Source organism: Tiliqua scincoides, chromosome 11 (assembly GCF_035046505.1).
Source record: "Tiliqua scincoides isolate rTilSci1 chromosome 11, rTilSci1.hap2, whole genome shotgun sequence".
Lineage (NCBI taxonomy): Eukaryota > Metazoa > Chordata > Lepidosauria > Squamata > Scincidae > Tiliqua > Tiliqua scincoides.
Window position 1 is genome coordinate 12277117 of NC_089831.1, and position 120843 is coordinate 12397959.

General features: G+C 46.9%; 4 protein-coding genes and 4 pseudogenes across 7 annotated transcripts; 5 read left to right on the forward strand and 3 right to left on the reverse strand.

The window, feature by feature from the left end:
• Nucleotides 1–5378: 5378 nt before the first annotated feature.
• On the reverse strand, nt 5379–19613 carry LSM1 (LSM1 homolog, mRNA degradation associated). Its single transcript, XM_066639576.1, has 4 exons — nt 19483–19613; nt 17037–17105; nt 9891–10006; nt 5379–5906 (listed from the first exon to the last, which is right to left on the reverse strand). The coding sequence occupies exons 1-4, from the start codon at nt 19526–19528 to the stop codon at nt 5736–5738; spliced, it is 402 nt and encodes a 133-aa protein (XP_066495673.1). The 5' UTR covers nt 19529–19613; the 3' UTR covers nt 5379–5735.
• Nucleotides 19614–20732: 1119 nt separating this feature from the next.
• BAG4 (BAG cochaperone 4) lies at nt 20733–37030 on the forward strand. Of its 3 annotated transcripts, XM_066639780.1 has the most exons (6): nt 20840–20927; nt 21709–23133; nt 29863–29964; nt 32495–32743; nt 33332–33583; nt 35584–37030. In XM_066639780.1, exons 2-6 carry the CDS (start codon nt 23131–23133, stop codon nt 36082–36084), a joined length of 1107 nt encoding a protein of 368 aa, XP_066495877.1. In that variant the 5' UTR covers nt 20840–20927; nt 21709–23130; the 3' UTR covers nt 36085–37030. The 3 variants fall into 3 exon arrangements, with proteins under 3 accessions (XP_066495876.1, XP_066495877.1, XP_066495878.1); XM_066639779.1 differs by lacking the exon at nt 21709–23133 and having other exon boundaries at nt 20733–20927; XM_066639781.1 differs by lacking the exons at nt 20840–20927; nt 21709–23133 and adding an exon at nt 23185–23317.
• A 12451-nt stretch (nt 37031–49481) lies between these two features.
• DDHD2 (DDHD domain containing 2) lies at nt 49482–83627 on the forward strand. Of its 2 annotated transcripts, none has more exons than XM_066639438.1 (18): nt 49482–49576; nt 55072–55284; nt 56298–56488; nt 57833–57922; nt 59256–59376; nt 60588–60677; nt 62033–62165; nt 64979–65187; nt 66852–66937; nt 68933–69055; nt 71015–71110; nt 72392–72511; nt 74015–74170; nt 74798–74900; nt 75651–75815; nt 77902–78067; nt 78462–78582; nt 81157–83627. In XM_066639438.1, the coding sequence occupies exons 2-17, from the start codon at nt 55080–55082 to the stop codon at nt 78541–78543; spliced, it is 2136 nt and encodes a 711-aa protein (XP_066495535.1). In that variant the 5' UTR covers nt 49482–49576; nt 55072–55079; the 3' UTR covers nt 78544–78582; nt 81157–83627. The 2 variants fall into 2 exon arrangements, with proteins under 2 accessions (XP_066495535.1, XP_066495536.1); XM_066639439.1 differs by having other exon boundaries at nt 77905–78067.
• A 4630-nt stretch (nt 83628–88257) lies between these two features.
• LOC136662844 (5S ribosomal RNA) lies at nt 88258–88374 on the forward strand (annotated as a pseudogene).
• Nucleotides 88375–88645: 271 nt separating this feature from the next.
• Nucleotides 88646–98966, reverse strand: PLPP5 (phospholipid phosphatase 5). Its single transcript, XM_066639535.1, has 7 exons — nt 98899–98966; nt 94433–94541; nt 92428–92518; nt 91522–91585; nt 91096–91220; nt 89469–89639; nt 88646–89241 (listed from the first exon to the last, which is right to left on the reverse strand). Exons 2-7 carry the CDS (start codon nt 94490–94492, stop codon nt 89072–89074), a joined length of 681 nt encoding a protein of 226 aa, XP_066495632.1. The 5' UTR covers nt 94493–94541; nt 98899–98966; the 3' UTR covers nt 88646–89071.
• Nucleotides 91710–91829, forward strand: LOC136662703 (5S ribosomal RNA; annotated as a pseudogene).
• LOC136662982 (5S ribosomal RNA) lies at nt 91859–91981 on the forward strand (annotated as a pseudogene).
• Nucleotides 98967–104744: 5778 nt separating the features above from the next.
• Nucleotides 104745–104858, reverse strand: LOC136662978 (5S ribosomal RNA; annotated as a pseudogene).
• Between the last annotated feature and the right edge of the window lie 15985 nt (nt 104859–120843).

A 120843-nucleotide genomic window follows, 5' to 3' on the forward strand; every position in this document is an offset into this window, starting at 1 on the left:
AGGAAGGCACAGAGAAGGGGCATCAAGGCTGGTTTTCCTGGGAGTCACAGCCCCAATGCAATCCAAGCAGAGGAGTCCCCTGGCCACCCCCCCACCCCCCTACCTGTACCCTGTACCCAGGGGGGCTCCAACACACTCCCTGGAAGGTGGTTTTTTTCCAGCGCTGGTCAATATCCTCTGGGGTTGAGTTGGGGGGAGGGGGAGGAGGGGGGTCAGCAGGGCTGGGGGAAAACCCCCTCACCCCCCTCTCCAGTGTTCCATCATGGGGAGGGAGGAAAGGGGGGGAAATGCTTTTAAGTCCAGCCCCAGATACCTAAGCTCAGGTTAGGGGGTGCGATTGTCCTTCTCCAGGCAGGGATTAGAGAAAGAAAAAGGGGGGAGGAATTAGGGGGGAGATCCAGCCCCTCCAGGCGGGGAAAGGAGCGAAGACCGCTGGAATCCTTCCTCCCCCCCCACAACGGCAGCAGGAAATAGCATGGAATCGAACGCTACTGTAGCGATCTGAAACTTGCTACACAACGTTCCATTGGGGCGGGGCTTCGGGTCAGTGACGTCGCCACGGGGGCGGGGACCAGAGGTGTCAACGTTCCAGGAGTTATGTAACCTCCCTTGCCCACCTTCTTCCCCACTCTGCAACCTCCCCTCCAAAATCACTCTGTGGGATCTGGAGAAAAGCTTCCTGGGAAATGTAGTTTGCTGGTGGCTGGCTCTAAGCTGGTCCTGAACTTTTTTGGGGAGGAAGGAAAAGAGGTAGCAGGTCACACTCTTGCAATGTAGATAGGGTGTCAGGGATGGGGGTGGTGGTGATGAGCTCAGTGGTGGAAGGGGAGCATCTGTGGGGGGGCAGGGCCCTTGAGAAGAGGATAAAGGGGGTAATTTGCACTCAGGCCCAGGGTCAGAAAAGGGGATCCATTAGCCAAAGTAACAAACCCAGAAATTTCCTGAGATCTTATATTCTGTGATTCACTTGGACTCACTGCCCGCATGGGATACTGGGTGTACAACAGCGGCATCATGTTGGCATCCTTTAGTCTCAGAAGACTATGGTATCGCGCTCTGAATGGTGGTTCTGGAACAGTTTCCTCTCCAGTACGCGAAACCTGGGTAAAGTAGGTATGGAGGATAGGCTGTTATCCATGCAGTAAATCCCCCCTCTCCACATCGCTGAAATGGTCCAATGGAAAGGCAGAGGCCAATACGGTTGGTTCCAGCGGCATCGCAGGAGTTGCCAGAACGTGACTGTGTTCAGCCATGAACTGCCTCAGGGACTCCGGCTCCGGATTTTGCCTCGAGGTTGACTCCTGAAGCCTTTTCCATAACTGGATGTAGCCACAAGGCAGTGGAGGTTTGGGATCAGAGTTTTCCTTCTCTCAGATGAGCTGCCTTCCCAGGCTGATGAGTCCCATCTACCCGGTGGCTGTTTAGTCGCCTCTTACGACAAGTGCAGCCAAACTGAGGGCCTATTCTTATCCCCAGCCCCCAGGAGAACAACAGTGGCAGCTGCTACCCAAAGCCATATGTGCTGGGCCCAGAATTGCATCCAAGACACTCCTTAACAGTGTCACATCTGGGAGGAAACTGGCCGACTACAGTAGTTCTTTGGCATGTAGATCCATGTGCCATGAAGGGACGTACAGGAGCACAGGGTCACAAGCTGCAGGGCTACAGCTGCTGCAGAAGTAGGTTTAGGTGCACACTGCACCCTTTCCATTCTAAAGTGAGCCTAAATACGATTATGCTTATTTTCTGCAATGATTTTCTATATTTAAAAGTTTTTAGAGAGGCTTAGGAGTGTGTTTGGTTTTCCATTTTACTGTGTCTAGCTGCTGTCAGGTTGCAGACAGCCCAGCCCTTCCTAGAGATACCAGGGACTGGAGCTGGGACCTTCTGCACAGTGGCATCACTAGGATTCACATCACCCGGTGCCGGAAGCCTGCACATCACACCATGTAGTGGGCGGGGCAACACCCCAGGTGGGCGTGGTGGTGTGCCATTGCCCCACCCTCACCATTTTATTGGCTGTACCTTTTGTTATAACACAGATATTTAAATGTGGTTTGTTTCATTGCATTCTTTATGAAATTACGCATTGATTGATATATAACAGGATGTTCTTATTCCTCCAAATTCTGATTTGAGTGATTTTGAAAATTTGTAGAATCTCACACACACACACAACCCATGTCAACTTACTAACACCTTAGTGCAGCAGTTCTCAAACTTTTAGCACTGGGACCCACTTTTTAGAATGACAATCTGTCCAGAACCCTTTGGAAGTGATGACATGGCCAGAAGTGACATCATCAAGCAAATTAAAATAAATTATAAATAATTGAATTGAAATAATTAAATAAGGGGGAGGCAGGCCTGTTCCACCAAGTGAATCTACTCTGAAGTAAGTCCTATTGTGGTCAATGGGGGCTTACTCTCAGGAAAGTGTGGGTAGGATTGCAGCCTGAGCCCAATCCTATGCATGTCTACTCTGAAGTAAGTCCCATAGTGGTCAATGGGGCTTAGTCTGTAGTCCCCCTGCAATAACAACCCCCCAAAAAGAATCAGTGAGATCTTCAGCCCTCCCAGTGCCCAGTTTAAAGTTCTTCTATTTCAGGCACATCCAAATAAAGACCCGCCTGGCTTTGCAAGTGCAAAACAGAAAACTTTCCCCTTACCATCCAAGCCTCTTTTTTGTTCTTTTTAGAGGGGAGGCTGCCTTTTGAAGCAGCTCCATCAGGACCCCTCTGGTGTCCTCACATTTCCCTTTGCCTGACCACTGACCAAGGCATGTCTGCCTACCCGCAAGTAAACACAACTGTGAGCCTGCTTTGCTTTCCATAGGGCTTCATAGACTGGGAGGGAGGCAGCTGGGAGGGAGGAACCTCCTTCTCTGGTGTTTTTTGGGGCTGCACTCACTGGATGAGGACCATTCTGATGTCCTTGGAGCCTACCAGCCTGCCTCAAGTCTGCCTACTCGCAGGTAAACACAACCATGTGATTTTGTTTCCAGTTCAGGCTCACAGCTGGGAGGGGGGAGCTTCTAGGGTGTTTTTTTTGGGGGGGGCTGCATTCATTGGATCGGGACCATTGTGGTGTCGTTGGATTCCTCTCAGCCTGCCCTTTCCAACAGACTATGGCAAGTACGCCTACTCATGAGTAAACACAAGATACAGCTCATTTTCACTTTCCATAGGGCTCCATGCATTTCTTCCTTCCGACTTTTTGGCAATAACTTTTGAAGGAAAGTAGCTATTTCAATTCTGTTTTTTGCATTGCACTCCGCTGGCCATTCCGCATCCAACGGTGTATGGCATGACAGGGTAGCTCCTGACCCTGTGAAGTTAGCGCATCCTCCCCCCAGGGCAAATCACACCCCCCCCCGCACGTCACCCGGTGCTTATTCACATCCAAGCATGTACTCTAACAGCATGGAGACCTTCCACAGGCAGTTTTCAATGGGATCGGGTGCTTGACGCTGTTGAGATCATGCAGCAGCAATGCACAGCAAAAGTCAAAAGTGAGCTTACAGTTGTGAAGAGCATGAACTCTTCCAGAACTCAGGTTTTTCAAATGTCATTTATGGCCAACGCGCATGACAGAAAAAGGAGTATTTCTGTGGGCAACCTGTAAGCAAGTGGTCAAATCCATCACTACAAGAAGTGGTTTAAAAACACTTTTATAAATTCAGCGATGCCTATCAATAGCTCTTTAGCCAGAACAAATGAAAGAGGGCTTCTGTAGCCATACTAGAAAATGATAGCTGGTGAAACTACCTCCAGCATATCCTTGTAGGCAAGCTTTGCAAAAACGGTTGACCTCTAGGCTTTGATCTGATGCAACAAGGCCATTTTTCAAAGCAAATATCCTTTGTAGTTCAATTCAAGTATAAATTTAATAAGGTAAGCAGGAACAATTGCTTCTCATATGAAATATGCTTCAACAGCCTCATGCTGGCAACCTTCAGTCTCGAAAGTCTATGGTGTCGTGCTCTGAAAGGTGGTTCTGGAACAGCATCTAGTGTGGCTGAAAAGGCCAATTTGGGAGTGACAATCCCTTCCACACTGGGAGCAAGTGCAGTCTGTCCCTGGTCTGTCTCCCTGGCTACGGGCCTTCCTTCTTTGCCTCTTGGCCTCAGACTGTTGGCCAAGTGTCTCTTCAAACTGGGAAAGGCCATGCTGCACAGCCTGCCTCCAAGCGGGCTGCTCAGAGGCCAGGGTTTCCCACTTGTTGAGGTCCACTCCTAAGGCCTTCAGATCCCTCTTGCAGATGTCCTCAATGGTCCTATGATCAAGACTTTTGTGGTTCAGTTCTCTCTTCTATGAATCCTCACTTTGGTGACTGAAGTTTACTCCCTCTCAGTCTCTCCCGTATGGTATGTGGGAACAATACTTACGTTACAGGAACATTGTATGGATTCTAAGAAGAGAATTTATGTGAAGCATTTTGAACGCTCAGAGCCTAAGGCATTGGTGCCTGCTGTAGGCAATCCAAACAGTACTCCCAAGGGTGGCAAAAGTCCCAAAAGGGACTTTTCACTATTGGGTGGTCATAGCTTTGCCTGCAGAAGATCCCACACAGAGTACTCCTTAAAATGTAACCCCCAAGAGAGGTCCTCAGATGGGATGGCTCCTGTAAACGGCCATCTCTCCCTTTGAAACTGCTCATGTTATCAGAATGGCTGAATGTGAATTTCTCCAATGGCTCCAATTGCTGGAGGGATAGCCACTCCAACCAACACCCTGTAAAAATGGTGGCAATCTAGCTAAGCCACTGGGCACCAGTGAGTAAGGCTTGTGAATTTCATTAAGGGCCCTGGCCATTTATAATTCAACCTTTGGCCACCACCTACAGGTGGAATCCATTACACAAAAAAATTTTAGTTGCCAAAGATGTTTGAATAAATTTAGGAAATTTTTGGGATGCTGAACCCAAATGCAGCATCAGTTTTGCCCAATTGGCTCTAGTTTTGGGGGTACAGCATAACCACCTTAAATGGCTTCCTCACAACAAAACTCCTTGAATCAGCATATAAAGTAGCTATGCCCTACCCCCAAAACTAGAGCTAAGCAGGCAAAACCAATGCCATTTTTGGATTCAGCACCCAAATATACCCAAGAATAGGTCTAACTTAAGAAAACAAAATTTGTGTAGATTTGTGTTATCAGCTGAGATATTTCCAGCATTGCCCGTTTAATCCGTTTGTCTCCAATACAGATGCCCCCCTGAGGTTCTTGCCTCCTGCTTCTCTCTCCTCTTTGGAGGCCAGCTGCCCTTCCTGCAATTTCATTCCAAATGGTCAGGGCATCTTTGTGTTAGTCCCCTTATACCCTGGTGACTGGCAAGGCAGGTATTACAGTCTCAACAGAAGTCCAGTGTCAACAAAATCCAGGTTGATGTAGTCAGATTTTATTTACACGTTGGGGGTAATTCCACCACCTCCATTTCCAGAGTTGCATTTAAAAAAAAAAGCTCAGCTAAAGGCATTTTGTCCCTAGCCTGCATCTAAGAGATGCCCCATCACATGGGGTTACATGGGAAATCCAATATTCTTCAGAAACAATGATTTTGTGATGGGGGAAGAGAACACAGTGAGCCATGATTCATTTGTGTTCTGTACTCAGGAAAACATACCCCAAAACAAGGGAAAAAAAACATACAAACCCCCATGGTCATGGGGGAATCTGAACACAAAATTCCTTCCACACCGTTTGGAAGCAGATAGCACTGTCCAATCCAAACACCTAGTATTCATCTAACGTATCTGCCCGTGGGATGGAGAGGCCCCGCTCCTTCAGCGCTTGCACCTTGAGCTTCTCCGACTCCTGTTTTGCTTGCTGCTCTACCCGCTGCACTTCCAGAATCTCTTCAATTGACACTTGCTGCAAAGGGGTGTCACTTTCCTTCTCCAGGTCCTGAAACACAATGGGAAGGGGAGGGTCAATTGCCAGTCACACAGAGTGAAAAGGCAGGTCTCTGCCCCAAGAGGTTTACAATCTGGGTATTGACACCTGTGAAACAGGGAAGGAGGAGATGGAAGCAGGGATAATGGGGGAGGTGGAAGCATGGATAAATGGGTGTGATTGTTTTGGTTACATATACGAGTTAGGAAAGTTAGTAGTTAGTAACTACGAGTAGTTCTCATAGTTAGGAAAGACTAAAGTGGAACTAAGGCTAAGGTGGGACTGAGACTAAAACTAAGGCGGGGACTGAACAAGAATTTGAAAGAGGAAGCATCTCACAAGCATTCTTCAGAGGCTATTCCAAGAATAAGGGACAATTTCTACCTTATTGTAGAGATTACTGGAGGTGTGTGAGAACTTCAAGAAGTTAGGGGTGGAAAAAAGAAGGAGCAAAGAGGTGAGCTGAGAGATGGGAAAGGTCAAGGCCATGGAGGGCTTCGAAGACACTGGCAAAGTGTGTGCTGGATTTTGGAATGAACGAAAAGCCAGCAAAGGGATTTCAGGAGGGTGTGACATGATTAACAAGCCCCCAAAAGTTCCCAGTTTCTAAGACAGTTATTTTCAACTGGTGTGCTGGGGGAGTTTGGAGCACAGTGGTTGAAAATAGCTGAAAAACCCTTCGGGGTTCTGAAGCTCCATCTCTAGGGCAATGGTCTGTGGGAACAAACTGTCCCTCTTCCTCCGCCCTAGAAATGAAGTTGCAGAACCCCAAAGAATCTCACGGTAGTGGGAAGTGACATCCGAAGAGGCAAAGAAGATCATAGTGGTCAGTGGTGCCGTGAGAAGAAAAAGGGTGACAATCGCTGTTCTCAGATGGGAAAGTGGGGATTAAGCTTTATGCCACCCCTGCAGCACTTCATCTTAAAATTGCAACCCTCTCCCTGAAGGGAAGGCAGGCACCCACACTGTGCCCACCTTCCTCTGCATCAGTATTAAGACAATTACTCAGTTCAGGTTCCGTTTATCACACTACCCCAGCTAGCCAAGGACTTCTGCATGCTTAATGGAAGAGTCATCCTCTCCCCCTTGCCCCACTTCACATCCAAGAGCTCCATGTCACCTCCAGTTCCCCCCCACCCATGCCTAGCAGAGTGGAATGCAACCTCAAGGTCTGTGCTGCTGAAGGAGAACTACCTTGAGGAGTCCTCCTTGCCAATGGTTGAGGACACTTGTTTTGCATTTGTAACACATCTGCCACAGAAGCAGTCAGTCCACAGCAGAAGAGAATGTATTCATTAAAAAAAATGTCTCTCTCAATAGAGTACTCAACCAATTTGCAGACAAAAGCGTGAAACTATTTGAATAACATTTGTGAACCCTCCCAAAGGCAGAAAATGAAATAATTTGACAGTCTCCCATGGGATATGGTTGTGAATCAGAGCTAACTCTAAGACAGGTTGCTAATCTGTGGCCAGGCCAAACCACTAAAGGAAGGCATGTGTGATCCACCTTGCACATCAAAAATAAGCATGTCAGGGGTTTGCCTAACCTTCTCAATTTTTTTTTTTTAAGAGAATACTTTTTATATGGTGGAGCACTCAATCGTGTGAACCCCCCCCCCCCCAGTCTGAAGCAGTAGAGCTCAAGCAAGTTTACAGGAACTGACAGAGTACTGGGTAGTGCAAGCTCTTTCTGTGAATTAGCTTGTGGCATGCCTTGCAACGATTACAGAAAATGGGTAAGGATTATGCCCATATTACAGATGGGGAAGACTGAGGCTGAGAGCCTAAGGCCACCTAATGGGAATTCATGGCATAGATTCAAACCAGGGAAGCCTCAAGTTGCAACTCTCTTGGTAGCAGCTCTATACCAGATCACTACAGGAACTGGGCCTAAGAGGTACTTGACATGAAGCTGCTTCCAGTATAAGATGTGTGTAGGACTTGCCCTTCCCATCAGAGCTGTAATGCACTGCCCTGGCAACCATATGTCACAACCATATGTCACCATCACCTCGAAACACTATGAAGCAGAACACTCTGAAGCAGACATGCTGAAATGGAACATCCACGTGCTTGAAGTGTGAAGGAAAGTGTGAAGGAAAGCTAAGTGGGACATCCCTGGGGATGAATGTGCAACTCTAAGGGTCACTATGTAATAGAGAAGATCTCCATGTGGGAAAGGGTGCATGTTGTATTGAACAAATAAGAAGGGCTGCATTTCAGTGGAACAGCATCTTTTTTGCATGCAGGAACAGCCAACATTCAATCATTGGCATCCCCAGGTTGGTCTGAAAAAAGACTCAATCTGTAATCTTGGATAAGCTGTTGGACTATTTCTGCAATGTGCAAACTGCTTTGTGAACTTTATAGTGGGTAAGCAATATATAAGTATTGATTGATAAAGGCAGCTGCTTAAGCCACTATAAACAAAAGCATGTGCTTTCTGCTGTGGTTATGGCAAAAGAAGCCACTGCAAGCATTTGGGTCCAAAGCGTGACATTGGGATCTCTGGGTGGCCCAATTTTATACCTTTTCACCAAGCTGATAAGCAGCAACAGAAAACATAAGAGACAAGGTGAATGAATGAGCACCACACCCCTCCCCCATCTGACTTTAAAATCTGCCCATCAAGCTGCAGTCTAGTGTCCCATTAATTAGAAATTCATTAAAATGAAATTTCTATACAAAATTCTCACTAACAGCAAAAACATGAAACACGCAAAAAATTCATACCAGACTACCTAATATTATGCATACATTTACCAGTAAATATATAGAAAAGGAGGAATTGAATAGTCTGAACTTTAAACTGCATCTGGTTTACATGAAGATACTGAAAAGAGGCACAGGAAGTTTGAAATGACTGTACGCCTCCACCCCATCCTTCAAATGCACGCATTCAATCACTAAGCCATTTCAGCAGGCCTCTGTGATCTGCTGATCATGGCTTTAAAGCTGATCAATCTTGTGATCACCAGTGATTCGCTACCCAGTATTGGGGTGTTTATTTTTCCTTTTTGCAAGAGTTTCACTTGTTACCAACAAGACACAGGGTCTTTTCAGTGTTGGCCCTTTTCAGTCTGGTACAGGACTATCCCTTGAGAACAAGCTGGTACAGTCTCCTTTCAGAGAGAAGGATATAAACTGAGAGGCTCTTGCATCTTTACCATCTGATTTTACCAGTTCGTTTTAGAGTTTTGACCCAATGCTGTTTATCTCCTGTTTGCCTGGGTTCTCAAATTATTAGATTTGTATTAATTGCTCTAATGCCTTTAGTTTATTTTGACAGTAACTGCTTATTGAGGACCACTCTGACAATCACAATGGTGGAAAAGCAATATACAAATATGTATGGTCAATTCCCACTACCTGCAAGGGTTAGGTTCCTGCAAACCCACAGGTCACAAATTCACAGGTACGGAACAATTGTTCCTATGGGATACTGTACCAGGGGTTTAGGGAGTAGGGGGGTGTCTTACCTGCTACCTCCTGAAGGTTCCCCAGGCATTAAAGCACTCCACGCTGGTCACAGGCACCATTTTCAATGTCCCTGATACACGCAGTACTTCCTGAATTCAGCAGGGACATTCAAAATAGCACTTGCTACCAGCGTGGAGTGTTTTGAAGTGGCCGGGAAAACCTCAAAAAGCTTTCCCCGGTCACTTCAAAGTGCTTCATGCTGACTGTGGGCAGCGTTCTGAAGGTCCCTGGTGCCTCTGGAAGGTCTCTGTCGGCCTGCGGGGACTTTCCAGAGGCAGCAGGGATTGTGGTAAGTGAGACCCACCTTGCGAATGGCACAAGATAGTTTCAATCACTTAAAACCAGCAAATTTGCATATGCTGATGACTGACTGTACCCGTGAAGATCCAGGCTTCTTCGAAGATTCACCTTTAGTTTAGACTGGTCTTTTGCCACTACTGGATACAGATAAGGAAAGAGGACACAGCAGGAAGCTAGGAAATGTACAGGGTGGGGTGGGGAATTCCTTACTTACGATTTCCCCCAGAAGAACCACGTTTTCGCCTCTCACCACAAAGATGCCCCGAGGAATGTCACCGTATTTCTTGCCCACGTGGATGCGCTCCACGGTCTGGTGCAACACCAGATTTGCTGCAGAGTACAAAAAGAGGTGAAGGGGACAGAGATGAATAGAGAATTGAAAACATGAGGCAGCACAGGTGTAAAATGGGACATGGCAAGGGGATGATCAGCCTAGACTCTGCACCCTCCCCCCCAAAACAACAACAACATAAAGAGCAGCTATAGGAAGCTCACCACCTCCTCCCTGTCTGTAAAAAACACAGGCTCCTGGAATGTTTCATACTGTGGTTGTAAGTCACCCTGAAAAGCACTTTCCCAAAAGCTGGGATGCAAATCTGAACATGGGCATGGAGTCCAGCACTTTCAACACATTTAAAGCTCAGCTGTTGCTGAGGGAACGTCACCTGCAGTGGAGATGCAGCTGCCTCTGGTGTGGAGCACAGGAAGCTGCTTTGGACTGTGTCAGACCATTGGTCCACATAGCTATGCTCAGACTGAGAACAGATCTTCAGAGTCAAATCAGGAAGATTGAACCAGGAAAAGAGAAGCCATTAGCCCTTCTTTATTGGGCACCAGCTGCCTTCACAAGCATGCTTTACCAAGTGGCCAGAACACTTTGTAACACCTCCAGTAAAAAAAGATCTAGGGTAGCAGAACTGGGAAAGAGAGAGCCTTATCAAAGCTTCATGAGAGATGCTGCCTGGCAAATCAAACTGGATTAGATAGGCCAACAGTCTGGCTGGAGACTCTTGAGGACCGAAAGCGCTCCCAGCATTTACTATGCTTGCCGCTTCCCAGAGACTAGTAGCCCAACAAGTATCCCAGCATGCAACAGACAGCTGGCCAAACATGAGTGCACTGACTGGCCCCACTTTCCCAGACCGAACATGACTGCAAAATGTTGTCCCCAGCTGCTAAACGTGGAAAGATTTTGCAAGATTCGTTTTAACTACCACGCAAGATTCGTTTTGGACTTGGAAGGCCTATGTTGGGATGGGGACAAAGCCTCATCTTGAACTTTCTATTCAGTGATCATCGCCCCACAGACAATGAGTTAAGCTTCTCCACTGATTCTAGGATGACCAAAGTGACCTGGGGGGGGGGCTATTCCAATCCCCTCTTGCTCTGGCTGACTGTTAGGATTAAAGAGTTACAGCTGGCTCCATTATTTCAAGAAAAAAGAATGGCAATAACCTACCAGGATGCTTTCCAGAACATCTTGACACCATCTCTCACATTTATAGGGCTTGCAAACATTGCTGAGTAAATATTTTTATACTCTGTATAAGTATAAAGCCCAACCATTTGGCAAGAGAGACCTTCATTATACACTAGCTTGGGCTGAAGCTCCCTGAGCGTAGACTGAAGTGGAAGATTCAACAGATAAGACTGTTGATTGGTCCTGGTCATAAATACACAGACACAGCTCTTGCATTTGGGAGCTTGAATCCATAGTCCAGATGGTTCAACTTCACATCTGAGTCCTGCACACACCCACCCACCCACACACCCCATGACTGTTGACCACATTTATCAGGCTGCAATACTATCTAGCACAAAATAGGTTGCCCCAGGATAGGGCTCTTCAGACTTCATAAAAACTTTTCCAGGTATCATCACTGCCAGAGGTAGCAGTTATCCAAGGAATTCAGCGGCTTGCCCTGAAGTTATCCCTGCAGCAAGGAGAGTCTTCTTCCCTAACTGCTACCTCTGGATCTGATCTTTGCTCCTCCCTTTCCTCCAAGCCCTAGTGCTAGTATCTTTTGAAGGGCCAGGAAGCTTCAGTATCACATCTTGCCTACTGGTGCCCCAGACAACACCACCGTGTGGCCATCTTGGCAGTGACACCAAGGACAACTGGCCATCTTGCTTACTATTGGTTGAAGAGCACTGTCCTAGAATCGGTTCCTTGTGAAATGGCAAGCACTGAGAAAGCTGAATTCACTCCTAGAGTGAAATGTCCACTCCTGGTTAACATCTGTCTGCACAACCTCTGAGCAGCAGAAGTGTTTATGAACATTCCATAGCAGACATGATAAGGCAGCAGGCAGTCAATGATTGGATGTAAGCCTTTTACACACACAGTCTAGAACACAGCTATTGCATGCCTAGATATACACTCCCCCTACCCCATGCCCACAGCTGTCCTAGGGGCTCATTTTACAAAAGATATGCTACACTTACAACAATCTGTACAGTGGCCCAGCTGAGGACTTACCCCATCTATCAAAAAATGATCTTAGTTGGGAAATGAGAAGCAAATTGTCAGGTCTCCCTCTTGCACCATTTGTGCACAAGGAACTCCAACATCTTAAGCAAAGTAGGGTCACAACCTGCAGGGATGGCTGCTTTTACAAAGTTCAGCATTTTTACAAGAAAATCCTTGCAGACACTGAAGTCTTTATCAAAAGGAATCATTAGCTTTCCACTGCTGACTCAAATCAGATCTGTTTATTTGGCTGTAAGTCTGCAGTTCTATTTTGGTTGACACAGTGACACTTTTGCTTTCTCTTGCCATCTATTTCTGCTAGCGTTCCCATATTCAAAACTAATTTGGCATCCGCCCCCATTGCACAATCTTTCAAATGGCCCAGCAAGAGAATCCAGCAATCCAATGACGAAATATATAACACACGAGTCCCCTCACTAACGTTGCCAGTGTCTACACTGATGTCAATACCAGGAACATCAGAACCAGGGGACAGCCACTAAAATTGAGTGTTGGGAGAGTCAGGACAGACAGACAAAAGAAAATATTTTTTTTACCCAGCATGAAATTAATCTGTGGAACTCCTTGCCACATAATGTGTTGATAGCATCTGGCCTGGATGCCTTTAAAAGGAATTTGGACAGATTTCTAGAGGCAAAGGCTATCACAGGTTACAAGCCATGATGGGTATGTGCAACCACCTGATTTTAGAAATGGGCTACCTCCGAATGCCAGGTGCAAGGGAGGGCACCAGGATGCAGGTCTCTTGTTGTCTTGTGTGCTCCCTGACGCATCTGGCATTGCCAGCCCAGCCCAACTGAGGCATTGCCAACCCAGCAATTCAAATGCCCATTGATCTGTGCAGCTGATCTATGAAATATCTTACTATTACAGTGTTTCCCAAACTGTGGGTCAGGACCCACAAGTGGGCTGCAAATTAATTTTTGGTTGGTCACAAAAAGTTTCTGAAATATTAAGCTATTTCTGCCCAACGTTGCATATACACAACAGGGATCAAATGTGTATACCTGTGGGCTGGGCAGAAATGGGTTAAAAAACTTTTGCAAGCATACTGACACACACACTTGGCCAACTCACTTATTTTCTTTCTGCATCACGACTCCTGCCCCCACGAGAGCAAATTGGGGGTCCCGTTTCCTATAGCAACCCACCAAATCCTTTTGGGAGGCTCCATAAGTAGGAGAGGTTGCATTTTGCAGAAGCCTTTAGAGGTGCAAAGCTTTAGGCCCAACAATCTCTGTAAACCCACTTCCAAAGAGGTATGATACAGGGATTCCATTGCGGTTCCACGGAAGGATGTCACTAGTGTACTAGACATGGCAACCTTGGTGCATGCTGAAGGACGTTCTGAAGCGCAAGAGCTCATCCTGACGCCCCCATAGCCTTGACTCATTAAGACTAGACAACAACAAAAATCAACTTTAAAATGCCTCCAACTGAGTCTTCTTCTCCTGCCACTTTTTTTCTACTTTGAAATAAGAACATAAGAACTGCCCCACTGGATCAGGCCATAGGCCCATCTAGTCCAGCTTCCTGTATCTCACAGCGGCCCACCAAATGCCCCAGGGAGCACACCAGATAACAAGAGACCTCATCCTGGTGCCCTCCCTTGCATCTGGCATTCTGACATAACCCATTTCTAAAATCAGGAGGTTGCGCATACACATCATGGCTTGTACCCCGTAATGGATTTTTCCTCCAGAAACTTGTCCAATCCCCTTTTAAAGGCGTCTAGGCTAGACACCAGCACCACATCCTGTGGCAAGGAGTTCCACAGACCAACCACACGCTGAGTAAAGAAATATTTTCTTTTGTCTGTCCTAACCCGCCCAACACTCAATTTTTGTATGATGCTTCACTAAAATATCTGGCTCGTTCATCCTAGATTCTTAGAGGGAATTGCAATAGTTTGAAACAGATGAATACTGAAAAAAAGGAATTAAAAATATCACAGATTACTATAAAACGGTCTATTAATACTTGCTCACTCGCCCTACCGCTCACATACTGCTGTGTGGCCCAGTTCCTAACAGGCCAAGGACCAGTACCAGTCTGTGGCCCAGGGGCTGGGGACACCTGGCCTAGACATTAACATATGCCCCTTATACAAATTTCTACGCTTGCCTGCTGCTGAGCCCGATTCCACTTCTTAGCACTGGCCTTAAAAAAGGAAAATTTAACACCTGAGCACCCTTGTTACATTACTGTTCCTGCTGTAGAAGTTCGAGTTCTACTCAGCTGTAACCGCTATCCCCCTCCCCCACAACACTGTCTGGCAATCCAAATTCCCATTTTTGCTCTTAAGCATTACAACCTCCTTTCCAAAGTTTCTGGCTCCCTCTAGTGGTATTCTACAGCATTTTAAGAGTGCATTATGCCCTTCTACCTGAATGAGCATATAAGAGCATACATTTCAAATGGACAGCACAGGAACTATTCACATCTATTTGTCATGCCACAGGTGAAGTTTGTTTTCCCCCCCATTCGTAAAGGATAGCCCTGCGTTCCACAAGAGATCATAACTAGGCCTACAATGTAACTGCTTAAATAGCTATCTGAATAAAGCAGGGCTTTTCAAACTGGGGCATCGCAATGCCCCAGCCTGTGGGCCCTGGCCCCTGCACCCTTAAGGGGCGGGAGCAGTCTGGAGGCAGCGGTGCGATCCCCAGGATCATGCCACTCAGGGGGGCTGCAGGAGCTTGGGTACACTACCCAAGCCCCTGCAGCCTCCCTGGGGTGTGGGAAGCCCAGCACGACCTGCAGTAGGGCTCCCCGCAGCACTGAAAGTAGATGCAGAGCAGGTAGCCCTGCAGCAGGTCACGCCGGGCTCCCTGCACCCCAGGGAGGCTACCCCCTGCAGCCCCCCTAAGCGGCATGATCCTGGGGATCGTGCCACTGCCTTCCCCCACCCCTGCTGCCTCCCCCCTCCCGCCCACGCAAGAACTTAGTGGCTCTCAAACTCTCCCAGAGAATTTGAGAACCACTGTAAAAAAGGTTTTCCCAAACTAGAAATGCATCCTTGGATCATCCATTGATATTTCCAAAGACATGTGCCCACATGCAGTAAACCTGCACTTGCCAGGGATGAGCAGTCAAGTGCATTCATGGCCCCCCCCCTTCAACATCGTCTGCCATGGGAATCACCATCTCGCACCCCCAAACTAAAAGCATCTCAGCCAGTTTGCCATTGTCTCCTGTTGTCTTATTTGGAAACAGGAGCAGAATGCGAGGAGTGACTTATTTAAGGAATATATTTGTGGAAGGAAGAGATTTTTAGAGCAGTGCCAAGTTCCCAAAGGCAGCGATGTTGTCAGCTCTGTCCCTCTTTACCAGAACTGGGGGACATTTACTAAAACATAGTGTTGGGAGAGTTACAACAGACAAAAGAAAAGGTTTCTTTGCTCCGCATGTAATTAGTCTGTGGAACTCCTTGAAAGGGAATTGGACAAATTTCTGGAGGAAAAGTCCATCACAGATTACAAGCCATGATGGGTGTGTGCAAACTCTTGGTTTTAGAGGCAGGCTACCTGACAAGGCCAGATGCAAGGGAGTGGCATTAGGATGCAGGAACCTTGTTGTCCTGTGTGCTCCTGAAGCATCTGGTGGGCCACTGTGAGATACAGAAAGCTGGACTTTAGGTTGGTCTTTGCCTGATCCAGTGAGGCTCTTCTTATGTTCTTACATTTTGCCAAAGCTTTGCCTCTGAATTTTGGGGTGCAAGGAGCCATCTTTTGATAATTCTGACCCTTGATCCACACCTCAGTACTGTCAAACATTGGCTGGCAGTATGGCACCAGGCTTCTAGAAAGAGGTCTTCTCCAGCTCTTCCTGAAGATGCCAGGACTGAACCTGTATCAAAACACACCTCCTACTACTGAACTATGACTCCCTTCTCTTTGCAATGGTAGTTCAAATGCAAGTTGCTATCTAGCCGTTAGTTGCATTCAGAATTACTCAATATTGAGCATTCATAAAACACCTCAAACATTTTCACACACCTCAACATGTCATCATTACAATCATCCTGTAAGGTAAGTCAGTGTGATCCCTCTTCTACAAGGCTGGGTAAGGGGAGAGAAGCAGAAAGAGGACCTTTCGTTAGGTCACCTGGAGCCCAAACAGCTACCTCCCAAATTCATCGTAAGTCAGTCTCTCACTACTTTGCGATGCCAGTTCACTAGTGACCACTAACAACCACAACCAAGTTTAAAATGCAAAGCACTTGTGCCATAGATCCTCAGAAGACCACATGCTTGGCCTGCAGAAGGTCCCAGGTTCAATTCCTGGCACCTCCAGGAAGGATAGAGAAAGATACCTGTCCAAAACGTGGAGAGCTGCTAGGGTCAGAATTAGGAATACTGAGCTCGGCCACCTGACTCCATATAAGCCATTTCAGATATTCCACACCACCACATAGGTATTCTTTTAAGTTCTAGCCAAAGCTGGCTCAACCATGAGGCCAACTTAGGTTGTGATATCAGGTAAGGTAGCAGATTGGCAGGGATGCCCACCTCTGTCTGCCCACTTGCCATTCCTCCATCAACTTCCTATATTGGAAAAGGAACAGGAGGACAGAGCAGACAAGGAAGCATGGAGGATGTGAGGAGAATGAAAGGCTAGAAGGTCTCTAACTCTCTAGTCTGCCATTCTCTTCTCCTTCACAATTCCTTGTCTGCTTCATCCTCCTGTTCTTTTTCCAAAACAAGTAGCAGGAGGAGCAGAGGCCGACACATCTCCACGTATGAAGGGTCAACATTTGGCTTGCTGCTAAGGGGCCAGAAGGGTCTTAGGTCAACCCTGCTCCTAGCCGTAGGTCAAACCAATTCAAATGAGGTTAATAGAAAATAAGGTAAGCTTACGGTGGCATACCAAACTGATCAATGCTTCTCAAGTATCCTATGAGCGTTCTGCCATCTCGGAGAAGGACCAAATGTTTCTCTGGAAAATAAGATAACCAAGATAAGTTAGTGGGTGAAGTTAGCGTAGACAATCTTGAACATGCCACTCCACCAATAGCGTACCAAGGGTAGGTCAGTCAGCCCATGGTGTCAGATGTGCCACTGAACAGCCAGTAAACCTGACCTCCCCATCTCAAGGTGGATGCCAGTTCTACCCATCATTTTGCGTGGCCACTCAAAAGCCAAATGTAGACCTGCTCCCTGTCTCAATATATCATGGGTACTCAAAGGGTAGACCTGGCCTCCACCAGGGGGTCTTGAGGCAGAGGGCCCCACAGTGTGCCACTTAAAGAGTGTCTGTGTGCCACTAGTGGGACACAGGGTTGGCCACCTGGTTTAAATAAATCACTCAATGCATCCCTGATATCCCATTCCCAATCCACTCTCTTAGTTATGTTCACAACGCAAATTAATGCAAAACATTAATGTACAATGAATTATTCCACCTTCAGCAATCTAGCACATGGAAGGAAGCGTAGCCCTTATCCCACCCCCATCCATTTTTGTTTCCAAGAATCACCGTCAGAGACCATCTATCCATATACATACAAGAAATGCAACCTGGGCAGGAAGCAGACCCCTGAAGCAGGGCCCATGAGAGGGGAGAAAGGGGGCAATTTGTACCTAGGCCCAGGGTCAAAAAAAGGGCCCAGAAATTTCCTGGGATCTTACATTTCCCAATCTTACCTGGACTTCCTGCCCATGTGGGATGCAAGTGAGCTACCATGGGCACTTGGCAGCAACTACTGCCCCCAGCCATGCACAGCAGGCCCAGAAATGCACACATTCTTTAACCATGTCCTATGTGGGAGGAAACTGGCCTGCTCGCTTGCAGATCTACTTAGTACAAAGGAGCATATAGGAACTCAGAGACACAGCTGCAGGTCTACAGCTGCTGCAAAAGTATGTTTTGGTGTGCACAGGACACTATCCATTCTCATATGAGCCTAATGACGATGATACCAATTTTCTGCAACAATTTTCTATATTTAAAAGATTTCAGAGAAACTTGGGAGTGTGTTTGCTTTTCCATGTTACTGTATCAAGCTGCTGACAGTGTAGGTAGGTACACCTGGGCTCTGTATTGGGAAGGCTAGTAGACCTGAGCTTCAAAGACTTTTACAGCTGTTGCCACTCTCCACCCTGCCCTGTTTCACCACCATTCGACCCACCCACTCACCCCCAGTCTATTTTCCCCCTCTCCCCTGATAAACTTTCTCAGAGGCCCTGGTCAGAGACCATCCAGCCATTATACATGCAAGAGATAAACCTGGGGAGGAAGCGGAACCCAAAGAATGGCACCTCTTATGCACTGGTTCCCAACCTGTGGACCACGGACCACAGGTGGTCTGTGAGATCTTGAGAAGTGGTACACAAGGGAGTTTTACCTTTCTCCTCTTCCTTTGGGAAGGGGCCCAAACAAAACTTTGTATCCCTTGATAAAATTCCTGGTCAGAGATCAGCCATCCCTACATAGTCAAGCAATGCAGCTTGGGGAGGAAGTTTAGCAATCCCCAGAAGCATTGCACCTCTAATGGTGCAAGCAAAACAATCTTAAGAGGCTAATCTTCAAGGGGGAGAGAGGGACAAACTGGGGAAACTGAGCCTCGAAAAGGCAAAGAAAGGAAATGGGGCAGAAGAGGGAGGTGAGCCTGGGGAGGTGGCAGGAAATTCTTGCCAGTAGCTCCTAAAAGATGGGAAGCACTGCTCTAATGGCTCAGTCAAAAGGTTCTCAAGAAGTTAGTCCTCAAGAGGGGAGGAGAGAGGGACAAAGCAGGGGGAATCAAGCGCAGAAGGGGCAAAGAAAGGAATTGGGGCATAAGAGGGAGACGAGCTGGGAGGGGGAAACAAAGTGCACCCATCCCAAAATACCGTATCCCTTCCCACCCTTCCGTTTTTGGTTTCCTAGCACCAGCATCAGAGACCATCCATCCATCCATCCACCCACCCACCCACATTCGCTTAGCAGACCCCAGAACCACTGCCAGTAAAGAGGCTAGTCCTCAAGGGGGAAAGAGGGACAAACTGTGGGAACTGAGCCTAGAAAGGGCAAAGATAGGAAATGGGGGAGAGCCTGGGGAGGAGGCAGGGAACTCTTGCCAGGAGCTCCTAAAGGATGGGAAGTACTCTAAAGACTCAGTTAAAGGGTTCACAAGCGGCTAGTCCTCAAGGGAGGGGGGAGAGGGACAAAGCAGGGGGAATCGAGCCCAGCAAAAGGCAAGAAAGAAAATGGGACAGAAGAGGGAGGAGGCAAGGAAGGGGCGGCTCCTGGCTGTGCAGGGCTCCGGAGGAGGGGACTGCTCCGAGCCCCCGATGGAACCGGAGGCGCAGCCCGGGAGCGCACTAGCTCCACTCACTGTCGATGTCTTGGATGAGGCTGGCGGTGCCCGGCATGTAGTTCATCTTCCCCCCGGACGCGGCAGCGGCAGCGGCAGCCCCGCCTTCAGCGGCAGCATCAGCCCTGGGAAAAGAGTAGCCTCCTCCCCCTGCCCTCTCCCCGCCTGGTCCGGAAGCACATGCTCCGGCAGGGCGGGGAGAAGCAGCGGGGAAGCCCTCCGCGCCTGGGGGGTTGGTGCGCATGGAGCTCCGGAGAGCTAGAGGCGCGTAGCGGGGCGCTTAAGCAGGCGTGTCATCAGCCCTGCCGGGCATCAGCTGCGGGCAGAGGGCTCAGCTGCTGCCTGGAGGGGGTGGAGGAGTTGGCGCTAAGCGGGGGGGGGCGTTAAGGCGCCCCCCCCGGGACCCAAAGCAGACATGCACCAGGTGCGCACTGGCCAGGCGCATCTTTAGAGCGCATTGACTCCGGAGCCAGGCTGAGACCCGGTCTACACACCGTTTTCCCTGGGAGTAAGCAGTGAGAGCCCAAGCCTAGGCATGCCTACTCACAGGTAAGTCCCATTATAGTCAATGAGGCTTACTCCCAGGAAAGTGTGGCTAGGATTGGGCTGTAAGGCTGCAGTCTTGTACACTCTTTCCCTGGGGTAAGCCTCCATTGGACACAGTGAGAGCCCAAGCCTAGGCATGTCTACTCAGGTCAGTCCCATTATAGTCAATGGGGTTACTCCCAGGAAAGTGAATAGGAATCACCCCCCCCAAAAAAAAGCACAAACAAAAAAGTACACCCCCCCATTATAACTTAAATGGAAGCCCAGCACACGTGCCTAGTAATTAGTGGCAGTTAATTTAGCTCCAGCTCCTCAAGGGTTAATTAGCCAAGCACACGTGCCTAAGAGTTGGTGGCTCTCACTTTGCTCCAGCGCCTCAAGGGTTAACCTGAGCAGGTGCTGACAAGAGGCGCGGCTTCACTGATTGGCTGCTTTCCCCTGTGACGTAAGCCCTGGGAAGCCTCGCGCAAAAGACAGGGGCATGTGACGAGTAGGCGGTCTCGGACGCAGGGGCGAAGAGAGCGGAGCCCATTCGTAACGACGAGGGCGACCCCGATAAGCGGGTTTCCATTGGCCGGCGAGGCACGTCAATCAGGAAAGGGGCGGGTCTAGGGGAGAGAGCAGGAGCACTCTGGCTGCGCATGCGCAGTCCTTACACACGGGCACAGCAGGTTCTTGGCGATGGCACAGTGGGATCGTGCCGGCGCATGCGCAGTGCGCGAGAGCGGCTGAGGGGCGAGCCGCTCGTCATGGCGGCGGCGCTGAGGCGGCTGCTACACGGGGCGGAAGTGGAGCGGGCGCGGCCTGAGCCCGAGCCCCCTCCGCCGCTACCACCCCCCTGGGGCACGGAGACCCGCAGGTGCCCACAGCACCGGGGCGGAGGCGAGAGGGCCGCGCGGGGCGGCACCGGCTGTTCCCAGGTAACAGTCGAGCGCTCCTCCCCCTCCCCTCGGGCATCAACAGCTGCCTGTGACGCGGCCGCTCCCCTCGTCCTGCCCTCCCCTCCCGTGGCGTCACTGCTGCCGTTGCGTGACTCTTCTGCGCATGCGCAAGCTTGGTGTAGTTTTGAATGTTTGAATATTGATTATCAATATCTATTAATGAATTATTTTATATTTATTTTAATATTTATTGATATTGATATTATTCAATATGGAATAATTTCATATTGATTATTATCTGTTAATGAATTGTTTTATATCTATTTTAATATTCATTAATATTGAATATTTTAATATTGGTTATCAATATCTATAAATGAATTAGGGCCCAATCCTATCCACCTTTCAAGGGTGCCAATGGGGCATGCACTGCATCTTGTGGTGGAGCAGCAGTCACAGAAGCCTCCTCAAGGTATGGGAACATTTGTTCCCTTACCCTGGGGCTGCATTGTGGCTGCACCGGGGCTGGAAAATTGGATAGGATTGAACACTTATTTATTTATTTTATATTGATTTTAATATTAATATTGATTGTTTTTATTATTGACTAGTTTAAGATTGATTATTAATATCTATTTTTTATTTAAGGAATCTTATATTGATTTTTAAATCTCTATTAGTATTGATTTTTTAATATTGATTAATAATAATTTCTTATTATAATAATATTTTGCTATTATTAGTAATGATGTCTCCCTAAATACAAAAGGAAGACTGGTTAGATCAGTGGTTCTCAAACTTTTTATCACCCACTTTTTAGAATTGGAACCCACTGGAGATGATGTCATTCACCTGGAAGTGATGTCATGGCCAGAAGTTGCATCATCAAGCAGGAAAAAATAGAGCAATAATGATGGATGGATGAGAGAGTTGGTCAATAAGAATGGCTCACCGAGAAGAATTTATGCTTTCAAATGGTGGTGTTAGGGACAATTGTTATGTATGCTATGGATAGCCAGAGTAAGCAATAGAGAAGATCGTATAAAACCAGATAATAATACCAATATTTATATACCAGCTTTCTTTTGTCATTAGATTTTGCCTCCTGCTTTAATTCAAGGTAGTTTTACACTGCATTTTTTTTTCTAAATCCCTATAAGTTCTCTTAAACCATTTTTGCCCAATGTTGCATATATGCAACAGAGATCAAATGTGTACACCTGTGGGCTGGGCAAAATGGTTAATATGCAAATTAGCTATAGGCACATTCACTGTGAGGTGCAGAATTGCACTTACCTGTCATTATCTGCTAATACAGCTGGTGCTACACCTATTGGATATTGGCCTGTGGAGAATCATCAGACAAGTTTGTGTCTACTTCCAGGCCTGTCCGGAAGGAGCCAAGAGACAAGTAGAGGAGGAGGATGGGTGAAGCAACCCCTTCCCCACTGCTGAACTTTGAGGCAATCTTCAGTGAGTCAAGGGATAGCCAGTACAGAGAAATAGCCATCTCCACCATCTTCAAGGCATTGAGGGATATCCAGCATTGAGCATCAGACATTGGAGATGTTTATGAGCCCTCACTATCACCCAGCCCCATAGACCAAGTTAAGATTCAGGATCATTAAGTCCATAGAGCGTATGGTGAAGATGGTCCCCTGGAACCTAACCTCATTTTTCCCATAGGCTTAATGATTCAGTATCTTTTGCTATCCACTAGGTTTTTCAGGAACCTAACCCTAGTGGATAAAGAGACCTGACTGTACATCATTTGAAGCCAGAATTGCATTACTATGCCTGATTTACTTTGGTGGTGTCATGCGAGCAAATTCACTAGAGAAGTTAATGAGTTTAGGAATGGCAGTGGAACAAGAAGGGGCTGACAAAGAACATGCAGGCTTGGTGCCATCAAAATGGATACAAAGATGAATATCCCAACAGTTGAAAGAAGCTGCGCTTGACGGTAGCATGGAGAGTTCTTGCCTATAAAGTCACCAAGAGTTGAACATGACTGAATGGATAAAACAAAAACATTTTATTATCTCCTTCCTGCTTTCCAGTTGATGAAAGCTATGATGGCAGAGTTGATGGCAACCCTTCCCCTCGTCCCTCATTTGAAATGGACCTTTACTTAACCTTAGGACAGTAAGGGCTAACCATACAACCAGCTGCAAAGCAACCAACCACACCTTTTCCATGAGTTCATTTAAGGGAGAGCAGTCTGGTTTGTCATCACCAGTAAATGGTGAGTGCTGAGCAGTGTGTCCTGCTCTCCTTCCAGTTTAACAGCTTTTCATAAGAAAATGGGGGGGAGTCTTTGTCATTAGCAAAAAAAAGGCAAATCTTATGCAGTTTGCTTTGCTCTCCTCCCTGTTCAGTTGCTTGCTTTCTTGAAGGAAATCTGGTTGGTTTATCAGTAGCAACAAATGGTGAGTCCTGTGTGGTGTCTTGTTTTTTGTCCTTACAGTATTTAGTTGCTTTCTTTGTGTCTCTCCCCCCCCCCCTCCCGGAGAAAAGGTCTGTGGCTGCTGTATACTAAGCAGGTCCTTGCTCAGGTCCTTGCTCTGCATAGTTCAGAATTTTTGACACAGACTGGCAGCAGCTCTCCAGCATTTAAGGAATGGCAGTCTTTCCTAGCATTTTCTGGAGATGCTGGAAATTGCAGCTGGGCTCTTCTGCATGCAGAGCAGGTGGTCTGCCAGCTGTGGTCCCCTCCTTAAGCAAAAACGTTGTCAGGAGTGGACTCTGATCTGGTGTGAACTTAGGCTAAAGGTTCAAGCAGGATCATGGTGGTGGTGGTGGGTATGGCACAGCCCCCTTACAGCCCAATCCTATGCATGTCTACTCAGAAGTAAGTCCCATTAGAGTCAATGGGGCTTACTCCCAGGAAAGTGTGGATAAGATTGGGTTGTTAGTTATAGAACTTGTTCCAAGAGACTCTGTCAGTCCTTACTTTATAAGCAGAAACTTCTCCTTTTCACAGGTTATTGGGGGGAGGAGATGAGTATTAAGTTGGCTCTGTTGTCTCTCTCTCTCTCTCTCTCTCTCTCTCTGTCTCTTTTAATACCCTTGTAGCTGCTTGGATGTCTTTTGGGTTCAAAGGACAGACTATTAAAATGCATTTTATAGGGGCTGCCCTGTGGTGAAAAGAGTTGAGCAAAGGATAAGTTGTATTCTGAAGCAATTTCTCAAGTTTATAAAATGTCCAACCATGCCTCAGCCACAGTGTACTGCATAGGGTTCCATCAAAGCTTTGAGATGTGCTGGGTACATTAGAAGGTGGTGAGGATTCTAGCTAACTATCAAGAGAGAGTCTAGGTCTGAAGCATACTTGTAGAAACTACTGTTGGACTAAATGAGCCTTTCAGTGGTTGTATTAAGGACTAGTGTAATTTTTAAAGGCAGTTTGTTCCTACTGTAGGGTAACAGGCACAGCATGCCATCTCAGAATGTCCCCTGGGGGGTTGCTGGTGTGAAAGAACAACAGCTGAATTTCCATGCATGTTTGCGTTTGAGAGGAGCAGGTTTCTAGCTGTGCACTGTCCTTGAGTGTGTCACCTTCTTGCTTATAGGGAACTTGAGCACAACAGTATTTTCGAAGAAGCAATTGTCTTATTTGCATTTGAGAGTATTCAAAAACTGAGCTATTTACATTGTTTGTAGCTGCACAATAGATGACAAATCTCTAGCTTAAGAACTCCACCTAAATTAGTGCATATAGTAACATGTTCTCAGTATGAATGTTTGCTATGTAGGTGTGTCAGGAGAATATCAGGTGATAAAAGAGGCTTAATGCTAAATAGGATTGGTCCCTTGAAAAAATGTCTGAATTGGCTAGGATGTTGACTGTGTGCCCTTGCACTGGTGAAGGGAGCTAGTCTGACCTTGCCCTGCTACAACCAGAGGTCCTGTCCCTTGCATCCGTACAAGGAATTCAGGACACCCAGCTGAATGCCTGCAGCAACATAGATGCAGGTGCACTGTGAAAGGCCTCTGGCAGATATCGTGAATGGAGATGGAGTGTGGTGTAGGATTTGTGATGTGCTAAAAACTGGAGGGGGCGAATTAAAAATCATGTAACCCTGAGGAGAAGGGTGGGTGTTATCTGTGGTGAAAATCATAAGCCCTACTATATGTTTTATTCATTCAGTTTTATTCCACTGTTTTATTCATTCTTCTTGGCAATGACTCAATAAACAAATCTCTCATAGGGTGTTGCCACAAATTCACAGCACAGCACATAGTTCCAAGAGGTGCAGGAAGTAAACGCAACATAGTCCCCAATGTGATGGACTGTCTTCCTTGGGGGCAGTGAAAATTGGTATGGAAAGTGCTCTCAATATAACGAGGTACAAAATAAAAATAATGAACATTTTGAAATGCAAAACAATACAATGCATAGAATCTCTACTTTTGGGGAAGAAAGAACACACAGTTCAGAGACAAAATATTTTTACAATAGCATTTTTGCAATGCTATTTATTAACCAATTATACATGCATATACTGGTCAAGAGGAACTTGTATATGTCTCTTGACCTAGAGTCACTCTATATACAGCTAGGATGGTCATTTGCAAAAACAATGAGCTAGCCAAATATGAGCTTCTGAAAGACTTTGCACGTAACATAAAAAAACAACAAACTGCTAAAAGGTATGTTTGTCTTGTATTAAACTGTTTCTAGTTTTGCATGTGAAGTGTGAGGTCTTTCAGAAACTCTTATTCAGCCAGCTCATTGCTTATGCCTTCTCTGTGTTAATTTTTCCAGTACCATTTACAGACTGATCCTAGTGTTATCAATCTTTTGCACAGTGACTGCGTACTAGGAATGTTACAAACATTGTTGGCTTTTTCCTAGTTGCATATTTCATGATTTTGCACCTTTTTTACAAACATATTTTAATTGGATGGATTTGTGTTCGTATTGATCTGTATCTTGCATTTGCTGATATTTACAGTGCCCTAGAGCAGGGTTCTCCAAACCCCGGCCCAGGGGCCAGATGCGGCCCACAGCAAACCTCTTGTTCCCTGAAAGCCTCTGGCGCACTCAACTGAACATGACTGGAACTGTGCTCTGATTGTGTCTGGAGGGTGTTCTGAGGGCCAGAGAGATTGAATGAATTCATTCATTCATTTATTCACTCATCTAAGTTCCATCTCTATTTATATAAATTTTATATTTAAATTTTTTTTCGGCCCTCAAAACCGTGCCAGACATTTGATGCGGTCCTCTGGCCAAAAAGTTTGGAGACCCCTGCTCTAGAGGAAACCATTCTATGAAAACAAATTGGGGCGTGTGCGCGCGCGCGCACGTGTGTTTAAACTGTTTCCTGAACCTATTAGAACATATTTTTTTGTGTGCGGACTTCCACTTCAGGAGGTCAAACTGCCCAACTTTCAGATATTTAACTTCTGATAGCAGCTAGCATTTGTCTTGGGCTTATATGGCTATAAACACACACTGCCCAAGGAAATGGGTAGATGAATCTGTGACCCATGTTGAGTCATTTGGGGCTTGATCAAGCATTCTTTAGTCTTGTAATTGGATACCACAAGGGCACAGATGGTGGTACTGTATCTCACAATTTACCTGCAGTCAGCCCCAAACCACATGTTTTTTCTCCTCCACCAAAAATGTTATATACTGGACATAAATTTGAGTGTAAAAGTCATTTTTAGAATGCTCTTTCACAAATGTAATGTGAGTACTACAAAGAAGGATTTGGTGATCTTTTTATTATCAAAGTCTAAATAAGCCCCTCTTTCTTTATCCGAATCAAGTTTTTTTTTCCTACCAAGTTTTTATTTTTATACATCTTATTTATTATTTATAGATTTATATTTTAGATTATTATTTATAGATTTATTTATAGATTTTATTTTATAGATCTGTCAGTGAAATCCAAACCTGCACCTGATATGTGGAATATTATATGAACAGCAACGTAGCTCTTTGCCCTTACTGAAACTTAGTTGGAAAGGTTGACTTGGCAACTTGGTGTTGTATTGGTATTGGCCTATTTATACTGTATGATATGTGTCTGGGATTGAAAAGTGGGGGGAGGGGGCATTGCCCAATAAATTAGTTGCTGCAAGGGTGATGGCTCAGGATGGTACCATGTATTTTTTCCATTCTCTACCTCCGTTCTCTAGTTCTTCTGTTGCAATTCTGATTCTTGTGCTTTCGCTTTATTAGGAAGGCTTTTGCGGTGATTAACTCTAAGGTTGCTTTGCCACATTAGCATTTGCTGCCCAGAGGTTTCAATTGGATCACCTTTCTTCCATTGCTAGAAATGCAATTACTGGGTAGCTGTGTTCCTTGATGGTAATCTGCCTGCCCAGCACGAAATGCCTTGTGGCACTGCACCAGCCAGTTTGAGGAACCATAGCTTGAAAGTTCCATCCTGTGGTTGGTGTATCACAAATTTCTCTACTGCTTTAGGCAGCTTTGTCTTATGCAGCGCAGTGCAGCAGCAGTACAGTTTTAGGGCACAATCCTAACCAGGTCTACTCAGAAGTAAGTTCTATCTTGTTCAGTGGGGCTTACTCTCATGAAAGTGTGGTTAGGATTGCAGCCTTAGTCTCATAAAATATTTGGTATTGTGACAAGTGGGGGATATTTTTTGAATGTTGGGCATGTTGCAGTTCGTATTATTCAGTATCCTGGGGAGCAGCCAGGGCTTGCCCCTCTGAGAACTTGTACCCAAATTCTGCACATTACTGTACTTTTTTCCCCCTCTGATGTATGTGGAAGCCAGTTGCTTACACCCAAGTCCTTGATGTGTTCCACTTTACACCCCGTTTTGCTGTGTTACATAGATCTTAATAAGTGCCTTGACTTTTTCCCTTACCCTGCACTTGTAGGCTATTTCTAGGTCACGATAGGTCCTAGGATAATGGTAGATATGGGAAAAGCATCTTGGCAAGTGTGTCTCAAGTCCAAAGTACTGAGTATATATCACTTTCATACATTGTACTTCACATGCGCTGCCTCTGTGCCTTGGGATGACTTCCCTTGAGTCTCTTGGATGAGGAAACAAGCAGGGCACGAAATGCAGCCCTCTCTTTGCCAAATGTTCCTCCTGATACTTGTGCTGTAGAATGTGAGGGAACCCACAATTGACTTTTATGTGTATACCTTCTCTGCGCATCAGTAGATGAATTGTATGGACTATGTAGTGAAAGCCAAATAGAAAAGTAGCCTAGTTTATTTATGATCATCTCTTTAAATCTCTAAGTCACTTCATTTTTTATGGCTCAGGTCCAGCAAACCTGGGTGGATCTACACTTGTGGAATGGGGCTTTCTTGACCTTGATTTTCCCCTGTGTTCCCCGAGTCACCATCCCTGAAGATCTATTCTGTGTAATTGTAACTTTGAAATAAGTTGTGTGATAAATGATGTTGGACATTTTCTGTTAAAAAGCACTCATGTCTAAGTTATTAATCTGAGTTAGAGCTGTTAGTGTTTATGGTTTTTTTGGTGTTGAGTGTTCACAGAGTCTTGACCTTTGAGAACATAAACATGCAAAATACATCCATTAATAAACTTTTGTCTGTTCAACTGTAAGTCTCTGTGTAGTGATATAGGGGTTGCTAACTCGCTTGCCTGTCGACTAGTGCCTGAAACCAGATCTGTTCTTAAAATGGCTCACTTCCATCGGAAAAAAAGTGTTAGGTTGAACCTGCCTTTCGATTGAGAGGTTTTGCTGAGGTAGGAGTCTATCATGTTCTGAAGTCTGACAGCTGGTTTTAGAAGACCTGGTCTTTGTCTCCCACAAGAAGAAGTGAGCAAAGCTCTGTTGTTAAGTTTTGGCTGAAAGTAATCCTTGATTCAGCATTACGCTTTTAAATTCTTAATAATTTTGATTTTCAGTGTGTTTTTTTGCTATACTGTATACACAAGTCTAAACAACTAGTCTAGGAACTGTTGCAGCGGCTGTATTTGTGGTTGCTTTTTCTTTTAGGACTTGTGTTGATATCTTCAGTAACACTATGTAACAAAATTTCAACAATTTTGTTTTTTTCTAAATATTTTGATGTTTCTTAATTTTGGTATGAGAATTTCTAAAAAGCTATTTTTGGCATAGCATCAATAGTTAAGTCACAATTTATGCTATTCACTTGTATTGGACAATGGCTGCAATCCTAACCACACTTTCCTGAGAGTAAGCCCCATTGAAAAAATAGGACTTACTTCTAAGTAGACCTGGTTAGGATTGTGCCCAATGTATATTACAATACAATAGACCAGTGCTTCTCAAACTTTTTAGTACCAGGTCCCACTTTTTAAAAGAACAGTCTATTGCAACCCACTAGACAAAAGAAACAAAGAAATCTTTATTAATTAATAATAATTGAGATCCTGGGCTCCCGAGGCTGCTAGAGATGTTATGAATAGTATGTATGTGTAGACTTTCCCTAGAAATGAAGTTCAAGGACTTTCCCCCCAAATCTTTACGGTCATTCCAGCGTACCCAGAAGGCAGAACTGGAGAGCAAGATGTGCAGGTAGGGACTTCCAAGCAAGGCAGAAGTTTGAAACTGGATTCACATGTGATCTACAGAATGCTAATTAGTAGAGAAAATCAGAAAATGTGACATTTTAATTTGGGGTTATGACGATTACCTCTTACCACAAATTAGCATTCCAACTAACAATTTTATTCTGCAAACCAGAAAAAGGTACTTGCAGTGTTTTTTGCTTTTTTTAAATGTTGCAAAAATTTTTCGCGACTCATCAAATATCCACTCACGACCCACTGGTGGGTACCACAGTTTGGGAAACACTACATTAGGCAATAGGATAGATGCAAACACAAAATTTAAGATAACTTATAAAGTTTTGATGATACTGATGCAAAATGGTAATTTTTTGTGCCTCTGAATTGTGTAAAAAACATTCAAAATTCAACGTTAACAACTTTTTTGTTACACAGTGTAATCCTAGAAATGAATTGCTATCTGTTTCCTCTAGGAGCAGTCTCCTTATCCTGGATATGGCTCTCACTACTGGAATTCACAGCCTAGGACTCCCTATCAAAATCCATATCCTGTTGGACCTGAACTCCAAGGCCAGGTACAGTAATCAGAACAGGCAGAATGAACCGTCCTATTTAGAACAAGTTAGAATAGACTAGCTCTTGGGACCAGCCTTTAATAAGAATTACTGGGTTGCTGAACATGGTCTGTTTTTTTTTTGTCCCACTGTTGAAAGTAACTGTCACATCAGAATGATACAGTCATAGTATGCATAACTTGTCTTGGGAAGGCCTTCCCGACTGAAGCTGTCATGCCCAGGATATTACAATCTGTGACTCATGTAGATCCCAAAGGCCGGATCCCAAAGGATCTCCTCTATGGAGAACTTGTGCAGGGAAAGCGCCCTGCAGGTAGACCACAACGGCGATACAAGGACATCTGCAAGAGGGCTCTGAAGGCCTTAGGAGTGGACCTCAACAGGTGGGAAACCCTGGCCTCTAAGCAGCATGGCCTCTTCCAGTTTGAAGAGACACTTGGCCAACAGACTGAGGCAAAGAGGCAAAGAAGGAAGGCCCATAGCCAGGGAGACAGACCAGGGAGAGACTGCACTTGCTCCCAGTGTGGAAGGGATTGTCACTCCTGAATCGGCCTTTTCAGCCACACTAGAAGCTGTTCCAGAACCACCATTCAGAGCGCGATACAATAGTCTTTCGAGACTGAAGGTTGCCAAGACAAGACTCATGTAGAGATGCAAGGACCTTGGCACCTGATTTCGTGCCTTAGCCAGCTGATCACAAAATATGATTTCTCCATCTCAGTGGCAGGTAATCTTTCTCTGTCTCTGTTTTAAATCTAAATAGGGAAAGTAATGATTTGAACTAGAGGTGCATGCTTGCCAAGTTCTAGGTACATGCTAATATGTTATGGTTTGCATGGAATAGTGTTGATGTTAGAATACGTTCGCTTGCAGAGCAAACTGCTCTTATTCAAAGTAGCTACAGGCATTCCCTGGTATCTGCGGGGGTTCCGTTCTGGAACTCCCAGCAGTTAAGTGAAACTACGGATAACCAGGGATGCCCCCCACCCTCTGGATGCGCAGGCAGCTGGGCTTGCTGGACCCCTTGCCTCTGAAGCCTGCAGAGGCCACACGTGACCACCTGTGGCCGCTGCAGGCCTCAGAATGATGGAAAACAGTGGAAAAAATGCTTCCCTGGGCCTCCCAATGTCTTATAAGGCATCAAAAGCATAGTTTTTGATTGAAAACTAGAAGTAGCATTTTTTCACTATTTCCTGTCATTCTGAGGCACGCAGTGGCCGCCACCTCTGCAGGCCTTGGAAGACCCTCCAGAGGCGAGGGGAACCCAGCTCCCTTTGCCTCTGGAGGGGGTGCGTGAGGGGGACTGTGAACCTGATCCGTGGATATGGGGCCCCTCTGTATATGATTTTCTTTTTTCTCCAGTTGGCTTGGAAGGGTCTTATTTCATCTACTGCTAGAAGAAACCTCATGAGAAGCTGGGTCTGCTCTGATCAGAACCACTAGGGAATCCACAGCCAGGCTGTTGCCCTTTATATGGAATTACCTTATACTGTACTGAATCAGACCCCAGGTCCATTTAGCTCAGCATGGTCTCTGATTGGCAGCACCTCTGCAGGATTTCATACAGGGATCTTTCTCTTTCTTCCCTGGAGATACCAGGGATTGTATCTGGGAATCTGCGAAGTGAGCCTCTCCCTCTAGCAAAATGGAAACTTAGCCTAGACAAATTACTATCTTTATTTTTGTTCAGTTCTGCTTCTGCAAAATAGGAATATTGGTGACCTACCTTAGAGTCTTGTTGGGGCAAATGAGCAGGATTGTAAAACACTGTGCATGACAGGAATTTTTAATAGAAGTACAGGGGGGCCTTGTATCTGTGGATTCACTTGCCCATGAATTGGATCCCCACCTGTCCTCCCAGTGTGTGCCCCTCCTTGAGGGAACCCCGGAGGGCTTCCCTGGCCTCCTGATGCCTCATAAAGCATTAAAAACGTCCCTTCCGGTTTTACGAAAAATTCCTAACTTCTAAGATTCTTTTAGCCCAAAAAGCAAAGCGTTACTGAAGTGTGTAGTCCAGAAATCCTTCTCAGAAGGTCCTGCATTCAACAAAAATCTGGCAGTATTCTTATTGTCTAGATAAGCAGTCTTTACTAGTACTTGTGCTTGTCTGCCCTTTCATGGGTCCAAAGGCAATTCTTAATGCTGAGAGTTGCAACAAATTCACTGGTGAAGCAGTGTCATTCATAACAAAACCACATAGCTTGAAGACCTGTCCCTTTAAAAGCTGAATGAGCAGGAAAGTTGAGTGGGTATAGCTTTTCCTGTTATAGCAGAAACTGCACCTGTTGGATTTCACTGCACCACTGAATTCCTAAAGGTCCAGGATTCATCTCCAAGCTAGGCATGGACAACTGAATACTAGATTTAGGGCACAATCCTAACCAGGTCTAGTCAGAAGTAAGTCCTATTTTGTTCAATGGGGCTTAGGAAAGTGTGGTTAGGTTTGCAGCCTTAGTTGAAGTACTCCTGAAATGCAGTATTATTGCTGTCTATGCTTATCTGTCTTTCATTCTGTCCTCTTGTTTACTAGGGAATCAATCCTTCCTACACAAATGGCATTTATGGCACTCCATACTCTTCTGCTCATGGGACAGGTCCACCATATCCCAGTGTCCCACAGCCAAATACCTACTATTCCTCAGGGTGTTCTCATGCCCCATATCCTCCAGAATCCTATAGATCTCCATCACCAGTTCCCAGCTGGAATTACTCCTCACCAGACTGCCCGGCAGAAGGTTCCATGATGAGGAGGCAAGTACCAGGATACTCCCCTTCACAGGTAAGGAAGCTAGTGTGGGCAAGTGATATAGCTTAGCTGTAGGAGAGGGATGAGCCTCCTACCTTTATCACTGACATGGCATTATTGGCTAAGTGGTTCTTAGTCTAACCAGTGCTGGCCAAAGACCTATACCTTTTCTGCAACATTCTGTTACAATCATCCTGTAAACTTCTAGAGGAGAAGACAACTTCTTATTCCACAACCTGATCATTTTTACATAGTTTTAATTCTGGAGATAAAAATATATTATCTTGCTGAGTTCTATGGACAGTTACTTCCTAGTAAACCCGTCGAGGATTGTACCCTGAGTCATATTCTAGTATCCAGCAAGGGTCAGTTACACTTAAAAGCATTGAGACTGCAGCTGTAGGAGATTGTTCTCTTTACATCATCCCACAACACAGGATAACATTACAGCTCAAAGTAAATATTCCAGAAGGCTATCCCATGCTTGCTCAGAAAGTGGTATTGTACACAGCTGTTTGCATGGAGATTATTGTAGTAGTCCTGCTGCAGTTGCCTTCAGCTTGGTGAATTATGATCTCTTACAATCATGGGATTGGATGAAGATGCAAATTCTTCCTGCAGACCCCAGGCTTTTCTGTCTCACATTATCCATACGGCGACTGCAATCATGGTATTCCCCAGCAAGGGCCGCTGCCACAACCCCAGCCAAGACTGCAGGATACAACTTGGCAACCTCCTGGAGTTTATGGAATGCAGCCCCCCTACTGGTCTCCTGCATCAGCAGCGCACGGGAATCAATATTCTGCAGAATCCTCTCCACCGTGGCCTGCTAGTGGAACATCTGCTGCACATCCTCCACATAGCAGTACAAAGGTAGGTTTTTGCTAGAAATAAGGAGCCTTTCTTTCCCTGGTGCTACAGCAATCCAAGTTGAGTAGCTCCTCCCTTTCTTCCATCTCATCTACTGACTAGGCCTTCTGCTGTGCTTATTATTGTGAACCATTCCATATCAACAAGTAATATATTGTGAGCACAGTGAATCCCAAAATTTGTTTATAGTATTTCTGTCCCATGTTTCAACCTCCAAAGAAAGCCCCCAAGGCGGCTTACAACATTTTAAAAATCACAGTAATAAAACTCTCAGGCTAGTACAATACTCCATAGGAACTCCATATGAGCTCCCTCTGGCCTGGGCAGTTGTCATCTTTCCTCCCCTCAGGGCATGCAGATCTCAAGCAGTCCCTGGAAGTTGAGACACCCAGTTTTTTTTTAAGATCTGGCATCCTCTGTTTTTAGAAAGGTCTATTGGAAGGAAAATTAAAGACCTGTAGATCACAACAACTTCAGGGTACTTATTTTTTCAGCAAATGCAGCAGTGGTGAGGGAAGTATTCCTGACCATCTTTCCTTTGCCAGAACCTCTAATCTTACCTAGTCTTAATGTAGCTTTTTACCAGATGTCTACTAAGCTTGGATCGTCAGGCAAGCGCTAGATCAAGCACTGAATTCCAGCTAATCAGTTAGGGGAAGGAAGGCTTTTGAGCCTTAAGTCCCATGTAGTTTTGCCCTACCTTGCCAAGATTTAAGTCCCCACCAGCACTTGCTAGTCTGCTAGCCTTTGTTAATCGCCCAAGACTGTTTCCTGGTCTTCTGTGGTGAGTAAGGAAGCTCTAGTTTTGCCTAATCTGTTCTATGCTAAGGCCAAAATTGATAGACTCTGGTGCCATCAGGAGGACCAAGCTGGCAGAGAGAGACCATTCTCAGAAGCCTCTCTCCTTGTACATGGGAAATCCTCCTCTTCCCCCCCCCCCCATTTGGTAGCATGTGCCCAGTGATCTGGGAGGATGGCACAAGTCTTATAAGTTCAATTACAGGCAGGTTGAAAGTTCATTTAAAAATAATGGGGAGGGGGGAGATACCGTGGGCATTGGTAGTGCCCATGCGCAGATCTTAGCAAATGTATGAGACAATTTCAGGGAAACTGAAAAGCAAAAATATTCCTTAATGCATCCAAACCTTGCTGTTCCCTAACTGTATTACTCCTAAGGTTCACTTGAAGAGTCCCTCATACCTTTCTGATCCTAAGAGGGGGGTGAGAACTTGGCTACATGTGAATGTTTTCTCTGAGGGAGCCAAACCAGCACACACCCAAAGTTCCTTGGGCTTGACTTTAAACATAGAGTTGGAGCTGCTGGTCTGATTGATTAGCTTGTATCTCCATCTCTCCCAGCCCTGTGACCTGGCTAGGTGGGCCGGAGAGGACGTGTTTTTCTGGGAAAACCAAATGTTTATAGGACCGTGCAACTTTTCTTGCAATGTTGTTGATTTCAAAGTGCCTCAGAAGATCTTCTTTCCTATTGAAACCTGTCCTGAGGCTTTTCGTAAGGGAAATGGATGGGAGAGGGCAGAGAAGAAGGAAGCAAGGGTAGTTCGTTCATCATGTGTTGGAAGTCTGCATATTATCTCACTGCTGTCTCCTTGTGTGTTGAGAGAGAGAGAGAGAGAGAGAGATAGAGAGAGAGAGCAAGAGCAAGAGAGAGCGCACCAAGAGGTTGGTTTCTGAAGTATTAATATACTTTTTGGAACTGCTTATAGGTTACAGAGCTCATGTAGAAAGTTACCTGGGATTCAGGCTATCAGGTCATAGTGCATTATGATGTCATTCTGAGAGCTTCAAAATTCAAGTCTTTTTCTCATTGCCCAGACCTTTTTGCACTAACATCCTGAGGATGGAGACCTTGCTGATGTTGAGCTAAGGCGTAGACCAGCAGTTTTGGTTGCCCAGGGATCTGCTTGCACAGCACCTTCAGTTCAGGATGTGGGAGGAATGGAATTGATGGACACAATGTTGATGCATCTTGTCTCTTGTTTTAGGACTCTTATAGCCAGTTGGAACAAGGAGCTAACCAGCACAGCTACTTTCCTGAAGCCAATCGCTTGCCTTCTGGGAACATGAATGACTACAAGCCAGTGCAGCTGGACACAAAGCCATCTCTTTCCACCACCCAAGTGCAGTATAGTGCACAGCCCCAACTGTATGATAATGCTCCTAGGAAGCCACCTGTGATTGTTGACCATGGACCAGTTTCTAAAATCAATGGACAGCCTCAGTCAGAACCATTGGTGGCTCAGACAGGAATTCAGAAGGTTACAGAAGTTATGGAGGGGGTTGAACAGTTGGAGGACGAGGTAGATGAATTTGTAGGGAAAAAGACTGACAAAGACTATCGGCTGCTGGAGGAAATGCTGACCAAGAAGTTGTTGGAGCTGGACTCCATAGAGACTGGTGGTCAGGACAATGTACGCCAGGCAAGAAAAGAAGCTGTTAACAGAATTCAGTCTATACTGGAAGAATTGGAAAGGAAGGGACTCTAAAATGCATAGCACCAGTCTGAAGGCCAAGTTCTGGCATTCCCAAAGATCCTTGGTTTGCCTCAGTTTTCAGCCCTTTTCACCATCCCAAAGCAATAAGTGGTGACTTGAGTTTTGATTTTAAAAGAATATGGATGGTAGGTTGGATGTGACTAAACGGAAATGCCAGACCCAAATTCTTAGTGTGGTTCTGCCGATGAATGTAGGGGAAAGGGGATGAAATGCTGACCCTGATCATTGAATCCTTTTGCTGTAGTAGCCTCCTTGGATATCTGCACGCTTTTTCATTCACTGGAGGAACATCATTGTGTAAAGGACATTTTGATACCAGTTTGTGTCTCTGAAGAGATCTCTTGGAGCTCCAAGGTGTTTGACTGCTGCGTTGACCTGTCAGAATCCGTATATTACAGAGACATTTCAGTTGCATCACAGCGCCAGTAAAACAGAGTCTTCAGTCTTCTTAGCTGCTTTTCTTATGTATTATTTACAGCTTTTTCACTCCTTGAAATAGAGATCATGTAGTGTTCTGTGTCTTCTTATGGGTAGTCTGTTCCAGTGCAACCATACTGATCTGCTAATCAGTAGAGCAACCAAAGCCAGTGTTGCTTTTGTGCAATCATTTTCTCTCTATCTCATGAAGATACAATACAATGCTCTGTTTTCTGGAGTAGGTGGAAAGAACTCAGGAGATGCCTTCCTGTGCAAGAAGGGTCCTACATTCATTGCAGGAACCTTGACATTCATTGTAAGCTTTTGGGGAGCAATGTGTTAATTCTGATATTCATATGTTGCCATGTTTATATTCCACTTTAATCTATGTAAACTAGTAATTCTGTACAGTGAACTCTGCTATTGGGAAGAGGACAGAAAACTATAACTGTGAATCATTGCAAAGTGATCTTTGTTCCATCAGGCAAGAAATAAAACCTTAATTAGTTTTAAACCTGCACTTAGTAGTAGTTTGCAAATAGTATTGGTGTGTCTGATCATTGGATAAATTGAACATAACTTAAAAAAAATACTGCCTGGTATTCTGTTGGTGACCAACTTCTTATGCCACTGGGTGGTGCTGAGTACATTAATAGTTGATAGCCACCTAATTATGCTACAGTCACTTCCAGCCTTGTGACATGATGCTTGGGACATCATTAGCAGAAGGATGTAAGCCATGGCTGTAATACTTAATTAGAGCTGTTGCCTAATTATAATTTAATCAGCATTAGTATGTATATGAATAAAAGCTGCAGACGTCTTCTAATCACATCTGTTGCAGAAGACCCTTCACTCCTATGAAATGCCCTTTCTCAACTGGCAGCTGCCACCCAGTTTTGGTCGAGTTTAGTATTAAAATAACTTTGCTTCCTGACTAATCAAGGGCACCTTCTAAGTTTAGTCTAACCAGTTAACCGACTAAATAAGGTTGCAGCATTATTCACTACTGAGTTTCCAGTCATCCATGACTATAGTCCTTCTCAGAGCCTGGTTGTATTGTTGGCACTCACTGGATCATGCGTCACTGAGCTAAAAGTGGAAAGCATTCCTCTTTCAAGTCAACTGGTGTTGTAAGCATTTCTGTTGTCATAACAACCAGTAAATGTCCCAAACCATTGGCTTTATATTTTTAAAGAATTCCTTTTGCCATTCTTATATTCCAACACAGAGATCTTCAACAAAGTGCATCAGTAACAAGAAGTTGGTGCAGCCTAACTTTGGGTGAGTTGCTGTTGTCACTCTTTTCTTTTGAGGCTCAGGCTTGTACCATTTAAGCGGTAACCAGGGCTAAAGATCCTAGATGAAGTAAAACCCAGTAGGCCCTTCTGTCTGGGCTCCCATGGTCTACTGCCTTGTCTCACTTCCTCTTCTCTCCTGCTGTCTTTCATAATTGAGCACATGCTATTTTCTGCCCCAATTAACTTAGACCAGGATTTTTCAGCTGTGGATCAGAACCTACTTGGTGTGTCATGATGCGATGCCCCGTGGGTCATGGGCTGGTGGCTCCAAATTGGTATCCTCCAGATGTGATTGGAGGCTATACTGGGCCTCAGAAGGCCACTGCCGGCCTGCAGAAGCAGCTGGGTTCATGAAAGTGACTTCTGAATGCCTGTGGGGGCCTGGTGCAGGAGGATGAGTCTTGCTATCTTTCGCCGCAGAACAGATGGGTCACAGTGGGAGAAAGTTTGAGAAATGCTGGCTTAGACAAAGAAGGAGCAGAAAGCCATGTATTCCAATTGACCACCGGTGGGTGGAAAAGAGAAACCATAGCTACTTTCTTGTCCACTCTCACCTGCCGGTCTCATGAAGACAAGTCTCAGATTGGGGGGGGGGGGAATCCTAGCTCCTGTCATGTTGAAGACCACTGTTCTAAATTGACTTCTAACCATTTTAGCCTCCCTCCGGAAGGCATTCAATACTTCCAATTTTTGTTGTTTCTGTTCTACCTTCCTTTTGAAGTGAAGATGGTCCAGTAGAAAAAACTGCCACGTTGGGATGGAGCTGTGGTTGTTCTATCCCCAGTGCACCGCTTCTGCTGCTACATTAAAGGAGATCACAAGAGAAACTTTGAGGAGTTCATGGATTAACTTATCCCCATCACTTCTTCCTGGATATTAGAAGCCATCGGCTTGCTTGTAAGCTTCTGCTTTTAATTACAGTAACTTAGAGCGCATTCCTAACCAATATGCCAGCACTAACCTTGCCACAATGCAGGCCCAGGGTAAGGTAACAAACATGCCATTCCCCTGAGGAGGCCCCCCCTTGACTACCTCCCACTGCAGGATGCAGTGCGCACCACATTGGCACAGCTATATCAATGCTGGAAAGTTGGTTAGGATTGCACCCTTAATCTTCATTGCAAGTCACATGCATGGGTGGTGATGTATTCTTGATCTGTACTTCTTCCTTTCTCACTACCACCCTTGTAGCATTATTTCAGTTACTGTTCTAATTTGTAATCTTATCAGCAGCTAGTGATTTTTCCAGAGGCATATTTCACAGGACCCTGAGCTGGCATATATAATAATAATAATAACAACAACTAGATATTTATATACCGCCTTTCTGGTCATCAGATTACTCCTCTGACTTTATTCAAGGCGGTTTACGCAGGCAGACGTTTCTAAATCCCTCAAGGGGATTTTTACAATCATAGAGGTTCTCTCTTTCAAGAGCCAACAACATTTCAGAATGGATCTTCCTGGTTTGGTCTCACTTCTGGCCTCCAGTTCTCCCACGCAGGCTGGCAAGCAGCTCCATCTCTCACATGGAGGGCAGCCAAGATGCTCACACCAAGAGCAGGTGGAATCACTCAGCTCAACTTGTCAGCTACTTCAAGGTCTCGCCATTCTCAGCCAGGGAGCTGCTGGTGTCCTCGAACTGGGGACCTTCTGATGTTTATCTTTGGGCTAACGGAGGCTCTACCCTCTAGACCAGACCTCCTGCCCGTATATATATATAATAGGTTATTCCTTATCACAGTAGCCCTATATGGTAGATGACCCATGGTCATTTGAACAGCTTCATGGCCCAACCAGGGATTCAAACTGGTGTAATGTAAATCCAGTAATCTAACCACTGCACCACACTAGCTTACTGTCATGTTACCATACGCCTGACCTCATGAAAATGCGTATTGTAGCTGTGATTTCTCTTGTTGGCCTGCCTGTGACAGGTGCTATCTGTGCTTTTTTCTTCTATCCCCAGGAATACAATATTTGAATACAAAGCTTATGGACAGCATTATGCTGCAGTGTGAAGTCTGTTTATACATCTCAGTGGGACAGTCTTCCCAGCTGGGATGTGCATGCACTGCAGAGATAATACTATAGTGGAAGAGGTGCAGGGAGGGTGGTGAATGTGTGATAGTTATGTAAGATGGACTTAACAGGGCTCGGTAAAGCAAGAAAGCCTCAATGTAAAAGGGATCTTCTATGAAGGGTAGTGTTAATAAAAGTGTGAGTGTGCCTTTATTCTTTGTTCTTGCCTCAAAGTGAGGCTTGCTCACTTTGTTTAAAGAACATGGCTTGGGGAAGCAAGAAGTATATCCAGCCCTGCTTATGCATCTATAGTAGAGTTTGTTGTAGAGCTCCTTTAGTGCCTACGTTTTTATCTGCAGCATAGGATACAGCGGTGGTTCTCAAACGTTTAACACCAGGACCCACTTTTTAAAATGACACTCTATGAAGACCCACCTTATGAGACTAAAGAATGATCTAGAAAGAATATTTTTATTTACAAGAAACATTTATTTGTAAAAAAAAAATGGCCTCAAAGGATGAGGGGCTTAGTTATGTGTTTGTAGACTGGGTCACCCGAGCCACCTGCATAGATAAGTGTAACTCAAGAGTTAATTATTTTTATCTGTTACATCTAGAGACTCATAAAGAAGAAGTCTTTTACGCACACCATAGATTTTTCAATAAAGGATGCACAGTATTACAGTATTCTGATTATTCTAATGTGGTTAAGTCCCACCTTCACCTGCCCCTTGGTGCAGTAGAGTCTCTAAGACTGGCTAGGAAGAATGCAGATATTCAGCCCCAAATCAGTACATTTGACTATGACAATGGGCAGGGACGATCTGATGACACTGGCAAGTCTCTTGAGCATGCTTGTGCTTGTAGGACCTGAGTCTGTCAGTGCAATCCATGCCACACTACTGCAAAAGTTCATTTTCCCTATATAGGTCAAAATTGCACAAGAGCAATGGATACAGCTGACTCTGCCAATAATTTCCACCATGAGTTCTGTTGGTGGACAGTTTAGGAGCAACTGGTGCTCTGATGGGCCATCCCAGTGCCAATGCCTGCTGATTTGTAATTGATGCAAGTCTCTTGGTGGCAGGGGTGGGGGGGTTGCTCACCTACGTCAGTCTGTTGGAGCTTGGGACCATTTAACTATCCCTCAAAGATTTCCTTTCATTGTAAACAAAGACATCGTGATCCACCTGGGCAATACCAGCCTGCAAATGCTAGGGAATAAAGCTGACATCATGCATGCTCCCACTGAACTACAGCTTCCCACCCTTGCTATAGCAACTAGCTAAGGTCTCCATAGGAGTCAAACCTCTCTGCTCTCTTGCCTTTGAACTCCCACCCCCACATTCTTAACATCACAGTGATTCTGCTGAGACTTGTTTGGGTCCCTCTGCCAACTCCTGTCTCCACTTGGATGTCCTACGGGGATTTGGCTACAGAGTTGGCAATGGTTTTTAGGGAATGCAGAACTTGAATTCTGGCGTTTGTGAAAAAATAACATGATGAAATGCTATAATAATAATAATAACAGGTATTTATATACCGCCTTTCTTGGTCTTTATTCAAGACTTTATTCAAGGCGGTTTACATAGGCAGGCTTTATTTAAAACCCTTATTAAATAGGGATTTTTACAATTTGAAAGAAGATTCTTTCTTTCAAGAACCACTACATTCAGGTGTTTCATTCCGATCTGGCTTCACATTCTGGCCTCCATCCTCCCATGCTCAGAGCAGATGAAATAGCTCGGCTTCAGCTTGTCAGCTGCTTCAAGGTCGCACGGTAGCGGTGGCCTCGAACTGGCGACCTTGTGGATGTTATCTTCAGGCAGACGGAGGCTCTATCCTCTAGACCAGACCTCCTGCCCATCCTTGCACGCTATCCTATCCTTGCTATCCTATCCTTGCACGCGTTGCTGTTTGCTGTCTTTCAGCCTTTCGAGGGTAAGTGGTTTTACACTGCTGAATTAAAACAAAAACAAAGCAGCACTACTGTAGATTATTCAGGTCACATGACTGAATTATTCCAAAGGCTTAGCAGAAAAAGGCATTATTATTAGATCAGATTCTTTGCCAATGGACCAGGATGCCTTGTTCCAACCCACATGCCGAACAGATGGTAGTCCCTTCCATTTACTTTGTATGGGTGGAAAATGAGTCATTCTGAACTAGATTGGGGTCATCCTTCTATTTATTTATTTTTAATCTTGCCTGGTAGAATGGATGTAACAATTTTGGGTTCCTCCCCCCTCCCCAACATTTTAAAGCTTAGTTAAACTATTAAGAAATGGCAAAAGCTGAACAGGGTCCCAACAAGTGAAATAAAAACAGTGGAGCAGCATAGGGTGTTGTATTGGTGTTGATAATATTTGATTTTATTTAAAATACTATTTTGTTAATACCCTGCCCGAGGTTGCTTCCAAAATTTTAGAAAACAGTGGCAAGCTGTTCCATGAGACCAATGGAACTCAGCCTTCAGATTGCTATCTGTGCCTGTTTTTGCTGTGTGCCCCCCCCTTAAAAAAGAAAAAGGAATGGAGAGGGAGAGTGGTGGGGTATAGCAGTGGTTCCCAGTGAGCCGTGGCTTTCTAGGAAGCCTTGGAAACCAGCCAGGGGAGTCACAGAATCCTCGTGAAAAAACCTGCCACCCTAGACAGTGTAGAGGATTGTAACCCTAATGCAGAACCATGGCCAGTGGCCCAGTAGGTCGAGAGAGCTGCCAGTCAATAAAGTTTGGGAACCACTGGGCTAGAGTATCTTCAGTGTTCTAGCCCAGGGCCCACAGGCCCCCAGAAGCAATTTATTCAGTCCCCGTTATAACTGCTATAACTATCGGTGCTGAAAAGTTGGATAGGTTAGGGCCCTCAGCCTCTTGGCCCGTCCCTGTCCCCCTAATTTAGCACAAAATTGTCTCCAGTTGGCAGCAAAACTTCAGGCTTTCAGGAAGTGATCTTTCTCAGCTCTACTTGGAGCTGGCCAGGATTGGATGTGGGACCTTCTGCATGCAAAGCAGATGCTCTACCGCTGAGCTGTAGCCACTCCCTGTGCAGCAGGCCCTCCTCTATGAGGGACACATGGCAAGATATTTTTGCAATGGGAAAAATGGTGGTGCCATCAGTGAGCAGCCCTGAGGGATCTTCACTGTGCAAAAGTCACAGTCCATAAATGCAGGCACTTTGTCTCTTTGTTTAAGATAAGGGGGCACCTCCCTGCCTTTGCAACCATTACAGTCACAATTTCTTGGGAAGGGGTGGTGGGGATTTTACAGTTGCTGAACTTTATTAATTTCATCTGTTTATACCCTGGTTGAGCTTCTGAAATAAAAGCCAGTTTAGAAAACCACAAGCTGCATTTCTCAGGATAGAAAGACATTCGTCCTTCAGTCTCTGGAATATTGCTTTATTTACCTTCACATCACATTGAAAGCAAGTAGCGTAACTTACCTTTTTATTGTTTAATGACTGCATGTGAGCTTCTTTTTTGACCACCCCAAAAATCTTTTTTGTGTCTGTCTTTGGGCACAATCCTAACCAGGTCTGCTTAGAAGTAAGCCTGATTTTGTCCAGTGGGGCTTACTCTCAGGGAAGTGTGGTTAGGATTGCATCCTTTGTTCTATAAATGCTTTAATTATTTGAAGATATCTTGCTGTATATTGGATGTACAGTGTGTGTGTTGTTGTTGTTTTTTTGTATTGGTACTGCAATCCGTCTCCTGCTGTTTGACGGCATTCAAGCGGATACATTGTACAAACACTCAATTGATGGATTTAGTCCTAATGAATTTAAAAAAAAATGCCAAGGACTAGATTGGACTTGATTTGTTTTGGAAGCTGTAAGTAGGCGATTTGGAATGAATGGCTGTCACTCATGACATCTTAGTACTAACTGGTACGCTTATGCAACAGTGTGAGCTTGGTGAAGCATGAGAGTCATGCGTTGTCTGCTGATATTCTCAAATGGTGGAAATGAAGGTTTGGGGGGTGGATACTGTTGCTGCACTGATCTGACACAGTGCATTTGCTGGGTTCACAGAAATTTAGATAAGGGCAGTGTTTCTCAAACTGTGGGTTGGGACCCACTAGGTGGGCCGTGAGCCAATTTCAGGCGGGTCCCCATTCATTTCAATATTTTATTTTTCTTATATTAGACTTGATTCTGCCATGTTAGGTGACTGCATTTGGGGAAATTATACAGATCTGTACTTTTAACAGGCTACTATGGATATGCTTTTAACAATGATAATAAATGGGACTTACTCCTGGGTAAGTGTGGGTAAGATTGCAGCCTAGGATTGTTAAACATTTTCCTGCTTGACAATGTCACTTCCGGTCATGACATCACTTCCAGTGGGTCCTGACAGATTCTCATTCTAAAAAGTGGGTCCCGATGCTAAAATGTTTGAGAACCACTGATCTAGGGGATTTGAACCTGGATCTTGCCAGCAAGTAATAACAGCTTCAGGCTATCCAAAGTTAAAACAAGTTTCCAAAATGCATATATACTACTGGAGTACACTTTGATGAAAATCTATTTTTCCGTTTTCAGGTTAGGTGGTTTAAGAATTCCTATTTCGCTCAATGGGGAGAGAAATACGGGTCGGCCCTCATCATTCGCTGGTTTGTGATCCGCTGCTTTGACTCACGCTGCAATCCTAACCACACTTTCCTGAAAGTAAACCCCATTGAACAAAATAGGACTTACTTCTGAGTAGACCTGGTTAGGATGGTCTCAATGTCTCAACTGGAGGTTGCATCTGGGAGATCTTCTGAGGTGTGAGAAAGCCATGTGTTACCTCCCCACATCTCAGAAGGCCTGCCAGAGCCTTCTGAAAGGTGCCTTTCAGTAGACACCGGCAGGCATTCTGAGACACGGGGAGGCTACACACAACCTCCACATGCCTCAGAACACCTCTGGACAAGACTGGCAGGCACTTCTGGTTGCATCCAGAGATCCTATGAGGCCCGACTGTGGATTTTGGAATCTGGATTTTGGTATCCACAGGAGGTCCTGGAACAGATCCCCTGCAGATATCAAGGATATCAAGGATGGACTGTATTTGCAAATTGCTTTTACAACAGCTGGCAGAGAGGATCATTTCAGGGAGGTGAACAAGCTGTCACCTTTCAGCTGTAACCAATGAATGCAGAGAGCAGGGGAGAGGCGCTACCATCTATGCTTGCATATATTAAAATGGCTGTTGCTATCTCTCATCTGGGGGATTGGGCTCTGGTGCCATCCCAAAGACAGTGAGAGTGTGTTTAGTTGCCATTCCTCTTCCCTGTTAGGAACATGTGACTCACTTGCAAGATTCTAGAATGATGATTAGTCTTTTCAGATCAGCAGAGAATTTGTAAACTGAAGAGCCCACTGGCTGCTCTATCTGCTCCCACACATGCCAAAATGATTATCCTACGAGAAGGATAGATGGAAAGAAGGGTGATAAGGAATAATCAATTGTGGGACAGGGTGAATTTACAGATGTTCCCTTGTTGAATATAATAGTTATTTTGGGGACAGGGAGCCATTGATTTGTTTAGTTATGCAAACCACTTTATGAACTGCTATTTATTAAAAAAAAGCAGTATATCAGTATCCTTAATAAAAATCCTATTTGTAACCTTGAACCCTTCTGGGACAAAGCACTTGTTCCATGTGGGTTTCGTTTGCCATTCTGTATACAGTGTTCGCTAGTCATGTGCAGTTGGAAGAGGCCTTGATTTGGTTATGGGAAAGTTTCCAAACCCTTTTGAATTGCTTGTGAATTCATTACGAAAATAGACTTGTTCACACTCAGGCTGCAGTCTGATGCACACTTTCCTGGGAGCAAGTCCCATTGAAAACAATGATATTTACTTCTCAGTAGACATGCATAGGCTTGTCCATCTACCCCCCCTCCACCCTGGAAAGATGCATCAATTTTTATTGAGGGGGGGATAGGCAAAGTGCAGCCTGTAGCTGTTCAGATGTGCATGAACATTGAAAGAATTGTGCATTAAAATGCATACTCACAATTTTTGGTAGGGCTACTTTTTTGCCTCTTGCTGATGATTCCATATTTGTTTCATGGGGGGGGGGGATAGCAGTTGAGCCCCTGCTTTTCTCCAGGGTTCAACCCCTGGTCTCTCCAGATAGGTCTGGCACAGACTCCTGTTTTGAAACCCTGGAGAGCTGCATTTAGGGATGTGAACATGACATGCCTTGATGCTTTGTTCTGCCTTTCATAATCATATGGGTCCCGCCCCACTCCCATTATGAAAAGCAGAATGACATGTCAGAAGTTGAAAGGGTGCAGTCATATCTCTAATCTTGTGTAGGTGGGGTTGGCTACCAAGTATGATGAGGTTTTTTTGTTTTGTTTTGTCCCCAAGTTAGAAATTCTGGGAGGTTCTGTTAAAATCTCCAGGACTGCTTTTAGTCATCACAGGCAGTTTGATGTTAATTCCTGGGGACTTCAGGCCAATTCTGGGCCATTGGCAGCCCTCCATCTGGGAGAGGCCTGTTCACAAGTATCTTTAGACCTGTCCCAGGTGAGCTGTACCAATGCTCTTAACATAAGGCAGCTTCCTATGTTCTTTAAATTGGAGGTGATGTCTGATGGTGTAACACTTATTTTTCACATTTTTACACTGCCCTTTCTCCAAGGAGCACAGGGTGGTGTATATGACTCCTTCCCTCCTTTTGTCCTCGCAACAACCCTGTGAGGTAGGTTTGGCTGAGAGAGTGACCGGCCCAAGGTCACCCATGAAGTTTTATGGCTGAGTGGAATTTGAACCTGGATGCTCCCGGTCTACGCACAACTCCAGAACGATTGCACACCATCCAGGCTCTCAATTCCTTTATAATCGATTACATCATCACCACTGCATTACATCATTGAGTACTTTGAATTTCAGGGTAGGGTCCCTTTCTACATGGCAATGATACAGATTAACCGGGGCTGGGTCTTGTCAACACTATATCACATGCTCGTGACTATTTATCTAGGCATTGAGTAATATTTCAGGTAGACATTGAGACAGCAATCCTATCCACAATTTCCTGGGAGTAAGCCTCATTGACCGTAATGCATGAGTAGACATGCATAGGATTGGACTCTAATTCTTCTTTGTCTGGTCAGGTGTGGACTAACATGGTTATTTGCAGGATCCCGTCCTTAGAAGTGGCACTCCTAGCAAAATGGTGGGTTTGTCTTGGGGTTAGAAAAGGACAGATTACAGCCAAATCGTGCTTTGTAAGGCATTTCTTTCTAAAATGGGCTCTGGGGATTAGAGCAACAGCCCCTTGTGCAAGTTTTGCTATCAGCAGTTTATGTGATGGGTCAGCGATGAGGTAAACAGGCCTCTGGACTAGAAGTTATTTTTAAAAAGTTCAAAGAGTTTCATCAATGGTAGAGACTGAAAAGATTCAGTCTCCCCTAACAGATGCTAAAAGCCAGAGGCCCAAGCTGACCAATGTGGTCAGCGAACCTCGTTGAGCTCTAATGCAGCATAGTGACTAAGGGCCAACCTACATGTGAACATAAGAACATAAGAACAGCCCCACTGGATCAGGCCATAGGCCCATCTAGTCCAGCTTCCTGTATCTCACAGCGGCCCACCAAATGCCCCAGGGAGCACACCAGATAACAAGAGACCTCATCCTGGTGCTCTCCCCTACATCTGGCATTCTGACTTAACCCATTCCTAAAATCAGGAGGTTGCGCATACACATCATGGCTTGTACCCCATAATGGATTTTTCCTCCAGAAACTCGTCCAATCCCCTTTTAAAGGCGTCTAGGCTAGACGCCAGCACCACATCCTGTGGCAAGGAGTTCCACAGACCGACCACGCGCTGAGTAAAGAAATATTTAATGAGTAAAGAAATGTGCATGAAAACATGTGCCTCGTTTGTCTTTAGGCCATTTCTGCCCAAGTTGCACAGGGACCAAATGTGTGCACCAAATGTAGGCCAGGCAAAAATGGGTTAAACTAGCCAAACCAGGTAGCAGTCTTGCTTAGAACTATGGCATGTGGGGTGTTCCACTTTCTTCCCTGCGCACTATTTTGTCCTGAAAAACCAGCCTGCTGCAGCCACTATTTCTCTGCTGCCCAAGGGCAAATCCTAAGCTTTTATTTTTTTTTCTTGGGGGGGGGGGTGCGGGACTAGCTTCACCAGACAATTGGAATCAGTGCACTGGGGGGGGGGGAGAATAAACCTCTCTGCATGCCTGGCTCTGACCAGGATTGCAGCCCTGTGCCACTGTTTAAAGACCTGCTGTAACCACACCTATGGAGTACCCAGTGGTGTCACCAGGGGTCACAGCGCCTGGGGCAGAAATGACATGACTTCCAGACATGACTTCCTTCCTGGAGGAGGAGGAGGAGGAGGCAGCCTTTGAGCTCAGCACACATTAAGAAGCCTCAGCGCCCTCTCTAGCCTGCCCGTGTACCCCCCTCTCCCAGAGGCTCTAGAGCAGAGATGTCATGGGCCTTATGTTTGACACTCCTGCTCTAGAGCTTCTAGAGGGCGAAGGGGTGCAGCAGCCAGGCTGAGTAGTCACTACACCAAGTTCCTTTGAACCCTCTGGGTCTTACTTCTTAGTAGCTATGCCTAGGCTCTCAGGAGGCAATCCTCTATGAAGTCTTTCTTACAATTAAAAAAAAATTCCACTGAGAACAAATGGGAGACTTGGGCTCCTACAATCCTGGTCACATTTACCTGGGACGAGGTCATTCTGAACCAATGGAACATTACACCTGGGTAGAGAGATACACATAGAGAGAGACACTTAATTCTTACTTCAGAATTAAGCACACACAGGCTGCAGTTTGCAACATAGCTGCTAATTACCGTGCAAAGAGTTCAGCTCCCGCAGTTTGCAAGGTAGTTGCTAACTGCCCTGCAAGGAGCTGAGTTCCTGCAGTTTGCAAGCAAGTGTAAATAAATATGCACATGCTTGCAAATAAATGTTGATTTGCAAACATGGGAGATAAATGTTTTGGGGTCTTATTTTCTGGCTATTTTTATAATTATAAATGAATAGATCTAGATCTTTTTAAAAAGTCTGATAAACCTAGGTGGGTCCTGATAAGAGTGTCATAAAAAAACAAAGTGGGTCCCGGGGCTAAAAACGTTTGGGAACCACTGCTATACCTACATACGTAGGAGTAAGCCCAACTGAACTCAGTTGGGCTTGCTTCTGAATAGACATCCCAAGGCATGTGCTGACTGCAAGGGGCAGGTCCAGCTGTCAGCCTACTAAGAGCGTGATCTTACTCAGAAGTAAGCCCCATTATAGTCTATGGGGCTTACTCTCAGGAAAGTGTGGATTGGATTGGGCTCAGCACTGCTCAGAGAGCCCTATCCTAGGCATGTCTACTCAGACGTAAGCCCGATCTAGTCTATGGGGCTTACTCCCAGGAAAGTGTGGACAGGACTGCAGCTAAGCGCAAATACGGGGAGCAAGCAAGCGTCAGGCTGGAGCCCACCCCTCCATGCGGCTTACTCGCGAGTAGGGCTCGAACTGCAGGGACCCCCCCCGCTCTCTAGCTGCTCCTCCAGCGGGGGGGGGGGAGCCCAGATCAGCTCCGCCCAGGGGAGGCGGGCCGGCTGGCGGAGCGGCATCTCCGCCTCCTGCGCTCTGCCGGCCGAGGCGCTGCTGGTCCCGGGGCGGTCCCGGCTGAGCCAGCCTCCTCTCCGCCCTCGGCAGCCGCAGCGCTGCCGTCGGAGGCGGAGGAAGGAGAGACGCCGCGGCCTGGCCGCCCGGGTCAGTGCTGGGGAGGCGGCTTGCCGCTGCCTGGGGATGGGGGCCAGCCAAGCCAGCAAGCCAGGGGCTGGCGCAGGGAGGATCCCTGGGACGGGGGCAGGCTGTGGGGTGTCCTCCTAGAACACTGAGGTCAGCCAAGGGGAAAGGAAGCCCCCCCATGGGGTGCCCTGGTGAGTCCCCGTCTAAGGGGGCACCAGGGTGGGGTGAGCACCCCCTCCATGGGGTGCCCTGGTGAGTCCTCCCCTTAGGGGGCTCTCAGGGGAGCTCCTCTCCTTGGGGGTGCCAGGGTGAGGTGACCACCCCCCATTTAGGGGGTGCCCAGGGCGAGCACATCCCCTAGGGGGTGCCAGGGTGGGGTGAGCAAACCCCCCTTAGGGATTGCCCAGGGTAAGCACCCCCATGAGGTCCCCTGGTGAGCCCCCCCTTAGTAGGTGCCTGGGGGAGCACCTCTCCTTAAGGGGCGCCAGGGTGGGGTGAGCACCTCCCTTATGGGGTGCCATGGTGAACCTGGGTGAGCACCCCTTATGGGCAGGGTGATCAGCTGTCCTCTTTTTCCAGGACATGTTTTCTTTTTTATTCTGGTGTCCTGGAAAAGAACTTAAGTGTCTTCCTTTTCCCTGTGAGCAGGCAGCACTTAGCCTTCTTGCAATCAATAAATTATATGCAATGTGGTTTTAAATTTAATAAGTAATATAGTGTTTAAACTACATGAAATCAATCTGGGAGTGTTTTTAGCTTTTGTTTTGTGGTGTCCTGCATATTTTTTGATGTCCTATGTTTTGGGGTGCCTTCTCTTTGGTGGTTATGACATGTGGTCATTCTGCTCATGGGGTGCCTGGGGAAGCACCTGGAGTGAGCTTGAGTGCAAGTCCCTGTGCCCCAAGGACGGCTGTATATTTCTCCCTTCTACTGATGTCCCTGACCCAAGAAAGGCCTCGGAAGCAATGTGGGGTGGGGGAAGCTGAGAGTATACCCTGCTTACTTATTGACATGATGGATAAGCGTGCTTTGATCCATGGGAGTGCATATAGGGCTGCACACACACTAAACCAGTGGTTTCCATTCTTTATAGCACTGGGACCCACTTTTTTAAATGACACTCTATTGGCACCCACCTAAGGCTACGAGACTGAGATCTAGAAATAAATATTTTATTTTTTATAAGAAATAATAGCAAGCCAAAAACCCTCAAACATTTATCTCCCTATATTTACGCATGCTTGCAAATTGCAGGAGCTGAGCTCTTTGCAGAGTAATTAGCAGCTACGATATCTGGTTTTTGAATAGCCTCTGGGCTTGAGGCCATCAGTTAACTGGTCTTTCCATCACCTTTTGACGACCCACCGAAAATCAGGTCACGACCCACGGTTTGGGAACCATTGCACTCAACTGTCCCCGGGTGCATCCGTGTCGGTCTGTGCCTTGTGTGCAGTTGTTCTCAGGGTCCACGTAACACACAGGTACGATCTCTGTACGATATTGCTGGTCCATTGCTCGTTTGTACCCATGAGCCTGGACACATTCACATGGATGCATGTGGCTGGTGTCTAGACATTCTGTACCTGGGTACAACCTAATGTGTGGACATCCCTTTTTGTGTGATACTGTTTTTGGGAAAGAGGAAATTGTTATGTATGTGAAGGAGCATATTATTTGTGCGCTGTATATCTTTGCCCATGCATACCCTGAATGTGTGAGGCAGGAAGGAATTGGAACATACTAGTCAATAATAATAATAATAATAATAATAATAATAATAATAACAGGTATTTATATACCGCCTTTCTTGGTCTTTATTCAAGACTTTATTCAAGGCGGTTTACATAGGCAGGCTTTATTTAAATCCCTTATTAAATAGGGATTTTTACAATTGAAAGAAGGTTCTTTCTTTCAAGAACCACTACATTCAGGTGTTTCATTCCGATCTGGCTTCACGTTCTGGCCTCCATCCTCCCACGCTCAGAGCAGATGGAATAGCTCGGCTTCAGCTTGTCAGCTGCTTCAAGGTCACACGGTGCCAGTGGCCTCGAACTGGCGACCTTGTGGATGTTATCTTCAGGCAGACGGAGGCTCTACCCTCTAGACCAGACCTCCTGCCCTGTCAACAGTGAAAGAATAATGGGAGGCAGTGTCCAAGTATGCTGTTTGTGGAGGGAGGCATCCTGAACAGTTTGTGTTTGCCTTGGATGGTGAGAAACCAGGAAGGGGTCCTGGAAGATGTCAGTGTGGCGTAAGATGCTCTTAAGGCTAATGTCAGGTAATGTACACCTGGCTTGCAGATAGCATGTGGATTGATTGAGAGGTGACAGATGGGGAGAGCCAAGGATGATGGATAAGATGCCCGGGAAAGGGTGGCATTCAGACTAGCCACAGTGCCAGCCAGTCCTTGGTTAAGGGGGCAGCAGTGCTTTGAAACGTGCCCTCAGTAGCATCAGCAATGGCTGCAGAGAGCAGCGTGGTGTTTTAGAGACAGCTGCCTTTGCAGCGCCTTCCTTCGGGGGGGGGTCTGTTGTGTTTGTTCTCCCGTGATTGAAACCTGGAAGCCTATGCTCAAACGCCTGCATGGATTAGTGGATGCGGAGTGATTTAATTGGTTGCCTGGGTGTTGGCCATCGACTCCCTGTGCTTAATGGAAAGTGTGGACACTCCTTTGTGTGTGTGTGTTTGTGTGTGAGGCATTCTTTCGGTGTCCTGCTGGCCATGACACCGCAATGCCTCGAATTATCAGTCGGGGACACTTTGGCGTGTCTGATTAGTCTTTTCCCTGACCATTTTCAGGAGCTGAAAATGTTCCCCATAGTATTGTTCCCCATGTTTTCAACACAACATCTCATCTCTGACGCAGAAATCAACCCACCAGTTTATCAGCAGCTGGCAGATCTTTGTCCAGAGGTGCCCGGACGTGCTTTGTGTCACACAGCACCGGGAATTTGTCCCCGAAATTTGCAGGCCATTAACTCCACTGGACATTTCTGAAGTGAGGGGGATGTCTGTAGCCATGTTGTGACAGCCTAACAGTGCATTCTGCTGCTTAAGGGACAACATCGGCACATTGTGAGAGTGTGCAAGGCCACCTGTAGTCTGCAGCGGCAAAGAGGAGAGCACTGGCTTGTGTAATGATTGCACAGTAGTGGATGTACCATGGAGCATGATAAAATTATAACCAAAATGTACACTTAAGCTCTAAGCCTGTAGAGCAGCGATTTTCAACCCCCATGCCGTGGCACACTGGTGTGCCACGAAAGGTCTGCAGGTGTGCCATGGAAGTTTGGAGGAGGGTCATTTATTAATAGGGCCGCTGGGGGGTGTGAGCCCCTCACCGGCAGTGCAGTCTGCCTTGTCGATTGTCAAGGCACACCATCATTTTGACAATTTTTAGCACCTTGTCAGTGTGCCATGAGTTGGAAAAGATTGAAAATCAGTGGTGTAGAGCAGGGGTGCCCAGACCCCAGCCCTGGGGCCACATGCGGCCCTCGAGGCCTCTCAATGTGGCCCTCAGGAAGCCTCCAGTCTCCAATGAGCCTCTGGCCCTCCAGAGATTTGTTGGAGCCCACACTGGCCCGACACAACTGCTCGCAGCGTGAGGGTGACTGTTTGACCTCTCACATGAGCTGTGGGATGAGGGCTCCCTCCACTGTTTGCTGTTTCACATCTGTGATGCAGTAGTAGCAGCAAAGGAAAGGCCAGTCTTGCTTTGTGCAAGGCCTTTTATAGGCCTTGAGCTATTGCAAGACCTTCATTCATTCCTATAAGGTCATCTTTAATATATTTATGTAAATTTATGAAAATTTATTCAAATTTTAAATGTAAATTAATTCTTTTTTCCCCTGACCCCTGACACAGTGTCAGAGAGCTGATGTGGCCCTCCTGCCAAAAACTTTGGACACCCCTGGTGTAGAGCCTCTTTAAAATGAGAATAGGATTTTTTTTTTCTTAACCAAAGTTGACCTGTAGCAAATGTGTTTTTATTATTACAGTATTATGATGTCCCGCTTTTCAACCAAAAAAGTTTGCAAAGTGGTTTACAGGCAAAGTCACATAATTAAATGGTGTCCTGTCCCAAAAGGGCTCACAATCTGAAAAGACACAAAAGAACACCAGCAAACACACTGTGCCGGGTTGAGGAGGGACAGTTATTCTCCCCTTGCTCAATATAACTGGAACACTGCTTGAAAAAAGTGCCTCTTTGCCCAGCTAGCAGGAGAAATTGAGAAATTAAGATTCTTTGGTGGTGAGTAGGCCATTTCCATAAGAACATAAGAACAGCCCCACTGGATCAGGCCATAGGCCCATCTAGTCCAGCTTCCTGTATCTCACAGCGGCCCACCAAATGCCCCAGGGAGCACACCAGATAACAAGAGACCTGCAAGGCCTCCTGGGAATTATAGTTAAGAACATAAGAACAGCCCCACTGGATCAGGCCATAGGCCCATCTCGTCCAGCTTCCTGTATCTCACAGCGGCCCACCAAATGCCCCAGGGAGCACATCAGATAACAAGAGACCTCATCCTGGTGCCCTCCCTTGCATCTGGCCTTCTGACACAGCCCATTTCTAAAATCAGGAGGTTGCACATACACATCATGGCTTGTACCCCGTAATGGGTTTTTCCTCCAGAAACTTGTCCAATCCCCTTTTAAAGGCGTCCAGGCCAGATGCCGTCACCACATCCTGTGGCAAGTTCCATCATCTTGTATCTAGGTAATGACTTTCATGTTGGTAAGGTGGACGTTCTTACCTGCTTGTGGCCCCTATCCTATCCAGCTTTCCAGATGCAGCCATGCCAACGGGCACCATCTGTGGCGGGGAGGCAGTCACGGAGGCCCCCTCAAGATAAGGGAGTGTTTGTTCCCTTACCTCATGGCTACATTACAGCTGCATCGGTGCAGAAAATCTGGATAGAACTGGACCCTGAGTTGTGTTATAGTTTTCCTTACTGTTTAACTCCCAGATAAAGGGAGCTGTCAGATAGTTGAAATTTAGTGTCTGTGTGTTCTCGGGGAAGCTGTTGAATGTACCAACTCGTTCAAAGAAATAGTTAGATCAGTGTTTTTCAACCCTTTACAGCACACTGACAAGGTACTAAAATTGCCAAGGCACACCGTCAGTTTTGGGACAACTGACAAGGCACACCGTACTGTTGGTAGGGGGTTCACGTCCCCCAATGGCCCTACTAATAAATGACCCTCCCCCAAACTCCCACAGTACACCTGCAGACAATTCGCAGCACATCAGTGTGTCACCGCCCAGTGGTTGGAAATGACTGGGTTTGATGCTCATGAATTGAAAGTCCTGTTCAGATGCTTTCTGAGCATTGATGCTGTCCATGTTGGGTTCTTTCTGTGTCCATTTCAAGTGTCCTCTAGCCTTTTTCCTCCGAAACAGTCCCATTTGGGAAGGGACTCTTATTTCTGTGTAACACCTTTTTATTCGGTGCTAGCAAATAAACCAGAGGCGTTTAAAATGCGCTCTGTTCTGTCTCTCTGGGTTCTTTCAGGTGGTGCAATGTCTGCGGCAGAACCACAACCGAAGGAGATTGCTCCGTCATCGAATTCATCCAGCACATTTGAGGCGGTGGAAACGGAAGCAGCAAACAAATACGAACCAGTTTCCCCCCATTGGTTCTATTGCAAGATTGTGGACTCCAGAGAGAAGTGGATTCCCTTTAGTGGACAAGATTCCGAAAAGCTAGAAAATGCTCACCAATCCGGTAAGTTGGAATCTATTGCTGGAATGTAGGTAGAAAGCAGAACCATCCTCCTAGGCCAGTGGTTCTCAAACATTTTAGCACTGGGTCACACTTGATGTCATTCGAAATGATGTCATTAACCTAGAAGTGATATCATGGCCAGAAGTGACATCATCAAGCAGGAAAATTAACTACCCCATACAACAAAATTAATTCAAATTAATTAAGTAAAAGTTGACAATAAATATAAGTTTATTTAAAATAAAGAAGAACCCTCTTAACCCTTCCAAGCAGCTGCTGGCATCCCCCAAGCATCCCAAAGGCTGCAGTCCTATCCACACTTACCCCAGGAGTAAGCCCCATTGACTATCATTGTTAAAAGCATATACATAGTAGCCTGTTCAAAGTACAGATCTATCATATTTCTCCAAATGCAGTCACATACAATGGTAGCATCAAGTCTAATGTATTAAAAATAAAATCCATTTTGAAATGAACGAGGACCCACCTGAAATTGGCTCGCAACCCACCTGGTGGGGCCCGACCCACAGTTTGAGAAGCACTGTCCTAGACCAAAGTCTAAGAAATTCAGCATCTTGGACTGTGTTAGTGGTGCTTGGAGGCCATCAGAACACATCTTATTCCAGAATGTGAAATCGCTCTTGCTAAAACTCCTCTCACTTGACTACATACCTCATTTTCGGATTACATTACAAATGGCTTAAAATAAATGGAACAGTGTGTTTTGAATATTTGCAGTTGAGAAACCCTGTTGATTTGCCACTTAGCACCATTCCAGTTCATATCCATGGATGGTTCTGTTTCACGGCCTAACCATAGAAGTGTGGGCCCACCACGTATGTTGGTATTGGAGGAGATTTACCTGCAAAATGGGTGTTGCAGGGGGAGGCAACCTCCAGAACCTGCATGTTGACCGACATGATTGGTCTAGCCTGGGCTTGGTTCACAGAGCCCCATTGTGAGTATGCAGCTTCCAGGTGCTTCCTTTCCTTCTCTGTCCTTGCATTCCACAGGTAAGCAGTCCGAGGAGCTGGTTGTCCCAACTGAAGGGGGGAGATACGATGTCCACTTAAAGAAGCGGCGGCGCTATGCCGTCTACTGGGAGGAAGTGGAATCCGAAGTGAGACGCTGCAGTTGGTTTTACAAGGGAGACAAGGACAACCGATATATACCCTACTCGGAGAGCTTCAGTGAAGAGCTGGAGGTAAAATTAAAGGACCATCATGCAGACTCTTTGTAGCTTATGAGTTTTCACGGCAAATCTTCTGACCTTTGGAATGTCCGATTTAAAATCATCATGTATTAAAAGCTGTGTTGGGAGATGGTGCATCTATCAGACCTCCCACCGATTTTTGTGTTTTGCTTTTTGGGAATGGGACGGTTTGGTTCAAGGCTTTGATGCTTGGGGAGAGGCGTGCATATTTTTCACCTTTCAAATGTCACTTTCCTGGTTTAAATCAAACCCCCTCGCATTACTCCTTGGGGCAGAGAATGTGGAAGACCTTTAGATCTGCAAACTAAGATCTATGATCAGACGGGACCTTAACTGTTCCACCCTTCACCTCAAGTTCTGTTCAGATTTACCCCTTGCTCAGCTTGCTGTTGAACTTATAAGAGCAAATTCTAGAGGAGGGTTATAAATATGTTAAAAGAGCCATACCATATTATGTTTTGCCCTGATAATTTAATATGTTTGTTGAACTTTGTGAAATATCTACTTGTGAAGGGTTGGAGTCCAATGTTTAGTAGTGTTAAATGCAGCCAGATAAGTTTTCACAAAATACTAGAAGAGTTCTCTGATCCTATCAAAAATGGAATGGGTATCGAAGGGCCCAATCCTGTCCAACTTTCCAGCTCTGGTGCAGCCACATTGCAGCCCCGAGGTAAGGGAACAAATGTTCCCCTGCCTTAAGGAGGCCTTCATGATTGCCCCCCTGCCACAGAATGCTGTACACGCCCCATTGGAATGGCTGCATTGGCCCTGGAAAGTTGGCTAGGATTGGGCTGTAAATGTTGTGAGCGCATGAAAATGTCTACATTGATTGCTTTTATTAACTCCTGTTAACTGGGCAGAGAGACCCTTTTCGAAGTGCTGTCCTCTAATATTCAGCAGGAGGGAGAGGAACTCTCTCTCCTTACCCCAGCTTCTTTCTCTCTTTCTCTGATTGTGACCCCTTTGGGGACTGGGAAGCATTTATGATTTATATTACTATGTAAACTACTTTGTGAACTACTCCTGTTGACATACATAAATATTCTTAATCATCATCATCCTAAGTCAGAACAGATTTTGTTGGAGAAGGGCTCGCAGACGGCCCCTGGGACAGGTGAGTCAGTGGTTCCATGCTGCTCCAATCTGGTAGGCATTCCCTGACAACTGTGTCCCAAAGTCAATGGTAGTAATGCAAAAGCAGACTATAGTCTTGTCTGTGTGTTAACATTAGGCTGACTTCTGAGTAATCATGAATAATATTTAAGTAACTGAAAAATGAAGATCTTGTAGAAATACCTTTGACTGCTTACAAGATTTTTTTTCCCCCTCTCTCAGGACACTTATATGATCTGCGTTACCCTAGATGAGTGGAAAAAGAAACTGGAATCCCCCACTAGAGAAATAATCATATTGCATAACCCAAAGGTACAGCAAAGCTGATGGCTTTTCCTGAGAACGTTCATTTTTCATTCTTCTTTTGGGTAAAAGTCATTCCTTCTTATCTGCGGATTTGATCCTATGTGGGACTTGACCTACGTCAGGAGGACCAACCTATACCTCCTGGGTGTGACTAGAAGAGCTTTCGGTTGTGCATGGGAGGTGATATGAGGCTTGCCTTCAGGAGGCCTTAGAAACACTATTTTGAAGCCCTTTCAAAGGCCTTCCGAAGGTAGGTGAGGCTGTGGACAGCCTCCCCAGGCCTCAGGCCACCTCCTGAACGTGAGTGATGGCCCCCACCCGTGGATTCAGTTATCCATGGTTTTCAGTATCCGCGGGGGTTGTCTGGGAATAAACACCCCCTCCCCTCTGGATACTGAAGTTCAACAGTATTATCAACACTGTTTAACTTGGAGGGCACAGCTTTGATTTTATTTTGGGACCTGTAGACCTTTCTGGAGAAGAAAATGGCCTTTCCAAACTAAAGCGCTTTGTGCTTGTTATACTCGGGCAAACATATATATTTTTAAATATATTTCAATCAGATTTTCTTCATTGTCATTTAGGGTCAAGAAAAGACTTCCCAGTGCCTGAAGTGGTGTGCCAAATGCTGTCTTCCCAGCATTTGGGCTGGTACTGTGCCGGCCTCTCCTCTTTCCATTCCCTAGATCAGGGGTCTCCAAACTTTTTGGCTGGAGGGCCGCATCAAATATTTGGCATGGCGTTGGGGTCCGGAAAAAAAGTTTAAATATAAAGTTTATATAAATAAATTAGAGATGGAACTTAGATGAATAACCTTTCTGGCCCTTAGAACACCCTTCAGACGCAACCAGAGCATAGTTCCAGTCATGTTTGGCCAAGTGAGCCAGAGGCTTTCAGGGGACAAGAGATTGGCTGCGGGCTGGATAGAAACTCGCCGTGGGCCACATCTGGCCCCCGGGCCGGGGTTTGGAGACCCCTGTCTTAGATTGGTAGAGGAGAAAGGTGGTGGAGCGAAACAGGAAGTGGGAAAGACAGTGGTGGGTTAGAGTGTTGGAAGATATTGAGTGCTTTAGCTCACCACTCTTCTCCACATTTTTTCTTCTGCTCCGCCCCCCTCTTCCTTCTTCATTTCAGCAGTGGAGGCCACCAGGAGGGAGGTGGGTGCCCTCTGAGTGACTGCCTCAGTCAACCTCATGAATGGGCTAGCCCAGCCACTCGTTGCTTAGAGATGAGACATTTCGAAATAGCTGGTCTCCACTGGCTGTGAGTATGTCAGACTGCGACAGACTCTTCCACTTCTCCGGTTCTAACGTGTGTTCTTTTGGTGATTCTTTTCAAGCTGATGGTACACTACCATCCAGTAGTGACGTCAGATGAGTGGGCTGCGAGCCCTACAGAGCAAGGCCGGCCAAGAACAGTGAAGAGAGGAGTGGAGAATATTTCGGTTGAAATCCCCAGTGGTAAGTGCATGTTCTCTCCTTCTCGCTGTGTTTATTTTGAACATGCCTCCCTTGTGTTGTTGGACTCATGCATAGGGCGCCGTGGTCTTCAAACCATGAGATGGTTTGGGACCCAGAATTGGGTCATGGCTCAGACTCAGGTGGGTCATGGAAGCAGTGGTGCCACCATTTTGTTTTGAACTCAGGCTGATACCATTTGAACAGCAGCTGAGTCTGGAGGTCCTAGGTGAAGTAAATCTTGCAAGAGATCTTGGCTTTGTAGGGATGGCTGTGGCCGAACCCCCACCAACTTCAGCGGACCTTTCTCTGACACATCACTTGATGGGCTCTCTGCTTCTCCTTGCATCGCATCCTTTTTTTTCTCTTCTGCCTTTCAGACTTGACTGTATGTTGTTGCTGTGACGTTCTATTTTCTTTCTGATTGGCCTGGAAGGAGAAAAAGGGGTGAAACAATAGTTGCAATGTAAACTGAATGGTCATTGCAGGGGGGTGCTGGCTGTTCATACATCCATTTCGCTCACCCGCTGTGCTCTTGAAAATGGGTCCCGTGCCATAGATTTTGTTTGGGATGGGTCCCAGCTCATTACACGTTGAAGACCACTGGCTTAAATTGATGACTCACAGTGCAATCCTATGCATGCCTATTCAGGAGCTTTCCCACATTTATCTAGTGCAGGGGTCTCTAAACTTTTCGGCCGATGGACTGCATCAAATATCTGGTACAGTGTCGAGGGCCGGGGAAAAAAATTAAATAATAAAATTTAAATAAATACATTAGAGATGGAACTTAGATGAATGAATAAATGAATGGGCTCAAATGCCCAAGATTTATCCAACCAACAACACAGCCCAAGAAATAAAGCACACACTTAAATGGACCGCCATTCCCCCACCCCACAAGCACAACTCTGGTTGTGTTTGACCAACTGGGCCAGAGGCTCTCGGGGGGCTGGCCGCAGGCTGCATCTGGCCCCTGGGCCAAGGTTTGGAGACACCTGATCTAGTGCTTTGTATTGTCTTTTTTTCTCCTCACATTTACTGGATGTTACGAGTAAAATACTTGACTTAATATGGCATTCATTGCTTCTCTTTATATTAAAAAAAATTGAATGGGTAGCATTTCAATCAGCAATACTTCTAACAACTGTTGCACCCATTTGCAAACAGTCCTGACTTCAGGTACTTGCAGCTTCTCCTTTTGTTTATTCCAGGAGAGCCTCCACAAATAGACCACTTGGTTTTCGTCGTTCATGGAATTGGACCTGCCTGTGACATCCGGTTCCGAAGCATTGTGCAATGTGGTAAGTACCCAGAGGAGAAGATCCTGGGTCTGTATCCCCAGAAGATCTGAGAGATGCGCGCCTGTTGTCTGCATTGTTTTGAAGCATGCTCTCCAATCTCACTGGTGATACTACTAGTGCCACTGACTGAAAACGAAACTGCTCTCTACTTTGAAGCAGTAAATCTTGCAGGTCCCACATGCATCAGCTGTATGTCAGTGGGTTTATGCCCAAGGTCTAACTAATAACTTTATTTGGGGGGGGATCGGATGTGAGGGCGATCTGGCTGCGACATCTGTCACCCCATTGATCGCCAGGGTTGATTCGGCTGATCTGGCTGGCTAGGCGGGTGTCCCCTTCCTCCCTCACCGCTCCATGTGCGTCCCTCCCGAAGCTGCGCGCTCGGTGGAAGAGGATGGCCTCCCAGATAGAAGGAGTGTACCGTTCTTCGGTCAAGGGTATACGATAGCTGCGCTCCCCTGCTAGAACCTCCAAACAACTTTATTTGGGATTGGAGAGCAATTTGCCCTCAAGAAAAATTTGCTTGTGGTCTGGAGGAGTTTTGCCTTCTCCTAGACCTAAAAATCTTTGAGCAATCTCTTGAGTTCAGATGGAACTGGCCTCTGCAGGGGACAACTGGAATATAATTTACTTTTTCCCCCAGTTTTAATACATTTGTATACATTATTGCATATAGAAATTATTACTTATATAAAATACAGGTGTGTGCCACTTAATTACCGGGATACATTCTCCGATCCTCGTTGTTATGCAATTAGGTCATTAAGTGAACATTCAGTTCAGTCTATTGCCTTTGTTGTGTACTCTCTGCCAGACACTAGCTGGCTGCACAGGCTATTGGAGGTAGATTGCTTCTTTGCTTTAAGAGCCTCTCTGTTGTGTAAATAGCCCCCCTGCTGCAGGCTATGGGAGATGCAATTACCTCATTAAGAGCATCTTTATTGTGTTTTGACCACCGTCATATACGCAGTCCGTTGTTAAGCGACGCATGCCTATATTGCAACTCTCTCTCAGAAGTTTGGGGTGAAGTGAGCTAAATCTTTCAAATAAAGCCTTAAGAAGTATCAACACAGGAATAAGTAGATAGGAGAAGATGACACTGTGATGAAGAGATGTAATGTTGATTTCTGTTGCTGTATAGTTTTAGTGGGTGTTTGGCTACAGAGGGGTGTCACGATGATCTCCTCCACTTCAAGAGGTACCACGACACCCCCTTGATCACTGCTGCCAATTCAAGTTTGTCCACTTGAATTGGCCTTGGGCTATGTATACCAGCCTCGGTGGGCTTTGAGGTGCACAGTGGTTGTTCCTAGCCTTGATGCAGAATTGATTTTTTAAAAATTTATTTTCTCCAGTGAATGACTTCCGCAATGTATCTTTGAGCATGTTGCCGGCGCACTTCAAGAAAGCTCAGGAGGAGCAGCAGATTGGCCGCGTAGAATTCCTTCCAGTCAATTGGCATAGCACTTTGCACACTGGAGTGGATGTGTAAGTTGAACCCTTAGCGCGAGCAGCTTGTGAGCTCTGGGCTTTTTGCATAAAATGCTATTGCTGTCTTGGCCATCATAGTGCCAAATATTGTAGGACAGAATGGGAATTGGTTGTCCCAGATTCAGCCTGCGCGTTGGGACCAAGAAGTGGTTTGTGACACAACCTTGGATGTGCAAGTACAACCTTGACTGTAGCCTTTCCTCATACTGGACTGGGTCACCTCCCTTACAAGGAAAGAGACTAAGGCTCTTCAGTCTAGAAGAGAGGCGCCTGAGGGGGGGACAAGATCAAGACATACAAAATTATGCAGAGGATGGATGGAGAGACTTTTCCCTCTCGTGTAACATCAGAACCAGGGGACATCCACTAAAATTGAGCATGGGGGGAGTTAGCACAGACAAAAGGAAATATTTCTTTACCTAGCATGTAATTAGTCTGTGGAACTCCTTGCCACAGGAAGTGGTGACGGCATCTCGTCTTGATGCCTTTAAAAGGGAATTGGACACATTTCTGGAGAAAAAGTCCATCATGGGTTACAAGTCATGACAGGTATGTGAAAGCTCCTGATTTTAGAAGTAGGCTACCTCAGAATGTCAGGTGCAGGGGGTGCACCAGGACACAGGTTGTGTCTTGTTGACTTGTGTGTTCCCTGAGGGATTTGGTGGGCCACTGTGAGATACAGGAAGCTGGATTCGATGGACCTTTGGCCTGATCCAGCAGGGCTGTTCTTATGTGTTGCTGCAGTGTTCCTAGTAAACCTTTTGCCAAATGCTTCTCTTCTCTCTCCTTCTGCCATCTCCCCAGAGATTTAGAACCACTGTGAATAACTTGTATTACCTGAAACAAAATGCCATGCTTTCCAGAACGCAGTGTAATTTTCTTATAAGTTGTCTATCTGCCCATCATAACCGTATCATTCAGGTCTACCTGAAAAGCCGAGCAATTCCAGTATTTCCCGGAGTTCCCTTCTCTGTTGTGTGTGGCTTGGCTTGTTTGCTTGAGTCATCTGATCTGATCATGCTGTACAGTAGTTTGTGTCAGTTGATCTGTTGGAGATGGGATACCTCTCAGGACCTCAGACTTCCTCTACTCTCCTGCCAACTGTCACACTGCTTTAAAATCCAGTAGTGGAAGCGGGGGTGGGAGAGTCTTTTGATAGCAGGCCAGTGTTGGTCAAACTCTGGGTTGGCTCTTCTGGATTGGGCCAAGTGCCTCTCCAGTCCGGCTTTCTGCGTCTCATAGTGGCCCAACAGATGCCTCTGGGAGACAACAAGATAACCAGTATCCTGTTGCCACTCCCTTGCATCTGGTTTTCAGAGAGAAGTAACTTCTAAAACCTGGAGGTTGCATACGGTTGTTGTAACCTGTGATGGGCCTTTCTTCCATTAAATCTGTCCGCTCTCCTTTTAAAAGCATCCAGGCCAGGTGCCATCACAAGATAAGATAAGATACTTGATTGTCATTGTATGAGGGGGCTGGGGGATAAGAATAGGCCCTCGGTTTGGCTGTACTTGTCGTAAGAGGCGACTAAACAGCCACCGGGTAGATGGGACTCGTCAGCCTGGGAAGGCAGCTCATCTGAGAGAAGGAAAACTCTGATCCCAAACCTCCGCTGCCTTGTGGCTACATCCAGTTATGGAAAAGGCTTCAGGAGTCAACCTCGAGGCAAAATCCGGAGCCGGAGTCCCTGAGGCAGTTCATGGCTGAACACAGTCACGTTCTGGCAACTCCTGCGACGCCGCTGGAACCAACCGTATTGGCTTCTGCCTTTCCATTGGACCATTTCAGCGACGTGGAGAGGGGGGATTTGCTGCATGGGTAACAGTCTATCCTCCATAACTACTTTACCCAGGCTTCATGCACTGGAGAGGACACTCTGTTCCAGAACCACCATTCAGAGCGCGATACCATGGTCTTCCGAGACTGAAGGATGCCAACAACGAGGTACAATGAAATTTCAGTGCACTCCAAGGCACGGACATAAAACACGTATACAACAATCATACAACACATTTAAATCCATCCCACATTCAATAGAATCCATCCCACAGCATCCTGTGGTGAGGATTTTCACTGATTAATTACACACTGGGTAAATGAATACAATATTTCCTTTTGTCTCTCCCAAGTCGCCTACTGGTCACTGTTATTAGATGTCCCCTGGTTCTGGTGTAGTGCAAGAGGGAAAGTAACTTTCCCCCATCCACTCTTTCTATACCACGCATAATTTTGTATGTCTGCCATGTCCCTGCTCAGACAACATTTTTTTTCTAGATTGGAGAGCCCCAAGCGCTGAAGCCTTTCCTCATAAGAGAGCTGTCCAAGTTCTCTAATCATTTTGGTTTCTCTCTTCGGTGCCTTTTCCAGACAACCCCACAAACTTGCACTTTTCAATAAGAAATGAAAATTGTCTTTATTTGTCTAGGCTTTCCTTTGTGATCCCTGATTTATACTGATGTTGGTGCTTCCTTCTTAGTGAATTTAAACTCAACATAAAAACCATAACATACCTTTAATTTTCATCGTCGGCTGCTTTGACTTGTGGCTGAAGAAGTCTCGAAAGTGGGTTTATCAAATGCGACTGACTTAGGGATAAAGTTGCATAGATTTGAGTATGGAGTGAGGCCTTCATATCTGTCCATCTCTGCAAGCGCATGTCTTGCTCAGCTTTTGAGGCCGAGGCTGTCTGCATGGCTGGATACAATAACGGTGCCATGTGGCCAGCTGGCGTCCTAATTTGGAAACTATCACCACCAGAGAAGCGGCGCAAGAAAAACTCTTCTCAATGCCCTTCTCTGTTTTGCCTTCAGAGACTTGGAAAGAATCACTTTGCCCAGCATCAACCGCCTGCGTCATTTTATCAATGACACGATCCTGGACGTCTTTTTCTACAACAGCTCTACCTATTGTCAGACCATCGTGGACACCGTCGCTTCCGAGATGAACCGCCTCTACCTGCTCTTCTTGCAAAGGAATCCCGACTTTAAAGGCGGAGTCTCGATAGCAGGTCACAGCTTAGGTATAGTTTGGCCCTTCCTTCTTCTCTAAGCACTGTAATGACAGACACAACTTGTATGTAGGTCGAGTATCCTTTATCCCCGAAATGCTTGGGATTTCAGATTCTGGATTTTTTTTTTTTTTTGGGGGGGGGGGGAGGATTTTGAAATATTTACATATACATAATGAGATCTTGAGGAGGTGAGGTGGCTGAGTGGTTAAAGACACTGGACTGTCGGCTGGAAGGTTGGCAGCCCAGGGTTCGAAATCCCAGTGCTGCAGAGCAGGGTGAACTCCGAGCTCCTGTTAGTTGCCTCAGCTCCTGACAACTTAGCAGTTCAAAAGCATGTAAATGCAAGTAGATAAATAGGTACCACTTCGGTGGGAAGGTAACAGCGTTCCATGCACTTCGGCGTTTAGTCATGCTAGCCACACAACCTCGGAAGATGCCTTTGGGCAACGCTGGCTCCCTCGACTTGGAAATGGAGATGGACACCGCCCCCCTAGAGTCGGACACGACAATCATGCAGTGGAAACCTTTACCTTTTTAATGAGATCTTGGGGATGGGACCCCTGTCTAAACATGAAATTCATTTGTTTCATATACACCTTGTACTCGTTGCCTGAAGGTAATGCTATACAATATTTTTAGCCAATTTTTGCATGAAGCGAAGTGTTTATTGAACAATCAGAAAGCAAAGGCGTCACTTTCTCAGCCACTTGTTTTAGATTTTGGAGAATTTTTGGATTAGGGATGCTCAACTTGCATGTTATTGTTATGGTTATTGTTATTTATATACTTCTTTTCAATGGAAAGCTCACAAAGTGGTTTACAGAGAAAATCAAACAACTAAAATGGCTCCCTGTCCCAAAAGGGCTCACAATCTAAAAGGATGCAAAAGAACACCAGCAGATAGCCACTAGAAAAGGCAGTTCTGGGGTGAGGAGGGCCAGTTATTTTTCCCCCGCTAAATAAAAGAAGCACCCACTTAAAAAGTGCCTCTTACCCAGTTAGCAGGGGTACCAGATTTCACCCTCATTAGCTGCATTTTTAGATATTTATAAAATCTATTTTTTAAGCATCACAGAACCACACACCACCCTGTAGCATGCCTACTGCTGGTTTGCTGAGAGCCTTGGGGTAGAGCCCTGTCCTAGGCTCTCCCTGTTGTGACCTTTCCCAGTGGTGTGTTGGGCTCTATTTCTGCCACTGGTCATGAATGTTCAGGGGTCAATTCCTTTGATGGGTTTGGACACTCGACCAGTGTCCGCTATTCCCCAGGAAATGGAGGAGAAGACATTTGCAGCACACACACCCTCTGAACTTTACTTGATCACATATACAGGTTCACCTATGGCTTTTCTGGGGAAGGGAAGAACTTTATTAGCTTAAAACAAACAGACCACATCATTGGAAAAAAACAAATTACAGAGTTGGTTTGTGATTTTCCCCTGAAATAGTAATAATTTAACCAAAGCTAAGCACACAACACTCCTACTGAAATCTAAAATTCGCTGATTTCAAGGGGGTGGGGGGAGAAAGTTTAAACATATATCCTTTATTCTCTCCCACGAAATCAAATGGATTTTCAATAACTTTGCTTTGGCTACATATTCGCAAGAGTTCTGTTTGGAAATTTGGCAGCCTGCTGACCAATCTTGTGTTGTTTTTTTTCTTTTTTGTAGGATCACTGATATTGTTTGATCTTCTCACGAATCAAAAATGCACATCGGAGGGAGAGGAAGAGAAAAATGAGGCGCATTTTGGCACAGTAAGCAGCATATTGATTTTGTGCAGGCCTCTAAGGCCCCTGCATTTTTGGTGATGCTCTCAGGTGGCTTTTGGGCACGTTCATCAAGCAGTGTGCAGAATTTGGGACTGCACACCTGTTGAAGGCCAGGTAACTCTGAGAGAGAGTGCAAGTTTGACATTAGCCATTTTCCAGGAAAAAAACTTTTCAGGGTATAGGTAAATTAGCCTCTTTCTGATATTTGTCTTAAAAAATGGGTGATACGTCATCTAGTCCAGTGGTTCTCAAACTGTGGGCTGTGACTGACAGGGCTTCCACCCAGACCCATGGCAGATAGGGGTGAAACACTGGGGTGGGAGAGCTTGATGTGGGTGGGGGCCCTTGTGAGTTGCAGGAATGGCTGAAGGGATGGAATGATATGTGGATCACAGTAGATTTGAAAAATTGGATCCCAGTGCTAAAAAGTTTGAGAACTGTCGATGTAACCAAAGCAAAGTTATTGAAAATCCATTTGATTTTGTGGGAGAGAATAAAGGACATATGTTTAAACTTTCTCCCCCCACCCCCACCTTGAAATCAGCGAATTTTAGATTTCAGTAGGAGTGTTGTGTGCTTAGCTTTGGTTAAATTATTACTATTTCAGGGAAAAATCACAAACCAACTCTGTAGTTTGTTGTTTTCCAATGATGTGATCTGTTTATTTTAAGCTAATAAAGTTCTTCCCTCCCCCAGGAAAGCCATAGGTGATCAAGTACAGTTCAGTGGGTGTGTGAGCTTGCTGGTTACACTGAACTCCTTCCCAGGCTGTATGTTTTGTTTTTTTTAAATTCTAAAGTGAGGAAAGATAGTGTTGGTAGACGTCATGGTGTTAAACTCTGTCTGCTGTTTATTTCAGCTGTATGGTGGTAGCGGAGCCCTTGGGTCTCACTCAAATGGTCTGCAATCTAGGGTTATACAGACACGCGCTAAAACTGAGAAGCGATCAATGCTCTCCTTCTGAAAATACAAAAGCCAGCAGTTATCTGAGAATCTGTTTGGAGAAATGATCCAAACGCAAAGAGCCTTTGTGCAGAAAAGAAAAGTGGTCATCCTGGTATTAGCAGAACTAGTTAATTTTAGAAAGTGGGTTAGGTTTCAATGGTGTGGTACTGGTCGACTAGCTGGAGGCCAGATGTCATTGCCCCTTAGAGTCCTATCTCTGTAGGTGCCGAAAGAGTTTTGTATCATGTCTTTGATTATCCTTTTTAAAACAGTGAGTCACTTTAGAACAGCAAACTGTTTGCTTTGTGTACTTTTTCTTGTTGAGAAACAGAAATAGTATGGTTTATGTATATTTATGTATATGCGTTTGAAAGCGCCCTACAGGTAGACCACAGCTGCGATACAAGGACATCTGCAAGAGGGATCTGAAGGCCTTAGGAGTGGACCTCAACAAGTGGGAAACCCTGGCCTCTGAGCAGCCCGCTTGGAGGCAGGCTGTGCAGCATGGCCTTTCCCAGTTTGAAGAGACACTTGGCCAACAATCTGAGGCAAAGAGGCAAAGAAGGAAGGCCCAGAGCCAGGGAGACAGACCAGGGACAGACTGCACTTGCTCCCAGTGTGGAAGGGATTGTCACTCCCGAATCGGCCTTTTCAGCCACACTAGACGCTGTTCCAGAACCACCATTCAGAGCGCGATACCAGAGTCTTTCGAGACTGAAGGTTGCCTACTACTTGAATGGGGAAGCGTTCTGGACTATGACCCCCCAAATTGCACTTGGAAGTGGAACAGTCCAGAATCTGCCACCTTGGCTTATGGTCTCGCTCTGCATAATGTGTAGATGGGGGAGGGAGGGAGGTCTGAAGGACATTGCAAGTTCCAGACACAAGGCCAGTCCTGAAAGAGAGAGGTTGTAGTGCATTCAACCGGTGCTTCCTGCAGTAACCCTCTGCCTGTATATCTTGCCTAAATATTTTGCAAATGGATGAGGGGGGATCTCAATGTCATTCAGTTTTGACCGTCTCTCTCTTTCCCAGGCATCCCAGTTGCTAGCAGCTGGTCAAGAGGATCTGAAGTCGGTGGCTGACATCCTGAAGGAACTTGAGCTGGCTGAATACTGCTCTGTGTTCGAGAGGGAGGCAGTGGACAGCCAAGCCCTGGTACGTCAGCGTGGATTGCTGCTCTTTTGCTTGGCGCTTTTGAACTGCATGCTTGACTCCTGTAGAGGGTGACCAGATACAATGGAGGACACAGTGCTTATACCTTTAACTATTGGGTAGAAGAGGGAATATGGGCAGGTGCAGCTTCTTAAAACCCTTCCATATTGAGCTGCACCTGCCCAAATTCCCTCTTCTATACAATGGTTAAAGGTACAAGCACTCTGTCCTCCATTGTATCTGGTCACTCTGCTCCTGTATGTCTCTTACTTCAGCATCTAGACTTCTTCCCCTGTATCACTATTGCAGTCACAGGTTGGCAGCAGCTCTTCAGGATTTCAGCTGGGAATCTTGCTCTGACCCACTTGGAGCTAACTGCCACGGATAGAATCTAGGACCTTCCGCATGCCAAACCTGTACCCAGCCACTGAGTTTCCCAGGCAAATATTGATAATTGTGGGGGACGGGGAGCAAATTTTTTGTGTCTTTGGATCCTCCTGGGATGCGAGTGAGTGTAGTGTAGTAGCTCAGAGACTGAAATGGGAGCTTGTGATTCCCGAGTTCAAATCTCTCATCTGCCACAAAACTCATTCGGTGGCCTTAGGAAAGCCACTCGATCTCAGCCTCAGTCTTCCCCATCCACAATATGGGGATAATAATACTTTTGTTGTAAGGGCTGTATCAAGCTCATTGAATATGCCAAGCATATCATACCAAAGGGTTGCATATCTGCTTATTATGAATACACTGGAGATGTTTAAAGTTGGGTGGTAGAGGTCTCTGTTTTTCTATTTTGTTTGGGCCAGGCATTGCTTCTAATTTATCTTGTGTTGGGTCTGAGAGTGGCAAGTTGCTGTAGGGGGCCTTGCTGCTTGTGATGTTGGTGGGATCATTTCTGCCTGGAAGTCTCCTGGGGCTGCTATTATAAATGCCTCTGTCCTGGGAACAGTTGCTGGGAATAGGAAACGTACATCACCAACCCCCTGCCCTTGTCAAAGCAGAGCAGTGACGTAGATACTGTTAATGTCCCTTTCCCTTGAAGTCTATTTATATCAGAACTGCAGTCCATGTCCTTGGGTCCTCAGTATCCACAGGGGGTTCCTTCCTGGAACGCCCCCTCCCCCTGGAGTGTATATCAAAATCCAAAGGTAATGAAATCTGTGGTCCAGCCTCTGGATGTGACCAGAGGTGTATGGAGGTTTAGCAGAAACTAGAAGTACATAAGAACATAAGAACAGCCCCACTGGATCAGGCCATAGGCCCATCTAGTCCAGCTTCCTGTATCTCACAGCAGCCCACCAAATGCCCCAGGGAGCACACCAGATAACAAGCGACCTGCAAGGCTTCCTGGGAATTGTAGTTAAGAACATAAGAACAGCCCCACTGGATCAGGCCATAGGCCCATCTAGTCCAGCTTCCTGTATCTCACAGCGGCCCACCAAATGCCCCAGGGAGCACACCAGATAGCAAGAGACCTCATCCTGGTGCCCTCCCTTGCATCTGGCATTCTGACATAACCCATTTCTAAAATCAGGAGGTTGCGCATACACATCATGGCTTGTACCCCGTAATGGATTTTTCCTCCAGAAACTTGTCCAATCCCCTTTTAAAGGCGTCTAGGCTAGACGCCAGCACCACATCCTGTGGCAAGGAGTTCCACAGACCGACCACACACTGAGTAAAGAAATATTTTCTTTTGTCTGTCCTAACCCGCCCAACACTCAATTTTAGTGGATGTCCCCTGGTTCTGGTATTATGTGAGAGTGTAAAGAGCATCTCTTTACACTGTTACCTGTGGTATACAGGTATACAAGTACCTGTTGGAAGGCTCCAGCAGGCCCCTGGTCACATCTGGGAGGTCCTTCGATGTCCTCCAAGGCATTTAATCAAATCCTCAGATCGCAAACCTGCAGATGATGAGAACTCACCTGTATATATGTGGGGGGGATTCTTCTCTTTCAGGCCTTGTGCACGGAAAAGGAACTGAAAGAGATGGGGATTCCTTTAGGACCCAGAATGAAAATTCTGCACTATTTAAGGAACAGAACCTGTGGTCAGGTATGCTTTTTGCCACTGATGGGAATACACCTTCCAGGTTACAGTCTCACAAACTTACTTTCAATAAGTCTGACAGTGCTGAAATTGGGTGGTTGGGTGCCTCTCAGTTTGATACCAGACTGTCTGCAGACAAGATGATGATGACGATGATGATAATTAACAGTATTTATATACCCCTTTTCAACAAAAAAAGTTCACAAAGCGGTTTATAAATAAAAATCAAATGATTAAGACTCCCTGTCCCAGAAGGACTCACAATCTAATTTTCAGCCCAGTCCTGCCTACCTCCAAATACTTTCTTCCTATTGAGTGCAGTGATGACTGAGAGCCCAGGTGTGTGTGTGTGTGTGAGAGAGAGAGAGAGAGAGAGAGAGAGAGAGAAACCTAGTCAACCCCACAGCTGAAATTTATTGGAAACATTGTTCTCCTATTGTGAAAATTCTTAGGAGTTGCATACAAAATGTCTCTATTCCTAGCATTGATCTGCTCTGGCCAACCGTAAAAGCAAGCCTAAGTGATATGGCCCTGGCAGCTGAAAGTTTGGGGACTCCCTTCTCTTAGAAACATAGTATACTGGAATAGACCTTGGAGGTCATCTAGAATAGAATAGATCTTGGAGGTCATCTAGTCCAATTCCCTGTTTCTCGGTACAGATATCAGCCAGTGAATTTGTGTGTGTGTGTGTGTGTGTGAGAGAGAGAGAGAGAGAGAGAGAGATCCCTGTTGCTTATATACCATGTTAGGCAAAAATGGTTTAAAAATAGTAGACTTGGAGTGGCGAGAGGAATGATCAGGAACACAACTATGGCGGGGCAAGGTCCTGTAGGCTACCCCGTCTCTGTCCCCCCGTTTTCCCCTAGCTGCTGTTTAAAAACAAACACACCAGAGCACCGTACGCATTTATATATAGTGTCTAATTTGACCCAATGAGCGGTCAGTTGAAACTAATTGATACAAGATTATATGGAAAATTATTTATGTCCTTTTAAATGGGATTATTTTAACTCTGTCTCTTGGGAACTTGCCACAGGGTGGGTGGGTGGGGGGCAGTTCTGCACTCTTGGATGAGCAGGGTGAATGAAAATTGTCTGTATCTTGAATTGGCTAATAAAATAGTCCAGATCTGTTTTTATTAACCCCCCTTCCCCAAGTTCTGGGGCAGAGATCATGCCATTACTGAGCTATTTGACATTCTGATGCTTTCCCAAAGGGAGCCTTTTGATGGGAGAGGCTGTTGTGCCAGGACTGTTGGGTAAAATTGTCCAACGTTGTTCTTAACAGAATTTGAAAGGGCAGACGCCTGCAGGTGCTAGGGAAGATGGAGATAGCCAGAAGGAGGCCCTGGCAAATGCCACAAATGCAGAGATGAGCTGCCAACGCCTGGAGGTTGTGACAGGGCAGGTAACAATCCTCTCTCTCCATGCCTCCCCCCCCCCCAAGAATAAAATTGGCCAGCCATCAGGGGGTCTTTTAAATTTTGTCTAATACAGTCGAATCCAGATATCCACAGGTCCGGCACTCACTGATATGATTCACTGCGGATATCGAGGCCCAAATTTAAGTGCCTTTAAAAATAAGAAAAGCATACCAAAATCAAGGTTCCTGCTTTTCCACAGCCAAACCGTGCCATTTCCAAACCTCTAGAGCTATTTTTAGCTCCAAAAGACCCACTTCCAGGTTGTGGTTCCTTCTCCAACCAAACAGCCCTCCCCCCCTCTTTTCATCATTCCATCTTCTCACCTATTCAGGACAGAGCTCCATGCTTCTCTCCCACCGGGAGCCTGCCCTGCCCTGCCGCTCTGTAGACTGTATTTTCAACGGTGGCTGAGCTAGGTGCTATGTGACCCACCTGAAATTGGCTCACAACCCACCTAGCGGGTCTCAGCCCACAGTCTGAGAAACGCTGCTCTAGATAGAGGCTTGGAAACAGCGCAGTTTGGCTGCAGACAGGTAGGAACTCCAGTTTAGGCACTCTTTAAAGGCATTTAAATTCAGTACCTTTGGATTCTGTATCTGTGAGGAAGTTCTGGAACAGAACCCCTGCAGACACTGTGGTCTGACTGTATACGCCACCTTCACATTAACTTAATAATTGAACGGGAAGATCGGCTCTTGGACTATGAGCTACAGTATGCAGTAACTGTTACCCTGCACATGCCCGATCTCGGAAGCTAAGCAGGGTCAGGCCTGGTTAGTACTTGGATGGGAGACCACCTAGGAATACCGGGTGCTGTAGGCTTATACCAGGGGTGTCCAAACCTCAGCCCTGGGGCCACTTGTGGCCCTCTTAATGCGGCCCTCAGGGAGCTCCCAGTCTCCAATGAGCCTCTGGCCCTCCGGAGATTTGTTGGAGCCCACACTGGCCCAACACAACCGCTCTCAGTGTGAGGGCGACTGTTTGACCTCTCGCATGAGATGTGGGATGAGGGCTCCCTCCACTGCTTGCTGTTTCACGTCTGTGATGCGGTAGCGGCAGCAAAGGAAAGGCCAGCCTTGCTTTGTGCCAGGCCTTTTATAGGCCTTGAGCTATTGCAAGACCTTCATTCATTCACATAAGTTCATCTTTAATATATTCATTTATGTAAACTTATGTAAATTTATTCAAATTTTAAATGTAAATTAATTTCCCCCCCCGGCCCCCGACACAGTGTCAGAGAGACGATGTGGCCCTCCTGCCACAAACTTTGGACACCCCTGGCTTATACCATAGTCTTTCGAGACTGAAGGTTGCCAACCATGGGGATAATTGCACTTTGCTTACAAGTTTGCTGTGAGGATTGCATCAAAATAATGTACGTGAGGCCCTCTGTACGCTCGGGAATGTGATACAGATAATTATTGTGACTGCCAGTTGCCTCCCCTCCCCCCCCCACTAGTCAGTCTGTTGCATTTGAACTCTGCCAGGTCTCTGCAAACTATCCTCAGCTGCTCTACAAGCCACAGATCTTCTTTGCCTTCGGCTCCCCTATCGGGATGTTCCTGACCGTACGCGGAGTGAAGAGGATTGATCCAAGCTACAGCCTGCCGACGTGCAAAGGCTTCTTCCACGTCTTCCACCCTGTATGTACAAACAGCATCGCTTCCTCTCTCCCCAGTTGCACTGTCTCGCAATCTGCGACTGCGACTGTATCATGCGGTACGGAAGGTGGCCTCCCACCTTTCATTTGAAGGGGAGAAAGAGTTGAAAATAATCTCTGCATTCAAGCAAAAGCTTAACAAAGAGGGGACATGCAATCCTGCTGCAAGGTTGTCCACCGTCCCCTTCCCCAGTCTTTTGCTTCCTCCCCTCTGCCCCAAGTCTTCGTGGGTCACAGACAAGTGCACCTCACACATGTGACCAATGAAAAAGAGTTTATTAGTTGCACAGATACATACTATGATTATTTATGGTCTTCAGTCTTTCTCGTTCCAATACCCAAATAGATAAATAATGTATGAAACCGGGAACCCCAACGTAATCCCCCTGACTTTAGGAGCTGCAGTGCAAGTCAGCAAGAAGAGACTGGGCAGGCTTAGATCCAGAACTCGGTTCTGAGAAGGCAGTAAGCTTTGAAAGGTTGCCACAACACCCCCCCCCCCAACTGAGGTTTCGCAACCCCATTGGGGTCACGACCACAGGTTGAACACTGAGCTACAGCAGAGACACTCCTAAATAGTAATGTCGTCTGTGCTCTTTCTCTTCCGCAGTTTGACCCAGTGGCATACAGGATCGAGCCCTTGATTGTCCCCAATGTGGAGTTTGAGCCGATGTTGCTTCCTCACCACAAAGGCAGAAAGAGGATGCATTTAGGTAAAGCAATGGCTCTTCCTTCTTTCCTTCTCCAAACGTTGCCTCTGGTATCTTAGACTGCAATTGTGTACGCCAGTGTTTCCCAACCTGTGGGTCGGGATCTGATTTTTGGTGAGTCGTGAAAAAGACAAGGGGATAATCTGACAAGGAAAATGTATTGAGCCCTATGGAAACCAAACAGAGCAGCATATGTGGGTGACCTTATTTAAGGTCAGGCCAAGGGGAACGCAAGGCCACCAGAATGGTCTTGAACCGATGAATGTGGAGCTCAATAAATGCTCCAGGAGGCGGTCCTCTCCCACCATGGTAAAAAGGATAAAATCAGAGTTTTGAGTAGGTGGTAAAGTGAAACATTTTTTTTTTTTAGTGTCAACTAGGTGGGCCCTAGTAGAGTCATTTTAAAAATTGGGTCCCGATGCCAAAAAGTTTGGGAACCACTGCTATACAAGCTTACCTGGAGTAAATCCCATTGAACTCGGTGAGGCTCACTTCTGAGTATACATGCATAGGATTGTACTCCAGGTTTGCGCCAAAAATAAAACAACTCTTGATGAGTTGGTATTTTTATTTTGATATACATGCTTAAAAACTTGCAATAGTCTTCAGTTATTTAATGAAGGGACATGTTTCCTAATATCCTGGGAGTGCCATATTTTGAATGGTTGGCTGTCTAGATTTTCAGAATAGGTTGCTTTGAATGAAAGAGCTGCATTCCCTCTGCAACGCTGCTTGAATCCTGTCTGTTTCCAGAGCTGAAGGAGGGCCTCACCAGGATGAGCACAGACCTTAAGAACAATCTGCTGGGTTCCTTGAGGATAGCCTGGCAATCATTCACCAGGACTTCGTTGCCAGCTGTGGAGGCAGGCAACACAGAACAGGAAACGGAAGCTGAAGCCACGTCAGAGAAGCAGGCGGGTGAGCGAGGCAGAGAGCTGGGGGTTAATCGCAGCTTGCAAGCCAGAGAACGAGGCGTTGGGTATGCATCAGCAGAGCCTGTCCCTTCTGCCTGTGAGAGGCACGCGAAAAAGCTGGCTGTTGTTCTGCCCAAAAGTTTCTAGTCTTGCCAAAATGCTAATATTTGGCTTCCGCATAATGCAACTTCTTGATATTCGTAGTGCAAAGAAACTGCATTATTTTGGAGGATCTGAATGATGTGTTTCATTTGGGCTTCCTGGGTGCCAAATATGAACTCTTGGCACTAATCTGGGTACAGGGGGGCATTAAGAACATAAGAACATCCCTACTGGATCAGGCCAAATGCCCACCTCGCCCCAGCACTGTCTGTTCTAGTGGCTGTCTGCTGGTATTCATTTGCATCTTTTTGGATTGTGAGCCCTTTTGGGACAGGGAGCCATTTAGTTATTTGATTTTTCTCTGTAAACTGCTTTGTGAACTTTTAGTTGAAAAGCGGTATATAAATACTGTTAATAATAATAATAATAATAATAATAATAATAGTCCAGCTTCCTGTATCTCACAGTGACCCGCCAGGTGCCTCTGAGAGCACACAATGCAAGAGACCTGCATCCTGTTGCCCTCCCTTACATCCAGCATTCTGAGGTAGCCTACTTCTAAAACCAGGAGGTTGCACGTACCCACCACGGCTTGTAACCGGTGATGGAGTTTTCCTCCAGAAATTTGTCCAATTCTCTTTTGAAAGAGAACCCTGAAAGAGCAGGTTCACAGCTTGGGGACTCTCCTGGACTCACAGCTCCTCCTGGATGTCCAGGTGTCAGCTGTGGCCAGGGGTGCCTTTCCCCAGCTTCGGCTGGTGCGCCAGCTGCGGCCATACCTTTCTCGGGCGGATCTGGCCACGGTGGTCCATGCCATAGTGACATCAAGATTAGATTATTGTAACGCGCTCTATGTGGGTCTGCCCCTGAAGACGGTCCGGAAGCTACAGCTAGTGCAGAATGCAGCGGCTCAGGTAGTTGCTGGGGGTCGGCAGTTTGACTCTGTCACACCGTTACTCTGGTGGCTACACTGGCTGCCCATTCATTTCCGGGCTGAATTCAAGGTGCTGGTTATGACCTTTAAAGCCCTAAACGGCTTGGGACCAGCGTGTTTTGAGAGACCGCCTTCTTCCGTACAATCCGGCCCGTTCTCTAAGGTCATCAGAAGGGACCCTGTTGGTTGTACCGTCATCGAGAGTGCTGAAGGGAATGGCGGCCAGAAACAGGGCCTTTTCGGTGGTGGCACCTGCACAATGGAATTCCCTCCCCTTTGAACTGAGAGCAGCTTCCTCATTATTAACGTTCCGGTGGAGCCTGAAGACTTTTTTATTCAGGAAAGCCTTCGAGGCACTATAAGGGCTGTTTTTATAAATTTATAGGTTATGTCTTTTCCTGCGTGCTTCTAATCTGCTGCTATGTATTGTATCTTATTTTAATTGTTTTTAAGTGTTTTGTATTTTTAATGTTTATTTGTTTCCTTGTTTCCTGTATTTTAACTTGATAGTTAGCCGCCTTGGGTGCCCTTCGGGGAGAAAGGCGGAATACAAATTTAATTAATTAATTAATTAATTAAGGCATCTAGACCAGATGCTATTGCTACATCCTATGGCAAGGATTTCCACAGACAACTTAACATGCTGAGTAAAGAAATATTTTCCTTTGCCTGTTCTAACTGATGGTATTGGGTAACTCCTGCCTCCCCAAAATGGTGGTGGCTGCAAAGAAAAGTACCAGGCTGGAAGTGGGGAGGGACACAGATGTGTTTTCCAGAGTCCTCTCTCCATTCTTACGGGTGTTTCTCTTGCCACTACTAAATCTCTTGTCACTGCATTTGGCTGTCCGCAGCCCTCTCGCTGATACTGCCAAAGAGAGATCTTGAGGAGCAGATGCGCTTTCAGAGATGTCTCCCAAGTCCATTGGGTTTTTCTGCCGTGGCTCTGAGTTGACTGGCTTCAACAGCACCAACCATTAGAAATGGGATCCTGGGTCCTATACACCCAAATAGCTGTGTTTAATTTTGCTCCTTTCTCTCCCCCCCCCCTTTAAAGCAGATGTAAAAGCCGAGGAGCCAGCCACTCCAGCTAAAGAAGAAGTCACTCCGATTAATGTGGGCATGCTGAATGGGGGCCACCGCATTGACTTTGTACTTCAAGAGAAGCCCATTGAGAGCTTTAATGAGTATCTCTTTGCGCTGCAAGCCCATCTCTGCTACTGGTAAGGAACAGCTCTGAATAGCTCTAAAGCTGTAAATTCAGAAGGCCAACTTTATTTCCAATTACAGTGGGCTTGGCACCTGTGGATGCAAATATCTGTTCTGGCCATGTTAGCGTAAACTGGTGCCCCCCGCAATCATGACAATAGTAACTTTCTCATCACCCCCTCTGGGAATAACCATGGGGGGGGGGATGATGTGCAGAGGGTATTGCTCCGTACCGGATACTTAAAACCAAATTGGTCCATCATTTTGATTGTCTGTCTGTCTGGCTAGTCTCAGTCTAGTCTTCAATCCTTTCTTGCTCTTTTTTAAGTGTGCATGGCACAAAGCAGATGTAGGAAAAGAAACGGAGCCAAAAGTCAAGATAATTTTGTTCCTAATGTATCCCTCCAGGGAGTCGGAGGACACGGTGTTGTTGCTGCTGAAGGAGATCTACCAAACAAAGGGGATCAGCATGGATCAGCCTCTCTTTTGAAGCTCGGCTGGCCCAGCTGAACTGGTCTGATTACCAAATGTAAGTTATCTGGGCTCTCGGACCGTATCCGTTCTTTGTCTGACACTTTCCGCCCACATTAATTTCACTTTGCCTCTGGGTTCCCCTGAAGTGCAAGCCTGAGCATGTTGACTCGGAAGTCAGTGCCACTGAGTTCAATGGCGTTTTCTCCCAGGGAGGCATGCAGCTGTAGTTACCTAGAGGGCCCAGAACGACTGACAGTTCAGAATTGGGCCTCTGCGCATGCACAGTGCAGCCGGTTTTATCTGTACTTTGGCCCATGCTATTGTTCGAACTGTCCTAAACACTGTTTCAGTGGTTGATCCGAGTGCCATTCTAGTTCCTTGTATTAAGAAGTTTGATGTTTGTTTGAGAACCTCTGCCTCGCATTGGCCATGCTCGCCCAGCACTAGAACAGATGTGACTCGGGAAATGCCGGATCTGCTCTCCTATCTTTTGGATTGGGGTCGGTTGGTGGCTTATATTTTAACTTCCGAGTAGCTATGGTGGGTTCAGGATTTTGTTCCCTTCTTTCCCCTGCCATTTTCTGAACTGGGGAAACATAGGTGCAAAACTGGACCCCCTACAGATACTCTAAAGCAGAGGTGCTCAAACCCTGGCCCGGGGGCCACTTGCGGCCCCCAGGGCCTCCCAATCTGGCCCTCGGGGAGCCCCCAGTCTCCAATGAGCCTCTGGCCCTCCAGAGACTTTCTGGAGCCCGTGCTGGCCCAAGGCAACTGCTCTCAGTGTAGGGCAACTAGTTAAGCTCTGCAGCTTGCTGTTTCACATCTGTGATGTGGCAGTGATGCAGACTTGCAGACTGGCAGTGGCCAGACTTGCTTTGTGCAAGGCCTTTTATAGGCCTTGAACTATTGCAAGACATTCATTCATATAAGTTCCATCTCTAATATATTCATTTATGTAAATTATGTAAATTTATTCAGATTTTAAATGTAAATTAATTCTTTCTTTTCCCCGGCCCCCGACACAGTGTCAGAGAGATGATGTGGCCCTCCTGCCAAAAAGTTTGGACACCCCTGCTCTAAAGGTTTTTGAAAAAGTCAGGGGATCAGTTTGTGCATTTTCCACACTGGCCTTTGGTCTCACTGAACAGAGATAAGTGACTTGCCCCTAGTCTGGGGGGCAGGGCTGCATGCTTGCTTGTGTACCTTTTGGAAAGAGCGGTCAGCCTTGGTGTGAATGTAGAAGTAGGAGATAACCCAATAGGCTTTTCATGGAGCTGAAGACGAGACATGGGTGGTGGTATCGTTGCTCACTCAGAACTTTCTTCTGTGGGTTTGCAGATCTTGCTTCGTTATGTTTCAGAATATGGCAGAGCCAAAGAAATGAGCATGTCCACTGCTAGTAGTCATGCTTTTCCCATGCTACCATGAGTTCTCTTAAACGGTATAGGTGTTCCCCGGTATCCGCGGGGGATACTTTCCTGCTGCTATATGGATACCCAAAACCACAGACAGGTTAATTGGGGGATATTTCACTCAATTAGGCCCCACACATGTTGGGGGCCCCACATTGCCCTTCCAGTTGCCTGAAACTGGTGCCATGCAGGTGACAGCATGCACACATCGCTCTTCCCCCACCCTTCCAGTTCCCAGCACTGTCTTCTCCATGTCTCAGTCTGGAGATGGCTGCTGTGGACGGGGTAACAGCAAGCAAGAGTCAGGGAGCACTGCAGGCTGGGTGCACGCTCCCTCCTCCCTCCGGCTGGCCTCCCAGGCTTCTATTCTGTACAACCACTACAGGTACAAGAGTCCTATCCTTGCACAGAAGAAACAGATTTTTTTTTTTCTTGGTCTGGCTCTATTCCAGCTAAGAGTTTTAAAAAAATCAGTAGGGGCCCCTGCAAAATTAGAGGGGGCCCTACCAAAGTGTTTCCAGTTGAGCCCCACAGCTCCTAAGCAAGGCCCTGACCACAGGTAGTAGCGAACCCTACTCAAGTTTCCATCCCGTTGCACTTGTGACTCACCTCTGTTGGTTTGCAAACAGAAGCTTTATTTTCCTTTTGCTTTGGAAATTATTATTATTAATTATTAACAGTATTTATATACCGCTTTTCAACTAAAAGTTCACAAAGCGGTTTACAGAGAGAAATCAAACAACTAAATGGCTCCCTGTCCCAAAAGGGCTCACAATCTAAAAAGATGCAAAAAGAACACCAGCAGACAGCCACTAGAAAAGACACTGCTGGAGTGAGGTGGGCCAGTTACTCTCCCCCTGCTAAAAAGAGGAGCACCCACTTGAAAAAGTGCCTCTTGCCCAATTAGCAGGGGGAAATGGAAATGGAAAAGGGAAATGGAAGCAAAACAGTCAGAACCTATAGCTGCTGGAGGAGCACATCCTTTCCATTGATTCCAGCAAATGTTCTTCTGCAGATATACTGTGTTTGCTTGCTTCCTCTTAAGTTGAGGTGTAGCCTACACAGAACACTGTCTTGGCAGTCTAGGGCATGTCCCTTTAATGCTCAATTGAGCACCCGCACGCTCCGAATGCAACCCAAACCACCTGTGCTAGTCTACTGTTTTCCATAGATTCTTAGTTTCATCACTACCTTGACTTTTCCTGTTGCTTCCTTAGATGTTTCTCTACATGGAAGCTTACCGGGACTTCCTGTCCACCTTTATCTTCTCTCATCTGTTGCAAATGTGCCCGGCATGCTTCGTTCTCCAGTGCCTGGAGCTCCGGAGGATTCCCCTGCCCTGGTCCCGTTCAAAGGACAGTGCAGCAAGCTTGGTGGTCTCGTTGACCTGACTCCCAGTTGCAGTTGGTGCTCCCTGATATTTTTTGGACTGTATCCTGTGACTAGAGGCCGGGGCACCTGTGCGTGTGATGTTGCAATACCGGCTATGTCGAGTCTGGGTAGGCCCTGGACATGGCTTCAAAGTGGTGCTAGAACCTCACATCATTTCAGTTGGCAACCCCTGGTATAGGAGTGGGATTATTACAAAGGGTCATGTCGCACTGAGTAAGCTCTGAGGGGTCTGGCCCCTGTTGCCTGGCTGCACTGGGCATCCAAAGCATCTTTTGTTTGTTTCGTGTATTGGATTTTTGTTCTGCTGACCTGGTAGCGGCAGCTGCTGCTGCTGCTACTTTTCCCAACAGATAGAGCTGCTGCCTCAATCCAAAGATTGCCTCAGTCCAGTCAGATCAATTCCTGTCCCCTGCAGCACATGCTAGAGGTCTGTGATTGTGCTGTGTGCCCCATAAGCACATAGATGCTCGCTTAGGGATTAAAATGACATTTGAAAAGCTGTAAATGTGCTTGTGTTGAGGCTTGGGGGCAGGTGACCTCTCTGTTAAGGCACAGTTTACCTGATGCCCTGTTTTGTTCTCCAGTTTAGCTTCAGCATACAAGATAAACTTGAGTTGGGTGCATGTGTGGTTGGGTGCCTCAGTGCACCTGGCAGATCAGGTGGGGGGAGAGTAGGAGATCTGAGGAAGAAAGAGCATCTTGAGTTGTTGGGAGGGTCCTGGCTTTGTTAGCTCTGTCTTCCAGCCATTTTTTCCTCTAGGTGCAGGGGTGAGCAAGCTTTCAACTTAAAGGATCCTGGACCATTAACAATTGTATGGAAGAGGGAATTTCAGCAGGTGCAGCTTGTCATCTTCTACACAATTGTTAAAGGTCCAAGATCCCTAGAAAGTTTGCCCACCCCTGCTCTAGGGCAAAGGTCTCCAAAGTGGAGACCTCTGCGCACCAGTATAGCCATCCACGGCGTGGACAGAGCTTACAGTTCCACCCAGGGGCTCTCTTCAGTGCCGCATATTGCCCCCAACCTTTGCTACGTGTGCCCAGAAATCTGGGTGCAAAGCCAACTGGGGCGAAAGACCCCATAAGTGACTGGTGAGCACAAATGTTGGGGGCCATCTGCAGCACAAAAGGAGGCTCCCCCGCAAAATGGTTAGCGCTGTTCACGTGGGGGAAGGGTTAGGCAGAGCACCGGATCTGGCCCGCAGGCCAGAGTTTGGAGGGCCCTGCTCTAGGGGGACAATAAGCATTATTTCCTCTGCAAGACGTATGATCTACCCTCCCATTCTCTCAGATTCCTTGTGTTTATTGCAGTACATGTTGCCATAGGTCCAAGTATCTCACCAAATATCCACTTGTGTATGGCAAATTCTTTTCTCTTGGAGAGGAAAAAGAGAAGCCTGGAAGAAGGGGGTGGTTGTGCAGATGGAGCCAGTACAATATGTAAGAAATCAGCTTGTTGTAACATAGGGGCAGCTGGACTTAGCAGGATATGATGAGATCTTGGCATGCAACTAGGCAGGCATGGTGAGTCTCCACCCTGTAAACCTGTGCCTCTTTAGTCAAGCTTCCCACTGGTGAAGTCAGCCTAGATTTACGCCTGTCTTATAACCCTCCACCATAGATTTTGTTGCAGCAGTTCTCTGTCTACGCTTCCTCCCCAGATGACCAGTTGATTCTCATCAAAGAGATGCAAGAGGGAGAGGGACAGATGTGGCAGGTTTGAGTAGGTCCACACTGCAGCTGGGATGCATGGCCAAGCTGCCATGCCTCCGATCTCAACATGCTAAGCATAGAACATGATGCTGTAGCAAGCCACAACAGGCCTGGGATTTCATCACGAAAAACAGATCAGGCCTGTAAACTGGATGTAAACAGTCACATGTCTGTAAAACTGTGTTTCTGCTGTAATAGGTCTGCCTAGATCTTGGCATGAACTGACTCAGTCTCCATGCGTTTGCTCGTGTTTTGGGTACACTCTTCTACTAAGGGGACAGCCTGTTTGGGATGTGACCAATGCTAGCTCCTCTCTGCACTGTGTATCAAAACTCTACCAGTGTTCCTCTTAGTTCTCCCCCCGCCCAATGTTTGCAGCACTTGTTGTGTCATTTCCCACCTCATCCCTTAGACATGTAGCTGAGCAGCACCTCTACGGCACGGCCCCAAGTTCCGGATTTTCAACCTCTGTTGCAGGGGCGGGCATAGGAAAGATGCCAGCCCACTTGCACACAGTTGTTTGTGATGTATGCACTTTGTAAAATATGTCTATTAAAAAAATTATTTAACTTTTTTTTCCAGTAAATATTTGGCTGTAGTGCATTTTTTTTTTTACGTTGGCGAGGAGAACCTTGAGATCCGCTCATAGTGCAAGGGCTGCTTCTGTTTTCTTCTGCAGGCAGTAAGGTTGGGGAAAAAAAGATGAGTGGCTTTGGGTGTTCATCTTACTGCCAAGCTACATAGCTGAGCTATGTGCAGTGGCCTGTATATCTTGGCTGAAATCAGGAACACAGTAACTCAAGTTGCATGAGACACTCACCTTTTTCCTAATGTAAGAAGAGCAATACAGGTGGGGCCTCTTTATCTGTGGATTCGGTGTCCGTTGATCTCCCCACCGCAAAACCCAAACCCCCACTGGTGAATCCCAAATCCTCTCCTGAAAACCTCCCAGCCACGATCAGAACCTTGTTCTGGTCACGTCTGGGAGGTTTACTGAGGGGCTGCGCGTCACCTCATGCGTGGAAGTCGTCCGAAAATGTTGGAAGTTGTCCAAAAGTCAGAAGTAAAAGTCTGAAACCAGAAGTCGTCTGAAAACCACTCTGAGGCCCATTCTGAGCCTCGGAGAGGCTACCCAAGGTGGTATGTGGCCTTGCCGAGGCTCAGAATTGCTCCAGGCACGACTGGAGCAAGGCTGTGGTCATGTTCGGTAGCCCGAAAACCTCTGATTTTGTTATCTGGTTTTTGGTATCCATGGGGGGGGGGTGTCCAGGAACCAAAAACGCCAGCAAATAAAGAGGCTCCATCTGTAGTCCGGATTTCCAAAAAACACCATGGAAAACAGCCTTCAAGCATGAAACCACTTCAATTAGTCTATTTCCTGCTTTTTTATTTTTACTCTGTTGCCTGCTTGTTTCAAAGAACACAAATATCCACTTCCTTTCCATGCAGCTGTGATCCTAAAAGAATTCCCCACGTCTTTGTCGCACCTGGTTGTGTTTTCTAAGTGCTGATGGTAGAAACAGCCCATAAAACATGTTTGCATAAACAACAGGGCCTTCCTGGCATATATGCCGGTTTCTAAGTTAATGTACGTCATTTACGATTCACATTGTGCAAAGCGGCAAATACTACTGTATCGCTGCTCAACCCCCTACGACGCAGAATTCCCATATAAAGTGTGGAGCAGTTTGTGTTTTGATTGCACTTGCGTTGACGTACTGGTGGGCTTTTTCTTTTTTTAACCCAAAGGAATATGAAACTTTGCTCCAAATTTTCAAACCCAGCAAACTAGATTCTTGTGCAAGGACCAAAGGCACCACTCAGCTCTTAAGTTTTTCAAAGTGCTGGCATTTTATTGGACACATTAAAAAACCCCACAACAGTAAAACCAAGACTTTTGCCTCTACCATTGTACAAAGTATTAAAAATGAACACCCAGCCTTGCAATCCTGATCTCACTGCTCTGATCTTTCTGTCTATGAGGGCTCAGGCAAGCGGTCTAACAGCAGCCATAAAATGAGCTGGCTGCAAGTATGTGATACCAGCAATGATGGCTGTTGACTGTGAAAGCAGCATTGCTACATGGTGGAGAGAGTTTCAGAGGCTGGGATAACTGTTACTGTCATTCTCTGCTTTGACTGGGTGGAATCTGCTTGGAGATTTGACCCTGAACCATATATACCTCTTCAATGCAGGCCTGAGCTCCCTCTTGAAACTCTTAATTTAAACACAGGAGGTTTATTTTTCCAACTGAGCAACAAACCGTTTGCAAGGACACTCCCAAGATGCACATAACAACTGACTCAGCACAGGTGTCCATCCACAAAAGCCACCCACAAGATGGTGGGTGCAAAAGCCAAGGCTGAGCTGCCTTTGGAGACTAGGGTTGCAATCCTAACCACACTTTCCTGAGAGTAAACCCCACTGAACAAAATAGGACTTACTTCTGAATAGACCTGGTTAGGATTGTGCCTGAGAAAAAAGTCTTCAGCGTGAGAGCAGAACATTCAACCCGCAACAACCACACTTCCTAAACTCCAGCAGGGACAAGGGTAGCTTGGAAACAGTAATCTATCGGAATAAGAACTGGCTTTAGCTCAGTGATTCTTAAGTGGGGAGAATACAGGGAGGCTACCTTGTTTTTATAGACTAGTAATATTCGTGCCTGTTTTTCCTAAGGCCTACTCTAGCCTTGGAATCCATTCCTCACCCTCCCTTGAGGATGAAGAAGAGACAAATACTGACCGACAACACAGCTCTGTTGCGCCAAGTGCAACGATGGCACAGCAAACTAGGGTTTAATGATACAATTGCGTCCATAAGAGCCAGGTTTACCCTATGTCCAAGAGTTGCAACATCAACATTCAAAAATAAATGATCCCTGTTTTGTACTGATGTACAAAAATGTACATGCTTTCTTATGGTTATAAAGTTAATGCTCTGAGGTTGGCAGAGCCTGGAATTTTTCAGAGGAATAGGAAGGGAGTAGACCAGTGATTTTCAACCCTTCTCATCTCATGGCACACTGACAAGGCGCTAAAATTGTCAAGGCACACCATCCCTTTTTTGATAATTGACAAGGCACACCACACTGCCAGCCGGGGGCACACATCCCCCAGCAGCCATACAAATATATGACCCTCCCCCAAACTCCAGCAGCACACCTACGGACCATTTGCGGCACACCAATGTGCCACAGCTCACTGGTTGAAAATTGCTGGCGTAGACAATTAAGGATTGTAGGAGGGACTGAGGAATGGTGAGCCTCCGCCCAATATTCGGAGCACATCAAAGCTCCATCTATTCAGTGTGGGCACCACTGGCCCATTAGCATTGATGGAGGGTGCCCAATCTTGTCTTCACAGCGATACAGTTTAGGTGGCATGGCCCTGCTGTTGAGTGACAGCCAGGTCTCAGAGGAGGGAGGGACCAATCAGATCTCCAGCATTGATACCAGGATGGTGTAGGTATCAAAAATTACTCGGATCTCAGAACACTGGATTTTTTCTTGGGTGCTGGAATTTTTGATGCAACATAATCTAAATTGGGAGCAGGAGAAAGCGAAGATATGGGTTGGTTTGGAAGACATGGGGAGGGGGTGGGGGGGTCACATTTTAGGTGTGCAGCAAGGAGAGCCAGGATGGTGTAGTGGTTTGGGAGGTGGACTTAGACCTGGAAGATCCAGGTTCAAATCCCCCCTCAGCCACAAAGCTTCCTGGGTGACCTTGGGCCAGTCACTTTCTCTCAGCCTCACCTACCTCACAGGGTTGTTGTGAAGACAACAGGAGGGGAGCAGCTGTGTACACCACCCTGAGCTCTTTGGAGGAAGGGCGGTATAAAAATGCAAAAAATAAAAAAATAAAAAAATAAGTGGCAACAGGATACAGGTATCTTGTTGTCTTGTGTGCTCCTGGAGGCCTCTGGTGGGCCACTGAGAGAGAGACAGGGTCTTGGGCCCTATCCAGCAGGGTTCTTATAAGCTAATGCAGCCATTTTCAACCACTGTGCCACGGCACATTGGTGTGCTGCGAATGGTCCCCAGGTGTGCCGCGAAAATTTGGGAGAGGGTCATTTATTAGTAGGGTCATTGGGGGATTTGAGTCCCCCTTTGGCAGCACAGTGTGCCTTGTCAATGTGCTGTGAGATTAAAAAAAAAAGGATGAAAATCACTGAGCTAATCTCATAAGAACATAAGTAGAGCCCCGCTGCATCGGGCCAAAGGCCCATCTAGCCCAGCTCACCACATGCCTCAGAGAGCACACAAGATGAGACATCTGCAGCCCGATGCCCTCCCATGCACCTGGCATTCTGAGACAGCCTACTTCTCAAACCAGGAAGTTACACATGCCCATCACAGTTTGTTACCTGTGATGGACTTTTCCTCCAGAAATCTGTCCAAACCCCTTTTAAAGGCTTCTCGGCCAGACACCATCACCACGTACTGTGACAAGGAGTTCCACAGACTAATCGCACACTGGATAAAGAAATATTTTCTCTTGTTTGTTCTAACTCTCCCGACACTCGGTTTTAGTGGATGCCTCCTGGTTCTGTTGTAGTGCAAGAAGGAAAAGAACATCCCTCTACCCGTTCCCTGTCGTCTGCCTACGGAGGGCAATGCTGCGTGCAGTGGATGATGTGGTTACCAGCATGAGAAAACTGACATTTTAACCCATTTTTGCCCAGCCCACAGGTGTACACATTTGATCCCTGTTGCACATATGCAACGTTGGGCAAAAATGATTTAAGGTGCCAGACAACTCTTTTCTCTGACTGTCAGCCTTAAACCACAGCTGAGTTTTGTGTGGACAAGAGAAGGAGGAGTACCAAAGAAGGTGGAAGCTAGATAAGGAGGCTGAAAACACAGACCAGGTATTCTGACTTATGGGCTAAGGCAGGGAACTCCAACCCCTGGCCCATGAGCCAGATCTCGTGTGCCAGGATTATCGTTCCGGGCATGACGATGGCAGAGACTTACTTACTTACGTTCCACCCTGCAGCCACTGTTTGTGACACCCAATCATCACAGAGCCTTGCACTGGGCAGCCACTTCCCCCATGAAATTGGGGCACAGAGCTTTCTGGGGCAACATATAGTGGAAGCGGCTGCCTGCTGCAAGGCTCTGCGATGATCGGTCGCGATGAACAGTGACTGTGGGGCGCAATGGTAAGGTTTCATCACTACCGCCGCACCCAAAATGATAATCCCAGCTTGTCACAGGCAGCAACTGTTACCCTGCACATGCCTAATCTTGTCTGATCTTGGAAGCTAAGCAGGGTCAGGCCTGGTTAGTACTTGGATGGGAGACCACCTGGGAATATCAGGTGCTGTAGGCTTATACCATAGTCTTTCGAGACTGAAGGTTGCCAACCAGCTTGTCACAGGCCACGGTTTGGAGACCACTGGGCTAAGGCCATGCTGGGCTTAAGTTGGTACAATGTACAGTGACTTCCTTGGGGGCAATGCGAGGTTTGCTCAACACAGCTTGTGAAACCACATTGTAGACACCTTGCCAGTTGTGGCACACTGGCCAAGACTGCGGGCTATTAATCAGGGTGAATGTGGAGGTGGATTGTGGTTGGGGGGGGGGGGATGACTCTACCTTGCAGCAAGGGCCCGGACTAAACTGCCTTTTGGTCCATTGCAATGTCAGCATTCCAAAATAAACACTGATGTCAGCAGTGTTGCACAATGGCTACAGGATGTGCTATAGAATGGGTTTTGGACTGGCTGCCGAATTGCCGATCCTTTGTAGGCAACCTACGATTGGGCTTCGGGGGACAAGAGGGTTGACAGCCCTTCAGTGCTATAACAGAAGCAAAACAGCCTCATTTCCTTCCCTGCCTGGAGGCTCCCAAGAAAAGAGAGAGAAGCACGTCCAAAGCCCTGACAAGGGAGCTAGAGCTTTAAACGTGTGGAAAGGGGATGGACGGGGTGCTGACTGTCCTTCTCCAGGCACAAGGTAAGACGGAAAGGCTATGCTCCCTTTTTTTTCAATCAGGCTCCAGGCATGCAAGAGATCCTTGTAGGCCTTTAAACATCCAGGCTGAACCCCGAGAGGGTCAGCTTTTGCCTCTCAGCGGCAGAGAGTCTGGACTTGCGCTGGAGCGGCCAGTGACAATCAGGGTCCGTCAAAGGAGGGTAATGTTGTCTGTAGCACAGGTAGGCCAATGCGCAACCCATCGCCGAGCCAACCAGCACATCTTGGAGAGGAAGAAAAGAGAGCAGGAAGTTCATTTCCAGCCATCCGGAATGAGGAACAGCGGGTTAAGTCGATGCACCCATGTGCTGCCTTGAAAACAGCAAGTGCCTTTTGGAGGCCTCTCGAGGTGTCAGATAGGCACTTCTGGTTCTCAAAAACTGGCAGTGCCTTTTGGAGATGTGCACCCGCTAATTAAGACCCACGCTCCCCTTCCCCATCGGCACTCACCTTGCCAGTGATGCTTGTAGTCACAGGTGCGGGACAAAGCAATGAGCATCGCGACGAAGAGAGGTGCGATGAAAGCGCACAGCCGCCAGGACTGCCCACGTCCCCCGGGCGCAAAACAGTGCAGCTTCCCTGCAATGTAGAAGGAGCCAAAGGCAAGACCAGCAAACGCAACTGCAAGACAGGTGAGACGCAACAATGCACACTGCGACTGCAATTGCCACTGCAAAACCCTCCCCCCCCTTTATAAATAGGAGCCTGCATGCTCAAAGAATTAAAACAGGCGCACCTTGCACTGGATCTGGTTTGGGGAGCAGACCAATGATGCAAGTCACAAATGGCGGCAACCTTTGGGTCACTGTCTACTTTCGTCCTTGCCAAGCACCCACAATCAGCTGTTGTTTAAGGGGGATGGAGGTTGCTTATCATTGCTGAGCACCTGGAAGTTGCCTGCTCAACTTGGGAGGCTAAGTCATTCACCCAGTTTGCTGTGTTCTGGATGGAATACAGTGGAGCTGCCCTCCCAGACTCCTGGAACCCATGTACTGCTTGCAGGAGTCTTTGCCTCCCAAGCCAAGCTTCACACAGGTCCTTAGTCACATTAAACCATGTTTGGTCCCTTTAAACAACAGCCACTTCTGGGTGCTTGTCAAGAACAAAAGAAGAAAGTGACAAAAGTCAAGGTGACAAAACTCAAAGTCTGCTTGTGTTTTCTATCTGAGCAGTGATTCTCAAACTTTTTAGCACCAGGACCCACTTTTTTAAAATGACGCTCTCTCAGGACCCACCTAGATTCATCAGACTTTAAAAAAAAAATCTAAAAAGAAATATTTATTTATAAGTAGTAATAACCAGAAAAAAGACCCTGAAACTTATCTCCCTTATATTTGCACATGCTTGCAAACTGTGGGAGCTGAGCTATTTGCAGGGTAATTGACAGCTACAGTATCTGATTTCTGAATAGCTTCAGGGCTTGAGGCAATTAGTTATCTGATCTTTCCATCACCCTTGGGCAATCCACCAAAAATCAGGTCACATCCCACTAGAGGGTCTCAACTCACAGTTTGGGAACCACTGGGCTATAGATTGGCTGGGCTTGGAACATCTGTGTGAAGGAATCGGTTCTAACGAAGTATTTTTTTTAAGGTTTCAATAAGCAAATAAACACACAGACTTAAAACAGTTTTCAAAATCGATGTGAGCAGAAGGTATCAAGAAATAAACCAAAAAAAAGACACATTGCTCAGTTTAGCTAGTCTTCTTTTCTAAAGTAGCCAGGTTTCAAATGAAAACAATATTCACATGCGAAGATTCTTGCGGGATCTAGCCCAGCAATTTTCAACCGGTGTGCCAAAAATGGTCGGCAGTGCGCCGCGGGAGTTTGGGGGAGGGTCATTTATTATTAGGGCCATTGGGAGATGTGAGCCCAATGTGGTGTGCCTCGTCTGTTGTAAAAAAAACGGACGGTGTGCCCTGAAAATGTGAGTGCTTTATCAGTGTGCTGTGAGCTGAAAAAGATTGAAAATTGCTGCTCTAACCACAAGCCATTTGCCAAATTGATCCTGGCTCTCTTGGTTAAGGATTCCCAGCCCTGGCTGAAATTAATCATCAAGGCAACCTGTGCACTCACAAGAGGAATGTCCGCTGGGAAAGCTCTTGCGTCCTTCGGTCACTATTTGAGCATCACCCGTGCACAATAGCTGAAGGGTGGCTTGTCCATCCGGAAAGCAGCGGTAGAAGAAATCAGGCCGAGGCCTAGAGAGAGGAAGAGGAGCAGTCCCCACAGTCAACGAGGCAGCCAAGGGCCATCATTCTTTTTTCCTTACATTTTAAGCAAGTTGGGAAGGGCATGCATTAGGTTCTGCCTTTAAGCTTTTCCAACAGAAAACAATTTCTATGTGAAGCTTTCAATCAGTGGTTGGCTGACTGTGGATGCCAGTATCTATGAGAAAATCTTTCAAGTCTGTGGCATCCCCATGGGGAGTGATCCACTCCCCAGCCATCTCCTGCTCTGTTCCACCATCCTGCCTTTTCAAAAGGCACTGTAGGTTCTCACCTGCCCACCACCAGTTTCACGGCGTTGGTGAAGACACCATTCAGGGCAAGAGCCAGGCTGGCAGCTAGGGAGAAAAAAGCACAGAGCATATCATTCCCAGCATCTTCAACAGTGATCAGACCCATATCCAGAATTTTGGGGGTTGGGCCTTAGAGAAGTGGGGAATTGGTACAGAGTAGCCAGAACCTGAAGACAGCAACTGTTACCCTGCACATGCCCGATCTTGTCTGATCTTGGAAGCTAAGCAGGGTCAGGCCTGGTTAGTACTTGGATGGGAGACCGCCTGGGAATACCGGGTGCTGTAGGCTTATACCATAGTCTTTCGAGACTGAAGGTTGCCAACCATCTCCCTATACTGAACACTATCTCCTGATCTTGTCTGATCTCGGAAGCTAAGCAGGGTCAGGCCTGGTTAGTACTTGGATGGGAGACCGCCTGGGAATACCGGGTGCTGTAGGCTTATACCATAGTCTTTCCAGACTGAAGGTTGCCAACCAGCCAGAACCTAAATACAGATAGTCTGGTGTCAGTACAGATACTGGTGTTTCTTTTGCATTGGGGGGAGGGGGGTAAGATTCTTTTCTTTGGGAAAAGGAACCATCTTCTCTCTTTTACTATATAAGCCACTTGTAAACTGTTTTTGTGGGCAAGTGGTATACAAGTGCATTACTATTCATGTTATTAAATCAAAACAGGATAATGACAAATGAATACACGAATACTTAATTTTATAAAACAGGAGCCTAAAGTTTGTTTAGTATCCCAGTATGCCTTGCTCTTACCAGTCAGGGCACACTAGAAAGTGGAAGCAAATTTGGCGGAAGGCTGCTGGGGGAAAGGGGTGACAAATGTCGGTTTCCAGAGGCCACCCAGCTCCTCCACCACCACCCCCAACCTCGAGCTCACCGAGGCATGCTTCCCTTGTGTCTTCTTGGTCAGCGTTCATGAAAAATTTGGCCAGGAGAATCAGGACCAGGGGAGACAGAAAGGAAATGAACTGGAAAACAAGTGAACGGAGACAGAGTCAAGCCATAGGCCCATCTAGTCCAGCTTCCTGTATCTCACAGCGGCCCACCAAATGCCCCAGGGAGCACAGCAGATAACAAGAGACCTCATCCTGGTGCCCTCCCTTGCATCTGGCCTTCTGACATAGCCCATTTCTAAAATCAGGAGGTTGCGCAGACACTTCATGGCTTGTACCCCGTAATGGATTTTTCCTCCAGAAACTTGTCCAATCCGCTTTTAAAGGCATGTAGGCTAGACACCAGCACCACATCCTGCGGCAAGGAGTTCCACAGTAGACAACCAAAAACCCACACCAGGTGTACAGAAAATGATAGCATTCTTTATTCTCACATTTTGGTTCATTTTGCATATCAGGCATGGGAAGGTTTTGAGCAACTGGATTTTTCTTTTTTGTCAGAGCTTTAAGATCAGCTGGGCCAATGTGGTGGCTTGGAGAGGTGGAGCCAGTCACAACATGGCAGCTAGGCTGGACATCAGAAGACAATTAGGTGAGTCTTTGGGAGCTCCCAATGCTTTCTGCCTAGGCCTGCTTTGCATCTTTTGGGGAAAAAAGTAAATCTGGAAATATGTCAGGAATAAAGACTGATTTCCCCCCCCCCCTCCCCAAGACAGTGGTTTATAAACCTTTTTCAACTAGCAGTTCCCTTGACCTACTGGGCCTTTGGCCACAGCTCCCCATTAGGGCTACAATCCTATATGTTGAATAGGATGGTAGATTTTTAGTGAGGATTTTGCAGCTCCCCTGGTTGGTTTCTGTGGCCTCCCAGGGAGCCACAGTTCACAGTTTGGGAACCACTGCCCTAAGCAATTTTTTTTACAGCTCTTTGATCCCTTTCACTGACTTGATTCAGCCACATTGCGCACTTGTAACAATGTCAGCCAGTCATCACAATTAATATAAAAAGGTAAATAAATTTTTTTTCAAGCTTTATAATTATTTTTCAGGTATAAACTGCAAGTCCACTGGATTAAAACGTAAGTTTAATGTTCATGGTGAGTAAATACATTTAAGAATGTAAATGCTTTTTAAATATTGCCGTTTTCAAACATCTCTCCTGCGTCTCTCAAACGTCTGAAGTTTATCACACGTGGCTCTTAAGTTAAGCAACTGTGGCCAACCCGAGCATATCTGAGAGATACAATCTCCTTGTTTTTAAATGAAACAGACTTCCAGAAATCTCCACATTGTAACTAGAAGCTCCCACCTTTCAAATTCGCTTATTACTATTTTAAATCCTGAATGCTATTGATTTGTGCATCTGGACAAGATCAAACAGCACCAATTCTAGCCCTCAATTATAACCAGACCTGAGAGTGAGGCAAGGAAGCAACTCAGAAGTTTGACCTGCCTTATCAAGTCAAACAAGATTGCTTTGCTCGCCTACAATCTGTCATCTGCAACAGGTTCAACATTATTGTGTGTTTGCACAGACCACAGCGTATTCCTCACACTGGAGGCAAGGGGTGGCATGACCCAGAATGCTGCCTAATGCCATCTCGGGTCCACCACTCTGCACTAAGAAAAAACCCCAAACCTTTAATGTGTTTCTCACATTAAATGCTTGACTTCTGGTTTCATTTTATTTAAGTCCAGCATTTCCAGGTTGGACAACAGCCTGCAAGGAATGATTTGCTTGTTGCTTGAGCAAGTGAGATCACTGCGGGGGCAGTTGGGACAGAGGCACTGGTAGCAGACTCGGGGCAAAAAGGTATCCTGAGTCTACCATCCTCTCAGACCCCTCACAATCTGCCGCTGATGCAACCCACATCAGATGGTCTCATGGATGTGCGGGAAACCAGTTAGAAACAGCATCTCTTTGCAAACCTGCACAGTGGACACAGCCCCAAGCATTAAAAAACGTGTTTGAAAGGATGGTGTACTTACAAACATGGGCTTGGCAGGTACGTGGTCAGACTCTACATATGGGTTTTTATATAGCCACATCTCCTCAGGCTGTATCACTCGCTGGAACGGAGGCAGAAGTTCGGTGATCCTAGGGAAAGAGCAAACTGGTGGCTAGAGTTGAGGAGGCCAGACAAATTTGGTACAAGAGCAGGGGGGCCCAAACCCCGGCCCTGGGGCCACTTGCGGCCCTCGAGGACTCCCAATCTGGCCCTCAGGAAGCCTCCAGTCTCCAATGAGCCTCTGGCCCTCTGGAGACTTGCTGGAGCCCGCTCTGGCCTGATGCAACTGCTCTCAGCCAACTGTTTAACATCTCGCATGAGCTGTGGGATGAGGGCTCCTTCCGCTGCCTGCTGTTTCACGTCTGTGATGCAGCAGCAGCAGTGAAGGAAAGGTTTTATAGGCCCTGAGCTATTGCAAGACCTTCACTCATTCATATAAGTTCCATCTGTAATATATTCATTTATGTAAATTTATTCAAATTTGAAATGTGAATTAATTCTTTTTTTCCCCGGCCCCTGACACAGTGTCAGAGAGATGAAGTGGCCCTCCTGCCACAAAGTTTGGACACCCCTGTACAAGAGGTTTCCACAAATGGTGAAAGTGACACAGGAAGCTTCCAAACAGAGTCAGATCACTGCTTCAGCTAGCTCAGTGCTGTCTGCACAGACTGGAAGTACTGATTCAGAGTTTCAGACGGGTCTTTCTCAGCTCTATTTGTGCCAGGGCCTGAGCCTGGAATGCAAAGCATAATATAAGAGCCCTGCTGGATCAGGTCAAGGGCCAACTAGTGCAACTACCTGATCTCACTGTGGTCCACCAGATGCCTCAGAGAGTTCACAAGACAACAAGATACCTGCATCCTGTTGCCACTCCCTGGCACCTGGCATTCAGACATAGCCTATTTCTAGAACCAGAAGATAGACCCACCATGGCTTGTAACCTGGGATAGACTTTTTCTGTCCAATCCCCTTTTTAAGGGGCCAGGTGGCATCACCACATCCTGTGGCAAGGAGTTCCACAGATGTAAAGCAAGCGCTCTAGTGCCGAGTGACAGCCTTTCCCCAGGTACCAGATCCAGTTAGTATGAGAGAACAGAAGCTTGCATTTCACCATGGGTTCCAATCTCCCATCATGCACAAACGTACAGATTGGACAAGCCTTGGACAAGCTGTCTCCCGTGGGGCTTTTTTGTACAATCAGAATGTTTACACAAAACACTAACAGTTGTTCCTTGCTAGTCGCAGCCATATGTGACTTCTCTGTGGAGAGGTCACGCAACGTTGCCCTTCAAGGAACAGTTGCACGGCCCGTATATGCCACATTCCATAAGCACCTAAAGAGAATCAGCTCACACTTGGGGAAAGGCGGCTTCCTCGATCCTTTGCGTAGGACATGGCTGTTGCCCTGTGCAACCGGTGCGTAGGGCATGGCTGGGCCAGCATCAGGAGCATCTCTTCTCTGGAACTATTTGCTGTGCCAAACCTAATGAGGAGTGACATGACCCCCCCTTCCAGCCATGGCTGTAGCATTTTGAAACTGCCCACCTACCTACACGCCTACTCAAGCAATCACTTGAGGACTGTGGCTCTGTGCTCCGCTATTGTACACCTCCAGGGCTGAAGTAGGTTTTAAATTTTTTTTTAAATGTATCTAAGAATAGCAGCTTCCCCCTTTCTGCCACTCCTCCCCCAGACATCTTATGAACTTTCACTTTCATGTACGTCCTGAGTACACTTCTGTACTGCAGCGAGTCATGGACACTTCGCTCACAACAGGAGAGGAAACTGAATGCTTTCCACATGCGCTGCCTCCGATGCATCCTCGGCATCACCTGGCAGGACAAAGTTCCACAGTCCTGGAACGTGCTGGAATCCCTAGCATGTATGTACTGCTGAAACAGAGACGCCTGCGTTGGCTCGGTCATGTTGTGAGAATGGATGATGGCCAGATCCCAAAGGATCTCCTCTATGGAGAACTCGTGCAAGGAAAGCGCCCTACAGGTAGACCACAGCTGCGATACAAGGACATCTGCAAGAGGGATCTAAAGGCCTTAGGAATGGACCTCAACAAGTGGGAAACCCTGGCCTCTGAGCAGTCTGCTTGGAGGCAGGCTGTGCAGCATGGCCTTTCCCAGTTTGAAGAGACACGTGGCCAACAAACTGAGGCAAAGAGGCAAAGAAGGAAGGCCCATAGCCAGGGAGACAGACCACGGACAGACTGCACTTGCTCCCAGTGTGGAAGGGATTGTCACTCCCGAATCGGCCTTTTCAGCCACACTAGACGCTGTTCCAGAACCACCTTTCAGAGCGCGATACCAGAGTCTTTCGAGACTGAAGGTTGCCAACCTATATATAATCCCTCTCCCCAAACAATCTCTGGCACCTCTAGGTAGGGTTGGGAAAAATCCCTCCCTGAATTCCCAGAGAGTTGCTGCCAGTCAGTGTTGCAATCCTGATCAGATGGATTGATGGCTTGACTCAGCACACAGACACTTCCTGCATTCCGACTCCTGGGCTGGATTGCACAGCCAGCCAGCCAAACTTGCCTGTTTGCTTATTGCAAAAGGGCAAATGGCAACATGACAGTTCTCTGCATCATTCTCCTCCACTTCCTCCATCCACAGTATGAAGATAGAATTCCACAGTAATTGATCTATAGAACTTCTTGCCACAATAAGTGGAGATGGTGTCTGGCCTAGATGCCTTTCAAAAGGGATTGGACAGATTTCAATCTTCTTATTTTCAAGTAACTGATGTTTGAGTGTGAATCACACAAGGAATAAAATGCACTTCTCTGCTAACTAAATCATGACTCTTTTGGCTCTTATCCCCACCTGTACTTTTTCCCCACTGTATTCAAGGCAAATGACTATAGCTATTCATACACTTAAAAGTGTCACCAATACCACCAGGAGAGGAAAAAATGGGGTGGTCCAAGTGTGTGTGTGTGTGTGTGTGTGTAGCTGAACTCAGTGCTAATACCCAGGCAGCCCTCTCCACCCAATCTGAGGCATGTCTACTCAAAAGTAAGCCCCACTGCCTTTCAATTAGGCAAAGTCCCAGGAAAACGGTGTGTCTAGGATTACAGCCCTGCTTTTGACAACTCCAAGGCACTTGGCTTCCTTTTGGAACTGCACACCAAACAGAACACACCTCCTGGACTCTGCCCTCAGTCTCTCCAGTTCGCAAGGCTGGAGAGGAGACCGACGTCAGCACAGTCAAGTGCCTCTTCATTATGGTAACACATGGGAGTCAGAAAGAGCCCGTCAGTCAAGCACTTCCAGTAGGTCAAGGGTGCGGGAAATGGCACATTACGGTCCTGCCACCTACATATCAATTGTTCTGTGTTGGGCACCCATTTGGACCTGTGAACAGTGACAAGAGGCCAACTCTCCTGTGCTGTTCCCACATCAGCGCTACCTTATACCCATCTTATGCTTACTTACTGGGGGCAAGGACATACACTAGGTGGAGTGCCAGATGGGGGGTCTCACGCCGTCCTGCCCCCCACTTATTGGGGGGCAGGGAGACACACCAGGTGGTCAGATGGGGATCTCACACCATCCTGACCCCCCCCCCCCCACTTATGGGAGGCAGAGAGACACACCAGGCGGAGTGTCAGATGGGGGTCTCACACCATCCTGCCCCCCACTTATGGGAGGCAGAGAGACACACTAAGTGGAGTGCCAGATGGGGATCTCACACCATCCTGCCCCCCACTTTTGGGGGGGACAGGGAGACACACTAGGTGGAGTTTCAGATGGGGTTTCACCCCATACTGCCCCCCACTTACTGGGATGGCAGAGAGATACACTAGGTGGAGTGCCAGAGGGAGATCTCACACCATCCTGCCCCCACTTATATGGGGGAGAGGGAGACACACTAGTTGGAGTGCCAGATGGGGGGGTCTCACACCATCCTTTCCCACTGCCATTGTGGACGAGAGCTAAAAACACTCTTCACTTTCCAGGTGACAAAAGGCGTCACACAAGCGTGGCAGTGGTGCCTAAGGGTCAGAGCCAGACAGGCTCCCTCCCCACAACGGCAGTGCCTTGTTGCTAGCCAGATGGTCTTCCCTGGATGAGAAGTCAGCATCTGTCACATCCAGGAGGCCACCCCATGGATGCCACTCGCCTAGCACCCCCTCCCCCGAAAGCAGAGCATCAGAGCACAGGCTGGAGCATAGAGAGCATGCAAGGCAAGCAAGGTGGGGGGGGGAAGATGCAGGCACAGGCACAGGCCATGGCCCCCCCGCAACTCTCCCGGAAGGATCTGGTCTTCTGTGCACCGCAGTGGCAACCAGCTGTCAGGAAGGAGCCGGCGGTGACGTGTCATTACGGCAGCCAGACGCGCGCCCCCCGAAAGCGCTTCCCACCCCCTCCGGGCTCCCTCGGACGCAGGGCCCGCGTCGTCCGAGCACTGCGCGCAGCTGCAGGCGCTACTCACAAGAAGAGCCCCAGCAGCAGCGCGCGCACCGCCACCTCCAGCGCCAGCAGCAGCCCCGCCCGCGGGACCCTCCGCATCCTCCGGCTGGGCTCCTGCAGCAGCCACGCGATGCGCTCAGGCGGACGCGCCAAGGCTCCGCCCGCCGGCTCTCCAAAAGAGGGGGCGGGGCAGGGGGCGGGGCCTGCCTGTCCCACCCCCACCCCCAGAAAGAGAAAGAGCCTGGCTTGCCAAGTGGGCATCTAGCTTGAGAATAGAGGGACATCAGAGGAGCCAGGCCAAAGGTCCAGCATCCCACAGTGGTCCCCGAGGGAGCGCACGGGGCAACCTGAGACCCGCATCCTGGTGCCACTCCCTGGCATCTGGCATCCACTTCTGAAGCCAGGAGGTGGCACGTGCCCATCGCGGCTTCTCACTTTGCCTCCATCAATCTCTCCAATCCCCTTTTCGAGGCATCCAGGCCAGATGCCATCACCCCCACCTGGCACTCCACCTAGTGTGTGTCCCTAACCCCCCCCCCCAAGTGGGGGCAGTATGGTGTGAGACGCCCCTCTGGCATTCCTCGTAGTGTGTGTCCCTGCCCCCACCAAAAAAGGGGGGAGGGCAGAATGGTGTTAGGCCCCCATCTGGCACTCCACCTAGTGTGTGCCCCTGTCCCCCCCAAAAATGTGGGGGGTAGGATGCTGTAAAGCCCCCATCTGGTACTCCACCTGCCCCCCCCCGAATAAGTGGGGGGTAGGATGGTGTGAGACCCCCATCTGGCACTCCACCTAGTGTGTGTCCCTGCCCTCCCAAAAGTGGGGGGCAGGATAGTGTGAGACCCCCTCTGGCACTACGCCTAGTATGTCTCCCTGCCCCCAGAAAATGTGGGGAGGCAGGATGGTGTTAGGCCCCCATCTGGTACTCCACCTGTCCCCCAATAAGTGGGGGGCAAGATGGTGTGAGACCCCCATCTGGCACATCATCTAGTGTGTGTCTCTGCCCCCCCAAAAGTGGGGAGCAGGATGGCGTGGGACCCCCCATCTGTTCCACAGACTAATCACATACTGGGTCAAGAAATATTTTCTTTTGTTTATCCTAACTCAGCGGACACTCAATTTCAGTGGATGTCCCCTGGTTCTGGTGCTGTGCGAGAGGGAAAAGTGTATCCACTCTATCCACCCCCTGCATAATTCTCTATGTCTCAATCATGTCCCCCAGGTCCCTTTTTTCTAGACTTAAGAGCCCCAAATGCTCTGTAGCCTTTCCTTGTAAGGGAGGTGCAGAGTGACCAGATGTTCTCTTATTTCCAGGACATGTCTTCTTTTATAGCCTTGTGTCCTGGAAAAGAACTTCAATGTCCTCCTTTTCCCCTTGAGCATAGCACCTTGCATACCTTATTCTCCCTTCTCTCTCTCTCTCTCTCTCTCTCTCTCTCTCTCTCTCTCTCTGGCTCTCCCTGGCATTTGTCAACGCCCCCATTCCCCCCTCCCTTCTTTTCTTTTTCCCTAGGTTTTTCCTGTGATATAGTGTTTAATTTAACCCCATGAAATCAAGATGTGAGTGTTTCTTTGCGAGCTTTTATTTTGTCACGTTCTACATTTTTTCTGGATGACCTACATTCTGGAGTGCCTTGTCCTCTTCTGCAGTTGTGACATCTGGTCACCCTGGGGAGGTGTCCCAGCCCAGTAATCATTTTGGTCGCTCTCTTCTGCTCCAGTTCCATTTCCACTATACAATTTTTTGAGATATGGCGACCAGAACTGGACGCAATACTCCAGGTCTGGCCTGTGCTGGAAGATGGAAGAGGGGCTGGGGAAAGGCCAGTCCTGGTTGGCACAGCGGCAGTTTGACCCACAAGGTCATCTAGTCGAACCCCCTGCCTGTAGCAGGAAGTCATCCTAAAGCATCTCTAGCAGGTGCCAGACAAGCCTCCACTTGAAGATTTCCAGTGAGGGGAGAATCCACCGCCTCCCTCGGCAATCTGTTCCACCACCAAACCGCCCTGACCATCAAGGGTTTCTTCCTGATGTCCAGTTCGAATCTCCTCTCTTGCAGTTTGTACCCATTGGAACTAGTTCTGCTCTCAGAGGCAACTGAGAAGAAATTTGTTCCTTCTTCCATATGACAGCCCTTCATATCTGAAGGGTATTTGAAGAGCGCAATCATATCCCCTCTTGACAAAAAGGCACATGGGGAAAAAGAATATGGGGAACTCATGGTTGTAAACCGCAAGTCAAACAATAAAAATGTCTTTACATCAAAAGCAGGAAACCTGCTGGGGAGGCCGTTGAGCTGTTTGCGTCAGACAGACGGAGAGCGAGGGAATAAAATGGAACTTGAAAAGAGGATGTGGAGATTGCAGAGAAGTCGAATGTATGCTTTGCATCTGTCTTTACTACAGAAAATGGAGGACAGATACTTGTGCCTGGACTGACACGCTCGGGGCGAGAGTCTGAAGAACTAAGTCAAGTGAAAGCGAGAAGGGATGAGGTTCTCTAGAATGTATTGACAAATGGCAACCTAACAGATCACTGGGTCTGGGTGACATCCACTTAGGAGTTCTCAGGGAGCTCAAATGTGAAATTGCTGACCTTCTGACAGAAATAGTTACCAGTAACTTGCCTTTTTTAAATTAGTCTCCGTGCATTGGAAGATGGACAGTCTCACACCAGTATTTTAAAAAGGGGTCCAGGAAAGTACAGACCGATCGGTTAAAAGTCTGCTCAGCCACGAAGCTTCCTGGGTGACCTTGGGCCTGTTACTTTCTCTCAGTCTCACCTACCTCACAGGGTTGTTGTGAGAACAAAAGGAGGGGAGCAGCTGCATACACCACCCTGTGCTCTTTCACATTTCATAAAAATGTGAAAAATAAACAAACTGGTGGAAAGCAGAATGCAAGATAAAATGATTACGCATCTGGAGAAACAAGTCTTGCTGAAGAAGATTTCTTCAGCGTGGTTTGTGCAAAGGTAAATCGTGCCTCAATAACCTTCTAGAGCAGCCATTTCCAAACTGTGTGTCGGGACCCACTGGTGGGTCACTACCTGATTCTTGGTGGGTCACCAAAGTGGGATGGAAAGATCGGATAACTAATTGCCTCAAGCCCCGAGGCTATTCAAAAATCAGACACTGTAGCTGCTAATGCCCCTTTAAGGAGCTCAGCTTTTGCAGTTTGCAAAGCGTGTGAAAATATAGGGAGACTCAAGGCAGACAAAAGGAGGGCTACTTCACACAACGCATCCTTAGTCTATGGAACTCACTGCCACAAGATTTGGCAACAGCCACTCAGGATGGCTTCAAAAAGGGCTTGGACAAGTTTGCAGAGGACAAGCCTACCAATGGCTGCTAGTCGTGATGCCTGTGTGCTACCACCAGGTTCAGAGGTAGGATTCACTTGAATACCAGTTGTAGGGGATCAAAGGCAACTGGGAAGTATGTCTTTCTCTCCTGCTTGTGACTTCCCAGAGGAGCTGGTGGGCTGGACTAGATGAGCCTTGGGCCTGATCCAGTAGGACTTCTTAAGACAAATTTAAAAAATATGAAGACGTTCCTCAAGGCCTTCTGTGTTCCAGAGCAATTCCCCCCAAACATTGTTTGGACAAAACTTGCGTTGCCCTTCCAGATTTGATAGTTGCTGTTTTTTCTATCTGTACTCAAAATTAATAGTAATTCAGGGAAATCTTCTCAGTGGTTTTCTGGCAACCAGAATGGATGCTTCTGTTGATGAACCTGAAGCCTGAAGAACGAACGGAACTGATGGCTGCTTTGCCCTGTAAACAAAGCAATTATGGGAGGTAATGGAGCCTGTATCTGATTTGCACTTTTAATGCATCTCAGCATCTGTGCAGTGGTCTGGGAGTCTGAACTTCCTGCCTGACCTCACCGTCAAGAAACCTCTGATTGGATTATCACTTCTTGAAGCACCACTTGCAAGTGGAACTCAGTTGTCTTGTTTTGTAAGAAGCTGCCTTCTATGCAATCATAGTTGCCTACACAAACTGGAAGTGGGTGTCCACTACGCGGGACCTTGTGCATGTTAGGCTAGGACTCTGTTCTGGAGCTACACCCCATAATTACCTGACACGGTTGTTGTAAGGACAAACATCAAGGTAGTACATGTGGAGGATACAACATGCTCAGATAGTGTTACACCAGAGCTTCCCAAACTGTGGGTCATCATGACCCATTTAGTGGGTTGCAACCTGATTGTGGGTGGATTGTGAGACTGAAACGGACAAGTTGATAATTGACTTGGAAAAGGTCTTGAGCCCTATGGAAAGTGAAACTGAGCCACGTGTGCATGTTTACGCATGAGGGGGCAACTGTGTTTACTCATGAGTAGGCACTCAGTCTCTTTGGGCTCAATCCTATCCCGCTTTCTAGTGCTGATGCATCCATGTCATGCTCTGCGTCCTATGTGGTGGTGAGGGTGTGTGTGGTCATTTTGAAGGGCAGGCCTAGAGCAATGCCATGCCACCAGAATGGTCCCAATCCAATGAATGTAGGGTTGCCAATTGTTCAGACCTGGAATGCGTGAGAATCAGCATCAATCTCCAGGTTGACCACTCAAAGCAGTCCTGGGAGTTTTAACAGGAAGCTCTGAAGGCTGTAACCTAGATTTAATGACCCCACCCCCCCTTGAAAGAAAGAAAGAAAGAAAGAAAGAAAGAAAGAAAGAAAGAAAGACCCCACTCTTAAGGTATAGCAACCCTGGGTGTAATATTGGTAGTATAATCACCTCTGTGTTTACCCTGCACGTGTAGAAGGCGAGTGGGATTTTGCATGGTGGCCCCATCCTGTTGTGTGCCCACCCCTACTTGCACATGCAAGTTGAACATAGGGTTTCCAGATCTCTGAGAGTGGGGCAAGTGGGCAACGAACAATGTTTCCCATGGATATTCTCCATTGGGGCTCAAGACATTGCAAAGCAGAGGTTGGAGTCATCCTGCAGAAATGAACGCCTGTGTTCCCAATAGTATGATTTGACCACCAGATGGAGCTGTTCATTCAGTTCTTGTGCTGGTTCTTTTGGACTCAGTCGAATACTACAGGCCGCCAAGAGGGGGATCCAAAAATGCTTCCGTTCCCTACACTGACTCCTGAAGATGTGAGCAATGGAATGCGATTCATCCACCTTCTTTGTTTAGGACCAAATGACAAGGCCGGCCCATCCATAAGGCCAACTGAGGTGGTCGCCTCAGGCGTTGGATTCGTGGGGGTTGCCTGTCTCTGTGAACTGCTGTTGCTTCGCTTCCTTTCACTCTCTGGATTGGAAAAAGACAAGGGGAACAGAAAGGAAGAGGAGATGTGGAGGGGAGGAGAGTGCTGAGCTAGAACAGCAGAGAGTGGAAGGGGCAGAGGCTGGGCATTGGGCATCCCACCTTGCGCATCAGGAGGGAAAGTCTTGAGGCAGCCCTGCCCAAAATAGATGTGACTTTTAACCATGTGACTGGCCTGTGCACATATAAAGTTCACACACATGGGCATGTGTCTGCGCACGCTCTTTACGCGCAAAGCAGCACACTGGGGAGGAGAGCAAATCTAGGGAGCTGCGTCCCATCAGTCCATCTGAGTCAATATTGTTGATACTGATCAATAACAGTTCTCCCAGAAGTCTTTTGGGGTCCTACCTGGAGGTGCCCGGGGACTGCACCTGGGGCCCTTCTTCACAGAAGGCATGTACTTGCCACTCCTTTCCAAAGGTACAGTTCCCTTTCTCCCAGATGTAAGGCATCCTGTGGGATTTGAACCCAGGATTCTCCCAAGTGAGAATCACACCCCTGGCCTAGATCAATAAGCCTCCCCCAGTGACACTTGCCCATTTTGCCTAACCACATTTTGCTTCAGTCTCGAAAGACTATGGTATAAGCCTACAGCACCTGGTATTCCCAGGCAGTCTCCCATCTAAGTACTAACCAGGCCTGACCCTGCTTAGCTTCTGAGATCAGACAAGATCAGGCATGTGCAGGGTAACAGTTGCCGCTTTGAATAAATGCCATTTTCTCCCAGATTGGTTCATTTCTGGTATGAAAGCTAAGACTGGAGAAGGCAGGATTCATTCCTTTTCCCTGGATGATCATTTTCATGTGAAGAACAGACCTTCCCACTCCTGCTTTATAGTTCAATGGGACAGACATGGGGATAGCTGTCTCCGGACATTTGGTTTGGCCCTCAGTCAGACACAGTGCTAGAATGAAGGAGCTGGCTCTGGAGCAATCTCATTAAAGGGATTGAAAATAATTGATGGACTTGGAAAAGCCTGCCTTTGTTTTTATATTCACTCTTCCGCAAAGGCCTCTTCAGTAAATCCAGTTATCCTGCCTTTGTGGAACTGGCTGGTGCCTCCCCATTCAGCATTTATTCCCAGGCTTTTGTGATCGTTGGTGGTCAGTTCCACCTTGATCTTTTTGCCTGCAAGTGTTTACTAGCCAACTGACAGGCCAAATGCACTCTTTTTCTGGCCACCCTCCCAGTCCAAAGCAGAATTTAAAATTGCTGCCTTGGAACAGCCTGATGTTTGAGCCTGTCAAGCAAACCCTCTAGGGCAGCAATTTTCAATTGTTTTCATCTCAAGGCACACTGACAAGGCAATAAAATTGCCCAGGCACACTATCTGGTTTTTGACAATTGACAAGGCACACTATGCTGCCAGTGGGGGGTTCACATCCCCCATTGGCCATACTAATAAACAACCCTCCCCAAAATTCCTGTGGCACACCTATGGACCACTTACGGCACACCTGTGTGCCACGGCGCACTGGTTGAAAATGGCTGCTCTAGGGAATGGTGCAGTGTTCTATTTTGGAGAATGTGTGACCTGTTAAATTTGAATGCGATCTGAAAGGAAAACCTCTTTTAAGATTTGGAGGGGGTGGAGCAGGCTTGGACAGCTGCAAAGGGCTGCTTTTGCTTTTGGGGGACTGATGCAGCATGAAGGCTAGCAGCACTGCCATGCTGTGTTCCTCCGTGACCTATATTTTTTGCCTGCAAACATACTACAAAAAGCACTACAGGCTCCAGTTGAAAATGATCCTGCCAATGTCATTCAAGGTAAGACAAAATTATTTCTAAGAGCATTTGAAACAGGAAAAAACACTATTTTGAGGCACCTCTTTGGCATTTTGCCTTCACAATTCTGTTAATTGCAGTGGTTTCCAAATGGTGGGTCAGGACCCACTGCTGGGTCACGGCCTGTTTTTTCATGGGTATCCAAAGGGTGATTTTTGGTGGGTCTCCAAAGATCAGATAAATAATTGCCTCAAGCCCTGAGGCTTTTCAAAAATCAGATACTGGAGTTGCTAATTACCCTGCAAAGAGCTCAGCTCCTGCAGTTTGCAAGACAGCTGCTAATTCCCATGCAAAATGGTGAGCTCCTGAAGTTTGCAAGTTTGTATAATTATAGGGAGATAAATGCTTGAGAGTCTTTTTTCTGGTTATTGTTACTTATAAATAAATAAATAGAAATAAAAAAATAAAATATTTCTTTCTAGCTTTTTTTAGTGTTTAAACCAAGGTGGGTCCTTACAGAGTGTTGTTTAAAAATGTGAGTCCCGGTGCTAAAGAGTTTGGGAGCCACTGTTGTAGTCAGTTATAAGTAACAGGAGCGCTTTCCCTTTCAAGAGGTGTACACCCCATGCAAGGTTTGTTACAGACTCGTGGCCCATCCCAGTCGCTGAGATCAACTGAGGCCATCCTCTTCGCAGTGGCCTGGGCTGTTCATGCGTATATGCTAATCTCTCGAGTGAGCGGTGACTTCCATGTGTGAATGAGCCGACACAGATCAAGAACCAAACACAGAACATCCATGTCACTTCACACAATACCCTTGCTTAGGTTCTCTTATCTGTGTGACAATTAATTATATTTAACCATAGTAATTATTTATTGCTATCCTTTTTATTTTTAGGTTTACATTTTATTTATTTATTTTATTCATTGACTATTTAGGATGACAAATAACCATTTAACAATTTTCAGCATGCATGTTTCAATAGTAATACTTAATAATTCTTACTGATATGAATTATGGATAACAATTAACAGTAATGATAAATATTTGTTTACTTCCAACTTTGTGCATGGCACTTTACACAAGCAGATCCCTGCCCTGAGAGCTCACAATCTGGATAATGACATAAAGGAGATGAGGAGAATTGGGGGGCGGGGCAGGGGGGCTTTAAAGGTGAGGATGAGAGGTGTATGTAGTATCCAGGACCAGACAGGAGATCAGTAGTCAGATGTAAGGAGGGGAGTTGACCAATAGGGTAGTTTGTTGGCAACCTTCAGTCTCGAAAGACTCTGGTATCGCGCTCTGAAAGGTGGTTCTGGAACAGCGTCTAGTGTGGCTGAAAAGGCCGATTCGGGAGTGACAATCCCTTCCACACTGGGAGCAAGTGCAGTCTGTCCCTGGTCTATCTCCCTGGCTAGGGGCCTTCCTTCTTTGCCTCTTAGCCTCAGACTGTTGGCCAAGTGTCTCTTCAAACTGGGAACGGCCATGCTGCACAGCCTGCCTCCAAGCGGGCCGCTCAGAGGCAAGGGTTTCCCACTTGTTGAGGTCCACTCCTAAGGCCTTCAGATCCCTCTTGCAGATGTCCTTGTATTGCAGCTGTAGTCTACCTGTAGGGCGCTTTCCTTGCACGAGTTCTCCATAGAGGAGTTCCTTTGGGATCCGGCCATCATCCATTCTCACAACATGACTGAGCCAACGCAGGCGTCTCTGTTTCAGCAGTGCATACATGCTAGGGATTCCAGCACGTTCCAGGACTGCGTTGTTTGGAACTTTGTCCTGCCAGGTGATGCTGAGAATGCGTTGGAGGCAGCGCATGTGGAAAGCGTTCAGTTTCCTCTCCTGTTGTGAGTGAAGAGTCCATGACTCGCTGCAGTACAGAAGTGTACTCAGGACGCAAGCTCTGTAGACCTGGATCTTGGTATGTTCCGTCAGCTTCTTGTTGGACCAGACTCTCTTAGTGAGTCTGGAAAACGTGGTAGCTGCTTTACCGATGCGTTTGTTTAGCTCGGTATCGAGAGAAAGTTTTAAAGTGCACAAGTCAGAAGGATACCTCTCCTACAACCACACTGTCACAGCCATATGTCCAATAGGACTTACTCCTAGGAAAATTTTTATAATGTAGTATGAGCTACTGTCTTTTAGGCAGTCCTTGGGAAAGACAGTTGCCTAGATGTTAACTTATGCCCCTAGGCAAATTTCTCAGTTTGCCTCCTACTGAGCCAGCTCAATTGTGCTTCTCAGCTCAGTTCTGTGAGAAAAGTTTCAAGACAGCACCTGAGTGCTCTTGCTGATGATGTCACTGCTCCTGCCATAGGAGAAATACCAGAGCTTGCTCCCCCCTCATCCCCCCTTGGCTACACCCCTGGGGCTGGTGTGGTCAGAGGGATAAGAGTCATGGATGATTTTGGCAGAATGTTGGATACAGGTGAGGTAATAATTTTGTAATATCGTAAAGGGAGAAGCTACATGATTTTGCAATGGACTGAACTTGGGAATTAAAGGAGAGAAGGTTCAGTTAGGAAGCTCCTGGAGTTGGCTTAATTAACTGATTTCCCCTAATTATTTTCTGCCTTTAAAAAAAAAATGGCAAAATAGAGAGAAAAAAGAGAGGCAATGAAAAATTAAGCTCCCAACCCTGGAACAGGAATTCAGGTATAATTAGGAGGGTAAGAACCTAGGAAGGGCCCATTCCCAGTCAGCCAGGGCAATTTAGCTTAGCATAGTCATAAACTTAGCAATTTAGCAAATTAGCATAGTCATTGTCCTTTAGGAGGTGATAAGAGCCCCATTAGGCAAATCCAAGCACCGCATTCAGGAGCCTACAAAGTAGATTAGGCCCATCAGCAGCCTTTTCTCTTCCTGATCTTTTGTAATCTTACCTGGGAAGACCAGCGCCTTTCAATCAGCAAGGAGGGAGGGAGGAGGAGCTAGCTAGGGCAGGAGTCGGCAACCTTAAACACTCAATGAGCCATTTGGACCCATTTTCCGGAGGAAAAAAAACCCCAGGAGCCACAAAACCCTTTTGACAACTAAAATGAAGATAATACTGCATATATAGTTTCCCCCCCCCACCTTTATGCTCTTATAGATCCCATTTTTATAATGTAGCCCCCTCTTGTAGCTTTTAGGTAGTTTTGTCATACATTCTTGTCCTGTGTTTTCAGACACCTGGTCCTCTACGGTGTTTTGCCTGATTCCAAGGCCATTCTCTGCCTGGAGAATTAGGCCCACTTTAAGCAAGTTAGCTCCCCTTCTTTCCCCCAACAAATGACCCTGGTTCTGCCCTGCAGTCCTGCCGGACCCCACCTCCAGGGTAGCTCACCTGTTCAACCTGCAGAGGTCCTCTCTCCTGCTAGCAGCCTCCCACCACTACAGCAGACCCTGGGTCCTCAGCAGGTCTTGGGCACAGCAGCCACACACAAAACTCCAGTGTCTCCAGCAGTCCATTAGTCACAAAGTCAGTCAGAGCATCCAGGGCAGAGTCCAAAGTCAATAAGCCAAGTCACAGTCCAAGGTCAGATTCCAAAGTAAGTCAGTCAAATCAGTCAGAGTATCCAAGTCAAAGTGAATAAGCCAAGTCAGTCTCCTCTCCAACCTGCACTCCTTCTCCAACCCACACCCCCTTCCTCAAGTGCCCATTATATCCCTGAGGGCCCTATTGCCTTCAAGTGGCTGCAGCTGTGCAGCACACTCTGCTGGATGCCCAGGCCTTACCCTTAAAGGGGCCACTGCTGACACCACATCTACCTCCTCACCAGATCTTCCAGGATTCCAATACATATGGTAGTTATGACATCTGCTTATCTTACATGGATACTAAAGAACTCCCCCCACCTTCCAGAGGCACCCTGCTGGAAGGAAGAAAGGACACAGACTCCAGAGGTGGGGAAGAGAAGAAGCCAGAGCTGGGGGGGAAGGGGGAACCACAGGCCAGCTTCTGCCCTGCCTGCCCTCCCTCCCTCCCTCCCTCCCTCACTCAGGCTGCAACCCTCTCCACACTATCCTGGGAGTAAGCCCCATTGGTTACAATGGGACTTCTGAGCAGATGAGTTGGTTGGAGCTCTCAGGCTGCAGTCCTCTCCACACTTTCCTGGGAGGAAGCCTCACTGACTACTTGTGAGTAGACCTGCATAGGAGGGGGCTGAGGCTGCAGCCCTCCACACCTTCCTGGGAGGAAGCCCCACTGACTACAGCGGGGCTTACTTGTGAGTAGACCTGCACAGGAGGAGGCTGAGGATACAGCCCTCCACACCTTCCTGGGAGTAGCCCAGGGACTACATCGGGGCTTACTCTGGAACAGACCTGTGCGGGCTCCCACTCACCTGTCCTTGCGCTTGGCCTTGAGCAGGCTTCAAGGCTGCCATCCCAGGCACCCTTTCCTGGGAGTAAGCTTCATCCTCTGTAATGGGGCTTACAACTGAGTAGACACACAGGATGTCTCCTCTGCTGTGGAGGAAAAGCCTCTCCTTGCACTGAGTGGGGACCTGCTCAGGGAAAGGCGGGCTGCAAGGGCTGGCAATGGCTGAGGAGGAGGGCGGCTCAGGATTGGCTGGTGGTCAGCCAGTGAAGGGCCCTGAGCCATTCCAACAGAAAAAGCCAGGAGCCTGCTGGATGCTGATTGGCTGAGCCTGCTGGAGAGTTGGGGAAGGGAAAAGCAGGGAGCTTAAGCCTGCAGAGCAGGCAAAATTGAAAAGGGAAAGCAATGCGGGGCAGGTGGGGGTGAAGGGAGAGGAGGGCAGTGAGCTCAGGGGGCGGAGGGAAGCAGCCTGCCCTCCCAGCACAGGTGCCTCCTGTCACACTCTTTGCCACTTTCACCTGGAGGAGCCGCAGCAGACAGCTGAAAGAGCCGCATGCGGCTCTAGAGCCGCAGGTTGCCAACCCCTGAGCTAGGGGTATAAAGCTAGTGCCTGCCACTGTGTGAGCCTCTCTGCAGAAGTGCGTGTGGCCTCTGGGGAACCCAGTGCCTTGGGAACAAAGTGCCAGGTAAGGCACTCCGAGTTTAGCCTCAGTGCGAGTTCAGCAGCAGGGCGAGGAAGCCAGGGCCCCAGACACTGTCCTTCTCTTCCCTTGAGAAGAGGGCAGCAAACCAGTGAAGGGTTTTTAAGTACCCCTAAACAAACAAACAAACAAACAAACAAAAACTATGCAGTCAGAAATGGAAAAGGTGCAAAAGAGAGCGACTAAGATGATTACGGGGCTGGGGCACCTTCCTTATGAGGAAAGGCTACAGCGTTTGGGCCTCTTCAGCCTAGAAAAGCGACGCTTGAGGGGGGACATGATTGAGACATACAAAATTATGCAGGGGATAGACAGAGTGGATAGGGAGATGCTCTTTACACTCTCACATAATACCAGAACCAGGGGACATCCACTAAAATTGAGTGTTGGGCGGGTTAGGACAGACAAAAGAAAATATTTCTTTACTCAGCGCGTGGTCGGTCTGTGGAACTCCTTGCCACAGGATGTGGTGCTGGCGTCTAGCCTAGACGCCTTTAAAAGGGGATTGGACGAGTTTCTGGAGGAAAAATCCATTATGGGGTACAAGCCATGATGTGTATGCGCAACCTCCTGATTTTAGGAATGGGTTAAGTCAGAATGCCAGATGTAGGGGAGAGCACCAGGATGAGGTCTCTTGTTACCTGGTGTGCTCCCTGGGGCATTTGGTGGGCCGCTGTGAGATACAGGAAGCTGGACTAGATGGGCCTATGGCCTGATCCAGTGGGGCTGTTCTTATGTTCTTATGTTCTTAACCAGCAGCAGGGTGGGGGCTATCCAGTGTTTTACATCGAGTGCCACATGTATGACTATATGCCTCTGGGGCATAAGTCATGGGTGAGTCCTCGGTGCAAGGATCTCCAGGGACTCAGGGAATGCTTCCACTCCCTTGAAGCCTTGGTGGCCGACCTGGAGAAGCAGAGGCAGGCAGAGAAGGACCGTGGGGAGACTTCTGGGGATGATCAGGCTTCATCCCAACCTCAGGCGTGCAGCTCCTCAGCTGCCCGGGCGGGAAGTCTCGGGGCTGGAGGACGTCATCCTGGAGAGGAGGGAAACAATCCCCTAGGGGGGACCCCTTCTCCAGGGGATGGGCCCATATCTGAACGCACTCAGGATACTCCTCGGCGGGAGGGGGGTCGGAGGCTTCTAGTAGTGGGGGATTCAATTTTTAGAAACAGAGAGGGGGGTTTGTGACGGATGTGAGGACCGCATGGCGACTTACCTGCCTGGTGCGAAGGTTGCGGACATCACTTCTCATCTAGACAGGCTGGTAGACAGTGCTGGGGAGGAGGTAGCAGTTGTGGTGCATGTCGGCACCAACGACGTGGGCAAGTGTAGCCAGGAGGTCCTGGAGGCCAAATTTAGGCTATTAGGTAGGAAGCTGAAAGCCAGGACCTCAAAGGTAGTGTTCTCGGAAGTGCTACCTGTTCCACACGCAGGGCCAGCTAGGCAGGCGGAGATCAGGGGTCTCAATGCGTGGATGAGACGGTGGTGTAGGGAGGAGGGCTTCAGATTAAATAGGCACTGGGGAACGTTTTGGGACAAGCGGGGCCTGTACAAGAGGGACGGGCTTCACTTGAACCAGAATGGAACCAGACTGCTGGCGCATAACATTAAAAAGGTGGCAGAGCAGCCTTTAAACTGATCCCTGGGGGAAGGCCGACAGGAGCCGAGGGGCATCCGGTTCAGAACCCCTCATCCCTATGGGACGAGGAAGGGGAGGTTAGAGAACAACAAGATAAAGGCAGAGTAGGAGAAGAAATTGGGAATGGTAGTATGATGGGATGTGATAGACAGTTTGGCACAGCGAGAGGATGTGGGAACAAAGTTGCTAATAAGCAGCCCATCCTGGGGCATTCCACGTACAAATGCTTTTATGCAAATGCCAGAAGTCTCCGAGCAAAGATGGGAGAACTGGAATGTCTGGTGACAAGGGAAAACATTGACATAGTGGGCATAACGGAAACCTGGTGGAATGCGGAAAATCAGTGGGATACCACAATCCCGGGATATAAACTCTACAGGAGGGACAGGGAGGGGCGTGTTGGAGGTGGGGTGGCCGTTTACGTTAAGGAAGGGATAGAATCCAGCAAAGCAGAGATTGAAGGTGGGTCCGACTCCACCACAGAATCTCTGTGGGTTAAATTACCAGGCCTCAGGAGCAATGTAATACTGGGGGCGTAATATCATCCTCCAGACCAGAAACCAGAAGGGGACCTTGAAATGAGGAAACAGATCAGGGAGGTGACAAGGAGGGACAGGGGTATAATCATGGGGGACTTCAATTATCCTCAGATTGACTGGGTCAATTTGTGTTCTGGTCATGAAAAGGAGACCGGATTCCTTGACATGTTAAATGACTGTGCCTTAGAGCAGCTAGTCATGGAGCCCACCAGAGGACAGGTGACTCTGAATTTAATATTGTGCAGTACTCAGGACCTTGTTAGAGATGTCAATGTTACGGTGCCATTGGGGAACAGTGCCCGTCGGGGGAAGAATACCGGGCAAATCTCTCACAAAAACCCTTGACTTCCGACGAACAGACTTCCCTCAAATGAGGAGGCTGGTTAGAAGGAGGTTGAAAGGGAAGGTAAAAAGAATCCAGTCTCTCCAGAGTGCATGGGGCTGTTTAAAACAACAGTAATAGAGGCCCAGCGGAAGTGTATACCGCAAAGGAAGAAGGGCTCCACTGAGTCCAGGAGGGTGCCCGCATGGCTAACCAGCCAAGTTAGAGAGGCCATAAAGGGCAAGGAAGCTTCCTTCCATAACCCTAATGAAGAGAATAAAAAGGAACATAAACTGTGGCAAAAGAAATGTAAGAAGGTGATACGGGAGGCCAAGCGAGACTATGAGGAACGCATGGCCAGCAACATTAAGGGGAATAATAAAAGCTTCTTCAAATATGTTAGAAGCAGGAAACCGACCACGGAAGCGGTTGGCCCTCTGGATGGTGAGGGAGGGAAAGGGGAGATAAAAGGAGACTTGGAGATAAAAGCAGACTTAGAGATGGCAGAAAAATTAAATGAGTTCTTTGCATCTGTCTTCACGGCAGAAGACCTCCGGCAAATACCGCTGCCTGAACGGCCCCTCCTGACCAAGGAATTAAATCAGATAGAGGTTGAAAGAGAAGATGTTTCAGACCTCATTGATAAATTAAAGATCAATAAGTCACCGGACCTGGATGGCATCCACCCAAGAGTTATTAAGGAATTAAATAATGAAGTTGCTGATCTTTTGACTAAAATATGCAACTTGTCCCTCAAAATGGCCATGATGCCAGAGGATTGGAGGATAGCAAATGTCATACCAATCTTTAAAAAGGGAAAGAGGGGGGACCCGGGAAACTACAAGCCAGTTAGCCTAACATCTATACTGGGTAAGATGGTGGAATGCCTCATCAAAGATAGAATCTCAAAACACGTAGACGAACAGGCCTTGCTGAGGGAGAATCAGCCTGGCTTCTGTAAGGGTAAGTCTTGCGTCACGAACCTTATAGAATTCTTTGTAAAGGTCAACAGGCATGTGGATGCGGGAGAACCCGTGGACATTATATATCTGGACTTTCAGAAGGCGTTTGACACGGTCCCTCACCAAAGGTTACTGAAAAAACTCCACAGTCAGGGAATTAGAGAGCAGGTCCTCTCCTGGATTGAGACCTGGTTGAAGACCAGGAAACAGAGAGTGGGTGTCAATGGGCAATTTTCACTTTTCACCTAAGTGGTATGCCCCAAGGATCTGTCCTGGGACCGGTGCTTTTCAACCTCTTCATAAATGACCTGGATGTGACAAGGAAGACAACTCTCCCCTGAGGGCCGGGTAATCTATTTATTGCCCTTAGGATGATCAAGTGGCCATAATCCCATATAACCACTTGACACCCCGCAGGTCTCTCCAAGTCCAGTTACCAATAGCTCTTTAACCATAGTGCTTCCAATCCTGGTAGCCAGGCCAAACTTGGGGAACTCTCCCCAGAGGCGTGCTCCAGCCTGAACCCCCCTTGGGTTTGGCTTGAACCTTGGAGCAGGTCCCCAATACTGGGTCTCCAGGGTCCACCCCAGACACACTTTATTGACTCCCACAACCAGTCCCTTCAGCTTCACCAGTTCCAATAATCCATTAAGTTGTAATAGATAGGATTTATTGAATATAGGTTTAAAGAATAGTCATACAGACAGCACTGCATCAGTCAAGGTTTCAGAAATTTAGAATAGAGCACACCAATACAATACAACACTCAGCACTAATAAAACAATAAAGAGATAACTCCTAACTCTAACTATCACTCACCAAAGTCTTAGATTTCCAAAGTCCAGTCTAACCCATCTCGCTGCAGTCAAGTTGGGTCACTCTTGCCAGGATGGTCAAAGATCTCAGGCCCCCCTTAGCCAGAGGCAAAGCTAGAACACAGAAAACTCTTTTCCCTCACCTTTATAGGTCTCCTGACCCATCCACCAATCAGAACTCGGTTCCAGCTGAACATTCTAGGGGTGGACGTGCCACAAGCCGTCTTACTCATGGTGGAATCCCCCCTCCCAACCTGAGAGGTTCACATCTGTACCCTGTTGTTAATCAAGTTGGCCTTGGAGCCCACTTGGTAACTTGGTACGGTATCGGAGGGCCCTGTGAAGTGGCCTCCTCCACAGTTCTCTCAGACCTGGTATGCACTAATTAGAAGTTGGTTACAGTTGGAGCCTTGCCCTTGGGCCTACCGACATGGCTACAAGCAGAAACTTTCCTTGTTCAGGTGTTACCTGGTCATTGATTTTCACTTTTCTGTCACACTGGAGACAAGGGTGAGCAGTGAGGTGGCTAAGTTTGCAGACGACACCAAACTTTTCAGAGTGGTGAAGACCAGAAGTGATTGTGAGGAGCTCCAGAAGGATCTCTCCAAACTGGCAGAATGGGCAGCAAAATGGCAGATGCATTTCAGTGTAAGTCAGTGTAAAGTCATGCACATTGGGGCAAAAAATCAAAACTTCACATATAGGCTAATGGGTTCTGAGCTGTCTGTGACAAATCAGGAGAGAGATCCTGGGGTGGTGGTGGACAGGTCGACGAAAGTGTCAACCCAGTGTGCGGCGGCAGTAAAGAAGGCCAATTCTATGCTTGGGATCATTAGAAAAGGTATTGAGAACAAAACGGCTCATATTATAATGCTGTTGTACTAATCGATGGTAAGGCCACACTTGGAGTATTGTGTCCAGTTCTGGTTGCCACATCTCAAAAAAGACATAGTGGAAATGGAAAAGGTGCAAAAGAGAGCGACTAAGATGATTACTGGGCTGGGGCACGTTCCTTATGAGGAAAGGCTACGGCATTTGGGCCTCTTCAGCCTAGAAAAGAGACGCCTGAGGGGGGACATGATTGAGACATACAAAATTATGCAGGGGATGGACAGAGTGGATAGGGAGATGCTCTTTACACTCTCACATAACACCAGAACCGGGGGACATCCACTAAAATTGAGTGTTGGGAGGGTTAGGACAGACAAAAGAAAATATTTCTTTACCCAGCATGTGGTCGGTCTGTGGAACTCCTTGCCGCAGGATGTGGTGGCAGCATCTGGCCTGAATGCCTTTAAAAGGGGATTGGACAAGTTTCTGGAGGAAAAATCCATTATGGGTTACAAACCATGATGTGTATGCTCAACCTCCTGATTTTAGAAATGGGCTATGTCAGAATGCCAATGCAAGGGAGGGCACCAGGATGAGGTCTCTTGTTATCTGGTGTGCTCCCTGGGGCATTTGGTGGGCTGCTGTGAGATACAGGAAGCTGGACTAGATGGGCCTAAGGCCTGATCCAGTGGGGCTGTTCTTATGTTCTTATAATTCAGAGGTCATTCATCAATATTGCTGTTGCCACATCAAACCAGACATGATAAAAGGGACCGAAATCACAAGAAGGAAGCTTCTATTTAAAGAGGCAGTAGCTCTGAAAAGCGCATTGCACTTTCCAGGTCAGACTGGATAGGCTAGAAGCGCAATGGTGTTTTTTTTTTTTTTAATGGCTGTAAATCAGCTCTGAAAAAACAAAGGGAGGACAATGACTCCATGTGGATTTTTCCAATGGAAAGCGATTGGACTGCAAACTGTTGAGAGTGGATGACTGAGGCTATGAGAAAAGGTGTCATGTTCGTATATGCGCGAACTGATCATATCAGGTGCGGAGAGCAAGGGGAGAGAGCTGTATTCTGGGTGGCTGGTGGATTCACAAACCCACTACACGCTGCACCAAGGTCTGAGCACTTCTGGAGACTGGGATTGTTTCACGGAGTCAAAGGTGACCCAGAAGAAGCCTTTGCTCTCCTTTAATCAGGTTGAACATGATTCAATTTTATTTCATTTTAATGAGATTTTATCTCTCTCTCTCTCTGTGTTTTGGCCCATTAACCTTTCCCCTAAATCTTCCAAATGAGGCTATACTAATAAAATCAACCACAATCATCCACAATGGCTCCCGAACAACACCCATTAGAATGAGGGGGAGTTGCATGAATTCATCGCAATAGGGCCTGGGTGGGAAAAGCTCATTTATATTGTTTGTGGGCTAGCTAATGGATGCTCTCCTGCTTTTTATGGCAGAGGTGCGGCTCAGGTTAATGGAAGGCCCGTTCTGCCTGGCAGAGAAGGAGCTCATCAGAAATGCGAGACGCATCCCTTTCTGGGCATGGGTATTTGGGATGTCTCTGTGGCAGTCAATGGAAAGTGAAGAATCAGTTTTTCCAATCCCACAACAAAAAATGTTCTGGGCAAGCATTGCTGTATGGCTAATTTGCTCTTTTATGTTGGGGTGGCGGGAGGGAGGGAGGTTTACAATTAATATGTACCTTTTGAAGGCATTAAAGGTAATTAATTAGCACCATCTATGTGCACAGCGTCCCTGCCCCAAAGACTTTACAATTGAAGGTTCACCACAGGAGAGTGCCAGGATTGTATCAGCGATGGTGGTACACTTTGAAAGCGCATGATCATCATTTTTGGATAAAGGAGGCTTGACTAATATTTTCTATATTTGGCTTCTGATTGTATTGAGAGAGAGAGAGAGAGAGAGAGAGAGAGAGAATATGCCGAATGCCACATCACTGTAACTCAAAAGTCTACTGCCTGAAATGAAGTTCTTACTCTTTGTTAAATTACATTTTGTCCAAGGTTGCCAACCATTTTGTCCAAACAGTGAAATTGATCTGCCCTGGAGCTTAACGTTTTTCTAGCAATATTTATGCATTCACAGCACTTGTCAAAGGGACTTGGAGACCTGCCAACACGACATCGGAGTCACCCTGACTGTCTCCTTCAGTGTGATGAGGGGTGACTACAGATGGCGTCATCTTCCCAACCCCAAATCCACGACTGTTTCAGCAGGGTGACGTTAGAGCAATTAGCTGTGCTTCTCCAATGTGCGGTGCGTAACGGCAAGGTTGATGGCTGGGCAAAGATGGGGCATGCATGTCACTGATGCTACTGATGCATTGCTTTGCTCAACGGTAGAAATCCAAACATGGAAGGACTTATGGAGAAGGACCTGCATGATTTTCATATTAGCACATTATTAGCTAAAAATCATAAGGCCATCAATGAGGGCAAGAATCAGCCATGGATCCAAGCAATGGAGGCCTCCGGTGCTTGAGAAGAGGGGGCATGAGAGACTACATGATTCACTGGCACATAAGTGGTTTATCACTTGCCACATCACCCTGTCTCTTTGGTTGTTGGAACTCATTCCTGCAGGTAAATTCAGCTTGCTGGAAGAGATTGTGAAATTAACGCATTCACCAATGAGGACTCCTTTGGTTGTGTTGGACTGTAAAGACAAGGCACAGTTGGGGTAATGAAGTCCATTTGGAAAATCCTTCCAGTTAGCCCTGTAGAACTCAGTATCGTTCATCTGCAGCTCCAAATCATCCAGCATTTGACCACCATAGCATAGATTTCCACGGGAGGGCACTGCTGTTGCTGGGATGGAAGTCTTGGAATTGCTACCCGTGGAAGGCTTTTTGGGTCGCTTACCTGATGAACCGCCCCTCCGGCAAAAGCTGACATGGCTGAGCAAGATTATCAAGAGAATGGCTGTGATGAGGATTCTCTGCATCGTGAGGTCTTGAAAAAGAGAAAAGAGCCATGTTCAGTTCACATCAGATCTTCCAAAAGAAACTAGAAGCTCTCCAAGTTACCCCTGTGGCTGGGAAAGCCATTCAAAAGCCGAGCTTCAACTCTGGGATGTTGTCAAAGATATCCATCCTTTATCACTAGGGTCATCTGAACTGTCAAAACCTCCCCGATATAACATAACACCAGAACCAGGGGACATCCACTAAAATTGAGTGTTGGGAGAGTGAGAACAGACAAAAGAAAACACCTGGAATGTAATTAGTCTATGGAACTCCTTACCACAGGATGTGATGATGATGTCTGACCTAGATGCCTTTAAAAGGTGATCAGACAGATTTCTAGAAGAAAAGTCCATCATAGATTACAAGCCATGATCGGTATGTGCACCATCCTGGTTTTAGAAGTAGGCTGTCTTAGAAGGCCAGGTGCGAGGGAGTGTCAACAGGATGCAGGTCTCTTGTTGTCTTGTGGTGCTCCCTGAAGCATCTGGTGGGCCACGGCGAGATACAGAATTCTGAACTAGATGAGTCTTTGACCTGATCCAGCAGGGCTCTTACATTCTTATGACCCCCCTTATTTCTGCACTGGTCTGCCATATCTGGGCATGAGTTTTTAAATAAACAGATGAAGTTAAAGCACTCACAGGACCATAGGGTGATGTGTTTCTTGTCAGTGCTAATTTTCAGATGCCAAGGAACAGACCAGCATACAGGTCACATCTTACTTTACCCCTTGGCTGCTGTAGTTACTACTACAAGCCGAAGGTGGGTGATAAATCCCAAGCAGTCAATGAGAATCTAGCAGGAAATTATTGTGCAATATGGGGACCAATAGGGTGTGATGAACTTCACCTAATGGAAAAGCCACTCAAATACCATTTGTCCCTTGGGCTATAATCCTATTGGAAGCAAGTCCTATTGTGTTCAGTGGGGCTTATGTCTGAGTAGGCATGCATAGGATTGTGCTGTAGATCTTGGAATATAAACTCACAGGGAAGGAACCGTGTCTTATTGGTATCCTATCCAGTGCCCTGGCAGAAAGATAACTAGATCAGACACGGAACGCTTGAATATCAAACACCACAAGATGATGGCACTAAAGAGCTCTCATTTTCAGAACATTAGGGTGAATCACAGGTTATGGTCTCTACACTTATTGGGACTTTTCCATTCATAGAAATGGCAGAACCATTGGATATTGTTCGTTTCCCATCATTTCAGAAGCAGGCAGAAAGATACTTAGAGCCCTCCTGTTTATGACATAAATTTCTTTTGCTGTGTCCTCCTTGATCAAGAAGGAGGTTCTTTTGGCTGGAAGCCTGTTGAATGGGTTAGGTTAGGGTGTGTGTAGGAGTCTCCAGCAGAGCAAAAACAAACGGCAGCGCAACAGAAACTCGAGGCTGATGTCCAAGGCAATCTCTCAGAAGGCAAAGCAGCACTTGACACGAGAGTTAGGTTCCATCACCAAGATATATTATATACAAGGATATTTACAGCGACACTGGTCAGTCATACAGCAACACACATATACGGCATCCTGATTCCTATTCCCCAGCTCACCTACATGCTTACCCTCACCGTTGAGTGTTTGTCTGTGGCCTTGTTATATGCACAAGGCACACCCACAATCAGCTGCACAGAGACAGCAATCAGGAACAGCTGCTACCTGTTACTTGCAACACACAGACTATTCACCATAGCATTTGTTACATTCCCTCCTGTGCACAGGACCTGAGTGATTTCCTGGGTTCAGACCCCAACCCCCCTCCAAATCAATCTGGTCCTGTCCCAGTGCACAATCTTTTACATTTAACTGATAACAGAGTTTTTCATGTTTTGTCACAGACAATGGTTT

Coding starts and splice junctions, on each gene's coding strand:
- LSM1 (XM_066639576.1), bottom strand. CDS start 19,528: ATGAACTACATGCCGGGCACCGCCAGCCTCATCCAAGACATCGACA. Junction 10,007..17,036: donor GAGAAGCATTGATCAGTTTG/GTATGCCACCGT, acceptor TGTACTCTGCAG/CAAATCTGGTGTTGCACCAG. Junction 5,907..9,890: donor TGGTTCTTCTGGGGGAAATC/GTAAGTAAGGAA, acceptor ATTGTGTTTCAG/GACCTGGAGAAGGAAAGTGA.
- BAG4 (XM_066639779.1), top strand. CDS start 20,757: ATGGCGGCGGCGCTGAGGCGGCTGCTACACGGGGCGGAAGTGGAGCGG. Junction 29,965..32,494: donor GACCTGAACTCCAAGGCCAG/GTACAGTAATCA, acceptor CTTGTTTACTAG/GGAATCAATCCTTCCTACAC. Junction 32,744..33,331: donor CAGGATACTCCCCTTCACAG/GTAAGGAAGCTA, acceptor TTCTTCCTGCAG/ACCCCAGGCTTTTCTGTCTC.
- DDHD2 (XM_066639438.1), top strand. CDS start 55,080: ATGTCTGCGGCAGAACCACAACCGAAGGAGATTGCTCCGTCATCGAAT. Junction 65,188..66,851: donor GATAGCAGGTCACAGCTTAG/GTATAGTTTGGC, acceptor TCTTTTTTGTAG/GATCACTGATATTGTTTGAT. Junction 66,938..68,932: donor ATGAGGCGCATTTTGGCACA/GTAAGCAGCATA, acceptor TCTCTTTCCCAG/GCATCCCAGTTGCTAGCAGC.
- PLPP5 (XM_066639535.1), bottom strand. CDS start 94,492: ATGTGGCTATATAAAAACCCATATGTAGAGTCTGACCACGTACCTGCC. Junction 91,586..92,427: donor CACAAGGGAAGCATGCCTCG/GTGAGCTCGAGG, acceptor TTTTCTCCCTAG/CTGCCAGCCTGGCTCTTGCC. Junction 89,640..91,095: donor TCCCAGCGGACATTCCTCTT/GTGAGTGCACAG, acceptor CCTGTCTTGCAG/TTGCGTTTGCTGGTCTTGCC.